This window comes from Sarcophilus harrisii, chromosome 3, assembly GCF_902635505.1.
Source record: "Sarcophilus harrisii chromosome 3, mSarHar1.11, whole genome shotgun sequence".
NCBI lineage: Eukaryota > Metazoa > Chordata > Mammalia > Dasyuromorphia > Dasyuridae > Sarcophilus > Sarcophilus harrisii.
The window spans coordinates 236816683-236960861 of NC_045428.1; the positions used below are offsets into that span (position 1 = coordinate 236816683).

At 34.1% G+C, this 144179-nt stretch overlaps 1 protein-coding gene across 3 annotated transcripts; it reads right to left on the reverse strand.

Moving 5' to 3' along the window:
• Positions 1-1113: 1113 nt before the first annotated feature.
• On the reverse strand, positions 1114-74584 carry SIM2 (SIM bHLH transcription factor 2). 3 transcript variants are annotated; one of them, XM_003763394.2, is made up of 11 exons: positions 73820-74584; positions 54622-54704; positions 50163-50252; positions 43253-43361; positions 35099-35184; positions 31687-31886; positions 21969-22075; positions 13742-13889; positions 11872-12040; positions 10857-11265; positions 1114-3646 (listed from the first exon to the last, which is right to left on the reverse strand). In XM_003763394.2, the coding sequence occupies exons 1-11, from the start codon at positions 73992-73994 to the stop codon at positions 2928-2930; spliced, it is 2295 nt and encodes a 764-aa protein (XP_003763442.1). In that variant the 5' UTR covers positions 73995-74584; the 3' UTR covers positions 1114-2927. The 3 variants fall into 3 exon arrangements, with proteins under 3 accessions (XP_003763442.1, XP_031815097.1, XP_031815098.1); XM_031959238.1 differs by lacking the exon at positions 1114-3646 and having other exon boundaries at positions 10581-11265; XM_031959237.1 differs by lacking the exons at positions 43253-43361; positions 50163-50252; positions 54622-54704; positions 73820-74584 and adding an exon at positions 36071-36268.
• Positions 74585-144179: the final 69595 nt, after the last annotated feature.

The following is a 144179-nucleotide window of genomic DNA, read 5'->3' on the forward strand; positions in this document are numbered from 1 at the left end:
AATTAAGCTTATTAGAAATAATAATAAAAAATCTCCAATGGTTTTAAAATAGATATGATGTCCAGACAACTAAAAGTATTTTGAAATATTTTCATTTCACTAAAATGGCTTAACTTAGGATATAGTATCCATTTTAACATATGTGTGCTTTTAAAGGGCATGTTACCTTTGAATATTGTGCCTTTTTTGGATGTGTTTTTGATAACCAAAAAGCTCAATAAAGGGCCCAAGTTTTGTGGTATTATATAATTTGTCCTATTACATTTTAATTATAACACTATCCATACCTTCTTAAATGTTTCACTCTTTTAATAAATGAAAACCAGTAATCCCTCTGCTTCCCACTCTACAAAGTTACTCTATCCTCTATGTGCTAGACCCAAGAGCTTTTCTTGCTGAAAACTTTTTTTTATTTGTAATTAAATATTTTCCTTAATAGTGTTATTAAAGTAATAACCTAAATTTAACTCTGTGAATGTTGGTTCTTTTCTTGGAGCAGTTCTTTGTAGATGAATTTAAAAGTTAACTCTGTTTCTTTAGAGTGGGATATTTTCACTGTTAAATTTGTTGATTGCAAAGCCTAATGGTGCATATTGTCTCTCTATTGTTTGCCTTAATAGAAATCCTTGCATAAGCAAAACATTTCCTAAAAAGAACCAAAATCTACATGATCACAGTTCTAAAATGTTAATGATAAGACAGTCACAAAAGGTTACTTCTTACTAGTCCAAGGAATCATTATGAAACCCAAGGGAGTACTCAAAATTACAAAAATTTGTTTTATATATGCATAGACTCTCAGATCTTGGAGTATGATTAAGTAGGGTGTAAAACAGGGTAGATAGATCTGTTTGATGATGTGAACAATATTGATTATATTAGCACATGCATTATGTACATAATTATATTGAATTGTTAATCTTTTGAATTCATTCAAAAGATTGATTGGTCTTATAGTAACTGATTCTGTTAGGTCCTATGTAATGGCACTAGTTTAACAAAAGAGAATTTCATAGTTTAACAACATATGACAGGTATATTTTTAATTTAAATAATAGTTATGAAAATGTCTGACTAAATTTGAAACAAGCAAAAACAAGCATACCTCATTAAAGTAAGCCATTTTGTAAAGACAAAAAATGAAACGGTGTTAGAAATTTGGAGCACTTGGACAAAGTATACAAGAGTGGACATGGGAGAACTTTGATCAAGTGAAATATTTAAACCACTGCTGAAATAAATGGTTAGCCTTTAAGCAACATATATATGTATATAAAAAGACATATGTGTGTGTTTATTTTGAAACTTCTGGTTTTTTTCTTTAAAAAATATTTGTTTATCATGTATTTAAGTGTTTGTGTATTCCAAGATGAATATATTTTCACTTGCTATGTATAAAAAGCAAGTAAGAAAATGTATATATAATTTTTATTACATCTCTTTAAATTTTTATTGAACAAAGTGAGTGGTTAATTGATAATTTTCCACATTACACATGCAATTCAATTTTATTAGGGTTACTTGAACTAATTGTGAATGACTATGAATTTCTGCATGCCAAATTCAGAATCTTTTGTCATGTATTTAAACTTGAATGGGCTAGTAGATTTTTGCCCATCACAGGACAACTATACGTTCTTCTCAAACTATTTTTTGATTTTGATTTCCTGTGTTACTAGAAATTCATGGATTATTGAGATTTGAAAGGAAATAAGAGCCTCATGTTCATATTCATAAAAACAAAGTGGAATTATGTTGTCTTGATAAAAATATTTGCACCAGATAAGAAACGACCTATATATTTTTATGTCCTTTTATGAGACTAATGCATACTCCTAGAACCATGAAATTGTCTTTTTCTTTGTCTATTTAAACCACGTTCTGCTTCTTCTAGGGATATGTATCCCATGAAAGGTAGCATGGGATAGTAGTTAGAGAAACAGCCTTGACACCCAGAAAATCTGGTTCATATCCTGTCCTTGACATTGGCTTTATGACTCTCTCAGTGCTCATCTCTAAAACTAGAAGTTGCAAAAAATCTCTCTCAGCTGGGAGTCCCCTCTACCTATGAAATCACAGATCTAGTTGTCACCCTCTGGACAAATTAGGACTTTGATTTTGATCAGGCTGTTTTAAAAGAAAATACTTTTGAATTTTTTTAATCACTGGTACAAACATTTCTTCAATATTGGCCACTGATTGTCAGTGTACTCGAAAATTAGGAGGCTAAAGCTTGATTTCTGAGGATAAGTTTTATATTTAAAGCTGGAAAGAACACGAGGTCTTCTAGAACAATGCCCTCATTTTAAAAATAAACTAAGGCCATGGACTTGGTCCATCAATGTAGAATGATTTGAGATTTTTAGAGTAATACTTCGGGGTAGTTATCTGTTTTAAAATAAAACCAGGGCTATCTAACAAACTATTTTGTTCTTTTGGTTTGATCAATGAGAAGGAGAAAAGAAGCAAAATGCCTTCAATTTGAACATTTTTCTGAATATCCAGCACAGTATTTTTACAGTTCTTCACACTTATAGTTTATGGGATTTTGATGGTTAAAAATCTAAAATATATTTTTTTGAATCAAAATAATTATCTCTGTATAAGATGATTTAAATCTATGCATACTTAGTCCTTGCCTCTTAAATCTGTATAACTTTCTAAAATAATGAGATCTGGCATATGGCATCTCATTAGCATTCTGCACCAGAGATCAGAACATAGTAACGCTACACTGAATCTTCAGTGTTTTTCTCTGACCTTCAAGGTACTGTTACACATGGTTTGCCAAGAACACATGCCAGTTTGTCCCTCATTGACCTTCCTGCTCTGCTTGATAAGTGTAACCATGTTGTCTTGTGCTTTTTTTTTTTTGGAAATGCTTCCAGTTTGTTGGGTTTTAATTAAGAGGCCAGTTTCTATTATTGTCACCTTGAATTGATTATTACAGAAGTTCCAATATAATGGCATAACTCAGTTTCCCTGTGGGTTTCTGGGGGTGAGATTGAGGACAGACTTGGGTTTTTTGAAATAAATGTGTTTACCTCTTCTGAACTAGATCCATAATTTTCAGCCACATGTCTGGTTGCTGCGCATGATGAAGGCTGAAATGTCCCGTGTTTGGATAACAGGTGGTGGTAGTTTAGAAGTACAAAGGGAACTTGTCCTGTGGGCTGCATCTCCATCGTGTGTTCACTCTCAGAGTCATGGTTTACCTTTGCCATCATTATATTATTGCCATCTAGCTGATCTGAATGAGGGGTGTGGTGTCCAATGGGCCCATATTTAGGTTCCTTCATGTATATCCTTGTTTGTTCATATAAAGCTGGCACTGGTAAAAGATGGCTTAGCTGTCCAAGAGTTTTGGGTTGGAAACATTCTGATTTAGGTAATAGGGAATTTGGCACAAAGTTCAAGGAGGGCTTTTCATGTGCATTCATTTTTTCAGGTATATCCCCGTTGAAAGTTAACTTGTTTTCTTCCTTGATGAGATGGTGGGGAGGATGTATCCTGCTTTCTACTTTGTTGGATTTCAAGATGCTAGAATCATAAACATCCTTCTGCTGGCTGTTAGGGATGGCTGCGGCACAGCTTGCAAAGTTATCAGATATGATGTCTTCATTATATCTTTGGGCTGATATGGGCACTTGAAGGGAAAAGTACAATACATTAGACAATAGAGTTTCTGAAAGGAATAGGGAGTTGTTTAAGGAGCTGTGTCAAGTCAACATTTAGCAGTAAATATGTCTTTATAGGGTGGGGGGAACCACACTTGCGTTATCATGCAGGTTGACTTAAAAGAAATCCAGACTTAAAAAAACAACAAAATCTTCATAAATCGATGCTGTCTATGAAAATGTCTTAAGAAATTTTAGACACTAATTTACTTATTTGATTAAAAAATTGCAAGAATTAGAATAAATAAGCAGCCCCATCCTGCAAATTTGCTATATCACATGCTTTTTTTTTGTTTGTTTTCTTGACAGAAGCAATAAACATCCCCCAGAGTTAAATCTATGCAATCAGTTATCTCTCTACAGTTTTATTTTTCTCTTGGAAAAAGAAATCGTTAAAAACTATTAGTAAAACTGGCAGAGACTAAGTATAGAACAATATATCACACATACATTAAATTGACCTCTAAACGAGAATATGACTTAAACATAAAAGTTGACATCTTAAGTGGAGGAGAAAAGAAGAATTTGCCTGTCAGATCTATAGGTAGGGGAAGAGTTTGTGACCAAAGAAGTGAGAGAGAGGATAACAAAAAGCTGAATGGACAGTTTTTATTACATAAAATTAAGAATATTTTGCACAGATAAAATCAATGCAGCTAATTTTTTTTTTAAATCAGGTAAATGGGAGAGGGGGACATCTTTTCATAAAGTTTCTTTAATAAAGGCCTAATTTCTAAGATAAGAAATGATTCAAATTCAAGAATAACACACATTTCCTTCTTACCTCCCCCCCCCCCCCCATTGATAGAGGATCAAAGACTATGAACAGTTTTCAGAAGGAAACTGTCAATAGCCATATGAAAAAATGCTCCAAATCATTAATATGTAGAGAACTGAAAACAGTTTTAGGGTTCTATCTTACACCTATCATATTGAAAAAAAGAAACAGCAAAAGAAAAATGACAAATGCTGAAGGGGTTGTAGAAAAATAAATACATTTATGTAATATGGGTGAAATTATTAATTAGACCATGCCGTTCTGGAAAGCAATTTTGTATTATGCCCACAAACTTACTAAACTCTATACTCCCTTTCATTCAGCTATATCATTACTAGACCTATCCTTTAAAGACATCAGACAAAATAGAAAAGGACTCATATGCACAAAAATGCAGGGTATTTAACCTTTAACATTTCAAAACTGCCCCATGATTTTGGTGATTCGTTGGATTTATAGAAACTTTTTGTGGTGACAGCTGGAAATTAAGGATAAATGAGGCATCAGTTGTGGAATGACTGAATAGTATTTGAATATGTTGGAATACTCATGTGTGATAAGAAATGATGCAAGGTATGGTTTAAGAGAAACCTGAGAAGTGTGCAGTATGAAATACAATGAATCAGGAAAACAAATTCAATAATACCAACAATATTGCAAAAACACAACTGAAAGACTTAAGGAACTCTGAACTATGACTACAACCATACCATAATTCCAAAGGATTTATGTTAAAATATGCTACACTTCTGAAAGGTGATGTACTTAAGAGTGTTGATTAAGATTTTAAAAAATAGCCAATGGGAAAATTTTGCTTCACTATTACATACATACATACATATATATGTAATTTGTAATTAGGCAGTTTTTCTTTTTCACCAAAGAGGGGAGGGATATAGATGAATGAATGAGGAGAAGGAAAATTAGTTAATTCAAAACAATTTTAGGAAAAAAATCCTATGGAAATTATGAATTGAACCACAAATTAGCGCCATTTTTTTACTAAGTATGTAATTAATGGAATTATGTTAAACTTCTTTTTTTTTCCCAACAGCAACATAAAAATATAATCCTGTATCAAATTCAAAATGGGGAAAAGAAATCTCTTTTTTTTAAAAATCTTCCTTTAGATATTCTGGAAAACTTATTTGAATCTCTAGTTCTGATGAAAATGTTGTTTCTGTTATAGCAAGTCACATATTAAAAATTTCACTAAAATTTTTGGTCCTATTATATAATTTTTAACAGATTGAAGTTGGTTTAGGTTTTTTAAAGCTCTCTCTATCCTCACCACATTTAATTCCTATATCAGAAAATTTTATACCTCCCAATTCAATAAGTATTTGTTAAGGATGCCATGTGCCAGGCTCTTGTGTCCCAAGATGCCTAATTTTGCCAGTTTTAGAACTTAGAAGTTTATGCAAATTAATTCAGAGGGTCAGTCAGTAATTGTCCAGGAAGAGTATAGATTCAGGAAAAATCTGACTCCTAAACCTACATGATACCACAGGCTGCCTTAAAGTTATTATATATGTCATCTATGTTAAACATTTACTTATTAAAATAAGAGATGCTATAACTGTGTATATATTTTTGCTTGAATAAATAGAAAAAGCATCTATTAAGTGTAATATATACAAGATACTTTGCTAAGCACTGGGGTTGCAACTAAAAGTTTAAGACAATCTCTTCTTTTAAGAAGTTCTCATTCCAACACATGGAAAATAAGAAGAATGTGAGAATCTTATCAACAATCTCTTTCTATGGCAATTGCAATTGCCCACCTGTAGGATGTGTACTTAATTGTCATTTCATGATCTAGTCAATAAAACCTGTTGGACAGTAGTTTAATTTGGATAAACTGAATAAGATTAAGATATTCTGAAAATTCTTGGATTAACTCCTTATCTCAACCCTCAATCCAACCCCACTCTATAATTCCTACAGATACCTCCCTGTCAGCATCACAGTATTGATATGAGTGTGTCAGTATAGAAAGCATACAAGACTTCTGTCCACAGATTATTTAGTAATAGTACTTATTCTCACTAAAGCTAAAAAGGAGAATATGAAACTTCACTATTACCTTCTTCTTCTTTAAGAATGTGTTTCTATCTGTCAAGAGAAATTCATTGTTTTTATTCAAACACAAAAAATGAAACAATTATATTATTGGTACTGTCAAGATTATGGTGAAGTTTAATTTGAAACTCAAATGATATTTACTCTCACATTTATTTGTGGGTTCAATATGTGACCTTTAAAGGTTGTGACACTCGGAACATAAATTTCTGAAATAAGCTTATGGGTTTCTTATTCTGAGATTAATTTTTATTTAAGAATTTTATTTCCAGAGATGAGCAAAAATGGCAGAGTCATGGGAAATAGAACTGAGATCTCCTCAACATCTCCATAAAGTTCTAGAAAGCATTGATGGCTGCGGTTCAGTGATCCTCTAAAGATAAAAGAGGAACTCACTAATCAAAGGAAGAGGCCATAGAAGGTGGGGGGGAGGGGAGAGAGGTTGCCAGAGTAAGGAGAAAGAGGGGAGGCAGCTGGCAACATTTGAATCTTACTTTCATCTGAACTGATCCAAGGAAAGAAAAATATATCCTCTGAGTTCAGTGCAGAAATATATTTCATTCAACAGAGATGCAATTAGGAGGAAAGGAGAAGGGAGAGGAAGGAATAAGAGGGAAACAAACATAGCTGCAGAAGGTAGGTTGAAGAGGGATTGAAAAAAAGGCGGGGGGGGGGGGGGAAGATGTTAAAAAAAAACCTGGGATTTGAGAAAGGGAAAAAGATTTAAGGCAGCACTTAGAAACACAATTGTAGCATACCCCTTCTTTTTATTTATTAGGATGCAGAAGAGGAGGAAAACAAAGAAAAATTATAAGGTTGAACTCACCTATAAAGCCAAAAAGTATTATGAATTAAAAAGAAGAATATGAAAAAAATTTTATAAGAAATATACTTGAAACATGTTCACACAGTTAAAATAAGGTGCTAGTGCAATACTTCAGGTGAAGTTAATAAAATAGATACAGCAAACTTGATCTCAAATAAGACAGCAAAAAAAAAAAAAACCTCAATTTAAAACTATAAACATGGAAATTATGTTATGCTGAAAGGTACTATAAAAATGAATTAATTAATATTAAACAGTACATATGCAGTACATATGCACCAAATAAAATATCACCTAATTTTTTTAAAGTTAAATGAGTTATAGGGAGAAAAAGACAGTAAAATGATAATAGGAAATCTCAATGTTCTTCTTTCAATCTTAACCCATAAATGGATTAACAAATAAATGAATGGCTAGATAAATAAATGAGAAAGGTGTTAAGGACCTGAATCGAATTTTAGAAAAGTTAGATATGATAGTCCTCTGGTGATTGCTAGATGGGAATAGAAAGAAGCATACATAATTCTCAGTTCAGGTTGCCTTTACAAAAATTGTAATTAGGGAATAAAAACATCACAAACAAATGCTGAAATATTAAATACATCTCTTATAAAGCACAATGCAATATATATCCAATAAAGGACCACTGGAAAAAAAGAATTAAAAATAAACTAAAAATTAAATAACATAATTCTAAAGAATGGGTGGGTCTAAAGAAATACACACAATACAGAATTTCATTAAAGGATAACTATAACTGTGAGACAGTATAAAAAAAATTTGGCAGTATAGCCCCATCAGTCCTTCGGGAAAGACATATCTTTAAATATCTGTTTTTTAAAAATAAGAGAAAAGTTGTAACATATTGGGCAAGTGACTTTTTAAAAAAAATCTAGGGGGGAAACCTAATTAAACATTAAAATATAAATTTCAGAAATAAAAAATAAAATTGAAATCAAAAGAAAAATTGAATTAATTAATAAATAAAACTAAGACCAGTATTATTATTTTGTTTTCCTTTAGGAAAGATGAGGTGAATACAATAGAACAGACAAACCATTAGGTTAGTTGATTTTTTTGAAAGAGGAAAACCAAATTACCAGTATCAAAAATGACATAGGGAATTCCCTACAAATGAAAATATTAAAACTATTTTCTCTAATCAATAAAATTGACAATATGAATGAAATGGATGGATATTTACAAAAATACAAAATGTGCAAATTAATAGTTCAAGAAATAAATGACTTCTCAGGAAAGTAATTGAACAAACTATAATATAAACTAAAGAAAAAACAAGTACTAGATGGATTCATGAACAAATTCTTTCAAATATTTAGAATAATTATTATTTTACAAAAGTAGTTTGAAGAAATAAATAAAAAGACTTACTAAATCTTTTATACAATATGAATATGGACATGATACCTAAACCAAGGAAATTCAAAACAAAGAAAGCTACAAATTATATTCCTAATGAAGATTGATACAAAAATTTTAAATAAAATATTAGCAAGAAAACTACAGCAAAATATCACAAAGATTATGATCAAGTTGGATTTCATGAGGAATTTGAGGTTGGTTCAATATTAGAAATAATACCAACACAATAGAACACATTATGAACAAGAATAACAAAAAGCATATGATTATATCAATAGATGCTATTAACAAGATACAATACCTGTTCCTGTTTTAAAAGAAAAAGAAAAGAAACATCAGAAAGCATAGGAACACATAACTCTTTCCTCAACATAATTGTTATGTAATGAGACAGTATTGTAGACAATAGAGACAAACTAGAGCATTGGTTGTCAAACTTTTGTTCTCAGTATCTTTATACTATTAAAAATTGAGGATCTGTCCAAAACGGGTTTTGTTTATATGTGTTATATTTGTTGATGAATTTCCCTTTGGAAATTTAAAAAAAAAACCCTAATTTTGAATTTGTAGACCCTCTGAAAGGATTTTAGAGACCTCTAGGATTCTCTGAATCATACTTTAAGAACCACTGAACTAGAAGATGTCTAGAGCACCACTGTTTTTTTGATAAAGTACTAGAAATGCTACCTATAACAATAAAGGAAGAAAAAGAAATCAAGTATAGGCAAAGAAAAAAACCAAATTATCGTTTCCTCAGATAATATGATAGCTTACTTGGCAAATCCTAGAAAGTCACCCCAACAAAGAGAGAAGTAGAAATTTCATTTAAATTAGAGAATATATAAAATATTTGGAAGTCTACCTCTTAACCTATACACAGGAAATACATGAATAAAAATACAAAACACTTTTCACTCATGGGTGGTTTTCACTCATATTAGAGGAGCATGGGAAAAAATTACCTATATCAATGGATAGAAGAATAATTCATGACCAAATAATGGACAGAGAGGATTCAGTGAGTGAAATGGATAATTCTGATTACATAAAATTTAAGCTTCTAATGCAAAACCAATGCAGTTAAGATTTGAAGGGAAGCAGGTATGAAAAAATGTTTATAGCACTTCCCAAGTAAAGGTAACATTTCTAATATACACAGAGAACTGATCCAAATTTATAAGAGACATTCCCAATTGATGAAGGTTCAAAGAATATGAACTGAAAATTATCAAAGAGAGAAGGCCAAGCTATCAATGCCTACATGAAAAAAAATGCTCTAAATTATAAATTTAAATAACAGTTTCCTTCTCACAACTATCATTCAATAGCAAATTGACCAAAAAGGAAAATGACAAATACTGGAGGAGCTGAGGGAAAGCAGGTAGAATATTGATGGAACTGGAAACTGTAATTCTAAAAAGCAATTTGTCCCAAATATGCTTCTAAAAAGCAAATATGTCCTCAAAAGTATTAAATAATGTATCATTTGACCCAGAAATACCACTATTAAATATGTACTCAAAGAAGATCAGAGGACAAGAAAAAGTACCCATGTGTACAAAAATATTTATCACAACTCTTTGTGGTGACAAAGAATTGGAAACTAAGGGATAATCCTCAACTGGGCAAATTATGGTTGTGGATGTGATGAACACTGCCTTGTCCATTACCATTGCACAGGGCACAGCTTGATGATGAATGGGACAGGTTCAGAGAACATTAGGAAGACCTTTACAAACTGACAAAAGTGAAATGAGAATCAGGAAAACAATTTATAAGAAACAACAATGTTATAAAGACAACTTTAAAAGATTTAAAAGTACTTATCCAAATTTTCCCTTTTGGTAGAAATGAAAAAAAGAATATTTTGTGAAAGACAACTGAGTATTTTGCTTTTTCCTCCACTTCTTTACGAATTAGGCATATACTTTTGAAATCAGCTCATTTTTTTCTCATACAATAATATAGGCATGAAATGATAATAATTGCTGCTTACAAACATAAAAAGGAAATTTTTAACTTGTATATTTACTTTTCCTCTACCACCCATGGACATTTCCTCCTGATATTTCAAATACCTTTCCCTTTCCCATGTGTAAACACAACCCACCTTCATAATTGGGTGCCAGGTTGTGCCGTGTAATGTTCATTGGCTGGTCGGGATGATTTTTAGCTGGAGACTGGCTGTTAGGTACTAAGGGATTGGTATAATGCCACTGGCACTCTCCACTGGTTTGTAATGTGCTTAAGAAAAAATGTGCCACCTCACATGGGGACCCTTGAGACTGTCCAAATTTTGAAGATAGCATTTGTCTTTTGCTCCTGAATACATGAGAATCTATAGGAAAGGGTCCATAATGGTAAGAAAAAGGCAAGCTATATGAGGGGGCATATAAAAGTTCACTGTTTTCTGAGTAAAAGTTTTGTTCTTGAGTATTTGTAGGATTTGTTGCAGAACTTGCTCTCCAGTTTCCAACCTGGCCACATTCTGATTTGTCCATTTGGAAAGAGTCGTATTGCTGAAATAACAAAAGAAGACCAGTAAAGAGTTAGCTGGAAGAGACAAAAGCTTAATGCAGTACAAGATTATAAAATATATGACAAACATTGCTGTCCTGGGTTTTACTTTTATCTATTATACAAGAATGGATTGGATCATAACATGGAGGCCTCAGAGTAAAGAGGAATACTTGACAACAGTTGGAGGGGCAAGAATTTTCCCCATTAGAGTTGAGAAATGAATGCAGATCCTGTTTCTAAGAATTTGAAATCAACTATTAAAAAAAAAAACTTGGGGAAAATTGTTATTGATGACAAATACTGTGAAGATATGTAAGGCAAGCAAAAATAAAAGAAAATTCTAACAAGCTTACTATAAAGAGTCCCTTCATGATTCAGTTTTTGCTATGGACTATATACAATCATCTCAAATTTTGCATAATATTAAACAAATGGTTGTGTCTCTGAAAAATTTTCCAATACAGGGAAATGTCTCCTATGCAATTAGTCATTTGTTGTTATTCCATATTTAATGTATCCACATGAATCTCAAATGACTGCTAAGAGAAGACTATATGATGACGACAGCAGAATAGCCAGACTTCTCTTTTGGCTGCATTTATTACCTGTGGTAGATAGGGGTTTGTTCTGACTTTTGTCTTCATCTTGTTACTTTTGTATTTTGCTATTTTCCTAGGTTCTTGTGAGGTAGACATTGAAGTCCTACAGGAATACTGGGACTTGGAAGAGGTGACTTGATCCAGTGACAACTGTATTTCCTTGTATTCGATATCTCTGCCAAGAGATCAAAAAAGATTCATATCATGCTTAAGAAGACCTTGCTTTGACAATAAAACATTTCTATTATAATTTTAAAGTGTATCATGATATGTAATTTCATTTACATGAATTCTGGGAAATGATCAATAAAATAAGCACTGGAAAAAGAATATGTTTGCTTCTCTATTAAGGCTGAAGCCCTTGGATTATATGACCTTCAAAATTCTTAAGTTTAGTAATTTTTTGACTAGGAGGAATGAGATTAATACAACTATATCCAAATCTATAAAACCCAATTCATATCCCTTGTGAAAATCATGAGTTTAAGAAAATTTATAAAGACAGAAAGGAAAAACATGTTTACTAAGTCCAACTGTATCTTAACAAAGGATGTACTATTTAACTATTTTTCTTTCTTTCCATCAAAAAGAACTGGATGGGAAATCCTTACTCAAAAGCCTCAGTCTTGAGGATTGTTGAGCTTGAATCTAAGCTTATTTTCCTCCTTTTAAATATTTTATACCTTTAACTGCTGTGAAGAGTTGCTCAAAATGTCTAATTTTAAAGAAGTAGTAGATCTTCAATCATAACTTCAGAAGACTAATGAAGCATGTCTCTTGGCAGAAAAGTGGTGATCAAGAGATATAAAAGGAGACACTCATTTTTAGACATGGCCAGTGTTTTGATTTTTGTTCAGTTATATTTATTTGTTATAAGGAAAAGACTGAGGTTGTGAAAAGTGAGAGTGATGTAAAAAGAAAAAAATCAATAAACTTTTTAAAAAGTGGGTAAATTTTTTAAAAGAGCAGGTTCAAATCTGGCTTAATTCACTGATTGGCTGTGTGACCCTAAGCAAGTCACTTAACTGCTATTTGCCTAAGTTTCCTCACCTATAAAATGGGGAAGGATTGTGTGAGGTTCAAATGAGGTAACAATTATAAAGTGTTTAGCACAATACCTGGCACATAGCTATTATTATTGTTAATAGGTAGTTTTTGTTTTCCTAGAAAATATACGTTTTCCCAATCTAAGATATATTTTTCTGTGATTTTGTTAAAATTGTTCATTTCTAAAAAGCAGAAAAGTGAAACTCCTTTGGTCAGAGACTTTTGCACTTAAATCCTTTCTCTACATAGAAGACAAAAAAATATTTTCAGTGAGGATATTTGCTATTACTCATTTATATTACTGAGTAACAAATATGGACTAGAACTTTATTTCATTTGATGAAGCTCTAAGGGAAGATTTCATTTTGTCCTCAAGTAATCTTATTTCCTATACTTTTCATATAATAAGAAATCTCATTCTAAAGGTAGATTTGACCTTTAGACTTGGTTTATCTTAAGGACAGCAGCAAATTCATAGAAGTTGCAGTAAGTTCATACAATGGGGATTATGGACACCAGCTTTTTCTTTGGTTATTAAAACAGACAAAGAAGAATTATGGCAAGAGAACAGTATTTACTTCACCATGCTTCCACATTTCTCTTCTATATCCAGATTATAATTATGCTGGAAACATAGTTGTGCTATCTACTTTTTTTTTTTAGCTTTTATCTCAACCAGAAGCAGAATTCTCCAAAACATTTTGTAAAATGAATTTTAAAAAGCAAACAAAAATCCATAAACAGATGAACATCTACAGAGAGAGAATAATCATAATTATTTTAATGTGAAATGAGACATTAAAGAGGAGAACAAATTTGTTTGACTTACGTGAGAACATAATTGACACTCACTATGCAGTGAGGTCTTGAAGAACGACTGTTGTGCACAATGGTAGCATAACTCTGAACCCAGACCCAGCCTCCATGCTTGGAAAGTAATCGGTAGTATTTGGTTGTGACTTGACCTTTCACCAACACTGTAAAAATATTATTCATAAATTATAGTATTCTGGAGCTTAAGAATGAACTTCCTTAAATAAAAAGGAAAGATGTATATGCTACCCGTTTTTGTGTTTAAGTCTATATAACCTACCCTACATAGACATATAACCAATTATCAGGTTGTCCTTTTGTTGATATTTCTGTTCCCCATCTACTTATTTAACTGAAGATTATTGGTCTTAAGGTCCATTAGAAGACAAAAAATAACTGAACCTCACAAAGGTACAAAGTCTATTAATTTATGGGATTTTGTTGTTGTTCCAGAGCTAAGAATTTTTGATACCCTGGATATCCTAAGATATTCTAGTGAAAGTGTCATTTAAATAAGAAAACCATTAGGCTTGGAGCAATCTCTTACTCTACATGTTAAAGATTTTTAATGGTTCACCTAAAACACATCTATGCACAATGAACTTGTTTACACTATTACCATTTTTATTTTGTACAACTTATACTTAACCTCGCCATCTCCGCACAAGACACATAATATTTCTATATAATATTGTTCATCTAATATCCTCCAAATTAGAAAGTAGTTTTTGAAAATTTGGCATGTGGATTCCTACTGAATGGCCATGTAGTTGCTCATTAAACTGAAGCTTATTTAAACCAATTATCACTCATCACTCACCAGAAAAGAGATTGCATGGCATTATCTTTTTCTTAACTGGTTTTGTTTTCTTAAAGTTGATGATCTATTTAAAAATAAAGCTAAACCATTCAGAGAAGCCTGTGGGGAAAGGAAAAAAGATTTGCATCACTGAATGGAGGTAAGCCCTGGACTACAAGTTGTGATCCTCAAAACTGGAATAGACAGAGAGAAGTTCCAGGTTAACCATCCTCAGAGATGGATTAATTGGGACAATGTCCTAGACTCTTGATGACTTTCTACATCTACTTCCATAGATTCATTTATTATCTCTACACAGCTAATATATATATATATATATATATATATATATATATATATGTAAAGTTCTAGTCTTTTTAAACTCCAGTCCCAAATCTCCGTCTGCCTACTAGTCATCTTGCTATCCCACTACTAATTAAAAATAAGTGTGGTCCAAATTAGCTACTTTTCCTAACTTCCCTTTCCTATTGTTACTACTATCCTTTCAATTACATAGAATCATAATCTTGAGGTCATCTTCTTCATATCCAATTAGATGCCAAATCCTACAGATTTTACCTTTATAACATCCCTAGCTACCATAAGTCAACAGCATCCAGTTCTGAAATCTTAAATAGGAATCTTGAGAACTGTAATCCTGGGGAAACAGATTTTCCATCCAGCTCTAAGAAGATTCTAAGAAGTTTTGAGGGGAGAGAAACTGGCCAGTCACAAGTAAGAAAGTTTCTCCACTTTCTCCCACAGCTCAGAGGGAGGGGAGACAGAGCTAAGAAATAAATCTGTAAAAATGTGAGCAGTAAGGACAGTTCTGTAGTAATCAATTCTCCTCCACACCTTTATTCAGTACCTACTGATAGCAGGCAATTCTCCACCATTTTTCTTGCTCTTTCTTTAAAGTTCCTTCTATTGCTGATTTGGTTTTATATAAAAATCTATTCTTTTTTTTTCTATACATATTTCCACATTTATCATGCTGCACAAAAAAATCCAGATCAAACAGGGAAAAAATGAGAAGTAATATAAAAAGTAAGTAAACAAAAACAATAAAAAAGATAAAAATACTATGTTGTGATCCATATTCAGTCCCCACAGTCCTCTTTCTGGATGTAGATGGCTCTTTCCATCACAAGTCTATTAGAAATGGCTTGAATCATCTCATATGCATTAATCATTGTATAATCTAGTTTTTGCTGTGTATAATGTTCTTTTGGTTCTGCTTACTTCATTTAGCATCAGTTCATCTCAGTCTCTCCAGGGCTCTCTGAAATCATCCTGCTGATCTTTTCTTATGGAATAATAATATTCCATAACATTCATATACCATAACTTATTCAGTCATTCCCCAACTGATGGACATCCACTCAGTTTTCAGTTCCTTGACACTACAAAAAGGGCTGCTACAAACATTTTTGCACATGTGAGTCCTTTTCCCTTTAAAAATCTATTCTTAATAATAATTTATTTTGAATATCTATTCTCTGTCAGAAAAAAGCAAATGGAAAATGACAATGGCTAGCTGGAAAAACACAGATTCTAAGTAGATCAGAGAGCTAAATCATTGTCCAATACATTAAGATTGGTTTTCTTTAAGAGAGTTCCAAAGTTATAAATGTTAAAAGATCTTATAGGAATGTTTTTAATTAATAATGTTAATTTGTAAGCTCCTAAAAGAACAAGAAGACTTATTTGAGACAAATGTGCCACCTACGCTAAAGAATGAGTTTTGTCTTAAATTGAAAAAAAAAAAAAACTTGGACAAATCTTGTGTCTAAGTGATGGAATGGTAGAGGTAGGGACAAAAGGGATGCCATGACCATAGGTTACCCTATTGGAGGAAAAAGGCTTGATCTGCAAACAATTTGCTTTCTCTATCATGAAAAGGATTAAAAATAGCAAGTTCCCAACCAAACATTGCTTCACAGTAATTTTTGATGCGTATAGTATGTATCTATATATGTATTCTGTCTATCCCATTCCCAGTAAAATGTTAGTTCCTTGAGGGAAGGTTTTGTTTATGTATCCCCAACACCTAACACAATTTTTCAGCATAGTAGGTCTTTTTTCCTTTTATTAATGGAGTAGGAACAGTTCGGGGTATTGTTAGCTTTACTGATTACTTCCCTCCCTTTTTATTAATGTTTTACAAGGAATAGAGGAAAGAAATATTATTGAGAAAGGAATGTTATATTTTAGAAGATATCAATAAAAATAAGAAATTACTCTAAAACTTAATTAGGTGCTTAATATTTATTGAATTGGATTATGACTTTGGGAAATATAAGAATTTGATGACTCTGCCAGCTGGTAATTGAAAAAAAAATCTGAAACATACACATTTAGCTTATAATAACAACAATCTTCATGACTGAAGCAAAGCCATTCCCCTCATACATATACACAAAGATCCTTCAGGATATAAAATTCCTATTTTATGATTTTTTTCCCATTTGTTTTCTTCTGAATTTGAATTTTATCTAAAACTGATTTTTACCTTTATAAAAATGCAATAATGGATAGTGAGTTGATCTTGAAGTCAGGGAAATTTCGGTTCAGATCATTTTTTCTACCCCTTGGACAAATCACAATTTCTTAGTGCCTCTTGACAACTCTCAAGACTATAAATCACAGAATTGCATCACTGCATGGAGAAGAGAGGAAGGGGTGAAGAGAAGAAGGAGGGGGTGGAGAGAAGAAGGGTGGAAATAAGGAACTGTAGAAGGGGGAAGAGAAGAGGGACAGCAAGGAGAGGAAGTAGATGGAGAGGAGAAATTTCCACACTCATAAGATCTGATTCCAAAATAATAAATTAAGCCTATTTTTATTTTAAAGGATCCAATCTGTTGCCAAGATGTATTAACTTCACCTTTACATCAGCTCTTGAATACCACTTTTATCACTACTATACCTTTACTGCAGCTCCGGCTCTCCTCACACTTGGTTTATTGTAACAGTCTCCTGATGGGTCTGTCTCAAGGCTCTCCCCATTCCAATCCATACTTTATTCAGCCACTAACATGATTTTGTTTAATAAAAGATTCAACCACATTAACCCCCTTAATCAATAAATTCTAATGGCTCCCTATTGCCTCCAAGATCAAATACAAAAATGTTCTATTTATCACTGAAAATCCTTTCCTACCTTTTCATAGGTAGGAAAACATACTCTTCCATTTTAAGGCACTGGTTCTTAGTTGTTCCAGGAATTTTCTCTGGTTATCCTACATGCTTGGAATACTCTTCCTCTTCAGCTCAGTCAAGTGAACTCCCTAATTTCCTTTAAGTCCCAACTAAATCTCATAGTGATTTCCCTCTGTTAATTACTTACTATTTATCATATACATAGCTTATTTTGTATGTATATGTTATTTTGGACAGGTGGTACAATGGATATAATGCCAGTCCTGGAGTCAAGACGATTCTTAAGTTCAAATCAAATCAAACACTTGCTGTTTACCTCAACTTTCTCACTTAAAAATGAGCTGGAGAAGGCAATTGGCAAACCACTTCAGGATCTTAGCCAAGAAAACTCCAAATGGGGTCACTAAAAGTCAGATAACTGAAATGACTAAACAACAACAAAGTAGATTATTTTGCTTTTTTTTCTCTTTAGACTGTAAGCTCTTTGAGATCAGAACTATCTTTTGCTTCTTTTTGTATTCCCAGCACTTAACACAGTGCCTCGCATGCTTAATAATTATTTGCTAATTATCACACTTCAAAGAATGGCAAATGTTGAAACTATATCACCTCTTATTGAATGTTGAGCCTCAATGAAAGTGAATTACAACATTATATTTCTCAAATCCTTTATGTATTCATGGTTGGATTTGGAGTTGGACTCATTGTGTAGGATAATGAAAAAAAAGAAAAACTCAGTGATTTATTCCATTATAAATACATAATATGGAGAATCTAGGAATAAATTGTGTCATATGTTAAACTAAGATTTTGTTTTCAATAAGTGAGTTCAATGAGAAATTTAATTTTATATTAAATTTTAACTGTTATTAACATTTTTAAGGATAGAAATATTTAATGTTTATAATCTGAAGAATATGTTCTTGCAACATTAAAAATGTAAAGATACATTTACATATAATACACACATGTATATACACATTTCTCTTTTTCTTTTCTCTTCAAATTTCCATAAATGTTGTCTATTGCTAGAAACCATTTCTGATCCCTCTAGATGCTAATGCGTCTTCACCCACATGTACCAAAATGACTTTGCTTTTACTTTATGTAGATTTTTAAAATTTTCTCCTATTTAACTAAGAAAGGGACAAGAAAGAGACAATTTCAATTTTGTCTGTATTCACAGTGCCTAGCCTGATGCCTGGAAAACATGTGTATATATATATATATATATGTTTGTGTGTATATATATATATGTTTGTGTATTCATATATTCCACTATATTTTCCATAATTTATTTCTACTATATGTAATTTGTTTCCAATCACTATGCTAGATGTAGTATTTATATGTGTATGTATGTATATATGTATTTATGTATGTATGTGAAGTCTACAATGCCATCATGATCTTTTTTGCCCTGGCCTTTATTCCAGTGTTCTCATTCATTCTAAATATATATATATATATATATATATATATATATATATATATATATATAATTTTGAATATGTTAAATTACATAGTAAATAAAAACAGTAATTACAACCATCATTTCACCTTTTCCATTTTTAAGCATACTGTTTTGTGTCTTTCTTTCACAGCTGATTATGATTAGTATTTTGTGTGTGTGTGTGTGTGTGTGTGTGTGTGTGTTTAACACATTTGGTATTAATTTGAAAATATCATAGTTTCCAATGAGTTTATTAAAACAATTGACTAATATCAAGGAAGTTGGAAATCTACTAGCCAAATTTCAATACAATCTCTGCAAAACTAGGGAATGGGAAGAATAATAAGAATAATGACTTAGTAAGCACAGCCAACAATGCACTTCTTTCATTCAAATCTATATTTCTTTGTGAATTATCTTTTTGGTTATGACAATCATTAAAATCAAACATCAAAATAAATTGAGCTTAGAACCAGACCTTTAAATTATTGTATCAAAAGTTTAAAAATAAGACATGCAAAAATAGATGCACTATTCTCACTGCAAATACTTTAAATAATAGTATTTTATTTAATAATGTGAAATTCTTGATAATTTGGTGGGAGCAAAAACATATTTTAAAATATTATTTATTTAACCTTATCCTATTCTTTTTAAAATTTCTTTTGCATGCTTTATAGTTCACATATATTAGTACAAAAGTATCTGTAAATAATTTATTCATGTAAATATATTTTAGTCCATGCTCAATATTTTCTTACTGAAAGGAATCAAAAATGTCTGGAAACCACTGAATTAGATCATTGGTTTAACTTTACTCAAAAATTGTTTTCTACCCTCATTTAGCTTTTGGAAGAACCAGGAGAACACAGCAAACATTTATGAACTAGTTGCTATGTTTCAGGCACTGGGAGACACTGGAATAGAAATAACAAAAATAACACAGTCCATGTTCTAAAGGGGCATATAGTCTACTTAGAGGATACAACATGGTCACAAATAAGCAAGTGCAGTATATATACACAAAATAATACAAAGTCATTTGGAAAGTAAGAGAAGGGAATGAGAGGGATCAGAAAAAGCCCTTGAGAAGTGTGACTTGCTCAATACTTCTGAACTCCAAACCCAGAAGTTCGTATGCTCCTCCTGTATTGACAAATCAGTTTTCTTTCTCTTTGTATAAATTTCTTTTTTTTCCCTGAAAAACCTGTTGTTTCCTTTAAACTGCTTTCATTTGTGACTAGAGAACACAGGAATTTAATTTCTAAATCTAATAATGTCAGCAGATCAAGAAAAGACTTTGTCAGTACTTAAAGTCAGGGAACCAATATGCTAGTCTGCAGTCCTCATTTCATTCTCATAAAAGCCAGAAACAGTCCTGGTAGTAGAAGATTCAATCAAGTTTAAAAAGGAATCCTGATTCAATGAAATTCATCTTTTTTATAAGAGAACTGAGTATGGAAATGTTTTTATTTCATTTCAAGAATTATCTCTTGAGTTTACATTTCACTAGATAGAAAGGAAGAATTCCTTTCCCTATTCCTTGGTAAACTAATCTACATATGTCTCTGAGATTATCACCTAGATTTTGGACTTGAATATGTGTGTGAATTTACAAGGAAAATTATACTTTGCATTTAATTAGCCAATGTTTGTCAGAGACAATTTATTAATATTTATATATGTTGCTTCATGGTGGAAGCCATGTTGTTATCGGAATTCCTAATTTAAGCTATACACACACATATACATATATGTATAGTGTATGTATTATGTATGTGGTTTTAGAAATTTGGTATCCAAACTGAATGTCCACTTGTTACCCCTAGGCTTGATCCAATTACTGATTAGCATGGAAGCTTTGAATTGCTCCATTTTCAACTTGGAAGGATTTGTCCTCCCTTACTCAGCCTGGTAGTCCCCATAATCCCAAGAGATCAACATAACACTGCTAGACTTAATGCAGACAATCGAGAAGCTTTAGCATACTACAACTCAGAATTCCAGAGCTCAAGTGCTCTGGCAGCTTCAGCCTCCAGAGTAGCTGGTATTACATTACATTACAGATCTGGGCATCTTGTAAGTCTATAGTATTCAGGAAACAAAAGACAAAACTCCTTCATCAAGATAAATTAAGGGTACAAAGTCTAGGTTAGAGTTTTTTATTTGTCTAAACAAAACAATAGCAATGTCAATATTGGTGCACCTAAAAGAAATATTTTCCCCAAACCAATTATTTTTCCTTTAAACACTTCCTCCAAAGATTCCTTCTTCCTATCTGGTCAAAGGTGAACCAGGGATATTATTCTTAACTATGACAAAAGCATTTACTCTCCCAGTTCTGTTACCATATGCAAGTAAAAACTCTTGAGTTTCAAGGAATAAATAAATAAGATTCTTTATTGAACTTGATTGAGTCTTTGACTGCTAAAAGTCTTATAAGAATGAAATGAGGTTTTGAGAGAATAGTGACTCCTTAACTTTGATTAAATAATAATGTTACTCATTCAGGTAAGATTAAGGGCTTTAGATTAGTACTGTCATTATTTCTTAATATTTAAGAAAACAAACTATTATATAACATAGAAGTGTTCAACAGGAGGTTATACTAAATGTTTCTTCATATTCCAGCCCATTTACTCTGAAATTTGGAGGTATGTACACGTACATCATAGAATAGTTTTATACCTATTTCCTTATTCCCTATCTTTATCCCTCTACCCCAGTGGAAAATACTTCTTTTCTTGATGTGTATAGATTTGTTTACTTCATTCAAAAATCAGCAATATTAAAATATTTTAAATGTGTGAGCATCTATACTGTATTACTTACGTAGATGATGAGCATAACGTAAATAGAACATATCACAGCCATGGACGTGATGGTAGAGAGTTTTCTCTATCAAATCCTGTGGTTCATAGCCAGTTAGTTCAGTCACCCTGGAAGAAGAAGGCTATCTAAATTAATAATATTGCTCTTCAGATTTGGTTTTAAATAAACCAATATTAATTTTGCTAAGTAATCAAGTGTTAAAGGACCAAACGTGGAAACTTATGTTGACTTTGGAACCTGAAAACCATCTTTTTTTATAAGAAAAAACTTTTGAACTCTAGTCCAGAGACCAAGGAATGAATTCTTTAACATAATTTCCAATTTCATCCTTTTCATAGTGAATTTAAATTTATCTAAGAACTAACACTATGCAGAAAAATATTTGACAGTTGAATGCTTAGTATATTTCAGGAAGGTTCTGGAAAGATTTTAATTTTCTGAAATCTCCATTTTTAACAGTATACAATCAATCTAAAAGGGAATTTGATTTCAAGACTGCTTTGGGGAATATTTTCATGTTACTGAGAATATTGAATATTACTGAGAAAAGTTTAGTGATTGTATTAAATAGTTAAGAACCATATCACATTGTTATTATACTGATCCTTGAATAATCTACCTCAAATGGTACCTTTTCCATGAAGCTTTTTCAGATCATGTGACCTCATAAAACACTGTTTTATAATTAATGTCCTTGTCTTGCATTATTATGAACTTTGTTTCTTGGCAATCATCCTATTAGACTAATGATTCTTTCCCCCACGACCCCTCCCACCAAGGTTGAATTGATTTTTATTTTTGTATTTTTATTTTCTCCAGTTAAATTCAAAAAACATTTTTTTTGTTAAATATGTAGCTTCATTATTTTACATATTTCCTTATGAATCATGTTGGGAGAAAAAAAATGAACAAAAGGGGAGAAATACACAAGAAAAAAACAGAAGAAAAAGAAAAAGAAAGTGAATATAGCATGTGTTGATTTATATTCAGTCTCTGCAATTCTCTCTCAGGATGAACATGGTATTATATGTCCAAAATTGCCTTGGATCACTGAACCCACTGAGAAGAACCAAATCTGTCATTGTTAGTTATTTGTTGTTCACAATCTTGTTGCTGTGTACAATGTTTCCTGATTCTACTTGTTTCACTCAGCATCAGTTCATGTTTATCTTTCTAGGCCTTTCTGAAATCAGCATGTTCATCATTTTTATAGAATAATAATATTCCATTACTTTTATATACCATAATTTATTCAGCCATCCCCCAATTGATGGGCATCTACTCATTTTTCAATTCTTTGTTACCACAAAAAGAGTTGTTGGAAACATTTTTGTACATGTGAATCCCTTTTCCTTTTTATTTTTATTTATTTATTTTTTTAGGATTGCTTTGGGATACAGACCCAGTAGGGGCACTGCTGGATTAAATTATATATATATAATTTTATAGCCAGTTCCAAATTGCTCTCCAGAATGGTTGGATCATTTCATAACTTCCACAATCAATACATTAATTAGACCAATGATTCTTAACCTGGGATCAAATTCTTAGGGGTCAATGAGCTTTCTCCAGACTGCCAGAGAAGTTCATGACACAAAAAAGCTTAAGAGCCCCTTATATAGATTCTAAGTTTTACAGGGACAGAGATGATATCTCTCACTATTCATGCCAGCCAATTCTCTGCACAGAGTAGGCAACGGGTTTTTGGATGTTCAAGACTGATTTCCATGGATGGCATAAACTTTGAAATCTAACTGGATTCCTGGGATTTGTAGTTCATAGACACAATATTCCTTTTAATGCCTGAAAGACATATGATGAGGTTTGAGCCTGGGAGATGAAATTCCACTGGCATGGACGATTTTGAATTATTCTGTTATAGGGCAAAAGGAACAGACAAAAGGAACAAAAAGTCTGCCTGCATGAGAGAGTGGAGTAGGCTTCAAGTCACTGCCTTCATTTAATGGAGCAAAGAATTCAGGCTGAAACTTCCAGGTGCAATTACTCCTTTAAAAATTGAGAAAATTCTTTATAGTTAATTTGGGTATTTATAATAGTCAAAATTACTCATTTGCTCACGGTTATTCTTAAAATAATAATACTGTTACCATATACAATATTCTCTTGGTTCTGCTCATTTTGCTTTTCATTATTTCATGCACTTTTCAGTTTTTCCAAGATCGAGTTCATCATTTCTTTTTTTTTTTCAAGGCAATTGGGGTTATGTGACTTAATCAAAGTCATACAGCTAGAAAGTGTTATGTCTGAGGTTGAATTTGAACTCAGGTCCTTTGGTTCCAGGCCCAGTGATCTATCCATTGAGTCATCTAACTGCCTCTGAGCTCATCATTTTTAATAGCACATTTTAGAAATATAGAATCTTTTTTCCAATCACCTTTGGAAGCAGACCTAATAGTGGTATTGCTGGTCAAAGGGTATAGGTAGTTTAATTATATTAGATCTGATTCCAGATTGCTCTTCAAAATGGCTAGAACTCTTTCCCATTCCTAAGCCAAAGTTTTTATATGCTATTTTCTTTGCTATTTCTTTAAAATGTTACTATTTCCTGAGTCACATTTCATATTAAAATCCATAATAAATTTTGAATGTTTGTTGGTGCAGCACTTAGCACAATGCCAAGCACATAGTAGGCACTAAATAAATGTTATTATTATTATTTTTATTCTCTGTTGGGAGAGTCTAGTAACTAGCTTAAGTAAAAAAATATATATTTTTTTAAATCAGGGGTTGGGAAATGAGTGTGAACCACAACATAGCATTTTCACTCTTTGTTTTGTTTGCTTACATTTTTGTTTTCCTTCTCAGATTTTTTTTTCTTCCTTTCTAGATCCGATTTTTCTTGTATAGCAAGATAACTGTATAAATATGTATACATATATTGGATTTAACGTATACTTTAACATATTTAACATGTATTGGACTACCTGCCATGTAGGGGAGGGAGTTTGGGGGAAAGAGGAGAAAAATTGGAACAGAAGATTTTGCAAGGGTCAATGCTGAAAAATTACCCATACATATGTTTTGTAAATAAAAAACTATAATAAAAAAAAAAAGTCATGAGTATAGGCCCTGTCCTGATGATTAGAATTTGATTCTGACCTGGGGAAACCAGGACTACATGAATAAGGAGAAAAGGATCCTTATGGATCCAAAAAATTTTGTTGTTAAGCTATGGAGATGCCATTGATATGCCCCAATCCAGGTCCTTTCAATGCTAATATAAATGCTTAAGGAAATCTAATAATCCTTGATGCAAAGAGAAGTGATGCAGTATAAAGAGGTGTACCAAAGAAAAGATAGGGAGGGACTTCTGGACTACTTAGGGAGAGGAATTAGGAGCCATAATGGACAGAGCCATGGGCCAAGAGACAGAAAGACTCAAGTTCAAATTTAGCCTTGGATGTTGTGCAATTTACTAGTTGTATGACCCTGGACAAGTCACTTAACCTGTTTGTCCCAGTTTCCTTATTTGTAAAATGGGGATAATAATATACTAGCACCTACCTTCCAGAGTTATTGTGAAAACCAAATGACCAATATTTAGTCACAGGTACAAATGCTTAGCACAGTGCCTAGCACACAGTGCTAGTCATTATTTATTCATTTATTATTTCTGCACTAGGAAGGAGAGTAAACTCTTCAGACAAATTTGTTCCACAGTGACACCTGCTGTTCACATATGAATGTCTCAAGCAGTCTTCTGAGGAAGAAATCCAAGTTAACAATAAGCATATATAAGGGAAAAAATGCTCTAAATCACTAATAATTATAGAAATGCAAATTGAAGCAACTCTGAGATATCAACTCACACCTATCAAATTGGCTAAGACAACCAAAAAAAAATTAAAATGAGAAAGATTGGAGAGATTGCGGAAAAATAGAACAATACTCTATTGATGGATCTGTGAAGTAGTCTGTGATTGTAGAAGTAGTTCAGAACTATGCTTCCAAAACTTTTAAATCCTTTGACCTGGATAAGATCAGAGAAAAAAAGGGAAAAGCGTACATGTATGAAATGGCAGATCTTTTTGTGTGTGTGTGTGATGACAAAGAATTGGAAATTGAGGATATCCCTGTCAACTGGACAATGGTTGAATAAGTTATATTCTATGAATGTGATAGAATATTATTTTGCTGTAAGAAATGATGAAGGTTATGTATTCAAAAAAACTTGGGAAGACATGTATGAACTGATGAAAAATGAAGTGAGCAAAACCAAGGGAACAAATTATATTTTAACAGTAATATTGTAAACATAATCAGCTTTGAAAGACTTTGAAAGACTCTGATCAGCATAATGAATAACTGAAATTCCAAAGCTCATTATGAAATGTGCTTTCCATCTCCAGATAAAGAGGTGATAGATTTGGAGTACAAATTGAAACATATTTTCTTCTCTTTCTTTTTCTCCTCTTTCCTTCCTCTGTACCTTCCTCTCTTCCTCCTTCCCTTCCTTCCTTCTTTTTCTCCTTCCCTCCTTCTCTCTCATTTTCTCTCTCTCTCTCTCTCTCTATCGTTTCACATGACTTCATAATTTTTTAACTCAATATATAATTAATTAATTAGTAATTTTTTTTTGTCTTCTCATTGGGTGAAAAGGTATAAGGTAAAAATTTAGGACAGAAAATAAAATAAAATACATTTGAATTAAAATAAACAAATCAATGCCTCAGAAAATATTAATATAGTAAAAACCAAAGAGAAAAAGAAAAATATACCTTAAATAAATATGTAAACATTTGTTCTAATGATTATGTAATTCTTTATAAACTAATTATCTATTTATGTTAATTACCCATTTGAATTCTTGAAGGAAACAAATACTTTTGGCACTATAAAAATCCAAAGTCTTAGATCTTTAATATACTTTACATTTAAAAGTTTTGTTATGCAATGGTATCAGTCTCTGGGTTATGAAAAACTAAGCTGCAAAACAGGGTAGTGAGGGAAGAGGAGAAAAAGAAATCACCTAAAGGGGATAAAATTAAGTAGTCTCATAATGAATATTCCTGAAAGAAATTATCACGTGACCTTTCCATTCAGGAAATTAGTGGAATGTTCAAATGTTAGCTGCAAATTAAATAGGTTGAGAGCTTGATCCCATTTGATTCTTTAAGTCATTTCTTTTTCTGTTTGCATCTCAGTTGTGATTGTAATTGTAAATATCTGAAGACATGTCTTCATTGATTGATCATTGAAATTGATCACTATTCCTTGTTTATACTTTCATAGTATTTCTTTGCAATAGAGAGGTGTAATGGAGGGTGTCAGGGAAGAAAGGAAAGAGAACTCTGATCACCACATTCAAGGCCTAGTAAAGTTGAATAGATTCTAAGTCCTATTTCTTCTCTGTGTGGTAGAAAATTTAAATGTCTGACTTAAAGAAACAAAGCAAAATAAATCAAGGAGTTGTGAGTCAAAGAGGCTCCTTCAACTAAGTTGGAAATCAAGTTACAGAACAACCACCCTATAAATGTAAATTAATCAAAAACACATGGATTATGTTTCCCATTAAAATACATATAGGCTTAAAAGTTAAAGGGGAAAGAGTATCCCTAAAGGTTTTTCTGAACCTCTAAAATCAGAGGAATTTGCCAAATCTCAAACATAATGTAATTCAGCCACTCAGCAGAAGTACCAACTATAGTTTCAAAATGAAATATCATATAATCCTTTTAAACCAAATTTCAGTTTTTGAATTATGCTTAATAACTGCCAACTGGTTCTGTGACAGCCAATGTGCCACTATTCCAGCTTCTTTAGAGATAGACAATATACTTTAACTGTATCTTCCAGCCTTTGCCCTGTGCTCTGGCTCTATAGGCATTGTAATTTTAAAAGCAGAATCTGTTAAAGGTCTGATTTCTCTATTCCTCTCCCTAGGTCAGTTGTTCCTACTCTGTTCTTGGTACATTGGCCTGGTGAAATCAATATAATTTACAATCTGCAAAAGAAGCTGAACATTGTTTTCAATTTGTTCTTTTTTTCTCATTTCACTTCTGGCAACCTCAACTAAATTCCTTTAAAGGACCAAAGTTCGTGAAAAGTGAGGGGGGGGAAAGACTTTGCTCTTAACATGCTGGAACTCAGAAATGACTTAGAAGTCAATTTCCCACCATGAAATCTTGTAAGAAAAAGAAATGGACTTTTATGACTCCCTTTTTGACTCCTCTTAGGAAGACTTTGGTATTATTCCCTTCTGAATTAAATTGGTAATTCAATTAAACAACAAAGATTTATTCAGCATCACTTAGAAAATCACAGTCTTTTCTAGAGAAAATTATCCTACTATAATGGGGAGTAATATTTGCTCTTTTCTAGCTGGAATGCATCCCCTGGAATGTCCTGACCAGGTTGTGAGAAACATGTAGTTCAAAAAAGAAAGACTTGTTGCTTTGGGTAACAAAGAAAATCTTGCATGGTCCCTTATTACTTTTCCCAGTGATAGCTGAAGGATGATTGAACCTACCTCACAGCTTAAGTTTAGAGAACTGACCACTAAGAAAAGAAGCATAGACTCAGAGTCATGGAGAAATAGGTATTAAAAAGAATGACCCACTCTCTGGATCTTTTCTATCTGCCAAAGGTAGATAGAGATTCTCCCTAGAGAAGTAGAATAGAACTTAAGACTCCTCCCACCCTAAAGAGAAATAGTAACCTGTTCCTCAGAATCAATTACAGTAGGGAACTCTGCTAAATGATCTAAGTCTAGACTTTGGAATTTTTTTCCCACTTGTTTCCACTTCTCTGAGCAAAAGTGACAGAATAAAGAGGTCAAAATGGACATTTTTTGTATAAAATTATCTAAGGTTTCAGAATCATGTTGTTTAAATTCAGTGGCTACTCTTTCTGACTCTAAGTAACTAAAAAAGGATCCTGAAGTTCAAAGACCCAAGGATCCAGAGAGATTTAGACATTTTTCTGGGACGGGTATTACTGGCTAAGAAATGGAATAGATATGTTGTATAATATGTAGAAGTAAAAGACCACAGTTTGGTAAATGAAAAGATTCAAGTTTGGGGAGCCAGAATTCAATATTTGCAAAAACTCCAATAAAAAACAACTAAAAAGCAGACCAACATCTCAGAATGTGTGCCAAGATAAGTTAAAAATGGATTGTTTGGGGTGTAAAGAGTTATAGCAAATGCAAATTAGAGACACATAGAAAAAATTGCATGAATAGCTCTATTGATAAAGGAAGAATTCATGACCAGACAAGAAATTGAGAAGATTATGGGAGCTAAAATGAATAATTTTTTATTACATTAGGTTAAAAGGATTTGCACAAACAAAATCAATGCAGCCAAAATTAGAAAGAAAGCAGGAAACTGGGGGAAGGGAGGGATATTGACAACTATTTTTTCTGTTAAAGGCCTCATTTGTCAAACACATGGGGGACTGAACTAATTTATTAAAAATAATTATCATTCCCCAAATAATAATAGTAAAAGGGTATGAGAAATAGTTTTAAGAAAGAAGAAATCAAAGCTATTAAGTCATGTGAAAAATATTCTAAATTCCTAAAGATTATAAAAACACAAACTAAAGCACCTCTCAGATATCATTTTACATCCATCAATTTATCTAAGATGACAGAAAAGGAAAATGACAAATGCTGGTGGGGATATGGAAAAAATAAGTGCATTAATGTACTTTTGGTGGAGTTCTGCATTAGTCCAACCATTCTGGAAAACAATTCATATTTATGCCTAAAAAGCCATAAAACTGTATTAAACTATCAAAAACCTTTGATCCAGCAATACCACTCTTATGTATATTTCCCAAAAAGATTAAAGGAAAAGGAAAGGGATCTTTATGTACTAGAAAATCTATAGCAATTTTTTCACTGATGTCAAAGAATTGGAAACTGAGGGGATGGATACCTATCAATGGTGGAATGGCTAAAGAAGTAGTATATGATGGTGATGGAAAATGTTATTATAATAAATGACAAAGGGGAAGTTTTCGGAAAAAACTGGGAAGGATTATACAGACTGACATGAAGTGAAATAAGCAGATCTGGAGGAAAGAACATTGTACACAGGAACAATAATATTGTAATACTAATCAACTCTGAAAGATTTTGCTATGATTAGTACAAGGATCCATGACATTTCCAAAGAATTCATGATGAAAAATGCTATGTACCTTCAGAGAGAAAGATCTGATGAATTATGAGTGTAAATGGAAATATGTTTTTATTTTATTTTCATTTATTTTCATATTTATTTTTTGCAACATAGCTAATGTGAAAATGTTTTGCATAACTTCATATTCATAATGGATATTATATTTCTTGCCTTCTCAATACCGAGGGAGGGGTGGAGAAAGGAAAAGAATTGGAATTGAAAATTAAAATTTTAAAAATTAAAAATTTTAAGACTATGCCACTATTATTAAATCATTTGATGACTTCACTAATACACATATAATTGCAGAGAGTCAAAGCCAAAAAAGGCAGGAGAAACAAAAAAACCTTTTTGAAAAAAATATACAAACAAATATGAGAAAGCTTTCAAAGATTTGAAATCAGCTGCCTTACCATGCAAACCCAATAAACCTTTTGTTCTTCCTACTTTATCAAGAAAATGATAGCCAATTGTACTGCCAGCACAAGTTTGACTGACAGTAAATCTCACTATCCTGTCCATAAACTTTACTTTGTGACTTTGAAGTAGATTATAATTAAGAAGTTCAAAGATTATGCATATAAAGTAAAACTCCTTGAGAACACTGATAATTGCCCATAGACATATCTTGACCAGTGCCAAAGTGGATTAGTATTGATGCTTGCCAGAGAGAAGTAACAGCACTGGCTAAGTAGGTTGGTAGGCCTGGTAGGACTAATTTGGATGTAAATGTTTTGTCCAGAATTCCACAGACATTAGAACTAAGATAACACCAGAAGAAAACAAACACTGACACTTAGGAGCAAATATAGCTGAGAGCTTCAGATTATCAAATACATATATGAAAATCCTATGTTATTAAACCAGTTTTCTTTACCTTTTGTAGTCTGTGCATGAGTAGCAGTATGAACACATGATTGATGAAAGACTAAAAACAAATTAGAATAGAAACTAAAGAGTACAATCATGATCCTCCTCTTCCTTTCTGAATAATGAAAAGCAAATTCTTTCTGGGGTTATGTTAGAAGCTGGAGCTGAATAACAATATGCCATGTCACTCATTGTGATTGTGATAGAATGATGATTGAATTTATATGGAATCAGGAAGCACATGGTGCCCCCCAGAGCATACAATTCAACATCCATATATGTCTAATGTGATGGGGTTTTTTATTGTATGGGGCAAGAATGTGAGTTGATGGAATTATGGGAGTGAAGCTGTCAGAGTACATATTATACATAAACTTTGACATAGTAGAAATAGTTAAAAACTTCATATTCTGATTTGATGGGCCTCAAATCATAAAATTCATTGTTTCCTCAATAAATCATATGGAGTTCAGACACGGTTAAGAAATAAACATAAAACAAAGACACTTAAGACCATTAAACAAAATAAATTATTGCCTGAATAATAAATCAGTGTATTCAGTTTTTAAAAATTAAATTTAGGCTCAATTTGCACTCTGATTATAGAACTTGGCTTAATATGTTGTGGCTTTTAGACAATTTTAGACAATTTCAACAATAATAATGCCTTGAAATGAAAGTAGAAAATGTCTGCTTACCTGGAATCCAGAAATATTAACTTTAGGTCCAAACTTGCCCTAAACATGAACATATTACTATGAAGTTTGATCTCTGTGATTGCACTGGGAGGCAAAGACTGACCAACAGCTACCAACCCCACAATTTGGTAACAGGAGTCATACAAGGACATGTCCAACATATATTGCCTTATCTTCAAATAGCCACTGCAGTGAATGACCTGGTACAAGAGAAATGAGAATAAAGCATTTGGAAGCAGAGGGATAAGAAGATAGAACATTCTCACTATGATTCTGAGCCTATTAATTTCCTCTTAAGTTAATATAATGTTCCTTTTTAAGCACCATTTTATGTTGGACTTTCCAATATTCTGATGTGATCCATTTATTATAGGAAGTGGTCACAATGTATGAATGTAATGGAATATTACTGTGTTGTAAGAAATGACTATTTAGAGAAACACATATATATACATATATGCATATATATATATGAATACTTATATAAATTGATTCAGAGTCAAGAAAGCAAAACCAAGACAATATCCCCAATAGCTATAATATTGTAAGTGAAAACAGCATCAAAAAGCATTTGAACTCATATTAAATAAATCAGTCTTGTTTCCAGAAGATAGATGGAAAAAAAAAAAAAAAAACTCTTCTGAGTACAAAGGTAGGGAATGTCACACATAGTATCAGATGAGATCATTATGTAAGTTGATTTTGTTACCCAGTAAGGGCTGGGGAAAGTGATGTTTTGGGAAGTGACTGTGATGAAGAAATCAAAAGACATTAATTTAAAAAAAAAAAAAGGATTAAGGGATAAAAGGAAAAAGGATCAAAGTAATATTGTTGTTGGAATTTGGAATCCGTTACTGACTAAATCAGTTAGATGAAATAGATAATGAATTGCTGACACATTTTCAAAATTGCAAAGAAAGTTGTGGGAATAAATTCATCAATTTTAACATTTACTGGTGATCTCTTTCTGTTAAGATCAGAGTAACTGATAAATTCTTACCTTACTTTGTTCTTCATTTCAACTTGTTAAAATCCTATCCTTTTTTCAAGGTCTACTCTCTCTGCCTCAGTGGAAGTGATTCCCTAAGATATTTCACAAGACTTTATGGACCTTTTCTTTCCACCTGTTTTCTACATAATTGTTTGTGAATTGTGTGGAAAATACTTTTGTATAGTTTCTCCTCTTTGGTTTCTGTGATATGAATTTTCATGATTTTCTTTTTGTCAATAACTCTTTCTCGATCTCCTTTTCTGATTCCTCATTCTCTTTTTGACCTTTAAAACTAGGTATTTCAGGAGTTTCAACTTTCTCCCTTTGTGAGTTCATTACTTTTGCAGCATCAATGATCAGATCTATGCAAATAATTTCCAATCTATATTTCCATCTCTAAACTCTTCCCAAAGTTCGAAATTCATATTATCAACTGCCTTCTTGGCAGCTCAACCTGGATAGTTTACTTTTGCCACAAAGTTAACAGGTTTAAAATATCAAAACATTTAGGATAAAACATGTGCAATTTCTTTAATGTCTCTCTCTCCATCAGCCCACATATTAAAAACAAAAAGCAATGAAACTAAACCATTCTTACACTTCCATCTATTATATATTTTAATTTTATAATAAAGCAAAAAGGGTTACATTATTTAAGGCATCATGTTAAATTAATTTTACAAAATTAAGGATAATATGTAATTAATTTTATGTAACAGAAGAATAATTTGATAGCCAGACTATAGATTTATGTGAAAGATATACCATTTTAATAGTATATCTATGGACATAATAGGTTTACATTATAATGCATCATGGATATAGTGCTGTACTCAGACTCAGGAAAATCTAAGACAACTCTGGCTTTAAATTATAGAAGAGTTATAATCTGTTTTCTTATCTTAGGGTTTTTTTTGTACTAATAAAACTGATCTAATATCAAATAACTTCAGAGGAAATATTAATTTATTATTTGAAACACCATGTTCATAAGACATTTTCCGTTTTCTGAATATATATATACATAGAATCTTAAAATGCTAAGCCTGAAAGGGACCTTAGGTTTAGTCTAATCCCTTTATTTTACAGGATAAGGACATTTAAGCCCAGAGGCTTACTTGCCTGGCGTCACACTAGTTACTGACAAAGCAAGCACTAGAGACAAGCTCTTTCAGATATTCAATCCAATATTCTTTACAGCTACAGGAAGCATCAAGTGAATGTGTGTGTGTGTGTGTGTGTGTGTGTGTGTGCATGTAACTGTATTCACTCTCATTTTTTGTTAGTGTAAAATTTAGATTAACCTGTAGAACTTTGGGGCAATCCAGAGAAAAAGAAAAGTTACAATTTACAAATAAAAAATACAGTAATTATAGAATATCAAGTATTCTAATACTTGCTTCTTTCTTATACGGGAGGTTCTTAACTAAATTGTAGAAATTATGGGTGAATATTTTCCCTAGAATATCATGGAATTGAGAGTTTGAAATGTTTGGGTGGAACTGGGAAGGGGGTGGGAGGAGAGAATGATGAAAGATTTCCTTTACTTTTAGAATTTCGTTATTTTTAAGTTGGGTTACTTGATAAGGTTTTGAACGGGGCTAAACAAATTCATAAGTGGTTATATATATAACATTATTCCCGTTAAGTTACCCATTGTCCTATCCTTCAGATCCATTTTAAAAATATATAAATTCTTCTGGGAGAAGGAAATAAAAAACACTTTAAATCCTATATGTCAGCTTTATTTCTACTATGACAAGAGCGAACAAAAGCATAACAGAAATGAATTCTAGAGGTGAAGAGTTCCTAAAATGGGAGGAAAAGGTTCAGAAAGAAAAGGTCAGTGCACTAAAAACAAACTTCACCTACTTCACAAATCTGTCACAAGTTAGACTGAGCACATTTCTATAGTGCTCTCTAAAAAGAAATCTGCCTTAAGTGAAGAAATAGGTGAGGAAATCTCGTCAAAAAGGTACTAGAAACCCAATGTTCCAACTATATTGGACTTTGACTTTGACTTCCAGTCCCTAAGATTGAAGACTACTTTTTTTTCTGTGCTTTGAAAAAATCTTGTATTCTGTAACTACCATGTTCTACTATAATCAATAAGTACTGATTGATCGATTAATTGATAATGTTCACATATAAAGTTAAACTTTCATTTAGTTGCCAATCCCAATACCATTCTGTTCTTTCCACTCTTTTAAGGATTACAATCAGTTTTACAACTCGTTTTTAATAATACTGGTACTAAGAAACAGTTCTAATATCTCCCTCACAATGTCATTAATTTTCTGGGGGGTTTTCAAGTTTGCCTTTGTGTACTAAATTTTCTTAAATGTGGAACAAAGTAAAAACCTGAGTATGAAACAACCAAAACCCTACTCTTTCAACTCAACAAGAGGTGGATTCTCCTACCTTATAGCCACTGCATGTTAATCCAGCATTCCTCTTTGCCAAGACACACTTCATCCGAAGGAAAAATGACCTCTCTATTTCATACTCTGAAAGCAGAAAATAAATCAGTTGCAATTTGAAAAATATACATATTTACCACCAGTGTTTTTTTTTTCTTTCTTTTTTCTTTTCCTTAGCATTTTTCATTATTTGTATCTGGCTTCAGACACTTAACACTTCCTAACTGTGTGACCCTGAGCAAGTCACCTAACCCCAATTGCCTCTGCAAAAAAAAAAAAAAAAAGAAAAAAAAAAAGAAAGAAAGAAATTTCTATATTGTTTTATTATTGTTGTTATATTTAATATATTTTGTATTATTTTTGTTATAATTTATATCTTTTTGTATTATTATTTTTATTATAATTCATATCTTTTTTTTTGTTGTTTTGGCTGAGGAAATTGGGGTTAAGTGACTTGCCCAGAGTCACACAACTAGGAAGTGTTAAGGGAGATCAGATTTGAACTCAGGTCCTCTTGACTTCAGGGCTGGTGCTCTATCCACTGTGCCACCTAGCTGCCCTTCCCCTTTTTTTTTTATCCTGAAAACAAACTCCTAGAAGTAAGAATTTTCAAACTGCTTCTTTCCCCTTTCATGCTTGCTGTGAGATAGCTATCTTATAGACATGGAAAATTTTAGTTCTCAAGGGAGATTTTCAGAGTGTGCAAGGGCATATGAGAATAACTACATTTTAGTTTCTACAAATTATTTTTTAAAAAAACATTCTGAAGTAGTTAACAAGAATTTTCAAGCATGCCAAGCTGGAAAGAGGGTAAAGATCTCTTTTAGAAAAAAAGGTTTTATGCATGAAAATAAGAAATAACAATAGTATGGGTTAAACATGGATTTCTCCTGGAGGTTAGTCAAATATTTGCCCAGTAGCTTATGGGACATTCATCAGTTTTGCCCATCTAGAAAGATTGTAAAGTAGTAACCTGCCCCAAATTTTGCCAAAGGTCTGTCATCTCAGTAACTTCATTTCATCAATTTTGGGGAAGGTGAACATTGTTGTTCAAATTGTCCAATCATGTCCAGCTTTTCTTGCCTCAAAACATTATAGCACACAAAACTCATCAATTCTTCATTATCTTTCAAAGTCTGTCCAAGTTAATTTTTATGGTTTCCATGACACTATTTATTCATCTCATCTTCTTCCATTCTCTTTTCCTTTTGCCTTCAATCTTTTCCATCATCAGGCTCTTTTCCAATGAGTTATGTTTTCTCATGGCCAAAGTATTTAAACTTCAGCTTCAGTATATGACTTTCCAATGGATATTCTGAAAAGTTAATATATGATTAACATGGCATAATAGGTGTATGGGTGGAATGGAAAGAGCACCAATTTTTTTAGTTAAAAAACCTGGGTTCAAATCTCAGCTCTGCTATATATGTTTGGACAAGTAACTAAGATTAACTTCTCTGGTCCTCAGTTTCTTTTTCTGTAAAGTGAAATGGCTTGGATGATCTCTAGGGTCCAAGTTCCAAGATGATAGAATTATTATTTGATCCTGTGATTTTTCCAACAATTTCCTTCATCAGGAATATTTCATTTCTCCAAGTATAGTAGATATTTTGTAAGTATCGTAATTTTTGTTTCTTTTCTCCCCCACATAGTTACATATCATCTGCTAATTGAGGAAACAATTTCAAGATCTCAGTCTAAAAATAACCTCACAATGCCAAGTAGCAATAAGAACTAAATGCACTCCATTACATCACAATAATAACTTGAGTCATTCTACCTGCCTAAAGGATCCACCATCCATTCCCATCTCCATTGCTTTGATACTCACTACTAAATTGGTCAAACTGGTTTTCCTTCAAGAGTATTTACAAACAATTCCCCCAAATCATATTCTCTTAAAAAAAAGGATACATATATTCTGAGGTTTAAATACAAAATTTTGTCACCATTAGGCAAGGGAAATATTCCCAATTTTTAATTAGTCATTAGTATAAGTCAACAAATTAATTTTTTAAATAAAAGTCACTATAAAGTGTGGAAAGGTAGTTCTTTAAGCTTTCAGATAAGAATGAAGTCTTCTGAATCTAAAGGTTCTCACTTTCAAAAATCCCCATTATCACTAAGGCTTTAATATTTTACTCAGAATTCCATTGGCTGTGAGTTTAGATTGGGATACTTTCAGCATAAAGGCTTCTATTTATCCTAGCTGCCTGTTTGAATCAATTCCAGATATTCACCGGTGTATGTGAAGTCCATGTCTAGAGAAAACATCACACAGCAATTAATAATTGAATTTTGTGAAGTGTCTTATTTACACATCTGATCACTATAGTAAAACAATAGAAATCAGTCTAAATTCAGAAAATCTACCCTGGAAATGGAAAGGTGGGAGAAAATGCTGCATGGTTTTATTTCCAACTAAGTGAATATCTTAAATTAGTATTTTTTGATACTTCTGGGAGATCAGGAAGGGGAAAACATCTGCTCTAATTTATCATGTTTGTATCTCTACTTACGGGGGAAAAAATTCATTGGATAGTGCTGCCAAAGTGAAAGAATAGCAAGAAGTGTGAAGAATCTAATTACCCCTACCATTAACTCTTTCAAACAGATCTGGAAACACATCAAACCTAATTCTGTTGAGAAATTTTTTTTTAAAAAGTTACATTGAGTCATTTTTTCATTTCAAGTAGGCATAGAAAGACAGGGAGTGGTAGAAAAATCTGGCCAGGAACACTCAGGATGGATACTCTACTATGCTCAAGAGCGAAGCAAGGTCCCAGACCTCTTCCAAAGCTCTACCCTGAATAAAGTATGGGAATAGATGCCAATTGTCAGATACTACCCATTTCCAGCTCACAGGTACATACTAAACTGAGAAGGAAACTTGTGCCTAGGGGAGTGACTTTGCACAGCTCTGACTCTTTCTCTCCTGAGACAATTAGGGTTAAGTGACTTACCCAGGGTCACACAACTATGAAGTGTTAAGTGTCTTGAGACCAGTTTTAAACTGGTTTTCCTGACTTCAGGGTTGGTGCTCTATCCACTACATCACTTAGCTGCCCTTTCTGACTCTCTTAAATCCAATTCACCTCTAAGTCATGACATTACCTTCCTAATGTCATCAGCACTCTTTGAGAATGAAACACAATCAACAACAAGAACTCTGAACTAACAGAGATTCCCAGGTGGCTGATAGGGGCTCAGTTCCATGTATCCTACTGCTGCTCAAAACCAAATCCAGATCAAGCACCAGCAGAACTTAGACCAGGAAAGCAGAAATCAGATTTTCCCCTAAATCAGATCCCTTTGGAAAAACTGGGATAATCCAAGAGTATAGCAACAGGACCAGTGTACATCGATGTGCAGAAGCTAGTCCTAAAATCAGTTTCAAAGTCAGAAAATAGACTGAGAGAATGAGCAAACAAATAAACAAAAAAAAAAGTTTCACCACAAAAAGCAATTTTGATAATAAGGATGCTCAGAACAAATCCACCAAAGCATCTGCAAACAAAAAACCCCAAAGTTTAGGCAAAAATTCAACTAGAATTCCTAGAAAAGATGAACCAGGAGTTTTAAAATGTTTTAATGAATGAAATCAGAGTGCTGGAATTAAAAAATAGAAAAGAAATGAGAGCTATCAAAAGATTTGGGAAAAGGAATTAACAGTTTAGAATAAGAGGTACAAAATCTTGCCTATGCAATTTCCTGAAAATTATAATAGGTTAAATAGAAGCCAATAACACCACAAAACAAAAATAAATATTTAAGTAAAGTTTAAAAAAACTTTTAAAATAGAAAAAAACATAAAGTATCTCATAACAAAAACTATAAAACAGATTGAAAACAAAAATTCAAAAAGTATTGGATTGAAGCCATGAAAACCCTGAAACCTTCAAGCACATGACTTAATAAAGAGCTTAGACATATTTCAAGAAATCTTAAGAAAAAAATGCCCTTAGAACCAGAGGAAAAATGGAAATAGAATTCTTTGGTCACCTCTTGAAAGAAATGTCAATTAAAAAAATTATAGCAAAAATCCAGAGCTTCTAGGTCAAAGGAAAAAAATACTGCTACCAGTTAGAAAGAAAGAATTCAGGTACTTGGGAGTCACAGTGAAAATTACACATAATTTATCAGCCACTATCATAAAGAAATGATGAGTCTGAAATACAAGATTCCAGTAGGTTAAAGGATATATCCTTACAAGCCAAGGATAAGTTAGCCAAAAAAAATAACAAGACAAAATAACAAACAACAAAAAACCTGAGTATTATATGGGGGAGAAACATACTTAAATGAAACAAAGACTTTCAAACACTCCTGATGAAAAGACCAGAACTCCTTAGGAACTTAGAAGTTAAAACCTAAGAGTTAAGAGAAACATAAAAAGCTAAACAAAAATGAAAAACAGTAAAGGACTAAACAAGGACAAATTGCTTGCATTCTAATATGGGGAGGTAATATATGTGCTCCCTCTAACTCCTATGTAATGAAGGGTCATAGAAAAAGTTTAATTAGATAGAAGACTTGGAAGTGATTCTATTATGCTGATAATAGAAGGATGATTTTAAAAGGAGAATGAAAAGAAACAAGAAGAGGAATATGTTATGGTGAGGAAAGAAAAAGGAAAGTTAGGAAAAGTTATCTTATATTAGGTTATTTATGTATGATACATACGTACATTTTATATATACAGAGAGAATAGTATGAAAAATATACACACACATGTACTTATGTATATTTTTATATGTGTTTCATTTTACACATTCTGAATCCTTTACCTCTCTATTATGAGTTGGGTAGCTTCTAAAATTATGGTTAATTATTAGGTTGATTAGCATTCTTAAGTCTTTCAAAACTGTCTCTACAATATTATTATTATATAAATTATTTTCCTGGTTTTGTTTACTTCACTCTGCATCAATTTATACAAGTCCTCCCAATTTCTCTCAAACCATCCTCTTTATTATTTCCTTTGGCACAAAAATATTCCATTACATTGGTATACTATAATTTGTTCAGCCACTCACCAATTGATGGGTACCCTCTAAGATTCTAATTCTTTGCCATCTTAAAAAGTGCTATAAATACTTTTGTACATCCTTAGTCATAGTTTGTTTTTACTTAGGACTAATTCCTCCCTTAATATACTCTCTCTATGTAAATAGATAATACATGTATTTACATATATGTGCACATATATAGATATGCATATATACATCCATTTGTTTTTGAAATTACTAATATAATGAACTGTTTTGTTTGATTATACATATTTGCCACAGGGATTTTGTTTTTCTTTTCTTCTCAACTAGAGAAGAGGAGAAAAGGAAGGGTTTTTTAGTGACTGAAAAAAACAAAATGTGATTTAAATAACACATTATTTTAAAAGCATTAAGTGTGTATGAAGAGTAAAGAGAACATTGTTTGAGGAAATAACAAAATTTCAATACTGAAACAAACACCAGAATGCTATGGGTTTTTTTTTTCCTGAGATGCCTGTTCTCTTTATCCAACTTTAAATAAAACTACAGTGAAACAATGAACTTCATGTTCCATGCTCTATTCCATCCCTCATTTTTAAAGAAAATATTGCTTCTATTATCATAATTTAAATTAATGGAATACATTTCACTTTGTAAGTACTTTGGAATTACAGACCCATTGATTAGAAAGGCACTTCTCATATTATCTCATCTATCCATCTACATCAAGGCAAGAATATAGCTACACTCTCTCAAGGCAGCTGTCTGTTCTGTTCCACAGTCTATATATAAATATGCACGTCCTTAGTAACATCCTATCCATCCTGTACACAGTCAACAGTGATTTTTGTTAAGCACACGTCTGATTGTATCACCACCATTCTCTCTCTCTCCTCCAATACACACACACACACACACATACACACACACACACTAAACTTCACTGACTCCCTATTATCTCTAAAATCAATTGTAAACCCTCTGTCATTTAAAGCTTTTTAAAACTTGATTCCTTCTATCTCTCTGATCTTTTTATACATTAATCCTCTCCACTTACTCTTGGATATGGCTATATTGTTCAACTTACTGTTCTTTCAAAATGCACCATTCTTTACATACATGACTTTTCACAGGCTGTCCACCACACCTGGAATGATCTCCTTTTTCACCTCACCCTGTTGGAGACCCTGGTTTCCTTCATCCTCAAGAATCATCTTCTGCAGGAGACCTTTCCTAATCTCTACCACATTCAAGTGCTTTTCTTGTGTCTATTTTGTATAGGTGTTTTTTATGCCTATATATGTATATGTTGTATCCCCCATTGGAAAGTAAGGTCCTTGAAAGGAAGGATTATTTTCATTTTATGCTTGTTTCCCCAAGTTTGGTGTTTAATAAATGCTTGCTGATTGATTAATCCTAGTACTGTTTAATAATTATTTCTTGAATTCCTATTGAAGCGGCAAATTTTAAGTTCCACAGCCTTCCTCTTGTGAGATACAGGATTTTAAAAAATCATCAATTTAACTAATTTCTTATTCTTTCCTTCTCCAAACCAAAGCTATGTATTGGTTCTGTGCCATTTTAGATCCCTTCTTAGTCAACAATCAATAAATTAAACAGCCACTGTGTATCAGCCATTGTACTAAATTCTGGGGATTAAAAAAAAAAGAAGCAAATGACAGCCCCAATGAGCTCACCATCTAATGGGGAAGAGAACAAGCAAACAAATATATACAAGTAAGCCATATATAAGAAAAACAGGAAATAACTTAAAAAATGAAGGTCACTACAATTTTAAGAAAGACTTCCTACAGACAATGAAATTTTAATTGATCCCTAGTAGATTTTATATGGCTGCTGCAGTCATCACCTAATTAGTGCTTTCAAGAGGAAACTTCAGAGGCCCAAAACAGCGTTTTAAACTGCTGTTTAATATATTGAATGCTTTACTGTCTAGGAGAGGGTGGTGAGGGGAAGGGAAGGAGAAAAATTTGGATGCAAAGTTTTGCAAGGATGAATGTTAAAAACTATCTTAGAATGTATTTTGAGAATAAAAAGCTATTGTCCCCCCCCCCCAAAAAAAAAACAACAAAACTGCTGTTTAGCTTTCTCTGATAGATTCATGAGGTCCCTTCTTCATAGCAGTTTCTTTTTAAGTATTTTATTTTTCCCCAGTTAAGTGTAAAACAATTTTTAACATTTGTTTTTAAAACTTTGAGTTCCACACTAGGAAATGAATGTAAACTGCTTGCATTTTTGTTCTTCTTCCTGGATTATTTATACCTTTTAAATCCAATTCTCCCTGAGCAACAAGAGAACTGTTTGGTTCTGTACACATATATTGTATCCAAGATCTACTGTAACCTATTTAACATGTATAGGACTGCTTGCCATCTGGGGGAGGGGGTGGAGGGAAGGAGGGGAAAAATCAGAACACAAGTGAGTGCAAGGGATAATGTTGTAAAAAATTACCCTGGCATGGGTTCTGTCAATAAAAAGTTATTAAAAAAAAAACAACAACAACTTTGAGTTCCAGATTCTTTCTTTTCCTCCATTCTCCCCCATCCCATTGAGAAGGCACATGTGAAGTTATGCAAAACATTTTCCATAAAAATCATAGCATTATGTTTCACTTAAAGATCCAGATAATGAGTGGCTGACCAGCCAATAGCTATTAGGTTCACTTGGCACCATTGAACTGACACGATGACTTAAAAGTATCTATTTTTGTCCCCAGAGTACATCTAATTAGGTATAATAAATAATGATATTTGCCCAGGATGGATCCTGATCTTTTGAAGATCTTTGGAATAAGAACCAAGCACCTCATATTGTATTAATATGCCAACATATTTCCCAAGTGATCTTCTGTTTTGGGCTATTTGGTATAATGTACATGAGAGAAAAGGATTCACTTTTATATTTTATACATGGTAGCTACTATAAGACTAGCATGTAAAAGGTGCTTAATAAATGCTTGTTCACTAATTGGTCAGAGATGATCTCTGACTTGGTGTTTGAATTGTGTTTATTGGGCTGGTATACACTATCTCTTTGGCAAGGATTAGATGAAGAAAAACTGACAGCTAATATTACACGTATACTTATCTTGGCATGTTTTCATTTTGTTTTTTTCCCCCTTTGACAGTCCTTTGAGATAATACCTTGTAAGAGATGATGATGAAGAGGCTGGTGAGCAGCAAGAACAGCTGTCATCTCATCATGGTCAGAAGGATGGATGTACTCATAAATACTATTGCCAGTGAGTTCCACCTGTCATGGAAGTAAAGTGTCAGAATGTGCACATGATCTTTTCCATTATTAAAAATCTCTTCAATGGAGATGATTTGTGCAATTTTCATAGATTCACAAAGCAATTACCTACAGGATTTAAGATGACTCTAGGCACAACCGCTTTCATCATATGATACTGTTTTCCTCAATCACTGACTATTAAAGTACTAGTACATACATGATAGGTTTTATGGGGATTTCTGACTTAAACCTAGAAGTAAGAATGGGGTTTTTTTTGGTGAGGCAATTGGGGTTAAGTGATTTGCCCAGAGTCACATAGCTAATAAGCGCTAGTTATCTGAGGCCAGATTTGAATTCAGGTTTTCCTGATTTCAGGGCTAGTTCATTTATCCACTGTACCATCTAGTTGCTCCTTAAGAAAATTTTTAATAGAGAGAAATGGGATGAGAATATACAATTCTTCTAATTTGCCCATAAATACAAATATTTTCTTTGGATTCCATAATCACTTCTATCTGATGAGAGCTTTAAAACCCAAGATTTAGTAATATCCTAGACATCTTTGTCATCAAGCTCTCAGAAGAAAATGAAAATATACATTTTTTCCCATTAGGAACTTAAGAAAAATAAGGAAAGTTCCATAACGAACATCCAGTGTGCAAACTACCAGCTCATCTGAATGCCATTTAAGAACCTGAATAATCATGAAGAACTAGGATCAGGAGTCATTTAAAAGGATTTAATGAAGACTTCTGCTTTTCTAAGAAAATTTTCTTTTTCTTTTGTACTAAACCATGGCCCATAGGCATACCCAAGACTCCTTTATCTTGTGTTGCCAGAAGTGTGTCACTATTCTGTTCAATCAAATGTGACAGGATAATTCCATTGCTCTAAAATGACTGGCATATACCTAGACATTGACTATTCCTTCCTATTTTGAGTCCTTTCTAAATATGATTTTATGGCCTTCCCAGAATCTTTTAATCATTTTCTCTCCTAAATGCCAGAATAGTCTATTTGCTAATATTGCTTTCCATTAATCAGCCACCAGCTATTTCCATCTGTGCTGAATGTGCTGCTAGAACCTATACTAGAAACTTCATCAAAACAAAAAGTTACTGCCTGGACAAGGTTACACTACATTGTGTTCCTTACAGTAACACTTAATTGACAGGATGGAACTGAAATCCATTGTAGTTTAATTCTTGGCCACAAAAGCTATAAGTTGTAGTAATTTTACACCCACTGTCATCCACTGGCAAGGATGACAAAGAGGAAAATGATGAATATTGGAGGGGTATACTGTTGATGAAGTTGTGAATTGTTCCAGACATTTTGGAAAGCAATTTGGAACTATACTCCAAAAGTTACCACACTATTCATGCCTTTCAACCCCACTATCCCACTACATGATCTATATCCAGAAGAAATCAAAGAAAGAAGAAAAAGAATCTTATTGTACAAAAATATTATAGCAGCTTTTTTATAATAGCCCAAATTAGAAGCTGGGGGGAGGTTCCTCCTTTTGGGGAATGGCTAAACAAATTGTGGATATGAATGTAATGGAATATTACTGTCACAAAAATGATGAAATAAAGTTTTAAAGGAAATGCAGAAAATCTTTATGAATTGATGAAGTGACAGGAACAGGGCAATGAAAATAATTTATACAATGACAATAAGGTTACTCATTTATTCACCAGGGCTTTTGAATCCTGAGTAACACAGACCAGAGAGTTGGAGGAAAGGTCTTTTACTCTACATTACTCTTTTGAGCCAGTTTATGCACTTGCAAAAATATAAGAATTGCATTTTTATTCTTATATATATTTAGTCATCTACCCTGAAAAAACATAATTTTTATAGCTCCATTTTTGCATTAATAAGGAATGTTTCTTCTTAATACTATGCAAACAGAGCAACAGAAAGAATTGGATTACAGAAATCTAACCCCTACTCAAACCTGCCCCATCCCCCATCTCCTTAATGTTGTTTTCCACTGATGTATCAACTAAACATTTGCCCACATTAAGAACTTTCACACTTTTTTCCTTATTCTAAATAAAATAGGACAAATTTATATTAACTGTTTAAATTAATAATATGCATTTTAATAGACATTTGATCAAGTGAGAACTTTTTTCCCTTGGGGAGGAGAATAATCATAGTCATAATTATTATTATTTAAGTTTAATAGGTTTACGTGGGAGACATTAGATTAGAAAAGAGTAATATGAGAGCACGAATAAGGGTAGCTTGCTTTCTTAAAAAGAATCAATGCATTAAAAAAAATCTCAAATGAATGTAGCAAAATCATAAAGATCAAGCATGATAATGTTAAAAAAAATAAAGCTTACTTTAAAAATTAAAAACATTCATAATTTAAAATTCCTCACTTTAAAAAGAGGAAAACAGATTTATTAACATGTTTATAACTTTTATTAGTCATAATTTTCTCACATACACAAATATACTTTGTAATGTTATATACTGAATGTGCTGTTATAGTTTATTAGTTATTTAATATGATTGTTTTTAATTTTTGAAAGAAATTTGAATGACTCATAACAAAAAAAAATTGTATCCACAAAAATAGACCTGGGAGTAACTTTTTCATATCCATAAACCCCTATAGTATTACAAGATTAAATTACTTTCCTACCAAGAGCTTTTTAAAATGTTTAATGGAATAGGTTTTCTTCTTACAAAAAAAAAAATTGTAGATCTGGAACTTAGTGAATATATTCTGGGTCTTGTTTGGGAAGAAGAAACTAATCTGGTATATACTTAGAACACAAATTGTTTTGCTTTGGATAATTTTATAAATTAAACATTTGTAAGTTGGATGGTTATGGTTACAGATCTTGAATTCCTATGTACAAATAAAAATAAAACTTTATCCTTCTTAACCTACCATTGAAAGTAAAAGAAACTGGCTATAGTTCCATCTAATCCAATGACTTAAAAAATGTTGAAATGATATAAATATCACTCTTCACATGTCACATAAAATTATTACAAATACATAGGATCTTTTTATATTCTTTTAATATAATTAAAGGTCTATATCAGTTTGAAAAAATATTTTATTGTATATAATTATATGAGAAAATGTAAATCACAAAGACCCTTTAAAATGCTTGCAGAAAAGATGCATAAAAGATATAGAACATATTTCTCAACATGGAATAGATATAAGGTCTGTTTTGTTTTTCAAATGTAAAAATTACATTTGCAAAGGGACCATGAAATTAAATTTATATGGCAAAACATTTATCCCTCAAATAAAAAAATATATATGCCTAGCTTTTCCAAGCTTGAATTGTATTCACAGAATTTATGCTAATGGGACCTATCCTTCATTCTAGATAACTCACTGTAGGTTTTTGGTACCAAAACTTGATAATGAAATTATTTTTTGCTTACTAATTTAAATATAAAAACAACCTTATCTATATGAAGTAAATTGCTTTTTCCAAAGCTCATAAGGAGAGTCTTTTTTAAAACACATCAATTTTTTTTGGTAAAAGTATGTCTACCTCTTCAAGACAGAGAATTATTATCTGGAAAATTCAATTCAGAATTAGCTGTATAATTGAAGTAAAAATAAGAAGCTTTCTCCCTGACTAATAAATACATCAATTTTCTGATCAACAATTAATGTCTAACTTTTAAATTTTATTTCAAGACTATCTTCAAAAAGCCCCCCCAAAAATAAGTATTTTAAAGCCATAATGTGAAGTTGTAAAATTTATCACAATGATGATAAACATAAATAATTAGCAGTCAAGGGCCTTTTCAATAAATTAGTTTATCAAAATACTCCCTTTTTAAGAAAAACATTCCTTCTACTAGTGAATAGTATTAGATACTTATATAGAGTATAGGATAGTGATTTTAGTTCACACAATATTGTCGTGTTGACTTTAAATAGTCTTGCTTCTCAGATCAGTAAAACAAGTTGTTTCATAATACACACAACTAACTTCACTGATTTTTCCTCTTCTTTAACACCTACCTAGGTAATTAGATATTTGATTAGCATGACAACTCCACCAAAATAGTGTAGGAGTCATTCCTATGTAGACAAAGTCTACTGCATCTAATGTTGAGGAAGCATGAATAGAAAAATTTGAAGAAGTTGAAGTTTGATTGAAGGAGTCTTTTTTTTTTTTTTTTAAATCAAGGAGGGATATTTGCAAATAGAAAGTCAATGGAGTTTCAGATACTTACCGAATTTTTTAAACATATGTTTGTAAAATGTTTACAAAAATTAAAAAAGTGACATCAAGAGTGAGAGCATGAGAATGTCGAGAGAGAGAGAGAGAGAGAGAGAGAGAGAGAGAGAGAGAGAGAAAGAGAGAAGCAAAAGAGAGACAGAAGTGAGTGGGTATTATCAACTTGACCTTCTGCTTAATAGCATATTTTTTTTTTCTATTAAAGAAAAGAATGTGGAAATGAAAAATCATACTTTGAATATTGTCTAGATTTCATTATAGGGAGTTACTATAAATAGGAGATAGCTATTAAGAAATATTTGTTGTGGGTCAAAACAAATCACTATGCTAGACTCCAAAAATATTAACAAAGAGTACACACCTGTCTTAAAATATTTTATAGCTATATTCAGACAATGCAGTTGAAAAGAAAAAAAATTGTCAACTCATAATTAAAAAAAAAAACCTGAATATTTAAGAACTGAATTGATTTAACTAGCTATGTAATTTGTAATCTGTATATAATATCACAAAAGTTCTTGTTTTTGTAAATTATGACATATATTTTCATATCTCCCCATATTCCAAGGAAACAGTTTATTGAGTGCATAGATCAGAGATCCATGAAAACAGTGTATTTTATTCTGCTCATATCTATCACATATGAAACATTTTTGGGGGCATGAATATATTTGATTTTTCTAAAGTTGTTAAGCAAAAATAAATTTAGTACAATGATAATAAATTATTTCTAGAGACATTTAAGTTATTGGATTGGTCATAAACACTGAAATGACATAATTCAATTTGTTTTATTCCACCCCCCCCACACACAACTTTTAAGACTTTTTTCAAAAACTGACTGAACTTATTAGTAATTTTGATATTATGTAGATGATATTTTCAGAAAGTAATATGTTTTTTATATCTGGGGGTTTGAAATAAATACAGAATGAATGAGTGAATGAAAGAAACAAAGAAGAAAGAAAGGAGAAAGAAAGGAAGGGAAAAAAAAGAAAGAACTCTTAAGTGAACAAGAGCTCTTCCATTGGGTTTCAGAGAGAAAACTCCTGAAGAAGCACTCTCTGTCTTAGGTCAAGGAGAAAAGGCTAGATGATTAAAACTAGGACCCAGTGGAAATTCAAAAGGTCACACTTTGTTGTTAACAAAAGTAAATGTAAAATTTATTTGTATTTTATATTAAAAATAAATATAAAAATATTACAAAATAATATTCAGTGGTATCATATCAAAGTGTTATATTACACTGAAGTTAAAAGTGTTTGCATAAAAGTGAAGCAGCAGTAAACAATGAAGAAACACTATTCTGGAAAGGAAACAGAAACTTAAAACAATTTCCATAATTCAGAGTGTATTATAATTATAATACACATCCACAAGCACACTCATACAAAAAAAGTTACACATGTATAAGTGAATCAAAAATTTTTATATAGCAATTTTTGACATACATTGACATAGGAGGAAAAGAAATATACCTAGATATGAACAATGTCTAGGAAATTTAAATCATATTAATTGATGTTTTATTTTGGTTTAACTGCAATTATAAATGGATACAATGGTTGTTGGTAGTTCTTCTAGCTTCTTAGGTTTATTTTAGCAAACTAATTTTCTTTTTTAGTTCCTGGCTAATTGCTTCAGAAAAGTATCCTGCTTCTAAAATTTTATAACCACTTTTCATCTTAGAGTAAATTTCATTCCTTATATTATGAAAAACACATGATTTTCATGATATTTATTCATAATAGCTAAATCATAATATTATGAAAAGCAAAGGACTTGTTGGATCCTCCTGCCTAGGATAAGCTATAATCTCTAGACAGAAGGGTAAGTCATAAATTGAACTGAACACTGACCCTAGAATATGTTAAATTATGACTTAGCAGTAAGAGATTTCTTTGCCGTGTAGTTACACTTGGAGACAACATATCTAAGAGAGACAACATATCTAAATATTCTGAAGCTACTTCACTTCTTACTGGGCAAAACACTAGTAAACTGAATTTTATGACTTTCTATCAAAGCACATAAAATGCTTCGCTGAAAGGACCACTGAACTAGGGGAAAAAAAACACAGGAAAAATTATCCTAAATTCCATGTGAACACTCATAAATCTACCCCTCCATTTTTTTTATTTCTCCCTCAAAAGCACATTTACCATAAAACTCATGTTCCACTTCAAACTTTTCTCTTTTTCATGGCAACTCACTGTATCACATGCAATCCAGAAATTAAGAACTCAAAATCTCCCCTTTGTAATTTTTTTTTTCCAGAGGTGTATAGCATTACCATATAAGCAGTCAGTTAAAATTTCATACTGAATTTCAATACATGATTGAATTTTGCAAGGATATGCTAGTATTAACCTCAAAGGAAAGAGAAAATAAAATATTATAGAAGAAAGGGTATATAGTATCTCCCCCGCTCCCATACAAAACAATTGTACAATAGTAAATAAGGAGATTATTTATACAAAAAGCAGAAAGTTACACTTACCCATATATGTGTTGGAGAATATCATCAAAATTCACAAAAGCAATGAATTTGATTTTTAGATGAACATGGTATTGTTCCTACCTGAGATAAGCCTAGGTGTACAGAGGCTGTTTCAGATATATACATTATTTTGCCATCAGATGCTACCACAAAAACAAATCCATCCAAGGTCTGTAAAAGAGAAAAATTCTTGGTAAAATTTAATTGAAATTTAGGTACTTAAATTTTATATAATTACTTAAATATATTTTTTAAAATGTAAACCAGAACTATGTTGGTAGTGAATGCAACACCACATAGAATTGTTATGATCCTTCCCCTAGAGTGAGCATATTTTCTGAAAAAATTCTAAAACATTTTTGCATCTTCACTCCTGAATTTGTGCTTAACATTAGTGTATACTGATATACTTTGTACAGAAGTAATCATTTTGCTGCTTCTATTGATTTTTTAAAAATCATCTACCACAAACCTTGAGAAATGTCATAGGAAAAGTCTAGGATTATAAAGAATATCATAATTATATCATAATTGGTAGAAATAATTTATAATCACTTTGGTATGCATTTAATTTTTAAGCATTTCCTAAATAATACTTGATGACTATTCTTTACCCATTCTTCAAAAAAAGTTTTTAAAAATTAAATAATTATTTTTAATGTATTAAATAAAATGATTGTTTAATGTTTGCCTTCTGTATAATTATTTGAAAGTTATAATGTAAAAAGTAATATATACAAAATTGGGAGCAAAAAAAAGATGCTTATTTCTGGAAAAGACAATAAATGGTATTTTAAAAATCACTAATTAAGCAATTATTGCTCCCTTCCGAAAAACCATTTTGAGGAAAATTATAGAAGCTTATCAAGGAGAAATAAGAATGTAACTATATGTGTGGAGAATGGAGAAAATAACATTTTAAAAAGAGAAATAATTTCTTAAGTGCAAAGAATATGTAATTGTTTTTATTTGTCCATCTGCATTTCAAAATTGTGAATTAAAATAAAAAAACCTAGGCTTTTCTTCAAAAGTGGCATAATCTGTCTTTCAATTTAAAAAAATTATAAGTTAATTTGTGGCCTACAAATTCTACTTTTCCAACATGTAATTGAAATCAGATAATAGTTTGTCTTTTACCTCTATTTTGTAATATTAATAAAAAATTAGTAGCAATATTGACATTGAAAAGAAATAATTATATTCTTTTGTCTCAAATACAGTTTTGTTTAAAATACTTTATCAGCTAATTATATAGTTGACATTAACACCTCCAACATAAATGCCTTCTGAGATGAACCTTAACATTCCAAAATATCAACTATTGGAATAATTTTAAAATAAAATAAGAAAAGCATTGATGGATTTATTTGCATGATTTCTAAATGATTATCTTAAGAAAAATTCAACTTAATAAGAAAATGGCACACAAATTATTTTTTAATAGAAAAAAAGATTGTTATTCAAATCCTCAAACCCTAGAGTAATAATCAAATACAATTTTTTCAAATAGGAGTTGGTTTGTATACTTACAAATTTCAGAATTACATAATTCACAGAATATACGATTGTTATGTTTTCACCATGTTCATTATAATTGAATAGAACTATTGTAAAATTTTAATTAAAATTCAACAATATTTTGCCCTAGTTAGTGCCACTTGTAATATGCATATTGTAATTGTATATTGTATGCATTGTAATATGCATAAGAATAAATATGTAAAAAAATACAGAGTGTGCATTTTAAAGCGAGCTATTAATGAGTCGTGTGGAAGGGAGCAGAAGTGGGAATAGCTCCAAGATAACCATTACCTAACTCTGCCTAAACACATATTTACTTAATATAATAAATAGAATATTTTGAATCTTTCCATGAAGTTATCTTTTCTCCTTACACAAATTTAAAATAAATCAACAAGGGTATCAAATGCAAAAAACCTTTTTTAGGATCTGTTTTTTAAATATCAAAATTGTTTTCTATCTGACTGAACACATGAAGTCAAAACTATCCCATCAAACACTGGCATTTGAATTTTTTATTCCCTAGTTTTGTGAATTAATTTTAATTGGATATAAGCTAAACTAATTTTCTCCTATTCCAAGTTTTCTGAGGTTTGGTAGCTGGTGTTTCACTTTCAATAGTCATTATGTATATGTGTGTGTGTGTGTGTGTGTGTGTGTATGTGTGTGTGTGTCTGTATTTTAAATTATTCAGTATGCAAAAGCAAAATGTAGGCTAGTTTTTGGAAAAACCATTTAAAATAGAATATACAAATTATGAGTTAAGAGAATGCTGAACCAAGCTGCTCATAACATTATAAGAAAACCTTTAGAAAACATTGAGACTAATCCACCTTTTTGAAAATGCTAATTAATTTTTTCATTGTTTTAATTGGGAGAAAAATGTTTCAGTTACCATTCTTCCAAATCAATTGGGTCCATTAGTTCAATCACTATTATTTAATTTGGGAAAATTATAGTTTTTAGAGCCAAGACATATCATAACATGGGATGGAATAATTGGCTATCCCTTAGGTCCTTGAGCCTGAGAAGAAGATTCAAAGGACTGATTGGAAACAAGGTGTTCTGCAGGAAACTACAAGTCTCTAAGGTTAACCTCAAACAAAAAGTTATCTCAGCAGATTGGTTCTTTCAGATTCTGTAGTGGGAGAAAGCTGAAGTAAGATAAACTGAATAAACTCTGGGACTGAGTCTTAGGTTTGCTATCTCTGTGATTTTGGGCAAATTAACCTTTCAGAACAGCCTCTAAAAATGGGATGAATAATTCTTGTACTATGTATCTCACCAGGGTTTTGTGCTGAAAACACTTTATAAACGTTGAAGACCAAAGAAATATGAGTTGTTACATTATTAATCTGAATCTATAAAATACCTGAGTTTAGTAGATAATCATTAACTCTAAAATCCCAGAGTTATAAAAAATTATGAATCCTTTACTGAATCCTCCCTGAGCCTGTTTTTTCTTTTGTAAAATTAAAGTGCCTATAATACTTAATTCAAGGGCTGTTACAAGGTACATAGGAGATGATACAAACTTTAGAGCTATAGAAACATCAGTTCTTACAGTTGCTATCATTATTATTGTGGTTATTGTTATTGTATTTCCATGTCTCTCTCATCTCTTCCTGCTTCCTCTATTACACATATGTACTCACTGTACCTTTAAAGGTCTAGTACCTAATTGTGGAACATCACTAATGGTTTATTCTAATAGAGCAAATGTTTCTGCCTTGGAAGACAGGTGTTTCTGCAGATTAGTACAAATAGAGACAGTCCTTGTCACATTGAAGTAGAACTAGCTGCTTCATATGACATTCCTGCAACCTTTATTAAATGACTGATCAAAACTTTATTTGAAGTAATTTGCAGCTATATTTAATTAGGTCAGTATCTCAAAAGAGCTCTACCCAGAGAAAAAAGATCCATATGTATATAAGTATACACACACACACACACACACACACACACACATATATATATATATGCATAACATATCCATGGGCATATATCTCCCCCCCTTCTCAGTTTCCTTTTGTGTATAGATTATAAACTCCTTCAGGGCAGAAATTGGCTTTCTTTTTTGGATTTGCATACCTGATACTTAATTCAGTGTCTGGCACCTGGTAGACAATAACTGTCTATTGACTGACCGATAAAAACACGTGCACAGGCATATAAATATGTATATATATTTATGTGCTTATATATACACCCACATGAATATATATACAAATAGGTGTGTGTGTGTGTGTATGTGTGTGTGTGTGTGTGTGTGTAAACTCACATCAATACAACGTCGAAACAGGATTACAGGTGTCTGGTATTGAAATAAATGAAAAATGAAATAAACACCTCCCTGACATGGAGATATAGAATTCATGATGCAGAATGACTCATAACATTTTCATTTTATGGACAATGTAGGGATTTGAATTTGCATATTTGATACAAAAGTGTTGTTTTTCTTTTTTTTTTTTTTTTTTTTGAGGGGAAGTCAGGAGGGTAGAGAGTAAATAGTGATAGGGGCTAATAAAATGAAAGAAATGTAAGAAAGGAAGATCACTGAAGCATTTTAAAATTACAAAGAATAGAAAGAAGTTAGTGGTAAACACTGGTAAGATAGCATTGAAAATAAAATCTTGAAAAATAAAAGCAAATAGTAAGAAATATAAATTTGGGATTTCCTTGCAATCTCCTTTTTTTGTTCTACTTTGAATATAGAAATGCTCCTCTTATTTATTTTTTTAATTTTTTTTGTTAAGTTCAGAATAAAAATAATATAAAATGGCAGGTCAGCTGCTTCCCAAAGCACATGGAAACTGATGTGTTAGCAGAGCTGCTTGTACTCTAGGGCTTTCTCTTTGAGGTATTGTATAAGTTGCTGGAAGATGCTGAATTTGAAACCTTGAGACAGGCAAATTGTTGGGTGGAGACAATTCATACACACTCACATTGAAAATTGACATTCACACCCTTCACCCAAAAAGTGCTTCCCATCCCAGGTGCAAGCGAGCTCTACCTGCAGCAAGTGAGATCCTAATTCTTTAGCCACATTGTCCAGTGGTCCAATCTGACTTGTCTGTCCCCAAGCATCTCCTAAACCTGAAAATAGGGAAAAGAAATAATACAATTCAGTTCATGAAGAAGCCTATACATGGATGTTTCCAAAATTCTGCCAGTCTTCATATTAGAAGCACAGGAAGTAAGTTCCTGAACCACAAACAGATCTACCCCAGATTTCAAATCTGAAATGAAAAAATCTGAATGGAGACAGCTGGCCTCCAGAGGCTGCTTCCCACACCAGTTGGGTGGTCGACTTCTTAGAACTCCAGATCCCACCTTTAGGCAAGGCTAAAAAGAAAAGAAAGAATTTAAGTATATTCCATTGCATTAATTTTGGATAGATAGTGAAATAGTGAGTCCTCCTTTGCCACATCTTCATTCTTTCTCCTCTCCCTAGCTCTGATAATCAGCAGAATCCAAAAAAGCAACCCATGGATCCCATGAAGACTTTTTCACAGATCTGAAATTGTTGTTTTATGTGTGGGGGTGGGAGGTGGGAGAAGGATTGGGGTATGGATATTTAACACTAAATTTTCCTAAAAGAGTTTACTTCCCTCTTCCTCTCTCTGTCTGTCTCTGTGTCTGTCTGTCTGTCTGTCTGTCTCTCTCTCTCTTGCTTGGGACTTTGATTTTTTTTCAAAGAAAGAAAAATCCTAGGTAGCAAGCGCCTTTCTGGAACTCTTTCTGGACTCTTTCTGGAAAGAATTTTCCAGGAATTAAAAATGGATTTTTCTTTCCCCATTTAATTCCCTTCTGAATTCTGCAGTCATTAACAGAAACCCTGTCTTCTCGGACACAGTGCCAACTTTATATTGCAGTTTTCTATTTCAGAGCCACTCTGAGGAAATGCTTGCCCACTGCTGTTGACTTCCTTGCCAGAAATTCACAGCATGGGGGCAAAGGATTTCCCAGCCACAGCAGCTAACATAACTTTCACACATCTACCTCTTATTAGAGAGTCTTTTCCAGTTGTCCTGATTTCAATCTGGTTTCTGGCCCCAGAGGCTCCAGAGGAGAAAATGAAGCAGGTGACCTTGCACAGCCCTCCCTCACTGAAATCCAATTCACTTGCATGTCATGGCATCACTTCACTGATATCATGATAGCCTTGGAAAATAAAAGACAAACAACAAAAACTACCACTACTACTACTACTATTACCACTACTACCACCATTACTACTACCACTACCACTACTATCACCACTACTACTACCACTACCACTACTACTACTACATTATCACTATCACCACTACTACTACTCCTCCCACTGCTCCTCCTCCTCCTCCTCCTATTTGTACTCTTACTACTACTCCCACTACTCCCACTACTACTACTACTACTACTATTATCACTACAACCACTACCACTACTACCACCAAGACTACTACCACTACTACTACCACTACTACATTACCACTACCACCACTACTACCACTACTACTACTACTACCACTACTACTACATTATCATTACCACCACTACTACTACCACTACCCCTACTACCACCATTATTACTACCACAACCACTACTACTACTACCACCATTACTACTACCACTACTACCACTACTCCTCCCACTACTGCTACTAGTACTACTACTACTACCACTACCACTACTACCACCATTACTACTACTACTACTACTATTACTATTACTACTGCTGCTACTCCTACTTCTACTACTATTACCACCACCACCACTACCACCACCACTACTACTACTATCACTACCACTACTATCACTGCCATTACTACTACTACCACTATTACTACTACTCCTCCTATTACCATCACCACCATTACTACCACTATTTCTACCACTACCACTACTATCACTATCACTACTACTACTACTACCACTATAAGTACTACTACTATTCCTATTCCTATTCCCACCATCACTACTACTACTACTATTACTACTACTTCTAGGACAATTCCTCCTCAAGATATCTGCCCCAACAGTTCAAAGACAACAGTCACTTTCTGCACATCAAGTCTTTGTGCAGGGGATGCCAATGTATGGCAGAAGTGGGTGAACTTGAAAATGAAAAAGGAAATATTCAAAGAATAGTATAAAAACATGGCAAAATTGGAGAATCTTGAGCCAGAACCTGAAAACTTTTATCTGGTTTTTGAATAAGAAAGTGGAGATGGAGGGAAGTGGAAAAAAGAAGGAGAGACAACATAGAGGGAAGAGAGAAAAAAAAGAGAGGGAGAAGGCTGAGGAAGAGATGGGGAAGAAAGAAGAAAGGAGTGACAGATGAAATAGGGGAAAGGGAAGAAAGAGGGGGTAGAGAACTAATTTTTCTGTTAATATTTCTGGCTAGTATCTAATAATATAGGACTACCCTATCACTCCCATTAATTTAATTTGCTAGAAACAAAACTCTATTTTTCCCTCCTCACTTGCAAAAAACTCACCAGAAAAAAAAGGCATTTTTGCCTTATGCTAATTCTATATAAGTTTCTTTTTCCACAACTGCCAAATGCCAGTGACCATGTAGAGAACTTTAGGTATTTCTTTCAACAGCCCAAAAGAGAAACCAAAAAATTTAAAATGTTAACTCTTGAAAACAGGATGAAGTTACAAATCCCAAGCAACTGAGAAGGGGACCCTAAATTCAGGGATGGTGAAGCCCAATATGATATAAGGGATTTAACTGAGGACATGCCTTCCAATCTCCTCAAATGAGCGTGTACAAATTGCAGTTATTAAATAAGAGTAAGGCAAAATAGGTCATTTGTAGTAGTCTGGTATTTGGTCAACGTGACATTGCAGAACTAAAAAGTTTGTGGCCTGGATGGTTTCCTCTGGCATTTAATCATCTATCAAGGAAGAGAGAACTCATTTCCTAAATGCCTCAGGTTCAAGCTTACTCCCAACCCAGTTGGCTTCCTGCTTCCAGAAACAGTGTGGTGCCACCCATCTATACGCCTTCTTCCAGAAAAAAAAGACAAGTAGAGCGGTTTCAAAAGTAACCTATTATTGAGAATTTGGACACATCAATTGGGCTCAAGGAAGCAAAACTGAAGAGTCTTTCAGGGCTTCATTGTGGAGAGAAATGAGCTTATGTGTTCTAGATAAAGACCTCCTCAACTGCATTTTCTCTATCTCTACCCTAAGCTATTATTGCAAATCCAACTTGCTTCTTTTCTCTTGTTGTTACTTAGTGACCCTGTGGACCATAGCATACCAATACTGGGTATGGAGTTTTCTTGGCAAAGATACTGGAATGGTTTGCCATTTCCTTCTCCAGAGTGCCTCTACTTTTCAGATGAAGAATTGAGGTAGATAAAGGTTAAATGCTATACGTAGGTTCACACAGCTAGTAAATATCTGAGGTCATATATGAATTTGGAGTCATTTTTTGACTCCAAAATTTGTAATTTTCTATCAATTTGTATATTGTCTAGAAATTTGTAAATTTCTATCAATTTTTTAAAAAATTCATGGAGTCACTTTTAAGCTGGAAAATAACTGAGAATTCAGTGAGCAGGGAGTGGCACCTGATCAAGTGGAGTTTAGTCCTGTCTAAAAAATACTGGTAAATGTCATTGCCTCTTTTTATTGCTTCATCTTTCAGCTCTTAGCCTTTCTCAAAACTCATTCAAATGATTAATAAAATTTTATTAAGTGCCTACTATGTGCCAGGCATTATGCTAAGTTCCTATTAAATTCTCTATACAATTACTGAACTATTTTCTTTCCCTGGAGAGGAGAGTGTCTCTCAGGCATCCTGCATTTAATAACTCAGAGGATTAGGGGAAAGTTTTGAAGAGGCCCCAATGTAGCTGCTGTGAATAAGTAAGAGACAAGCTTGCCAGGGGTTGAAACTAAAAAAAAAAAAAAATCTGGATGCTGTTCAACAAATATTGAGGCACTTATCCAGATTTTTAAAAAGAGGATACATAATTCAGTTTGGCTAGTTTGGGTTAAATTCAAACCAATGTGGGATTTTGCTTTTTTAAAAAAAAGTTTTGTTTTTCAGTGAGATGAAATGTTGGTTTGAATAATCGGAGCTATTTCCTCAGTTTGAATGAGCAGCTTTTGTAGGAGGACACCAGCCTTCTGTTAGTTAATACCTGCAATACATGCTTCATCCTTTCTAGATGTAGCCAGGAAGAATAAAAGTATGACCTACAGCATCTGCCTTTTTGACTATAAGCTGGTTTTCTTATTGATAGACTGGACCAAATAAAGATTTGAAAACTTTTCCTGGATTTGAGGATCTGAACACAGCAGATGATTCAGAAAGCCAGAAGAGGATTAAGGATTTTGGATTGCATTTTGGAATTTAGCAACTCTTCAATTAAAACAATACTTCCTTCTATTTCTGTCAAGTATTGCTATATTAATATATATATATATATATAAATTAATATATAACATCCCTGGAAATGATAATCCTGAGGTATAGGAATTGGGGTGATATCAACCCCCTTCTCCATAATCATAATAGGGTAATTGGTCAGCATGCAAAATCAAAGATCCCTAATAATTTATCTTAATCTATTGCTAAAGACCTTTTTATTATGCTTCCCTACTGCCTGCCACAAAAGACTGGCAGTCAAATGGATAGCCCTAAGAAATTATATTTCCTCCCTAATTATTGCTAGTCAAAATTAGAGCTATACTACTAACCATTTAATATTAGTACCTCTTGTTGGCTTGTCTGATTATAGTCTCTTGACATTTTATTCCTCCACCTGCAATTAGCAGGTCATTAATCATTGTAGCACCCCTATGGGCTGGGAGCCAGCTGGCATGAACTTTATTTGACAGAAAAGTGGAAAAAGCTGGAACTTAAATACTCCTGGACTTGCCTAGAATCTATTGGCAACTCATAGAGTATGGTATGAGAAATGAAATATAAAGCTTGGTTAATTTGGGTTCCACTAAAAAAAAAAAAAAAAAATTGGGTTCCACTTTCCTCCTATCTAGGATTGCCATATTACAGCTAATAGAAATTAATATACAATAACCCTGGAAATGACAATCTCTTATTCTTTTATCCTCCCTTGAACCTTAAAATTTGCTATTCCTGGGAATTTTGAATTAAACAACTGGCATTATAGTGCCTATGACAAATAGATGCATCCTGGGTCTCTAATGTGGATGACATTTGTCTTTTAAGAATATAGTATTGTAATACAAATGTCAGTGGAAAGGAGAGAAGACAGAATCATGTTTAGTTTGAAATTTTCTTCTCTTATATTCTCTTGTACATATTCTCTAGTTTTACATTATTTATTTCCTTTTTTTAAAAGTTTCCAATAACATCCTTCAATTCACTATGAAACATTTTCACAATGTTCCCAGAAGACTTCATGGGACCAAGACTGAGGTAACTAATCACCCTTGGAATTAAAACTTTCACCGAATTTTTTATTTTGATATGAAATACTTCACTTTCCATAAATTATTGACTAAATAATTAACATCAGAGCCTAAGTTGTTTGTAAGAATTCTTTCTATATATTGCAAATAAAATGGAAAATGGAGACATTATATGAAAAAATCAGGCAAAAGGAAAAAAAAAGCTTGACCCACACCTTTGTTCCAATTATCAGGATGGTTCCAATAAAAATAAAAATAAAAGTGGGCTTGTAAATTATTTGTATTTCTCTGTGTTCTTCAATGTCTTTCCAAAAAGAACTGACTGGAATTTACATTGGTTTATGTCCTCTGGTGAATTCTTTCCTTTTCATATGGGTCTATATCCTAGATTAAATTCCACTGAGCATTAAGCCTTGTTTTAGATCAGGACACTACCTGTTGGATCATAGGATCGTTGATTTATGGCTGAAAGGGTTTCTAGATGTTATCTAGTCCAGCCCCTTCAGTTTATAGATGGGAAAACCTCAGCCTATAAAGTGCTTAAGGTCACAGCAATAGTAAATAACAGACACATGAATTGAACTAAGACCTTCTGATTTTAAATTCATTGCTTGTTCTTTCCCACATAGATAAAGAAATAAATCATATCTATAGCTATGTTCCATATATACACAGACATGTTTCATATCTATAGATTGATGTTGTAATATATATTTATATCACACATATATGTTGCATACATACAAATAGACATATACACATATTTCACATAGAAATATATGCATATATACACACCAATATATATTTATCACAAACATATGTGTTGCACACACAGACACATATAAATATAAGCTGCATACACACATAATATATGTTACATATAGAGAGGTATGTTGCATGCACACACATACCTTTATGTTGCACATATCGATATAATTGGCATATATGCACATGAGGACACATACATATATGTTGTGTATATAGATTTAAGATGTGTATGAAGGAAATATGCATATATTCCACATATATAGATGTGTCACAATGCATGCATAGACATATGTTATATATAGGTATGTGTTACATATATACATTTAGGCCAATATACATGCAAATATTACATACACTTAAACATACATATTGCATTGGGTGAATGTGTGCATTGTATAATTGTAAAATGATTGTACACAATTCTCCAAATATTTATTCCCATACCATGCCTTACATGCTCACCCCATAGCCATTGGACAAATTACAAATTTACTGGTGGGTTTGTCTATCACTAACTTCCATTTCATACAAGATGTTGGAGGACTATCTCTTCCATCATCTTTCTTCCATATGGCATCGATCACCCAACATAGACCCCTAAATAGTCAACACACACATAGATCCCTCCATCTCCTATAATCATTGCCTTCTTATCCCTTTTCTGAATCTTTCCCTTTTATTTTCCAATGGCAGAATGGGGATTAGAGGGAGGCTTTTTCCTCTTCTTTTCCATTCTTTCCTTCACACACACACACACACACACACACACACACACACACATTTAGTTCATGGAGGAACAAATGATGTTCTTTAAAATCTCAAGCCTGTTCTGAGTATCAAATAAAAAAGAAGAAGCAGAAGGAGGAGGAAGAGAAGGAGGAGAAAAGAAGAAGAAGAAAAAGAAGAAGAAGAAAAAGAAGAAGAAGAAGAAGAAGGAAGAAGAAGAAGAAGAAGGAAGAAGAAGAAGAAGAAGAAGAAGAAGAAGAAGAAGCAGCTAAGCCTATGAAAGGAGGTCTTCTTCCCAGGATCTTAAGAATTATGAGTCCTTGATTAGTGAAATACAAATTAAAACAACTCTGCATGCCATCTCATACCTATTATTAGATAGGCTAAAATGATAAAAGAGGAAAATGAGAAATGTTCCAGGGGCTGTGGAAAAATTGGAACAATAAGACACTATTGATGTAACTATGAATTAACCAAACCATTTTGGAGATCAATCTGGAATTATGCCCAGTTATAAAGGCCTTTGTCCCAGCAATTCCATTATTTGCGTCTATTTTCCAAAGTGATCAGGCAAAAAGGGGGAAAAAAACCTTTATATTCTAAAATATTTATGGCAGCTCTCTTAGTTGTGGCAAAGATCTAGAAATAGAAAGGATGCCCATCAACTGGGGAATGGCTAGTTAAAGAAGTTATAGTATATAATTGTGATTGAATACTACTTTGCTGTAAGAAATGATGAGATGACTTATTTTTAGAAAAACATGGAATGACTTCCATGAAATGGCAAAGAGTGAAGTGAGCAAAACCAAGAGAACATTGTATAGAATATCAGAAAAATTGTTGGAGGAACAACTGTGAAAGACTAAGCATTCTGAGTATTATAACTAGTGAAATCAACTACAAAAGACATATGAAGGAAGATTCTATCTGCTTCCAGAGAAAGAATTGACAAAAGAAAGTAGTAGTATATATGGTTTTATATATGTGTATCAAATGATGGCCTTTTGTAGTTTAGGATTGGGAGGGAGGGAAGGAGACTGCTCAGAACTCAAAATGTAACTACAAAATAAATAAAATTTTAACAAATTTTTTAAAATTCTAAGAATTAACAAGAAAATTTTGCAAAATTCCAAATAAAAGAATGTGTAACGATTATAATTTAATGAGATGCAAAACCCTAATAAAGATAATTAAAATTAGGACAAAGGAAGCTTTTAAACTCAAATTTAAATGGTCATCAGCAAACCATTTTACCTGAGTTTGTAAGAGAATGATGCAGTTTCTACACGTGTTAACTGGGTATAATAACACATTACCAATCTCAAAGTATTAGGGAAAAAAGCCTTTGAAAATCTTTCTGTGACTTTCTGTGATTTCTTTCCACTTTTCCTTACCTCATATCTATTCAATTGCCAAGTCTTACAGATTCTACTTTCACAGCATACTTTGTTCATCCACTTGCAGTCATTCTCATAGTTCAAAATTTCAATACCTCTGCCTAGACTATTGCAATAATCTCTTCTCAATGAATTAAGAAGCCACAAGCAAAGGGGCTTATATGTTATTGCAGACACAAACAAATACACACATAACTATGCAGAAATAAATATTTTTAAAACATAAGGTAATTAAATACAGAGCAATTTGGAAGAAAAATGGAAAGTAGTTGTGAGAATCAGGAAAGGCTTCATAGAAAAGTTAGTGTTTAAACTGCATTGTAAAAAGAATCAAGGAATTCTATAAGGCAGAAGTGAGAAGAGAATGCATTCTAAGCATAATGGAAGGGCAACAACAGAAGCTGAGTTGGTAAATAAGTATCATATTTTAAAAAGATGGAGGACTTGGGGGAAGGATGCATTACAGAGTTCTGGAGAGGAAGTAATGGAGTTATAAAAATAGGTTGGTACAAGTTTTGTTTCCCTGTTTCCAATGTCATCCTTTTCCATCTTTCCTCCATACAACTGCCAAAATAATCTTTCTGAACCCCAGGTCTGACTATATCACTTGCCTTTTGAAAATCTCCATGTCTCTCTTTAGATTAAAATAAAGCAAAATACAAATTATTCAACTTGGCATTGAAAGTCCTTCACAATTTGATTATAGATTACCTTTCCATATTGATGTCATAATTTTCCTTTTTAAGAACTCTACTTTTCAGACAAAGTGATCAATTTACTGGTACCTAAACTTTATATCCCATATGTTTTTTGATACCTCTAGGCCTTTACATAGAGCTTTCCCCATCTCTGTAGTGAATTACTTTCTCAACTGTACCTTTCTGAATGGTTTCATTTAAGACTCAGCTGAAGTGATAGCTTCTTAGGAAAACCTTTCTTTATCTCATTATTTCTCTATCAGTCCTCAAACTGTCTTACATTTATTTGTTTACTTGTTTACACAGTTTCTAGTTTTTAGCTTTGTGTTCCACTTACACATTTTTCTTTTGTTTCAATTTTTGTCTCCACCTATGATTTCACTGGTTGTATATTCCCAGTGATTAAGCTCCCTCTGGCAGATTGGTAATTGGTTTACAATGTGTAGTCTTAGAGAGCTGTGTGGAGGCACATCTAGGTTAAGCTACTTGTCCAGGGTCATCTAACCAATATATGTTAAAGGTTTACTTTAAATATAATGTTCTGATTTCAAAACTTGATCTTTCTTCATAAGAACAGCCTGCCTAACTAGTAGTATTAGTCTTTTAATAGGTATTTGTTGAATTACATTGAGTGGTATAATTTAATCTTATTTTCAATGAATTCCTTTTATCCAAATCCAGATCTCCAGGCTGCTTCCAACAGTCCTGACTCTGAAGGAATCTCTTTTCACAGTCTTCATTTAGGGTACAGGGAAGGAAAATGTCTAACACTGTAAGTAGAACTGATTGCTATTAGAGCAATTTTCCCCAACTCTCTCCCAGAGTAGATGAAAAGATGAAGCCATTCTGGAGCAGGATTACAGGCTGCAGTGGAAGAGAAGAGTCCATAATACAATTCAGAAGCCAAGAAGCCTGGGAAGATAGAGCTGGGATGCTTCAGGCTTCCTTTATCCCCAATCCCTCAGTTCTGCTTTAAGGCACTCCTAAATTGCTGAATTTGCAAGAGTCTTAGTTGGTTCCTTCTTCATCTGTGATTATTAAAGCAAATACACTGTAAAATGTGCACAATGTACATGGGGGTTATAGGGAGAGAAATCACCTCCAAAATCACATTAGGCTTAGTTGGTAGCGCACCCAAACAGAATGTTCTTCTTCCTCCTCTGACAGCCTTGATTGTCTCTCTTGCCTTCATGTCTTTCTTGAGATCTCAGATCCAATAAGTTATTGCTTTTTTCTTTTTAAAGCACAGTTATTTTCTTTTAACATACATTGTCAGTTCACTTGACAGGTGAGCCCTAAGCTACCAAATAAAAGTACTATCTGTTTCTTTTGCTATGATATTAGGAGGACACTGTCACTAAATTTTTAATCTCCAAACTGAACCGGTTACTTTGGTTTACTCAATTTGATGAGTTCCTCTATGGAAAATCTTTAGACACATTTTAATTGTTAGGAATTTTTCCTGCCCAGAGACAAACCTGAGAGGTATACAGACATCAGAGTAAACAAATTCCCACATATAACTGAAAAAAAAAATACTATTAAGTGGAGTGGAAAAAAGAAATTTTCCTGCAATTGATTGCTATAGGACAACTGATATTACTTTGAATATAATATCTCATTTAGGCCTTAAAGCAATCATGTGAAGTGAATCCAGTATTACTAACGTTTGAGGAAACTAATTCAGAAAAGTTAATCAAACCTATGAGCACTAGGCTAGTTTCAGAAGCAGGATATGAATCTGATTTCAGGTTCAAAAAGCTATTCATTACACAACAATATCTGTACTTCATCAACTCTGTGAGGATACAAAAAGCTAAAGAAGTAATTTAGACTAGAACAGCTACTTATTTCATCATTTCCAATACATTTCGAAGCATTCTGATGAACAGGGTTAAATTTAAATGAGATTTGAGCAACAGGATAAGGAAGGCAATGTGGAAGAATCTTAACTCTGAATTTGGTGCTGTAAACAGGGAGGGAGAAAGTAAAGCAAAAAGAAGTCAGGACAGCTAGATGGGGCAGTGGATAGAGCAGTGGCCCTGAAATCAGGAGGACCTGAATTCAAATACACCTCAGACATTTAAACACTTCCTATCTGTGTGACTGTGCCCAAATCACTTAACCCCAATTGCCTCACCCTCCCACATCCCTCAAAAAAAAAAAAAAAAATTCCAAAACATCCTTACTTGAAAGCTATAAATTATTTGAGAGTTTGTGAGAATAAAAGGTCCCAGGACTGGCCTTTTTTCCTCTTCTGAAAGTTTTAGGGTGCATGGATAGGGCTGTATGTTTCATAGTGCACTTTTTTTCTGAAATACTTGAAAGTATCTATTTCTTTTTCCTTCCTCCCTTCCCCCTCTTTCCTTTACTCCTTTCTTCCTCCCTCCCTCCTTTTTCCTTCCTTACTTCCCTTCTTTTCCATCCATCCTTCTTCCTCTCTTCCCTCCCTCCTTTTTCTTTTTTCTTTTTTCCTTCCTTCCCTCTTTCTTTCTTCCTTCCTTCCTTTCTTCTTTTTTCTTCCTTCCTTCTTTCTTTTCTTCCTTCTTACCTCTTTCCCACCTTCCTTCTTTCTTTTCCTTCCTTCCTTCCTTCTTTCCTTCCTTCCTCTTCCCTCTCTCCTTCCTATTATCTATTCTCATCTCAGCCCTCTTGCAGACATTACCTGGTGCTCATAACCTAGTCAGAGGCCTAGCTTTTCTCAAGAGAAGTGAAATGGAGAGGAAGAGAAGTTCACAGAGGCCCTGGGCTACTTAGGGTTGGATTTCTTTCTTCATATACAGTCCCATTTCTGTGTCCCTTGCCTCCAATAAATGTCCCTTTGTAATGGTATACTTATAAAGCTCTGGTTAATGCCCCAATTACCCTCCATCCTACCCCCAACACAATCACTAAACTTTCACTTTGTTGGGATGGTGCCACAATCCTGTTTGTCTTTTACAGAAGAAAAAATCCTTGTCTTTCCCTCCTCTCCTCCCTCTCCTCTCCCCCCCCCCCCCCTCCCCAGACTCAGACTAGAGGCCCAAGGAACCAGAAAACTTTGCAGGTTGAAAATGAAGCATAAGAGGTTTGCAGTAGGATTGCCTGAGAAAGAGGAGTTACATTTATGCACTACGACTTTTCGAGTAAATTTTTTCTGGAATTACAGAAAGCAACAGAATCAAAGGGCATCTTCTCCAGCTTGTTGCTTCGAGAAATGCGCCCGTCCTGAACAATACTGGAGTCTAATTAGCACCTGTTTAAAGTAACTTTCTCTCTCAGGATTTAGTTCCAAATTCTTGGATTTAAACAAAAGTTAAAAACAAAGCCTAGCGAATGGAGGGCACTATCTTCCCAAGGTGGACGATCTGAGTTCTGAAGAATTTCCCTGTCCTGCTTCCTTAAGTTTAGGACCTTGAACATTTAAAGAAGGAAAAACAAAACAAAACAAAACAAACAAAAAAAAAAAAAAAAAAACAATTCAAATAAATCTCCAAAACCCGTTTAGGGTGCGGTAAGGTGTGATGGCATTAACTCTCTACACTGGGGTTGGATTGCAACCTCTATATTGCTGGTGTTATTGTTATTTTCTCTCTCCACCCGAATCCTTCTTCCTTCTTAGGTTCAGGAATGGGGACGCCAAAGGGAATAAGAAACTTTGTGTTTGGAGGTTCTCCCGTAAAGAATGTCCGGGCAAAAAAGATTGAATGCAAGCAATGAAGGCCCCGAATGAGTGAACGAGAGGTTGAAGATGGAAGGGTGGAGTGCCCGAAAGGAACGTATAGGGAGAGGAGAGAAGCAAGACTTAACAGACGAAGGATAGAATCGTATAGGTATTAATGCTCTGTCCTGACAAGTAAAATGGCCTTTTCCATTAGAACTGCTCTATAAGTACAATAGGAGAAAGCTGTTTAGGCAGCTGGGTACCTCATTAAAGGAGGAACGAAAGTGAACGTATTAGTAATCCAACCAGAAATTAAACAACCCTAAAAGCTTATGTTTAAAAAAATTCAAATAATGAAAAGCAAGAAGGTTTGAAAGTAGTTATTTGAATCTTCTTTACTTTGGACTCATCCTGGTCTGGATAGAGATGCTAAACATCACTCCTTTCGCCATAACCTTTTTTTCTCTTTCCCCTGGATTCTTCTGTAAATAGTAGCTCCTGGTAACGCCAGTAGGAAGACAATGAATACTCTAGCATAAAAACGCAAAAGCAGCGCTTAGTTTGCATTGCTCTGGTCCTTTGGAGTCAGTTCTGGCTTCCCAGGATCGGCTTCTCCACAAGCCACCCAGCTAAAGATCAGGCTTCTTCTCTACAGCCCAGGGATCGCAACATATGCTCTAAAGATTTAACCTTTTCGGAACTTTTGCCTTTCCTCACTCATCCCATTGACGATTGCCTCATATGGCCCACTGTTTTAAGCTAGTGCTGTGTTCATTTCTCTTCCTACTCCCTCACCATCTTTTCAGCCACCACATTTCTTCACCAACTATAGAAACTACTACACACTCCCCTACTCCAGTCCCCATTCTGGAAGCCTCAAATTATCAAACTAGTCTGCTAGTTCTGGGAAGAATTATGTCAGTTTACATCTCTATAGCTCCACTCACCATCAAAACTTCCACTACCAAAGTACTGTTTACTGGCCATAATTACTCTATCCTCATTTAAATCCAATTCATTTGCATGTTATGACATCACGTTGCTTATGTTCCGGTCCTCTTCGAAAACCAAGGACAAACAACAACTCTGTATAACACCTCCACTTATCTGAGGCCAAGAACTATCTTTACTTTTGGATTTGTTATAGCCCAATTTTATATATAAGAACTGTGCTAGACACATAGTAAAGAAGCTAATAGAAACTTTTAAAATTCCTTCATTCTTTGCCTCAATTTCCTCTAACTACATTATTTCTAAAGCCTATTTCTATCTTGAAAATCATACTATTTTGTGATTCTAAAAGTATTGACTTAGTCCTCAAACTTTCTCCCCAATAGTTTCGTTAGTCCTTGTGCTCAGCTGAGCAACTGAGAAACAAAGTCTGTTAGAACTCCTCTTCCACTCACCTTCAATGAGAGCACTTTCTTCAAGTAGTCCCCTCTTCCTCAATCCCAAAGTTAGACGTTCCAGAGAAGAACATTATAAGGAAGAATATTCTTTCCTAAATCACCCTAAAGAAGCTGGCATCTAAATATAGGACCTGGTCCTATATAAAATGTCCTTTAATCTTTTTAGACTCCCCTTTCCCAATACAAAATTCCAATCTTGATAAATTTATCTAATGCTTGCCTCTAAAAGCAATAGCAATTGTTTCTACTACTGTAACCTCAAATCTCAGATCCCCTTTCTACATTAAGCAGCTTACAAATAATTTTACATAATTGAGGCGTCCTAAATACAATTCTTTGCCATCATCCACACTTCTTTCTATTCCCAAATTCAGAGGGGGAAAAATTGCTACTTAATGCTCAGGTACTAAAAATAGCTTTTTTGGGGGGGAAAAGGGGAGATTTAAGGGGAAGGTGCTGGCCTCCGGGGGAAAATACCCCAATTACACTATATTCTGCTTTTGACGGACCTCCCCCCCCCCCCAAATCACAGGACAAAAGTTGTCCCAACTAGGATGTTATTAATAACAAATTAAAGTAAATTTATTATACCTCTTCTTTGTGCGACGCATAGGAATAACTACAGCCTGTGGAAAGAACGATATACATTGTTTAATGTCCCTAAATGAAAATATCTCTAAGCTTCTCTGCGTCTTATCTATCTCGATCTGTGCTCGCCTTTCCGTCCTATACAGGGCTTTTCTGATTCTAGAGAAATGTAAGGAGGGGAAATGGAAGTTCTTTTCAAACCTGGAAAGAATAGCCAATCCGTGTTTCTCAATTTCTATCCAGCTCTCAACCTTATTAGAAAAAAAATTCATAAAATAATAACCCACTTGACCGACGTTTGAACGCAGCAATGAATTTCGGAGATCCCTACTCCTTTAGTCCAAAGATATACCCGTAATTTTGATCTTTGAGGATTCGGCGTCATGCACCTCTTTCTAGGGAGTGAGAAAGGGGGTCATGCAGTTCCGGATGAAGGAAAAGCAGCCCCCAGTTTTACGATCCTTGTACCTTACATTAGCCCATGAGAGAAGAAGTCAATTCAATACGTTTCATTCTTTAGCGGTTAAAAATTTCTTCCTTTCCCTTCACTTGTTCTCCGCCTATATATTTTATTGAGACGAACTTCTGCTGGCTGGTCTGTGCCCCTATCTACAGAAGCGTGTTACTCTAGCTTGCGCCTTTGTACCATGTCTAGTTCTTGAGATATCTAACCACAACCGCTACTCGGTTGCTTTATGAACTCTTTTCACAGGAAAAGCTCGGTCTTTTCTCTCCCCTTGTTGTCCTGCATTTAAAGGACTTAAGACAGAGAAGAGCATAAAGAAATCCAGTACTGGTTCTCAGGCTGCAGGATAAATTCACACAAGCTGAGAGAAAATGGAAACAGGGGTACAAGAATCTTCACTTTATATTCTTCGCCTACTGAGGACAGAGGGAGTCCTACACTACTGAGAAATTCCAGAAAATTCTGAATTTATCAGTTCATCTTAATTACTCACGCAATCTGCCAATTAGTAAATTAGCACAAATAAGTGCCAGGCTTAATAACTGTACTCAGATTTGGGGATATAAAGGCAAAAAAAAAAAAAAAAAGAATCTCTGCACATCAGTTCTTAAACTAAGGGGTGGGAATGGGAGGGGGGGAGTGGGAAGAAGAGAGATTATACACCAACAGCTAAGTACAACAAATTATAAGAAGGATAAATAGGAAGTAATCAACAGGGCGCTGGGGAAAGGCTTCCCGTAGAAGTGAGATTATTATTCTACTTCTCCATTGGAATTAGCAGTTAAAAGATATCCCGTTCTCCCCCCCACCAAAAAAAAAAAAAAAACTCTACAATTCAAATAAGAAGTTGGAGAGATAATAATAGTAATGGTATCAACAACGGTGATTATTATTAACCTCTTTCCAAATTCCAATGGGACTTTCTTAGAAACTCCCTAAATAACAACGCACATAAAACATCTTTCCCTGAAAATTTGCATTCATATTTTTTTGTGTTTGTTTGTGTTTGGTTTTTTTGGTTACATGCTTTTGATTCACTTCACATTCCTTAGAAGAAAAGGAGAAAAAGAAGCAAAAGTTCTTAAAAGGAAACGAAATCCCAAACCTGCCTCTCTTTCGTGTTCAAAAAGTTTTTTTACAAATAAGTTTTGCAAATAGCAACTAATTTTTGTGAGGGAAAGGAGTAAGGATAATCTATCATCTTTTTATTTTATTTTAACTGATCCTATCTTAGTTAAATTTTCTCTAAGTCCTCTCACTCACAGATGAACATTTCGAATTTATCCCGCTGTTATTTGAAGACTATTAACTCAGAAAGTCCAGGCACAGCACAAAGATCTGGATGCTACACTTTTTCATGATACTCTTAAGAAAACATTAACCAGATTTTGATTTTATTTTCTTCATCAATTTCAGGAGCAAGTCAAGTGACAAATTACAACCCCGTAATATTTCGATTTAAAATCTTTCCAGGCGGGGGATGTATGCCAGTGTGTAGTTGCTATAGAAGAATAGCGTGTGTATTCAGCCTGCTTTTTAAAAGCAAGGCAAGAAAATTGGTTTTAATCATTATAACTGAATTTGCACTTTCAAGGAAAGTTAGTCAAGAGGATGCTGACATACAGATTTAGACTAAATACAAAGACAGTCACAGACACTGAGATAGATATCGAGATGAAATTCTTCCAAACAGCAATGGCAAGAATATCTTCGTATTAGGAGTAGCATTATTTCTCCCATTAACCGGATCAGTCTAAATAGATTCAACTGGGCTCTCTAAAGCTCCTCTTTTTTCATACGAAGAGCAGTAAAGGAATAGAGACTGCAGGTGTCAGAAGACAGCGGAAACTTCTGCCCTTCTATGTTTCCTTTCTCTCCTCACCTTCCATTTGCAGACCAACACACAGAATATCTGACACTTTCTGATATCTCAGGCCAGCCTGGGCATGTTCACCCCTTAAGAGAATTTAGGGTTTATTTCTTTTTCTCCTTTTCTTTTTCCCTCCCTACTCTGGCTTGGAGATGCTAGAAATCCCAGTTTCTCCCCCGTGCCCTTGCAGTTTAAATGTAATACTTCTCTTCCATCCACTCATCCTTATAATCCAGGGTGCCTCCCTCTCCCTGCCAGGAACACTTCTTATTGAAGTCACTTTGCCCCAGAAAAATTCCTCCACTCCCCCAGGGGAAGCTAATAAAAACATTTTCAAGAAGGGACCAAACACAAGACAAAATAAAGGAAAGGAGAAGGGGGAAAAAAAGCCAAATTTTAATTAGCTCCCCCACAGAAGATTAAATTATGCAATGTGTACCTAATTATAATCATCTGATTCTAAGGAAAGTCTACTTGGGTCTCTGGATGTGGAGACACCATAAGGTTGGATGATTGCACCTGCTCCTTTTATCCACAGGATACCACCTACAAATCTTGAGTAAGAGTAGGCTGTATTGGGGTCTCTGGTACTCTACTCTCAGAAGTCTTCTCCTGACACTTTCTTTCCATGTTCCCCACAGACTCCAATGTATTATCATGAGAGTTCAGAGAGACTTCTGTAGGACATAAAAAATATAGAGCCAGCCAGAGAGGTAGGAAGGCAGATAAATAATTCTAGAAAGTTGCCCATTATATTTCAGCCCAAAACATTTAACTCTAGATTTAATTCACTGTAACCTACCAGGGTCATATCTAAGTCCTTGGAGGCAGGTAGCTGAGGTTGCTTTTGCAGGGCATTCAAGGAAATGTTGCCTATTTGTTTGCTTTTACATGTATGCAGTTTGCAAAAAGACTGAAAGAAGGCATATGAGTGTGGTAATTGAGGGGAAATGTACTCTGATATGTGTGTTATACTACAAAAATCTGTTTTAAGTAGTATTACAGCCATCATTTCCCACATTCAGTCCAGCCCTTAAAAAAAGGAGATTTCCTTTCTACTTTATATTAGAAATATGGAAGGAAACTATTAAAATTAACCTCTCCTATCATTTTCTCTTCCAAAATTTAAGTCTTTTCAGTTTTTGAAGAATGACTTCTCTAATCTTTTTCAAGGCTCTGCTAAAATCTCATCTATAGGAAACTTTTCCCAAATCTCCTTAATTCTAGTGCCTTCCCTCTTCGGATTACTTCCAATTTATCCTCTTCACAGATCAATTGTACATAGTTGTAGGTATTGTCTCTACAATTAGATTGAGCTCCTTGGGATCAGGGACTTTTAAAAAGAATTACTTTTTATTCCCAGTGCTTAGTCACTGTATCTGATGCATAGTAGGCTCTTAATAAGTGTTTATTGACTGACTGATTTTCACTCAGAGTCTGCCAGTATTGCCATGTTATATCTGTTTTGAATTATAGAGGGAGGAAAAGGAAAAGTCTGAATGACAAGGTATCTGGGGACAGCCTAAAATTACTCATCAAATTCTTTGATGCATTTGCTAAGTCTTCTGCTACTATTTTTCTGTGAGGTCTCATTTTCTGCTGCTGGGGTTAGGCCCAGTATTATACACTCCTGCCTGTAGTTGTGAAGTAGACATCAGGAATTGAAGCATCTACATATTGTGTGCGTGTGTGAAGCCAGTAATATGTTCTTTTTCTCCCCTTTCCTTCTGAGAGACCACTTAATAAAGGCAAACAGCATAACAAGCAGAGAAAAAAAAAATTAGATTTGCTAACTTCTGAAGTTATGTTTAAATTTCAAGTAAACTTACTTTGGTTTACCTCTTCTGCTTCAGAATTCCTCAAATTTCTCACTTTACCTTTTCACCAACCCCAATCCCGTTCATTCTTTTTGTCCTGCCCCCACTTTCTCTCCAGATTTTATGGAAAGAAAGATCCTAGAGTGCTTGCATCTTCCTAACTTCCGTGTAACAAGCTCCTTGCTGTAATCCTACCATTTTGAGCTACAAAGGGTCGGAGAAGGGTTCCTAGAGCTATTTCTCACCCTTTCCATACCCCACCCCCAGTCACTAACTGGTCTCTAGAGCGGCAACAATTCCCTGTCTGAGCACAACTCTCCCCCACCCCCCTCGCCTTCCCCCCACGCTCAGTTCTCTGTTCTCTCCACCTCCTTGTAAAAGCTGGCCATTCTCTCCTCTCCACAGCTGGACGACAAAGAATATCTCACCTTCTGGAAAGACCGCTCGCATTTTTAGGTAGCTGGTGGTGAGCCGAATGATGGATGCCTTGTCTAGCTGAGAGGTGATGGCCGAAGGAAGGGGTAGCAATTTGGCCAGTTCATAAAATTCTCCATTTTCTTTTTCTCTCCTTGTCTTGGCCGCATTCTTGGATTTCTCCTTCATCGTGCCACTGCTTTGGGCATATTATATAAATGCGGCCCACTTTCCAAATTTCCAGTGCCCAGCAGCCTCAGAGCGTAAGGGTTTAGATTCTAGCAATGGACTGGATCGCCCGGAAAAAGTAGATCCTGTTGGCAGCGGGTGAGTGAGGTGAAAGAAGACTAAGACCAATTCTCCTGAATAGAACAATTCAGGCATGTGAGAAGATACAAAAGCAAGGGGATAGCACCACTGGAGGGAAAGAAAACTGAAGAGGTGCTGTCAGGTTAGAAGTTCAGTCTATTTAGGTGAAAGACCCCTGGATCAAGGAGAGAGAGAGAGCCTTGTTGGGGAAAAAAAAAAAAAAAAGCCTAGAAAAAAAGCAGACTGGAGACACAGCTGTGGCATTGGCTACAGTATCTGAGGCTTCAGGAGGAGGTCTTCTTGCCCAGAGATGATTTCTTGAGGCTTGGATAATTTACTCTTATCGAGAAAAACCTGACACAGGAAATTCTCGATCTGGCTTCTCCCTGTAGCAGCCCAACAAGACACCATGCTCTGGAGTTGTTAGTGTCAATCAGCAATCAAATGACTCTCTCTCTCTCTCTCTCTCTCTCTCTCTCTCTCTCTCTCTCTCTCTCTCTCTCTCTCTCTCTCTTTCTCTCTCTCCTTTCTCTCCTCCCCTCCTTCTTTCTCTCTTTCTCTCTCTCCTTTTTCTCCCCTCTTCTTTCCTCTCTCCCCCACCTCCTAATCTTTCTTCTTCCTTTCCTCTTTTTTTTTTTTTTTTTTATTAGGGATTAAAATATGGAGAGAAGGAAAACTGCTTTTGTTTAGTTCTTAATTAAGGGGGGAAAACGGTCTCAAAACCCTTAGTCGGTGAATAAAAAACAATCCCAAACCACAGCAGAAGTCTTAGCAGCAGTAGTAAGAGTAGGTAAAGCCAATAAATGAGAGTCCAAGATGTGGGTGAGTAGGGGTGCTGGTCAAAATCAGCAGATCTCCTCTTTTTCTTGGCGCTCCAGCCTGTGAGATTCCGCTCGGAAAGGAGTACCGAGTGTCGGTTTGTTTTTCTTCCACGTGCTTATGAGCTATGTTTGTTTATTACAGACCTGCCTTCCTGTGGAGTCCGACAATCCCCTCTTGCTCTGCGAAAAGAAGGAGGAGAAGGAGAGAGATGGGAGTGTGTGTAGAGAGGCAGGTGACGAATGAATCTCTCTTCCTAGACATTCCGTCTTTCCAAAAGTCACATGACAGTTTCTATATTTCCTCTTTGGTAATTTTCCCCAAGACATCCAAGAGCTTTTAAAATGTTAAAGAACTCTGCATGCTTACATCCATAACATTATACACATCACATATATGTGTGCATACATATACACACATATCTATGCACACAGACATATAAGATAAGAAATAGCTTATAAGAAATCATTGAGGGAAAAAAAAGAAAAAGAAAGAGGAGGAGGAAAAGGAGTAAGAGAAAAAAAGGGGACAGGAAGGAGAAAAAGGAGGAGGAAAAGAACGAGCAAGATGAAGGAAAGAGTCTTGCTAGAGACTGTATGAAGAAGACTGGAGAAAAGCAGAAATGAAAAAGAAGGAAGAAGGGGGGGAATCAGAAGAGTGGTGATAAGAAGCAGGAGCATGGGAGAAATGTGGGAGAAAAAAAGAGAAAGACTAAGACAAAAGGATAATTTTGTGATTTGGAAATATTTCACAAAGGCTCCATATTGAAGATGACATCTGTCCTTCAAAGCTAGAATTGCCCATCTCCTACTTATAAATGGGAAATGTAAAAGCAAACCTCTTCCCCTCCCCTTTCTCCTCCCACTTTCCTAACTTCATTGGTGTAAGAGAAAAGAGGGAGGGACAGAAGGAAATAGTCTGGAGTAGAAAGGAAAGTCTGTCTCTGCCTGTCTTACCTGCTAGCCTTCTAGAAGGAGGCTAAGGCCCCCTCTAACTGTCTACCAAGCACTTCCATAACCTTGAAAAAAGAGGGAAGTTAGCTTTCAGAACCTTCTTGTACTAACAATAAAAAAGAGAACACAATAAAGTCTTGTCTTAAAGTAGTAGACAGAAACCAGTAGTTTACTAAGTGTATATTTCAGGGAAGTGCCTTGCCTGGGACCCTAAGTGGAGGATACTAGAGGAGAATAGAAATGAGTAAAAGAAAAGGTGATAATCTGATGGTATAATCCTGCTGACCAGAAAGATTTTGATTTAATGTGAGGCTTCAGAGGTTAATCCCAGGTCTTTTCTGGAGCTTCAAGTCATTATAGATTCTAAAAAGAGCTTTGGAATAGCTCAGGGAAGGTAAGGTTAAATGTCCCTGTTAACTCAAAAGTATGTTACCTCTTGAGTTCCACAGAGATGTGAAATCAAAAAAAGAGAGTGAAAGTGTACGTGTAATTACATTTTTAGGTGGGGTGCACTCCCAGAGGACGTGATAGTCCTCTCAAGAACAATTAAATTGGAATCAGGGCGAACATTATTCTTTAGCAACTAGTAATCTAAACAGGTGGGATTACTGAAACTATATTGTACATAGCTATTTATAATACAGGCACACAGCATGTTAATGCACAACTGTCTTGCATACGTCTCTGAGCAATTCTTTCATAAGGGCAGGTGGGCAGGGTTGAAAAAAAAATCTCTTGGTGTTTCGATATCTGCCTATTTCTAGTGATTGGTATGCCCACTGGATATTTTGGCCTCCCATGACAAATACAGACACCATACATGGATTGCAGGAAATCTGTGAACAATCTCTTTCTTAATGGTCTCCCTGTATTTCAAATCTGCCTTTTCTGACATGGTTGTGAGATGTCTCCACTGAAATTCTTCCCATAGAGAAAAACCATATAAATATGAGCTATGTTATACACATGTGTACACACACATATATAATATATATGTGTACACACACACACACACACACACACACACAGAGTTAAATTGATCTGCCAATCCATACTATTAGGAAAGAGTAATAATAGCTGATGTATATAACATAACATGTGCTTTCCTCTCACAATAGTCCTGGGAAGTATATTTGTAATGTAAATATCATTAGGGTGATTTGACAGAGGACGTAGCTGATTTTCACAATGGCCTCAATTAACTAACCCACAGTAACAAAAGTAGCACATTTAAAGCTACAACCAGATTCAATGTTCTTTCTTTACAATATTCAGCCAGCTCACAGAAGCTGTGGTTAAATAATGTTTGTATGTGAGTGTCCTCATATTGTATTGGAGACTATCTATAAGTCTCTAGTCCTCATAATCCTATCTTTCTTAACTAGTCCAGCAAAAGACTGAAAAGTATACTTTATTGGGAGAGGACCTGGGTTTAAATTTCAGCTGTTAGGATCATGAACCACCGTTCTGACCAAAGCCAAGGTACTTAAAAATTTGAGCATTAGATTTTTCACCTCAGTGGTCTGGACTAGCCAGACGACTGGTAAAGCCCCTCATGGCTCTAAACCTAATTTTTAATAGCAAGTTTGGACTTGTTCTTGGGCAACATTTTGATAAGTTCCCAAACTGTAGAACTTATATTCATGTAGACAGATTTACAATATAGGACATACTATAAATCATGCATCTATTTATTACTGTGTTCTTGTCTAAAGAAATTGTGAAAGGTAGAAACAATAGTGAAATCAGAGTCAAGATATGAGTTCAAATCCCTCATCTGACACTAGTTGTATGCCCATAAGCAAGTCATTTAACTTTTGCCTTAGTTTCTTTGACTGCAAAATGGGGATAAGGACACCTATGTTACCTATCTCACAATGTCTACTTTCTCTACCTCCTTGTTGTTAGTACTATAAAACTTCAGTTGTTATTAATAGTAGTAAGGGGAGGATGAAAGGAAGTAAATACCAAAGAGTTTCAGTATAAGCTTTGTCTCAGCCTTTTTAAAAAAAGATTATTTTAAAAATATCTTCCTATAAGTAGAAACTTTATTCACTAATAAACTCAAACATTCTTATACCCTATATATGAATGTAGGCTAATTCTTATAGAGAAGTAATGCACAAATGTTCTTGTGTCAATTTTTTCTCACCTATGTGGGGGTTTTCTTCTAAGAGAATTGTGTTTCATTTTGCAAACACAACAGCTAAATTTTTCCCTTAGATTTCCTTTAGTATTCTCTTTCCCTTTAGTCAGGAACCTTGGACTATTTTTCAATTCTCATTTTCCTCCCTTTTTTTCTCCAATTCCAGCAGAACTTCCCTTTCCAAATTCTCGATTTAAGGAAGTTCTGATGTTACATTTATTTTGATGTTCATTCCTTCTTTGAAAGAACAATCTTGATCACTTAATAAGATTAAAGTAAAATATAAATCTAGTTTTAGGAACAAAATTTTTACTTGACTCTAATTCCAATGTTTTTGAAATCTAAAGGTAAAAAACATTGTATAATATTTTTAGTTTCAGTAATTATCTGCCTATGACCTATATCTCAAAATCATTCATCCCTTAATTAATATTTAGTTATAAACAGAAAGATAACCAAAAACTTTCTAAATTCTGAAAGAGTAGAACTAGGAAGGATCTTTTAGATACTTTTAGATATCAAGTACATTAGACTCCTTAGTAATAAGGCAACTAAGACCAGGGTAGTCAAAATGATACTCAAACTAATTTTTAGTTGATAATTGAAACTAGAACGCAGATCAACTAAATTTGCAGTCTAGTTTTCTGATATACCACGTCTATTCTCCAGATCTCAGCAAATGATTTCACAATCACATTTGTGTGTTTCCCTAGAATCCTCCCACCCCCACCCCTACCTGCCTCCCACCTCTGAATCTATCTGTGTGAGTCCAGGAGCTTGAAATAACCCTTGTTGCAAAGTAACAACAGATGAAAATGCCTGAGCCATGGAATCTGAAATTTCTGAGGCCTCTTTGTCCAAAAAATCCACACCTTTGTTAAATCAATCAATATATGAGGGAATCTTTTCGCAGACTACATTTTGGGTAGGCAGCAACAATTTCAGCCAATGATCGCTGCAATTTGCAGTGTCTTCTTGATGCTTGGATCCTTCTTAATCTGAGAAATGCACTGGTTTTACTCTTTGTAGTACAGGAATACAGGCGCTTGTATCGCAGTACTGAACCACATGTTCATGAGTGCAGCTGTTCTGATTCACTGACCCTCAGAATAAACTTAAAGACTAGAGGAAATTGAAGTGAAGAGGTAGTGAAAACCACCAAGGCCCAGCCCTATTCCAACTGGACTAATTGTCTGCCTTACTGATTACAGAATAACCTTGGGATCAAAATCCTCTTGCCTGAAGGAGATTTAAGAGAGTTTAAGTGAAGGGAACCAGGCAAGGGAGAATAGGGAAGAAACCGTGGGCTCACTTTTTTTCTGTGCCAGTCTCAAGTAGGCAAATCAGTGAGCGAGGATCTCTCATTAGATGGACTTATTTTTACACAAATTTACTTAAAGATATTTATTTTCTTTACTCAACTTTTAATTTTAATTTTAATTTATTTTCTTTACTCAAATCCATTCCTCTCCTCTCCCCTTCCCTCTTTCATCTACCCCACTCCTTAGCTCTCACATCTTTAGAAATTTTTAAATCAGAAAACTGATCTGGAAGGAATTGCGACCTTGAAAGGGAAAGAAAGTGGATCTGCATCTCTCAACATCTGGTTCGACTTTACCCTTCAGATGCCCCCAAATTGCCCCCTCCCACAGTCCTCTGTTCCTTCCTTACCTGCTGTACAGCTTTTGCGGAAATTTATTTCAGCGGGGATCATAGATCAAGAAGATAAAATTCACAGATGTTTATATAGATAAATTATGGGTTTACTGGGAATGCAGTCTCCTGGTTGTTGATAATTCTATAGTAATATAATTTTTATATTTTGTGGGGGAAGAGCAGGATGACTACCACTTCTAGCACTGGATTAGGAAGAAGGGAGGGATTTCAAAGCTACATCTCCATCTAACCCCCATGGTGAAATTTAAAGACAGAGCAAGTGATGACAACTGAAAGTCAAAGGCACTTTCTAATTCTTTGCTTCTGATGTGTCTTTCTGTGAATGCTCAAGGCTGGGATTCAACATACTGCCAAGGAAAGTGGAAAATGAGTCAATTACATGGCTATTCTACCCAACTCTTCTCACCCCATCAAAAACCTCTTTACTTCAACAATATTTCAAACAAGAAGTGGGTGAGGGTTTTTATTTTTTTTGGGGGGGGGTAACAATTTCTGAACAATTGCATTAATTCTTCACTTCATTCTTTATATGTAGACAGCCATCTGTCACAAGATTGTATTTCTGTCCACGGAAAGGTGTATCAAAGGTTAATCTCAGTACATAGTAATAAAATATCAATTGCTTTCAAATATTTTTAAATTACAGGATTTTGGAACTAACTTTTTTTTAAATGCAGGATTATAACAATATTTATACTTCTCTAAAATGAAATAAAATACTGCTAAGAGCATAAATCTTTCTATTAAAAAAATTCAGTGAATGCTTTCCCTTTAATGAAAGTGCATCTCTTGGATATTCCTTTTAAAAATTATCTTATTACTTCACAGGGAACCAAAGAAACGATTTAGTTCTTTACAGGTGGAAAAAAGAATAATAAAAACAAATAATAATTAAGAAGTCTAGGGTTCAGTGTAGCGTTTTTATCTACAGTTATTTCTTCCAGCCAAAGAAAATTATCCTAGATTACAATTGTAACAGCAGCCATAAACAAATATCTGTTTGGTCTTTCTGCTTTCACAACTTAAAACGTGAAAATAGAGTACTATATGGACCCATCCAGTCCTCTTCATCCCTGGTCTTTTTCTTGAGAAAGCTTCGAAATTTTCCGAAAAGGCTATTTTTGCGCCCCATCATCTCAGCTGCTTGTTTTCTGAGCAAATTTACGTAGGACCAACTCAAATCTAATTTTCCTCTTTATTTTTACAGAGGGACAAAGGCTTTCCTCTCTTCAGACTTTTTTTTCATGGACAGGGCTAAGAACTCGAAATAAAGTGAGGAGGGAGGGAGGGAGGAAAGAATTGAAGGGAAGAAGTGGGAGAAAAATAATAAGATTTGAGATCAGAAAAAAAAAAAAAACCCACCTCTCACCAAAAACAAATGAATATATGGATGAATAAATGCTCCCGTCTTCTTTTTTTTGCCAGAGGGTAATATACTTAACTGGTTAAAACCCGTAAGTGTCTCCGAAGTTCGTTAGATAAACCTTCAAAAGAGAGGATCTAATTAGAACAGGAAGAAGCAATTCTTGGTTTTATAAATTTTGGCAAAACCTTTAGCTGCCCCCTTCCAGCCCCCGCCTCTAGACGAGGTTTTTTCCCTTTGTCTCTGGGAAAGTGCGTAAAGATAAAGCACTCTCACCATGTAACCCTTAATCGTTCATTTCTTGCCTATTCGAGAGAAATTCACAAGACTCGATGCAAAATTGTACTCTATCATTTAGAGCCCTCAGGGTAGAGAACTTTAAGTTCTCGGAAGGGGAAAAAGATGGAACATATATTATCAGGGGTAATACGAAATGTCAATCTTTTGCTCTTCTAATTGTCCGAGGGGAAAAAATAGTTCAGTCAGGTGGAGTAGAGAGAGCGCTATTTCTGAATTTCATTGTCATACCGGCTGCAGCCTTTGTATTTACCTTTCAACCTCTTGTCTTCTTCTTCTGGGAGAAAGCTACGTCCCACTTTAATAGAAATATTGTTTTCACAAATCCCGCTCCAAAGAAAAGGCAGTCCATCTGCTCTCTCGTAAGACCTGGCTTTACTTCAACAAAACGGTCCCCAAAGTCTACAGCTAACCAGGCAGAGATGGGAGAGGGAAGGTAATTCCCATTTGACAAGACTTTTGAGTTGTTAAAAAAAAAAAAAAATCCGAAATCAACCATTTGTGTACTGAAATACCCCATTGGTTAGACCAGCAATGTGATGTATTTAAAATCAGAAAACATATCCGTTTATTAGCTTGAAATGAAATGTAATAGCCATTTTCAGTTTGTAAGGCCCTAAACCTAAGAACGTGGAAAAAAAATACCTTCGTGATCTCCACCCCCACCCTCATCCCTGAAAATTTCTGTCAGCTTCAAGTAGGCAGATCACTGAGCGAGCATTTCTCAGTAGACAGACTTCTTATTTTTACACGTTTATTCGTTAAGGTATGCATTCTCTTTACTCAAATTTTATCAACCTTAGTCCTTTATTCTTCTGAACATGAAAGCATATACTAATCCGGTAGTGATTTTTTTTTAAAAAAACTTGCAAGTGGTTTGATCGTAAAGAGAAGAGACTGAAATAACGGCCTACCCTGCAAACTAAACAGGGGAAGGAGAGTCAAACTGAAAAGGTTAATGTTTCCTATTAAATAGAAATTGGGGCTAGGCTTAAAATCCTCTTCAAACACATCTCTGGAGAATAGAAATTCCCAACGAACTTTTGTTGTCGCTATAAAGTTATTCTAAAGATATGTTCTTTATATATTCCCTTCATTCTACTGAGAATAAGAGAAAAATCTGACTATAAAATCTCTAGAAAACTGTTACAAAGATTTACAGTTAGGCTAATCCTCCACCTCCTACATTTGTTAGTCTTTTTTTAAAAGGTTTATTTTGAAAGGAATTAGTCCATGGATTTTCTGGAAATACTTAAAAAGAGAGAAATCAGTGTAGGTAAAGTTAGAGTTCTAACAGCTCCAGCCGGCTCATGGCTGAAAGGGAATGAAGGAAGTGAGCAAGATTCCTTGTTGGTTTAAATGCACTTATACAAGATTCTGTTTCAGTACACTGTTGGGTGGGGTGGGGATAGGGGAAATGCAGTGGCCAAACTTCTTAGCTTGAGCCTCCCGTGAAAACTTGGAAGGGAAGTCACAGTTTTCTTAAGCTCCTCCAGAAGCTGCCCATGACTGCAACTAAATTTTTTTTTTTAAGTGCTTATCTGTTTGTGGCTGGGTTGGAGGGCCAGAGGTTGGGGCATATAGGGACTATGATTGTTTGTTTGTTTGTTTTTTATTCTTAGGCAAAATTAGAGGAAAGCACTTTACTACAGCTAACCTCTGGACATCCTTAGACTAGGAAATGGCCAATCCTTTTTGACCTTGTCCTATGGTCTCCCCTTCTTTTTCCTGAGGGCTCAATTGTTTTTGACAAGACAGGAGCCTAAAACAAGAAGAATCATTTTGGGAATAAGAATGAGATTTAGAGTCCTATTCTGCTCTATTAAAGTAGCACCTGAAATGCTCTGAGAGGGAATGGGAGTAGAAAAGAAGCCTTGGAGTCAGAAAGCTGAGTGGAAGTCCTATGTGATATGAGCAAGTCACTGAATTTTAGTGTCCCAGGAGCTTTAATTCTAGATCATAAACTACAATTAAATTACTGCTCTGCATTGCTGGAGAGAACTTCTACACCAAGAGTTTCTCATTATGATGAAATCATAGTTCCAGAGAAAAACTAAACCAAAACAAAAGCATAATTTTTTTCAAACTTTGCCTGGGAGCTTACCATTTCCACCCATTTGGACCCTGAAATATGGGAAGAGAAGGGAAAGAGGAAGGAATAAGGTATATTTATTGCAATTTAAACATCCCAATTACAGAAAAAGATTGCTCCTTTCCTGATTCCACTTGCAATGCAACCTAGTTTAGAAATACAATGCTTATTACCTTTTTGGTCCATGATGTATTTTTCCCAAGTTCCTTCAGCATTACTGTGTATCATATATGTTTGGCATATGTTTCTGTTTGTTTTCCCATCAATCAACCAGTCCCATGACTTATACAGTAATGTACTAGAGAATGGAGATCCCAGCCAGATGACCACTATTACCCCAGTCACACCCTCTGAATCTGAAGTTCACACAGACAGCTTGTATGTTACTATTAGGTATATTTAATGCTTAGTACCAAACTTTGAGCCTCATATCATTATTTTTCTGCCTGTACCTGTCCCTTTCTCTGTTTTTCTGTTTTCCTAAAGACTTGGGATAAGATTGCTTTTATGAGGAGAGTAGCCAGAAGGAGCTAAGAATGTATCCTTTCTAGGTGAAGGTGAAGTGAATCAGGAATAGAGAGAGACTGAATAATTTCTAAGCTGATTAAAAACAGAAAACTTTGCCCACTGGGTCAATTGCTAGAGTCTGGAACAATTGAAACACTTTATCTTTGAAGGAAGAGGAGCCCCATAAACCCCAAATCCTTAATGGCTCAATAGGGTGCCTCAAACTCTACATTTTACCTTGGCTTTTTTGTTTATTTTGAGTAGTTACTTAAGTTATGACCCTGAGGAAATCAAATATAGTGTACCCTTCAAAGCTGGATCAAAACTCTATATAAGACACTAGGAAAATATATGACAGAATGAAAATATTAATGTTTAAGAAATTATCTTCCTTATTATTGTTCGGTAAGAAATGACCAACAGGATAATTTCAGAAAGGCCTGGAGAGATCTACAGATGCTGAGTGAAACTGAGCAGGGCCAGGAGATCATTATATACTTCAACAACAATACTATATGATGACCAATTCAGATGGACCCGGCCATCCTCAGCAATGAGATGAACCAAATCAGTTCCAATGGAGCAGTAATAAACTGAACCAGCTATGCCCAGCGAAAGAACTCTGGGAGATGATGAAGAACCATTATATTGAATTCCCAATCCCTATATTTTTGCCTACCAGCATTTTGGATTTCCTTCACAGGCTAATTGTACAATATTTCAGAGTCCGATTCTTTTTATACAGCAAAATAACGGTTTGATCATGTATATTTATTGTGTATCTAATTTATACTTTAATATATTTAACATCTACTGGTCATCCTGCCATCTAGAGGAGGGGATGGGGGGAAGGAGGGGAAAAATTGGAACAAAAGGTTTGGCAATTGTCAATGCTGTAAAATTACCCATACATATAATTTGTAAATAAAAGTCTATTATAAAAAAAAAAAAAAAAAAGAAATTATCTTCCCCCTTATCCCCCATCCAGTTCATTCACAAGATATAACAACTATCATAAAATGGAGTCATATCAATCTAGGAGGATAATCAATGAGGAGCATAGAGGAAGATGAAAATTTGGGGATACCTTTGTGTCTAAGAAAAAGGATAATTGGGAATTAGGCCATTTAAAATATTATGATAAATATAACAATAATAATCATTATTTCCTATGAAATATCTCTTTTAGCTGAAATAGGCCGATAATATGAAGTGAAAAAGCTGATCAATTATAGGGCTAATTAGAGGAATATAGATACTAGGAATGATTCAGGCTCTTTCCTTCTGTTCTCCTTTCTTTCCTCCCTTCTTCCCTCCCTCCCTTCCTCTCTTCATTCCTCCTTCCTTCCTTCTTTCCTTCCTTCTTTCTTTCCTTCCTTCCTTCCTTCCATTTTTAATACAGCCAAACAGAATAATCCAGACAGTCCCATCCAACTCCTTCATTTCACTATGCTCCTGAAGAGTGTTATAATTTTGTTCCTCTAGGATTCTTCATCTGTGCTTCTTTTCCCTGTGTAAGGTGAACAAGGATTTAATCTGTTCCCATGGGTCTCATAGGTAAAACCTGAAAGTTTCAACTTGAACTTTGGTTCTGTCAAGGCAAATTCTTCCAAGGGGTTTTTCTAAAAGTTTTTCTGTATTTTAAATATAATCTCATTAATTTAAGGATTTCATCAATGCAAGGCTCATCTTTTCAGATATTTCTTTTATAGATACAGTCTTAGTGGATGGTTTGGTAGCATTAACCAAATAATTCATCTCTTGGTGTTCATTCCTCAGTGACAAGGTCTTTCAGGTTTATATAGGCTGATCCTTTCTTGTCAGATAGACATTGTGGGAAAGGCCTTTACTTTTTAAACTTTTATTCTTTGTCAGATATACATACTCCTAGAAGCTGACAGAGCTCTGGGCCTGGAGTCAGAACAACCTGAGTCCAAATCTTGTCTTAGATATTTACCAGCTTTGTAATTTGAGACACGTCTGTCTCAGTTTTCTTAATTGTAAAATGGGAATGGTAATAACAATTATTTCCAAAGATATTGTGAAGATTATATGAGATAATATTTGTAAAATATTTAGTACTTAACATATTGCCTATGTTATAGAAGATAAATAAATGTTTGGATTTTTTTCTTCTTTCTTTCCTATCAAGGAGGAGATAATAATAATAAGAAAATAATCATACTTAATATGAAATCAAAATCATACGTAGACAACTAGATTAAAAATACCTATTAATGAGGATCAGTTTTTGCAGAAGCACAAAAAGAGTAAGAAAGAATATGAGAGTTGCAAGGAAGCCTATTTTCTAGTGTAGTTTTATTTTATTAGTGTTAAAACTGAGGCCTTCAGAGTTTTAAAAATTCAGTTTATTTTTTATTTTATTTTCAGATTTGCATTTTCTTTCTTTCCCTAATCAAGAAAGGAATATATATATCTCCCCCAATTCATTACAAACATGTATCATCCAAGAAAACAAATTCACACATTGAAGAGGGACTTGAAATAACTTATACAGCATCTCTTGGACAGCTAATAAAATAGTCAAGATTAGTACCCAAATCTTCTCAGTGACAGTCTCACAAACCCTATGATACACCATAAAGATAGAAGACAGACCTTACTGAGATTGAAGTCCTATCCATGACTATTCTAAGCTATTACTAGTCCATTATATGATCTTCAAATGTAAGCTTCAAAAACTCTTTCAAACCATATATCTGTACATCAAAGATTTCCCTCTGGTGAAGATGCATCTATATCCTATTCCTTTTAAAGATTTCTCAGATTGAGAGAATATGCATCACAGCTCTGAAGGGTTTAGATAACTAAGCTCTGGATACATTTCAGAATTCACAAGTTAAAGATATTGCAAGCCAAGACTTTTCTGTGAAATAAATAAAATTTCTTTTTTTCTTTTTCCATCATCCCTATCTCCAAAGTGTAGTATTACTCCAAAATGCATTTGAACTGGCAGGTTGGATACCCTAGAGGGTAGCTGCTACTTTGTGTTCTACTAATAGACTTATGATTTTGCATACCCAATGATACTATAGGTCTGAACTTCCACCATTTTACTTCTCATGAAAATCAGTCAATAGATAAAATTAGTTCTTAGTAAAGGTATTTATTAAGATGGCATGGTAAAGAATTTCCAGTGTTTTATAAAATATTCTTCCCATAAATTTTGAGTTCATTTTCCCACAAATATACATAATATCTGGGAAGAATGGGTTCAAATACAGAGTTTAATGGCAGTGAAACACATATCTAGCAAAGGCAACTCAAAACTGGAACTACAGGAACTGGAAGTCCTTTGTCCTTACACAGCTCCTTTTGTGAGCAGGGTTCTATAAGATGGTTTGCTCAGCTCCTTTCTCAGGGGTCTGCTCCTCTGTGGTCTGATCCTCTTTATGGTGTCATTGTCCTTAAAACATTTACTTTCTTGAGTAACTATCTTCCTAGAATATCTATCTAGGGTACTTATTTCTATTCACTGCTGAATCCAATGCCTCCTATTGGTCCAAAAGCTTCCTTTTAAAGATAAATGGCTGATGTAATCAGGAAGGAAAGGGAAATTCCCGTCTTTCCCTCTCCTCTGATATACACCCTCTCTTCCTCCCTCCCTTTCCTTGTCTTTTGCAGGTAATTACAGCTTTTAATGTCTTTGATTCTGGAACAAGAGATTGTTCTGTTTTGATGATTTAAAGTCCCTAAAGACTAATTTGTTTGCTTGGATAATCTAGTAAATTCTTCTTTTCTTAATCAGTGAGGTATTTGAACCTAATAAAGGAATCTCTACAGCTAGTTTAACACCTCATTAACACCTTATGATTATTACATTCTGCCCTTTTGAGAGTACATCAGCTAAGGTTCTGGGGACAGCCTCTCTATTGTACAGAAAATATTTTTTATTGAACATGCTCATATGAAATTTGGTTCCATTCTTAGTCAGATGTGATGATTGAGCTGGGAGGGAGAAGATCAGGGACATGATTACATATACAAAATCTTTTTGGTATTTATTTAAGTCTACTTAAGGTAATTGACCAGAAAATACTAGCCTATTAAAATGAAATAAAGTATTCCCTTTAAAAACTGGATGTGTTTATTTATGTTTCCACTCTGTGTGTGATATATAGTCTATTACTTTTGCAGAAGTTGTCAGTGTTGATGGATGATTGCAAAGGGCAGCACTAAGACAATTACACCAGTGTATTTATAAGACTGAGAAAGTGCCCCTGTTTGTAGACCATGCCCACCTCCTCTTTTCCTTAGCAAGGAAAAATAAAACTATTTTACTAGACTCCCTATCAGATTGTTTTAATTTTGGATTAGCAATTGAATTTCCTGAAAGTGGTTCTCCACCCTTTTGCCCCCAATGGAAATTCCTATCCATTCTCTTGAGCAAACATTTATTGACCTTGATTAGGCCAATTAACATTTATAGGACATAGTTTAAAAGGTGAAGGACTTCATTTGTCCGGGAAAGACTGTTAATCTAATTCAGAGAAAAAATTCCCATCTAAAAATAATAGAAAATTAGCACACAGTGAAATATATTTGTATAGAAATTCTTTGAGCAGTATTTGACAGTGAATATATTTTCCTCTTTGTGTTTAGTAATCTATATTTCTCAATGATCTTTAGCTTGTGTGGCTAACGTTTCTAATATTCAGCAGAGATGAATAATAGATTTTTCAAGATGCAGACATTTTGAAGTTAGTTGCTAGTGTTTTGTTTCAGAGATGGATTAATATTAGATGAGATGGTTGCCAAGATAACTTGGATAAAAATCTTTTAACATTCTCTCTAAATGTATTATTCATAATTAAAAATGAATCATTAAAAAAATGATTACCCTGAGGTAGCACCTCATGCCTATTTGATTGATAATATGACAAAAAAAAAAATGTTGTATACCAAAGGGGATGTGGTAAAACTGGAACATTAAAGCACTGCTGATGAAGTTGTAAACTGATCCAACTATTCAGAAATGCAATTTGGAGATAAGGCTAAAGAAGTATAAAACTGCACAATCTACCAGTTTGATCCATCAATATCACTACTAGGTCTATAACCTATAGACATCCATATAAAAGAAAAAATGAACAAAAATATTTATAACAGCTCTTTTTGTGGTGGCTAGAAATTTGGAAATTGAAGGGAATGCCACCAGTTTGGGAAATGGCTAAATAAGCTGTGGTATATGATTATAGTGGAAAATTATTGTGCCATAAGAAATGACAAATAAAATGATTTCAAAAAAATCTGGAGTTACATGAACTGATACATAATGAAGTGAACAGAATCAGGAGAATATTGTATGTAATAAAAGCACAATATTGTTTGACAAAGAATTATGGATGACTTAGGAAACTAGGAAACTTAGGAAAGATTAAACTATCAACAATCATGTGAAAAAATTCTAAATTACTAAAAATTGGAGAAATGCACATTAAAGCAACTTCTAGGTTCCACCTCATACTTATCACACTGATAGAGATGACAAAAGAAAAATAATGACAAATGTTGAATAAATTGGGCAGCAGGTAGGTGGTGCAATGGATGGAGCACTGTGCCTGGAGTTAAGGAGATATTCAAAAGTGACTCAGACATCTACTAGTTGTATGATTCTGAGCAAGTCATTTAATCTCTGTTTACTTCAGTTTCTTTGTCTGTCAAATGAAAATAATCATATCTATGGATGCATAAAGTAACTTTCTATGAGATGGATCTAATGATAATAATAATCTAATAATAATATTTGTACAAAAAACTGACATATTGTAGATGTTATGTAAATGTTAGCTGTTGATATTATTAGTTGTTGTTACACTGTTGGTGGAACTATGTATTGTTCTAGTCATTCTGGGAAATAATCTAGAAATATGGCCAGAAAGTTACTAAATTGTACATACCCTATTACTCAGCTTACTTGCCATTTACAATTTACTACAAATTAAAGAAAGAAGAAAAAGATCTATATATACAAGAATATTTAAAAGGAATTTTTTGGGGTGGAAGCCTCAAATTGTGAACTAAGGGTGTGTCTATCCCCTAAAAAGTTAAAAAGTAAACAAATTGATTCTTTTATTTATAGCATTACATAAACATATATATATATATAGCAGCATTATATATGAAACATACATCATTTTACTTATAGCAAAATATTTATAGTAGCTCTCTTTGTGCAAAGAACTGGAATTTGAGGAGACATCTAATGACTGGCAAATGACTAAATAAGATGTTTAGGCTTGTAATGTCAATCACTGTTGACTCTTTAGAGTTCTCTAAGTACCTGATTATATAATTTGAAAAAAAAGGTACTGCATCCTCTTTGTTTATACTAATTTTTTAGATTTCTAGTTCTTGTCTTATTGCTAGTATTTCTAGTACTATGTTAAATAGAAATTGTAATGTTCTTTGAAATATAATGCTCTCTGGGAGCAGGTTTCTTGGGGGGCTCCTGGAGGCAGCCTTCGTTTCAGTTCGGTGTAATCACCCCAAATGTAGCGGGGTGTTAAAGTACAAATCCTTTATCATCTCCTTCGAAGTCTTGTCTCCTTCACTTGGGGCTCTGCTAGTTTTTCTTAGAGGCCTTCTGTAGTCTTGGTTCTGAGAGATTAAACTGCCTTCTCTGGCTTGTGAATCGCCTCCACTCAATCCTGGCTGAGGCTCCCAGAGCCTCTAGTGGGTTTATCCTTTAATGGGCTTCTGTGCCTGGCCCTGAGAGCTTCTTGCTTATATGCTGTACACTGAGTACACACCAATCATTATATCACTAGGAAACCATTATTTGTTGTAGGATTAAGTCAATGCTAAACTAAGATTTAACCACTGTCTCCTCAATTCCACTTATTTAGCCCCTTGTAAGAATCCTAACAAGAAGTGATCATGGAAATCCTTGCATCACCTCTCTTTTTATTGGAAAGGCCTCCTAACTTTTCTCCATTACATATAATCACGTACTGTTGTAGCAGCTTTGATGTTATTTAAAGTCAACTTCCAACATGATTTATATACTGGATAAGAAATGATGAACAGCTTTATTTCAGAAAAACATGGAAAGACTGCATGAAATAATGAAAAGTGAAATGAGCAGAACCAAAAGAACAGTAATATTGTTTGAAGAATAATTGTGTAAACTAGATAAACTATTGGCAAATTTTATTAAAGAAATAGGAAAATAAAATTACTATTATCAAAAATGAAAAAAGGAGAATTTACAATAAATGAAAATGAAATAACATATACTATTAAAAACTATTTTGCCCAACTACATTCCAATAAAATAGACAACTTAAATGGAATAGTGAACATTTTAAAAAATATAACATACTTAAAGTAAAAGGATAAGGAGTAGATAAATAACCAAATCCCCGAGGAAAATACTGAACAAGTCGTAAATGAATTTCCAAAAGAAAAAAAAAAATTCTGGGACCAGATAGATTCACAGGTGAATTCTATTAGTTCAAAGAACAATCATTCCAATATTACATAAACTGTTTGCAAAAAGAATAAAATAAAGAATTCTACCAAATTCTTTCTATGATACAGATGTGGCTCTAAAACCCAGAAAATTAATTTTTTTTAAAAAGGAAACTATAGGCCAATATCTTTAGTAAATTTTAATGAATTGAAGTCAATTTTTAAAATTTGAATTTATTTTAAATTTAATTTAAATATACTTTTAAATAAAATATTAGCAAGGGGACCACAGTAACATATCACAAAGATTATATAGTATAACAAATTGTATTTGTAGTAAGAGTACAAAGTTAGTTTCATATTAAGAAAACTATAATCTTAATTAACTAATTAATTACAAAATTAATAACAAATCAACAAAAATCATGTCTTTATATCAATATATGCAGAAGAAACTTTTTGACGACAGGTTAAGAATCCTAGAAAGGAGAGGAATAAATGAAGCTTTTCTGAAAATGATAAAAAAAAAAATTATCTAAATCCAAGAGCCAGGAATTATATCTAATGAAGATAAACAAGAATCCTTTCCAATAAAATTAGGGGTGAAACAAAGAAATGAATTTTCTTCACTTAAATATCAATAAAATCAAATAACTTGTTAATAAAATTACATAAAAATAAAATTAGATTAACAAAATTAAATATATACATTTGCATAAATGCTTTTCAAATATGTAAATGCTAGTGTTCTTAGTAAATACAAGCTCATTAATCAATTCATCTATCAATAATCATGTGTTAAACATCTATTAAGAGACAAGCACAGTGCTATTTGTTGTAGACATGAATATAGAAGTGAAAGAGTCATCGTACAGGCAGAGATTACATTCTTGCATAGGGAAACAAAACAAATAAGAGAGGGGAAGTGTGATGAGAGAAGTCTTAGACTTGGTAGTCACAGGATTTAGAATTTATTATATTAATTTTATTATTAGTGGGTGGAGTACTGATTCTGGAATCAGGAAAACACGAGTTCAAATCCGTCTTCAAACACCTGGGCATGTACTTAACATTTGTTTGCTTTAAATTCACTGGAGAAGGAATGGCAAACCCAGTCCAATATCATGGACAGTACAGTCCATTGGAACCCAAAGAGTCAGACACAATTAAACAACAATAACAACAGCAAGTTTATTATTAGTTATATATGGGTTTATTATTATCAAGAGAGTTACATTAGATTGTCATTTCATTTCTAGTAGTAATTGTAGTATTCTTTATTGTTTCCAGATAGAAAAGTATTTTGGTTAACCAGCATTGTTTTTAAAAGCTGCAAAACTTTAACTTTAACTTCCTGTTAAGCTATAGAGAGTGATAAAGAACAATCTAAGTGGCCCTGAAAAATATTACCTTTTCTCAGGATACAGAGCTAATAATAAGCTCAAACAACCTTAGCAAAGACTTCTGCTTTACTTCAACCAGATTCCAGCAACTGTAGACATTATCGGGCTTCAAACAGGTCTATCAGATGACTTAGTCTTTTTTTCTCTTTCTCTTTTTTTTTTGTGTGTGTGTGAAATTGATTTTTATTTATTTTGTAAAACATTTCTCAATTGTAATTTTTACTGAAAAAAAAATTTTATACTTTTTCCAATGACATGTAAAAACAATTTTTAATATTTGAAAAAAATGTTTGAGTTCCAAATTTTCTCTATACCTCTCTCTCCTTCCCCTTCAATGAGAAGTTAAGCAATTTGGCTTAGATTAAACATGTAGTCATGCAAAATATATTTCCATGTTAGCATGATGTGAAAGAAAAAACAAATTTAAAAAAAAATCCCAAGAAAACATTTTAAAAGTTTTTTTTTAAAGTATGCTTTAAGATCTTAAAGAAGGGAAAGGGACCTGTACGTGCAAGAATATTTGTGGCAGCCCTGTTTGTAGTGGCCAGAAACTGGAAACTGAGTGGATACCCATCAATTGGAGAATGGCTGAATAAATTATGGTATATGAATGTTGTGGAGTATTAGTGTTCTGTAAGAAATGACCAACAGGATGATTTCAGAAAGGCCTAGAGAGATTTACATGAACTGATGCTGAGTGAAATGAGCAAGACCAGAAGATCATTATATACTTCAACAACAATACCATATGATGATCAATTCTGATGGACCTGGCCATCCTCAGCAATGAGATGAACCAAATCAGTTTCAATAGTGCAGTAATGAATAGAACCAGCAACACCCAGTAAACAACTCTGGGAAATGAGTGTGAACCACTACATAGAATTCCCAATCCCTCTATTTTTGTCTGCCTGCATTTTTTATTTCCTTCACAGGTTAATTGTACATTATTTCAAAGTCCGATTCTTCTTGTGCAGCAAAACAACTGTATGGACATGTATACATATATTGTATTTAATTTATACTTTAACATATTTAACATGTATTGGTCAACCTACCATCTGGGGGAGGGGATGGCGGGAAGGAGGGGAAATATTGGAACAAAAGGTTTTGCAAATGTCAATGCTGAAAAATTACCCATGGATATATCTTGTAAATAAAAAGCTATAATAAAAATTTTTTTAAAGTATGTTTTAATCTGAATTCATACTTTATTAATTTGTTTTGTTTTGTTTTCTGGAGATGGATAGCATTTTTTACCATAAGTTCTTCAGAATTGTCTTAGATCATTGTTTTGCTGAAAATACCTAAGTAATTCACAGTTGATCATTGTACCATACTATTATTACTGTGTACAAGGTTCTCCTGGCTCTGCTCACTTCACTTTGTATCAGTTGGTATCACATTCATATAAGTCTTTTTAGTTTTTCCTGAAAGCATCCTGCTTATCATTTCTTACAGCACAATCATATTTCTTCAAAATCATATATCACAATTTATCTAGCCATTTCCTTTTGATGGGTATCCCCTCAATTTCCAATTTTTTGTCACCACAAAAAGAGCTGCTACAAATATTCTTGTACATATAAGTCCTCCCATCCCCCTTACCCAACACACACACACACTTAAAAAAAAAAAATCTCTTTGGGATATAGACCTAATAGAGGTATTGCTTCAGTTTTATACCCCTTTGGCCATAATGCTCTCCAGAATGGCTGGATAAATTCACTAACAATAACTCACCAAAAGTATACTTGTGTCCCAGTTTTCCCATATGTCCTCCAATAATTGTCATTTCCCTTTTCTGTCACAGCCAGTCTGATAGGAGTGAGGTGGTATCTTAGAGTTGTTTTAATTTTTTTCTCTCTAATCAATAGTGAGTTAGAGCATTTTTATATGACTAGAAATAGGTTTCATTTCTTTGAAAACTTGCTTTTCATATCCTTTGGTCATTTATGAATTAGGGAATGATGTATTCTTAGAGTTGCTTCAGTTCTCTATATATTTGAGAAATGAAATCTTCATCAGAAAAACTGCCTGTAAAAATTTTTCTCTAGTTTTTTGTTTTCTTTCTAATTTTGGCTACAATGAATTCATCTGTGCAAAATCTTTTTAATTTAACATAATCAAAATTATTCATTTTACATTTTTTAATGCACTCTCTCTTATTTGGTCATAAATTCTTCCCTCCTTCATGGATCTGAAGATAAGATATTCCATGCTCTTCTAATTTGTCACCATTTATGCCTAAATTATATATCCATTTTGACCTTATCTTTATATACAACATGAGATGTTGGTTTATACCTAGTTTCTGTCATAAATGACTAAATTTATAATAATAATTTATAATAAATTTATAAGAATAGTCATTTCCCAATTGATAAATGATTAAAAGTTATGAAGAGATAGTTCTTATGGAAAAACTCCGAGATATTAACAGCTAAATAAAAAAAAGAAATGTTGTAAACCAAGGAACCTTGAAGCTCTATCTCATATCCATCAGACTGGCAAAGTTGAAAAAAAAAAGGAAATGGAAGGTCCTGGAAAAGAAAAAGAGGTGCTGTTGTTGAGTTTATACAATAATTACATTGTAAAATTGAACAACTTTTAAAGACTTAAGAGCTTTGACCAATGAAGTGACAGTCATGATTTCATAGCACCAGCAGGTTACCCACTTGTGACAGATTCAATATGCAGAATGAGATGTATAGTTATAGTATGAACTTGTTTTGATTGACAATGTATATTTGTTATAAAATTTAAATTTTTTATTGTTTTTTATCAGGATGGGATGCAAGGAAGAAAAAAATTCTTGTTAATTAAATTTTTCTCTTAAAAATTTAAGAAAAAACACAAACAGTAGGAGTATTATATTAAAAGAAATGCAAATAGGCCAGTATAGTTAGATCATAGTGTGTGAAAAAAAGTAGTAAGTATAAAAAGACTCAAAAGGTAGAAAAAAGGCAAGTTATTAAGAATTTTTAATGTCAAATAGAAGATATTTAAGCCTAGAGACAATAGTCAGCCATTGGAATTCTTTGATTGGGGAGGTGGGATGGTTCATGGTCAAACTTACACTTTAGAAAATCATCTTGGTAGTTGAATGAAAAATTTATTAGAGTTGGAAAGAGACTTGTGTCACAGAGGTCAGGTAGAAGGCTACTGACAGGTAAAGCTGGGGCCAGAGACAAGATGGTGGAGTAGAGGAAGTACAATGTCACGCTGTCCCAATATTTCCCTGCAAATAACTTTAAAATAATTCCTCAAATCAAATTCTGGAATGGCACAACCAAGAAAAGGTCAAGGTGACACATTTTTTTTAGCCTGAAATAAGACTAGGTTGGAACTAAGAACTAGGAGCTAGGAGGTTGGAAGGAAAAATCTGTGACACTGGAGGAGGACATTGGTAGTCACTGAATAGCAACATCAATGGTGGACCTTAGAGATATTTGCAACAATAACAGCAACAACAATAGAAACTTCAAGAGCTCTAAGCCCAGCATTGATAAAAAAAAATTGGACAACTGATCAGAAGGAGATCACAGGGGACCCCTGTGCTAGCAGAGGGTGCAGGAGTCAGGCACTGTTTGATAATTTCATTGCCCATACTCAGTTCAGGTTGCAAGTCTAAGCCAAAGAGGAGCACTGGCATTTGCAGATGCAAGGGAACAGGGACCCTATCTGGATAAAGACCAAAGTGTAGACCAAAAGAACATCTCTCTCCCTGGCATAGAAAGCACTGAAAACTTACAAACTCCTAGAAGTAGGTATGAAAATAATAGTACAAAAAAAAAGTCTGAAGATTGGAACACATTCTCCCTTGAGGTAAGCAAAGTCTAACTTTAATACAAACTTGAAAGTCAAGAAATAGGCCAGAAAAATGAACAAACAACAGCAGTAAAACAAACAAACAAACTCTAAATGCAAAAAGCTACAACGGTAGCAGGTAAGGTAAAGGTATAAACTTAGAAGAAAACAACCAACATAATAATAGCTACAAGCAAAACTCTCCCAAAGACAAACACAAACCCAAAAAGAATTCCCAAAAGAGGTTTAAAAAAAAAAAAAGCAAAAAATGATTTTAAAAGTCAAATAAGGAGGGAAAACTGGAAAAAGAAATAAGAAAAATGCAAGAAAATTATGAAACAAGAGTTAACAAGTTCATAAAAGGCACAAAAGAATACTGAAGAATGTAGAACCTTAAAAAATGGGCCAAATGATAAAAGACATATAAAATAACTCTTTAAAAAGCAAAATTAGACAAATGGAAAAAGAGGTCAAAAAACTCATTGAACAAAATAATTCTTAAAAGTTAAAATTGGGCAAGTAGAAGCTAAAGACTCCATGAAAAATTAAGAAATTATAAAAAAAAAAGGGCAAAATAATGGTGGGAAATGCAAGAAAATGTGAAATATGTCATCAAAAATCAATCTACAATATACATAAAGACAGGATAATTTAAAAAATATTGAACTTCCTGAAAACCAGGATTAAATAAAAAAAGTCTAAGATATATTTTGAGAAATTATAAAGGAAATTGTCTAGATATCTTAGAAACATAAACAAAAGTAGAAATTCAAAGAATCTTCCAATCACCTCATGAAAGAAATCTCCAAATGAAAACTCCCACCAATAGTATAACCTAATTCTTGTCAAGGAGAAATATTGAAAATCTCCCAGCTGAGTTTGTGTGTGTGTGTGTGTGTGTGTGTTATCTATATGCATGGATACACAGACTGATGGACAAATAGATGAATACACACATGTGTGTGTCTTTTGTCTATTTAACCAGTTCAAATGAGAGTGAAGTTTAGTTCAAGTGCTATCTACCCACATCCTCCCCCCACCACTTCTTCCTTTATTGTGAAAGTTCTTTCCATACTTTTGTATGTGAAATAATTTCCCTCCTCTTCCTTTTTTTCCTCCTCATCACTCTTTCTCACCTCTTTATTTTTGAGATTATCCCAACATAATCAACTTGCCTCCATGTTTCTGCCTATAAACTTCTTCTAATCCATAATAATGATAAAGTTCCTAAGAATTACATGTATCATCTTTCCATGGAGGAATGTTAACAGTTTAACTTTATTAAGTATCTTATAATTCCTCTCATTTATTTACCTTTCTAATGTTTCTCTTCAGTCTTGTGGTTGAATTTCAAATTTTCTATTCATAAGAGGTTAGCAGAATGGATTAGAAACCAACAGTCAGCAATATGTTATTTACTAGAAACACACTTGAAACAGAATCTTTGAGTATTATGCTGGCAAAAGCTCTGAACTTGAAATCAGAAAACCAAAGTTTAATTCTCCCATAAGCTATGTGACCAAGTCAATTAATCTCTCTGAGTTTCATTTTTCTCAACTGTAAAGCAGGGATAATAATATATCTACTACCTACTTTACAGCATCCTTAGTGATTTTTAAAATGCTGTTGTTATCATCATCATCATCATCATTATTATTATTGTTATCTATGTTTGCCATTAGTCCAATACTATAGTTTCTTGTGATTTGTCAAAAAGTATGTTTTGTTTTCACAGTATTTGAAAACTCGGGCTCACTTGCATGCCACTATGAGCAGTTCTTTAATAGAGATTTCTTAATTTCAACTTTTCTGAGTTAATCAGGTAGTTTGGCAGTGTACTGACACTTACTAAGTCATTAACTTTGTCAAAAAAAGGTGAGGCACAAATTTATAATTCAGTTCGTTGATCTGTATTGTGAATATCCCTTCTTAGAAAACTATCATTGGGGTATCCCTCTTAAATACATCATGTTTTCCAGAAGCTATTCTTTGCAAAATATTAAAAGACAGTTAAAAGACATAAGTATATTTCATTTCATCTGTTGAAATACTCTTATAAATTGTCATGAGGGAAGTAGCTTGATAGTGCTTGAAAAACAATTTTGGTTATAGTTCTCAATTATTTCTAAGTTTACCTCCAATTCACACTGTCTCATCACTGGTTTTGGGCATTCAGTCATGAAGGGTAGACTACAGAGAGCCTTTTTATTTGACTTTTGTGATATAATGTGTGATTCTTTTATGATTCTTCCTTCAGTAGATTTACTGAATTTTTTCTAATTATGTTTTACTTGGCTTAATGTAAAAATGACTGTGCATTGAGAGAGCATATGCTACTTGATATGATAGTATATAGCCCTGTTCAGGGCTTGCTGAAGAGGGAGGACAGGAAACTTCAGACTGAAAAATTAAAATATGAGCATTAGTAAAAGCATATAGCATGGATCACTTCCATGTATATATAATCACAAGTGGTTTGTGTTTGTAGTGAGCCCATAGCTCTATCATGCACAAGTATTCTAGTATTGATTGTAGCACAAAATATTGATTGCATCAGTATTTTTCCTTATGATTTTTATTCCAAGACCTCAATATGTATTAGGGACTAAAATCCCTTGGGTAGAGGACATGTTGAAAGGGGTCAGATAGAAAGAGGGCAAGCAGAATTACCCTCATTTAACACATGAAATAGTTGTTTCTCAGAAGTATCTTAGTTTAGTTTAGAGACTGATCCAAGAATAGAATTCTGGTTTATTAAGATTTATCTGTTGCATACTTCCTTTTTTCCTCCCTATGAACTGTGGACTTATTTCCATTCTTTGAATCTCATTTAAGAAAAAGCTTAGGTTTCTTAGGGGACCCTCCAGACACAGAGGCTTCTTGCTTTTGCCCTTCCCGCCACCTCAACAAATAAATCAGAGAGTGGAAATCATTTTGCTGTGTGTTATTAGACAAAATTAGATTAATTAATCCCATCTGACCTCTCCACTAGGAAATCAGAAAAAATAAGATCTAGTTCAATAGTACTATTTAAAAAATGTCAACTATGACCCTTTGATGAATATTTATAAATATATAGGCTATATATAAACAGTATAAGTAGTGTTTTCATATTTAAGGACACAAAGACACACTGTTAATAGACATTCAAAGCAGTAGCCTTGAAAGGGTCATTATGATACATATATGTACATATATATGATGAATGCTTATTAAGAATTATATGCAAAATATAGTTATATCTGAATGGGTTCATTGAGGGAATATCAGATTAGCCAGAGTCTTGAATCTCATATAGTCAGGAATAATAATAATGTACATAACAGGAATTACTTGTGTCAGCTAGCCTGAGTGATGTAATATGTTCTGTTTAGCATCTCATGAGTTTATGATTCTACTTATCATTTCTGATTTTCCTGATTTGTTATAGAAACTTTGTTTTAAATAGCCTGGATTGCTTCAATACTCAGTTTCCTCTGTTAATCTTCAATTTTTCAGGGCTCTGTCCAGAGCCCTATTTTCTTCTTCTATTATTTCATGTTATTATTAATGTTTTATAATATCATTATTAATCTTATTTTCCATGGCTTCAGTTATTTTCTTTGTGTTAATGGTTCTCAGATCTGTTTTTCATCAATCAATAAACATTTATTAAGTGCCTACTATGTGCTAAGCATTGAGGATACAAAATGAAGCAAAAGATAGTTCCCTATCTAATGGGGAAGGCAACAAATACATGCAAGCCAAATATATACATACAATGGAGGAATGAGCAAATGTATACAAAACAAACAAAAAAAATATTGCTGCTGCTGTTTACCTTTTACTCTGGAAGGGAGATGACATGCAAGTGAATTGGATTTGAGTGAGGAAAGACTATGCAAAGTCACCTGCCTCATTTTCCCCTCCAGAGCCATCTGGATCCAATGGCCAGATATAGATCAGGATGACTGGGGATGGCTCTGGATGCAACAAGAGATCTACACTTATAAACACACTATATAAACTATATTAAACATATTTACTCAGCCTCAACTTTTGTTTTGACCTCCAGACTTTTCCAACTGGCTATTAAATAAATAGATGTCTTACAAACATTTTAAACATGTCAAACTAAATACCCTGTAACAATTTTGAAAACATGTCTAAACCCTTCCCTCTTCTGATCTTCCTTGTTACTGTTAAGGGAACTACCATCCTCCTACTCACTCAGGTTTACAAACTAGTGTTATTCTTGATTCCTCTCTCTCATCCTCTCCTTCCATATGCAATCTGTTGTCAAGTCTTATTGATTTTATCATTATATTATCTTTCATATATGCCCCCTTTTTTCCTTCAACATTGACACCACTCTGGTGAAGGCCCTTTTCTATCCAAGTCTGAATTATTGCAGTAGTCCGCTAGTTGTTCTCCCTGCCTGAAATCTCTCCCTAGTCCAATCTATCTTCTGCTTAATTATTAAATTAATCTTCCTAAAATGCAGATCTGATCATGTCTCCCCCTGGTCAATAAACTCCAATGGCTCTCTCTTGTTGCGAATATAAAATCCTGTTTAGCATTCAAAGTCCTTCACAACCTGCCCTCCCTCCTCTCTTTCTATATCTTTTTATACTCCATCTCTCATATGTATGTTCCACATCTAGTCACATTAGTCTTCTTACAGGAGAGGCTGTATTTCCAGACTCTAGCCATTTCACTGATATTTTTCCTTACCTGGAATATTTTTCTTCCTCAAATCAGCCTTAGATATTCCCTGGCTTTCCTTATGTCCTAGTTTAAATCCCACCATTTACAAGAAGCCTTTCCTGACCACTCTGAAGATTAATGCCTTCCCTCTGCTGATCATCTTCATTTTATCCTGGATATATTTCATTTGCACATAGTTTTTTCCTTGTTATCTCTCTGGTTAAGTGAGTTCCTTGAGAGGAGGGACTGTCATTTGCTTTTCTTTATATTCCCAGGGTTCAGCATAGTGCTTGGCAATTATTAAGTGCTTAATATATATGTTTATTGACAGGCTTCATATTTTCCAGGCATTGTCATCAGGCATTTTTAATGAGGTATTTCCCACTGCAGATTGCTTTCAGAATTAGAGTTTAAAATATCCTTATTTAATGAATTCCTCCCATTCTCTGCTTCCTTTTTGGGATATGCTGGTTGGGATTTTTCACTTTTATTCATTTATCTACTCCTTCCATGTTTCTCAAATACAGTACAAAATCCTCCATCATGTCATAACTAATTTGGGCTTTCTCATATCACTTGACTATTCCAGGGACTTTATTATAAAAATGTCTGAACTTTTTATGACACTTTGTATTTTTCAAAGCACTGATACTTGCACTATCTCAATTTTGAATCTTGTACTAGGAAGAGCAGATACTCAGATTTCCATTTGGTATTCTGGAAGGTTAAAGTCTATGGCAATTGAAGACTCATACAAACTTACTGAGTTGGCCAGAGTACAATTGCCTTTCTTTATTATTGCTGTTGCAAATTCTTTTCTTTTTCTTTTAATTAATTAAAGCTTTTTATTTACAAAACATAAGCATGGGTAATTTTTCAAGATTGACCCTTGTAAAACCTTCTGTTCCAAATTATTCCCTTCTTCCTCCCACTCCCTCCCCTAGATGGTAGGCAGATCAATACATGTTAAATATGTTAAAATATATTTTAAATTCAATATATGTATATATATTTGTACGTTATCTTGTTGCACAAGAAAAATCAGATCAAGAAGGAAGAAAAAAAAAGACTGAGAAAGAAAACAAAATGCAAACAAACAATACAGAAAGAGTGAGAATGCTATGTTGTGGTCCACACTCAGTTTCCATCGTGCTCTCTCTGGATGTAGATGACTCTCTTTATCACTGAACAGTTGAAACTGGTTTGAATCATCTCATTATTGAAGAGAGTCATTTCCTTTTTTTTTTTTTAATAGCTTTTTATTTACAAATATATACATAGGTAATTTTTCAGCACTGACAGTTGCAAATCCTTTTGTTCCAACTCTTTCCCCCCTTCCTCCAAATGGCAAGTTGGCCAATACATGTTAAATATGTTAAAGTATAAGTTAAATGCAATATATGTATACATGTCCAAACAGTCGTTTTGCTATATAAAAAGAGTCGGACTTTGAAGTAGTGTACAATTAGCCTGTGAAGGAAATCAAAAATACAGGCAGACAAAAATAGAGGGATTGGGAATTCTACATAGTGGTTCATAGTCATCTCCCAGAGTTCTTTCTCTGGGTGTACCTGGTTCAGTTCATTACTGCTCTATTGGAACTTATTTGGTTCATCTCATTGTTGAAGTGGGCCATGTCCATCAGAATTGATCATCATATAGTATTGTTGTTGAAGTAAACAATGCTCATTTCACTCAGCATCAATTCATGCGAGTCTCTCCAGGCCTCTCTGAAATCATCCTGCTGGTCATTTCTTACAGAACAATATTATTCCATAACATTCATATACCGTAATTTATTCAGCCATTCTCCAACTGATGGACATCTACTCAGTTTCCAGTTTCTGGCCACTACAAAGAAGGCTGCCATGAACATTCTTGCACATACAGGTCCCTTTCCCTCCTTTAAGATTTCTTTGGGATATAAGGCAGTAGTAACACTGATGGGTAGGAGAGAGCCACTTCCATCAGAATTGATCATCATATAGTATTATTGTTACTGTGTACAATGATCTCCTGGTCCTGCTCATTTCGCTCAGCAGTTCGCTCAGCAAACATTTTTGCACATACAGGTCCCTTTCCCTCCTTTAAGATCTCTTTGGGATATAAGTAAATAGAAACACTGCTGGGTGAAAGAGTATGCACAGTTTGATAACCTTTTGACCATAGTTCCAAATTGCTCTCCATAATGGTTGAATCCCTTCACAGTTCCACTAACAATGTATCAGTGTCCCAGTTTTCCCACATTCTCTCCAACATTTGTCATTATCTTTTCCTGTCATCTTAGCTAATCTGAGAGGTGTGTAGAGATATCTCAGAATTGTCTTAATTTGCATTTGATCAATAGTGATTTGGAACACCTTTTCATATGACTACAATTTCTTCATCTGAAAATTGTCTGTTCATATCCTTTGACCATTTATCAATTGGAGAATGGCTTGAACTCTTATAAATTTGAATCAATTCTCTATATATTTTGGAAATGAGGCTTTTATCAGAACCTTTGAATGTAAAAGTGTTTTCCCAGTTTATTGCTTCCTTTCTAATCTTGTCTACATTAATTTTGTTTGTATAAAAACTTTTTAACTTAATATAATCAAAATTATCTATTTTGTCATCAATAATGATCTCTAGTTCTTCTTGTGTCACAGATTTTTTCCTCCTCCACACATCTGAGAGGTAAACTATCCTATGTTCTCCTAATTTATTTATAATTTCATTCTTTATGTCTATATCATGAACCCATTTCGACCTTATTTGGTTTGTGGTGTTATGTGTAGGTCAATTCCTAGTTTTTGCCATATTAGTTTCCAATTTTCCCAGTAGTTTTTGTCAAATAATGAGTTCTTATCCCAAAAGCTGGGGTCTTTGGGTCTGTCAAGCACTAGATTGCTATAGTCATTGGTTATTTTGTTCTGTGAACCCAATCTATTCCACTATTCTTAGCCAGTACCAAATGGTTTTGATGACTGCTGTTTTATAATATCGTTTTAGATCTGGTACAGGTAGGCCACCTTCATTTGCTTTTTTTTTTTTTAAATTCCCTTGAAATTCTTGACCTTTTGTTCTTCCAGATGACTTTTGTTGTTATTTTTTCTAGGTCAGTAAAATAGTTTCTTGGGATTTTAATTGGTATAGCACTAAATAAAAAGATTAGTATAGGTAGTATCGTCATCTTTATTATATTCACTCATTCTATCCACAAGGGCTGTATATTTTCCCAGTTGTTTAGATCTGACTTTATTTGTGTGGAAAGTGTTTTATAATTTTGCTCATATAGTTCTGATGAGGTTCGGCTCCCCTCAATTTCCAGTCAGGGAGGCAAATGATGAGGTTTGGCACAGGGTAGGGAGTTGTGTTAACCCCCTTCTGGTGGCACAGGTCATGTAAATGAATTTATGAACCCAAAAGTTAAACTAGCAAAAGAAGTTTATTATTAGAACTGAGAGGTCAGTTTTTGCAGACTGTCTTCCTTAATGGCAGGTCCCGACAGAGAAGTAAAATTTGTAGTGGAGGAGTCCTGGCAGAGAGAGAGAGAGAGAGACAATTTCTAGCAGAGAACTCCTCTAGCAGAGAAAGTGAATAAGGTCTTGTTAGGGTGTTGGAATACATGGGAGCCATCTGACAGTGCCCCACGTTGGTCGCCATATGTTGGAATACATGGGAGAGCTGTTGGAATACACAGGGGAGCTATTGGAATACAAGGGAGACACCTGACAGTGGCTGCTGGAGATCCAACCCAGAATGGATCTCCTTTTGTGAGAGGATGATACAAGGAGACTGAGAGGCAGATGCTGTTCTCTGACCTCTCTCCTCTTCCCTCTGCCTCCAATTTATCTCATTCCCAGTTTGCAACACCTGTATTAGCAAAGGCTGCTTTTCAACTCTTTCAGATGTTATGATTCTCTCTTGGCTCTTCAAGAATTGACCTGTCTCTTAATATTAGGGAAATAGGAGAAAGATAATGTAATGGGCTGAGGCTTGAGTTGATGCACTGAGGTCCCAAGCACGTGAGGCTAAATAGTAATTAGACCATACTCTATTAATATACATGCTTGGATAAAGAATGGCCCCCGCCCACTCTCTGTGCAAGTCCTGATGTGTTGTATAGGAAATGACGATTTTGGTGGGTGGAGGCAGAGAGACAGGAAGAGAGGCTGGGAGAGATTGGCCTGGGTTCTATGCTCCTAACTGCTGGTCATGTGGCTTCTGGTCTAGCTAGCTTCTTTTTTTTTTTTTTTTTTTTTAATTTAATAGCCTTTTATTTACAGGTTATATGCATAGATAACTTTACAGCATTAACAATTGCCAAACCTCTTGTTCCAATTTTTCACCTCTTACCCCCCACCCCCTCCTCTAGATGGCAGGATGACCAGTAGATGTTAAATACATTAAAATATAAATAAGATACACAATAAGTATACATGACCAAAACATTATTTTGCTGTATAAAAAGAATCAGACTCTGAAATATTGTACAATTAGCTTGTGAAGGAAATAAAAAATGCATGTGGGCATAAATATAGGGATTGGAAATTCAATGTAATTGTTTTTAGTTATTTCCCAAAGTTCTTTCTCTGGGCATAGTTGGTTCAGTTCATTACTGCTCCATTGGAAATGATTTGTTGATCTCGTTGCTGAGGATGGCCAGGTCCATCAGAACTGGTCATCATATAGTATTGTTGTTGAAGTATATAATGATCTCCTGGTCCTGCTCATTTTACTCAGCATCAGTTCGTGTAAGTCTCTCCAGGCCTTTCTGAAATCATCCTGTTGGTCATTTCTTACAGAACAGTAATATTCCAAAATATTCATATACCACAATTTATTCAGCCATTCTCCAACTGATGGACATCCATTCAGTTTCCAGTTTCTAGCCACTACAAAAGGGCTGCCACAAACATTCATGCACATACAGGTCCCTTTCCCTTCTTTATAATCTCTTTGGGATATAAGCCCAGTAGTAACACTGCTGGATCAAAGGGTATGCACAGTTTGATAACTTTTTGAGCACAGTTCCAAACTACTCTCCAAAATGGTTGGATTCGTTCACAACTCCACCAACAATGCATCAATGTCCCAGTTTTCCCACATCCCCTCCAACAATCATCATTATTTTTTCCTGTCATCTTAGCCAATCTGACAGGTGTGTAGTGGTATCTTAGAGTTGTCTTAATTTGCATTTCTCTGATTAATAATGACTTGGAGCATCTTTTCATATGACTAGAAATAGTTTCAATTTCTTCATCTGAGAATTGTCTGTTCATATCCTTGACCATTTTTCAATTGGAGAATGGCTTGATTTTTATAAATTAGAGTTAATTCTATATATTTTGGAAATGAGGCCTTTATCAGAACCTTTGCCTGTAAAAATATTTTCCCAGTTTATTGCTTCCCTTCTAATCTTGTCTGCATTAGTTTTGTTTGTACAAAAACTTTTCAGTTTGGTATAATCGAAATTTTCTATTTTGTGATCAGTAATGATCTCTAGTTCTGCTTTGGTCATAAAGTCCTTCCCCTTCCACAGGTCTGAGAGGTAAACTATCCTGTGTTCCTCTAATTTATTAACAATTTCATTCTTTATGCCTAGGTCATGAACCCATTTTGACCTTATCTTGGTGTACGGTGTTAAGTGTGGATCAATGCCTAGTTTCTGCCATATTAGTTTCCAATTTTCCCAGCAATTTTTATCAAACAGTAAGTTCTTATCCCAAAAGCTGGGGTCTTTGGGTTTGTCAAAGACTAGGTTGCTATATTTGTTGACTGTTTTATCCCTTGAACCTAACCTATTCCACTGATTAACTAATCTATTCCTTAGCCAATACCAAATGGTTTTGGTAACTGCTGCTCTATAATATAGTTTTAGATCTGGTACACCTAAGCCACCTTCATTTGATTTTTTTTTTTCATTAATTCCCTTGAAATTCTTGACCTTTTGTTTTTCCATATGAACTTTGTTGTTATTTTTTCTAGGTCATTAAAATAGTTTTTTGGGACTCTGATTGGTATAGCGCTAAATAAATAGATTAGTTTAGGTAATATTGTCATCTTAATTATATTTGCTCGCCCTATCCAAGAGCATTTAATATTTTTCCAATTGGTTAGATCAGACTTAATTTGTGTGAAAAGTGGTCTGTAATTTTGCTCATAAAGTTTCTGATTTTCCCTTGGCAGATAGATTCCTAAATATTTTATATTATCAGTAGTTACTTTAAATGGAATTTCTCTTTGTAACTGACTGTTGGATTTTGTTAGTGATATATAAGAATTCTAGCTAGCTTCTTGACTCAGCTGCACACATTGCTATTGCCGATTCTCTTCCACCTCCGATCTTTCTTCACTGAGAATAAAGATTGATGATTTTCCCCTAACCTGAATTCCTGACTCCAGCTGATTTTAAAATATGCGGTCATCACAAGATAAAAAGGGAGTAATGCTGAAAGAGAATGTCTTTCACCGGGCAGAGAGTCCCTCACAGGTAGTTATGCCAAGGGAGGTCCGTTGGCCTGGAATGATTCCTGCTTTGAGATCCTCTTTAAGGAGTTGGACTGGAGGAAGCTTGTTATATGAACAGTTCTTGGTGGGAGAGCTTATCTCCTTGAAGAAGTTTCAGAGAGAGAGAGAGTTTCAAGGTCCCCCATTCAGTTTCAGGGTTCCCACATAAGTTTCTGACTTTTCCTTGGTAGATAGACTCCCAGATATTTTATCCTATTGACAATTATTTTAAATGGAATTTCTTTTTTGTATCTCTTGCTGTTGGATTTTGTTAGTGATGTATAAAAATACAGATGATTTATGTGGATTTATTTTGTATCCTGCAACTTTGCTAAAGTTGTGGATTATTTCTAATAGCTTTTTAGTTGATTCTCTTCGCTGTTGCAAATTCAATGGGAATGTTGGATACTGCCAATAGGAATGTCAGTACTTTTTTCTTTTGTGATTTGGTTGTAAATTCTAAGATATGAAATTGATGTAATAGGACTTTGTGTCCTCCTGATCTTCGTGGAGGGGGCTTGAGGAAATTCCTAAAAATGATCCCCACCCACCTAAATCTCCTGGATCTGGGAAAACTACTTGGTTCCCAAGGGAAACTCCCACCTCCAATTGATCTGGGAATTAGAGTCTGGGAAACAATCACCACCCCTTATTGATTGGAAATTAGCCTCTGATTGCTCCCTAGCCCCAAACCATAGAAAACTAAATAAAAAACAAGACTCTGTACCTCAAACTTCACTATCTTTCTAATCAGGAAGCAGCCCACCAAGGGAAATAGTTTCTCAGTGAAATAAACTTATTTTTGCCAAAAACCTCGCTTGCACACTGGGACTGCAAATTCTTTCACAAAACCTGAGATACTAGCCTGAGGACACCCATCACTGTTATGATGTCCTCACCCCTCAAAAAATGGTATTACCTGTTTTGTAATTGCTAGCCAAGGATGGGGCAGCTAGGTAGTACAATGGATAGAGATGGAGTCAGGAAGATCTGAATTCAAATCCAGCCTTAGATATTTACTAGCTGTATAATCCTGAGCAAGTCACTTAACCCTACCTCAGTTTCCTCACCTGTCAAATGACTAAAGAAGGGAATGGCAAACTGCTCCAGTATCTTTGCCAAAAAAACCAAAAAACTAAATGGGGTCCTAAAAATCTGAACATGACTGAAAAATAACATAAACAACAGTCTATGAGTGCTGAAAATATTGGCTAATTCAATATCTCATTGTGAATCAGATATACTATGATTTATAAGAGTTACCTTTTGTGGGGGTTATCTTTTGTTGTTGTCTCTTAGTGAGCTTTCACTCCACCCAAGCCCCAGTCTTTTTGAAACAAATTAGTGGCTGAATAACATTCCTTTTTCATCTTAGCATTATAATGGCAATGTTAAAGTCTATATTATTATATTTGCCCCCAGTCTTGTAAGCTTGTCAAAAACATTTTGAATTGTGACTCCATTATTTAGAGGGTCTTTCATTCATAGCTCAAAGGATGAAAAGGATGCTACTTTCTTTTTTTTCAAATCATCAAGTAAAACATAAAATTATTTTAAATTAATTAAACCAATTACAAATTATACAGTACAGAGCCACACCAAAATCCATTAAAAACACCCAGAATCACATGAAATCATTTTTAACTTGTTCTGAGGTTCAGCTAATTAAGTCATTTCTGAATCCTTCTGGTTGCACCATTGCTGAGCAAATATTGCTCCATCTTTACCACAATACTATTCATTTGCTTTATCAGATTACTGAATAAATTATGCTTTTTTTTTATTACTTAGGATAGTTCTCAAGACATTGAACTGACATTCAGAAAAGACAAAAGCACAAGGAATTAAGAAGGGAACCTGCATTCATCATGAGTTACCTATAGATACTTTTGTAAAGACAAATTTGTGTCTACAAGGGACTGCCAATTTAGTTGTTTTTACTGAATTGAACAGGCAATAAATTACAATTGGTTTCACTAATCTCTTCCCTCAATTTACCAGTTTCACTGAGTTTCTCAGTGGTTCTATAGTCATGAAGAAGGAACCTGAAAGTAAAAAAAAGATCCTGACAAAGAAGAGTAAATAAAATTTGGACAAGCACAACATATGCCTCTTGGACTTTTATTCCACCATTGCTGCCATGGAAATGAGCAAGGGCACAGAGATTTAGGGCCTGAAAGAACTAAAGCTTTGGGCAAATAAGAATTCAGTCCTACTTAGAAGGTGATACTAAAAAAAATTATTGAAGTTCATCGATTATTGCTTAGTTTCTGAGACTAATTGCTTAGTTTCTGATGTGGGGGAAAAGGAAGGCAAACATTTGATAGATTGGGAAAATAGATGATTGAATTCAAAGATGTGCTAAGTGATTGATTTATATACAGCTATACTGGAAAAAATATGTCTGTTGCTTCTGCTTGCCACTTTCCTGGGCTCTTTGCTTAACTCTGCCTAGAATGAAATGGATTAGCCTATGATTTGCTTAGTTACTATCTTTATTTGGTGCCCATTCCAAGGTTATTTTCCCTCAGATTGTACTTGGCTCACTTATCACTCAGTATGGTTGAAAAATAAAAATCACCTTTATTTATTATTCTAAGAATAGTTGACATTAAGATCAATAAGTCCAGACAGAAGCTATTAACATTTTAATAGGTTACTGAGTAATATTCCAAAGATGTGACAGCAAATCATGTCCTCTTTAATTAAGGACAAACTTTAGAGACTACTGTAAATATATATAAGAAAGGTTGAGAATGAGAAACTAACACCCATCAATTCTAGGAGAAAAAAAAAACAACAGTAAAGATTCATGAATAAAGAAGCCCAAAAAGTAACTGTCCCTATGGCTATGGGATTTATTGTAATTACTTTTTTAAAAAGTTCTTTGTTTACACTGAATTATAAATAAAAATATCTACTTTTAATTATATGTCAGGGGTACAAGGAGAGATTGTCACCGACTTTTTGATGTTTCTTATGCTTTGGAATTTTGATTGTATTATAATAATGGAAGAATAGATAGTTAACTGCTTTATAGGTGAGTAATTTAACACCCGCTATGATATACTCTCCCAACTTACTAACCAACTAGTGAGTTAGGTCCCAAGGCAGCTAATATCTAAGGATATGGTACCATGTGATTTCACCTCTTAAAAACAATAACTCAAAGGCCCCTGCTAATGCACTTCCCATTAACAATCAGCCAATAGAACAAATAGCTTCTATAAAAGACACAGAGTACAATGGTAATGAGGGACATTTATAGGAAACATGTGTGCCAAAGAAACTTATTACTTTACTACTGTAGGCCCTGGAAGTAACTGCTCTTCTACTGGATTCCTGCCAAAGATCCCTGTTGGGTGAAAGATCATTTTTAGGTTGCTCTGCCTATTTCCCAGGGTCTGATTCTTTCCACATCTTTACTATGGATTGTCCAGGTAAGCTCTCTCAAGTTCATAGCGAGCTCTTTCTTGTGCGTTTAGTGATCCTATTCCAGGAAAATGGCCTCTCAGGGTCCATTTCTCTCTGGGTTGTGTTTTTTCCTGTTCCCTAAATTATGATTTGAACTCTCTGGGAAATCTCCCTCAAATTGTTGAATGGAATGTCTATTTATGCATAATTTGGTACTGTAGAGCATAATTTGCTCTACCTGTTGAGGTAGAGAAGAGGTAATCTCTAGAGGGTATTACAGACTTGCACTCACTCAAACTGCCTAACTCTGTAAGACTTAGTTGAAAGCACCCATCTGATGCGGTGCTAGTGGTGTGAGAATTGGGGTGGGGAATCCCCTCTGGTTGGTGCAGATACAATGCGAAAGAATTTGAAAACCCAAAAGTCTGTGGCAAAAGGAAATTTTATCGGCACTGAGAAGCCAGCTTTGCTAGGAAGACAGACTCTTCAGTGGCAAGGTCCTGTCAAGGGAAAATGGCAAAGATTAATACTGAGAAGAGGGTGTCTTCATAGCAGGCAAGAGTTCTGACAGGCAGCTGTGCCAAGAAGAGAGGTTCCTTGGCAAGGCATAATCCTGCTTTGAACTTCTGCAGAGATTTGGAGTTCAGAATTATCTTTTATAGTAGTCTGAGGGTAGGGCTTGGATTGAATGAGATTCCTTCAATGTTGTCAATGTTCCCAGGTCTAGATTTCCAGTTGAAAAGAGAGTATTTATCTTGGCAGTTTCAAACTACTTAATAACTGGGAGTTTGAGCTACTGGGAATGGTCCTGGACTAATCTTCAACTCAATAGAGGGTGTGACCATATCTCTGGCCAGATCTCCACTGAATGAGACCACTTAACTGCTCTGAAAGGTGGGTTTCTGTCAAAGGAGAGTATCAGAGTTCACCCCCATCATTTGGGCAGTTTCAGGGTTCACCTCTATCACATCAGTATAGAACATTTTAAGCCCAGCTGATCATATTGCCTCTTTGTCATTCAGAGAAAAGTGTTGACACTCTGTAAGGAATCACTGGATATTAGCATTAATACCTTGTTAACATATTAATGCCTCATAATTTCATTACCTCTGTTATCTACCTAGAGTTACCTTTTCCACATCTCAACTTTTCCCATTGTGGGTTTTGATATATCTTGAGTTACTTTAAGAAATTAAATGGGAATTTTGGGGGAGTTTTACAGAAGCCATTGATGACATGTGAAGGCCAACAGAAGACACAGAAAAAGTTTAGAAAGTCAGAAATGCATAAAATATAGTTTTATATAACATCAATATATTTTGTTTTCAAATACATTAATTCAAACTTCGTCTCTGGTATAAAGGAAAGGCCAAAAAATTTTATGAGGATTTTCCAGGTTGTAGGGGCATTACATCCCTAATCTCCATGACTGGAAGAGATAACTTTTAATTTGTTATCTATTTCTATGACTATATCAACCCTGATGAAAAGAAACAATACCTTCCTCACTTGAAGTAACATAGATAAGGCTTTGGAAGAAAGAATCAAAGAGTAGAAAAGGGAGAAAGAATCTAGGAAGAGGTCTTCGCATTTACTGGAAAAGGGGATTGAAACTAATTGTAAGAATAATGGAAATAGAAAAGCTCATATAGTACAGCCTGTTTCAATCCAATTCTTTCTCTTATCGTTCTTGTAACCCTATAAAAGAATCTTGTTTCTGACATTCATGGCTGGATTCTTGGAAATGATAGTCTCACTCAGTCCTGGGACCAAACCATGGGTCCATTTGATCCCAGTAAATCTCTCCCTTTTAAATAAAATATTAAATTGTTCTCTAATCTCTATCCTGCCTCAGTTTCTCCAGCATTATAAAATAAGCAGAACCAGGAGATCTTTATACACAGCAACAACCAAATTATACGATTATCAACTCTGATGGATGTGGCTCTCTTCAACAATGAGATGATTCAAACCATTCTAATTGTTCAGTTAAAGAAGAGAATCAGCTATACCCAGAGAGAGAACTATGGGAAATGAGTGTGGACCACAACAAAGCATTTCCACTCTTTCTGTTATTGTTTGCTTGCATTTTTGTTTTCCTTCTCAGATTTTTTTCTTTATTTCTAGATCTGACTTTCCTTATGCAGCAGGATGGCTGTATAAATATGTATACATAAATTGGATCTAACATATACTTTAACATATTTAACATGTATTGGACTACCTGCCATCTAGGGAACAGGGTGAGGGAAAAGAGGGGAAAAGTTGGAACAGAAGGTTTTGCAAGGGTCAAGGTTGAAAAATTACCCATGCATAACATAATGGAGGAGGTACCTGGTTGGGGATGACCTAATGGAAGGAGGAACCTAGGATGAGGATGACATAATGGAGGAAGGTACTGGAGAGGCTCCTGATATTCTAATGATGTCTAAAATGGATAAAGATTTTTATCCTATCAAACATCAAGAGGGAATGATTATAACCTGAGTCAAAGTAACTGAATAGGACAATTAGGAAACTGGGTCAGGACATTAAAGGGGCACAAAAATTTTCACTTAGCATCAATTCATGTAAGTCTCTCCAGGCCTCCCTAAAATCATTCTGCTGGTCATTTCTTACAGAACAATAATATTCCATACTATTTATATACCACAATTTATTCAGCCATTCTCCAATTGATGGGCATCCTTTCATTTTCCAGTTTCTAGCCACTACAAAAAGGACAAAAAGGCAAACATTTTTGCACATGTGGGACCCTTTCCCTCCTTTAAGATCTCTTTGGGATATAAGCCCAGTAGAAACACTGCTGGGTCAAAGGGTACGCACAGTCTGATAACTTTTTGAGCATAGTTCTGAATTACTCTCCAGAATGGCTGAATGTATTCACAATTCCACCAACAATGTATCAGTGTCCCAGTTTTCCCACATCCCCTCCAACATTCTGCATTATCTTTCCTTGTCATTCTAGCCAACCTGACAGATATATAATGGTATCTCAGAGTTGTCTTAATTTGCATTTTCTGATTAATAATGACTTGGAGCATCTTTTCATATGGCTAGAAGTAGTTTCAATTTCTTCATCTGAGAATTGTCTGTTCATATCCTTTGACCATTTATCAATTGGAGAATGACTTGATTTCTTATAAATTAGAGTCAATTCTCTCTATATTTTGGAAATGAGGCCTTTAATAGAACCTTTCGATTTTATTTTTTTTAATTGTTTCATTTTTCTGTATTTCTCCAATTTTTTTTTTGTAACTATTGAAACTGAATGCCCATCCAATTCTCACACTTTAAAATAGCAACCACTTTTATGTCTATTTCCAAGTATGTTTAGGGGAAAATAAAAAGATCCTATATGTTCTAAAATGTTTATAGCAGTTCTCTTTCTGATGATAAAGAAATGGAAATTTTGGGGATGCTCATCAATTGGGGAATGGCTGAACAAATTCGGGCATATGGTTGTGATGGAATACTACTGCTATAAGAAATAATGATGATAAGAAAAAAATGATCTTAGAAAAACATGGAAAGTCAAAATAATGAAGAGCAAAATGAGCAGAACCAAGAGAACATTGTATACAGTAACAGTGATGTTGTTTTAAGAATAACTTTGAATGGATAAATTAAATATTCAAATTAACTAAAAAAGGACTTATGAAGAAAAATGACATCTGCACTCAGAGAAATAAATGATAAATAGAGCATATATAGTATAATTTTATATACACATACCCTTATTTGTGTCAAATGGTGGCCATGGAGGGTAGAGGTAGTAGAAAGAAAAGAAATTTACATGATGACTTTATTGTATATTTAACAGGAATAGCAAGTTGAACTGTAATGCCAGAGAAACTGAGCAAGATAAAGATTAGAGAACAATTTAATAGTTTATTAAATGGAGAGATTTTCTGGGACCAAATGATTCATGTTTGGTGGTCCCAGGGCTAAACAAGACTATCATCTCAAAGAATCCAGCCCTGAGTATTGGGACAGCGAGATTTTTTATAGGATAACAAGAACAAAGGGGCAGGTACCTGGATGGGGATAACATAATGGGGGGAGGCACCTAGGATGACACAATAGAGGGAGGTACTGGAGAGGTTACTGATATTCTAATGATGTCTAAAATGGATAGACCTTTATCCTGTCAAACATTAAGAAGGAGTGATTATAGACTAAAGATATAAAACCTTTATCTCATCAACATTAAGAGGGAAAGGTTATAATCTGAGGCAGAGTAACTGAATAGAACAATGGGGAAACTAGGTCAGGACATTAAAAAGGAACTGTGGCACAACAGAACATAGTAGAATTGTAGTTTCATGTGCAATCATCTTTTTTTTTTTAATACATCGTTATGGAAATGTTTGTTTTATTTCATATATTACAAACAAAATATATGTTTTTTAAAAACTCACTGGATTCCCTAGAACTTACCTTTTCTAGCCTTTATTAACTTTTGTCTATGTTTTTCGTGCAATTCTATACTGATTAGAAGAGCCCATTGTTCCTTTTTAGTTTTTTATTTTTGTCTTATCTGGAATCCTTTTCATATATTTGTCAGCATATCCCCCAAATAGGCTGGGCTTTTTTCTGTCACTTTATTGTGCATCTTCATCATCACGTCTAAAATCTATTACCTATCAAGGCAACATAGCACATTTGTTATGACTTTATTGTTGTGGTATGTTGATACCCAGACCCTAATTTTGAAGATTTCAACCTTTACAAACTTTGAACAATATGTTTAATGAGTACTAGGGATAAATGGTGAGTTAATTTTATGACCCAATTCCTCTGCTATCACCTAAATAAATCAGAACTAGGTTCCTTTACAACTTCTCACACCATCATCTTAAGCAGATGTTCACTGCTGATAAAGCTGTGAATAAGTTAAAACTCTGTAGAAAATAAATTTGGAATCATATGTACTAATTATATATAATGAACTAAATACTCCTTGATCCAATGATACCACTAATAGGCTTATACCTCGAGAAAGTTAAAGACTTAGGTAAAGGCACCATATATACCTTTATAGCAGCATCTTTTTGTGGTAGAAAAAAATTAGAAATAAAATGTATTCTTATTAATTGTAATAAACTACAATTAGTAAACAAAATGAGGTATATGAATGTTGTCATATAAATAAGAAGATATAAATATGTAACATATTTGAACTGATGAGAAGTAAGCAGAACCAAGAGAGCAATCAACATGACAACAACAGTGTGAATAGAAAAAGAATTTTGAGAAACTTCAGAAATCAGATTAATACAATGACCAATCTTGATTCTACAGGAACGATGGAAAACATATTTTCTCCTCAGCAGAGAGATCATTATTATGCTACTTTATGACAGGATTAATTTTGTAATGAGGAGAAAAAAAGCATTGATGATTTTTAAAAAATTATACATAGTTGTATAGTCACAGCTTATTATATACACTACCACTTGCAAAGCTTGCCAAGTGATTAAATTGACTTGTTTATTACATTCAACCTAAATTCTAGGCCTGAAAAAGAGGAAGAGTGTTAGTTCTAAGCAATGTATATATAAATAGCAGTATTTTAGAAAATACATCAGATTGCAGTGAGGCTTGTTGTCTAGACATTATGACTTTGTGGGTTATCAACATTTGTAAATGAAATTTTGATCTTAAAAAATTAACTAAACCAAAATGGAAAATAAAATGAGTGGAGGGAATATTGGCAAGCCTGGTGATGAACCAGAGATGTGTCTCAGTATATGGTCCTAAAATCAACTACTTCTAAATTCTTTTCACTTGTATAAATTTTTTTTATATAAACAACATTGCTGTCTCTTATTAAAAGAATGGATTTCTCATTTTAAATTTGGATATGAATTAATTTATAATTGTTAATAATATTTCACTTTGATGATGGTATTTACTTAGCTTTTCAATATCCTGTTCAAAATTTTCTCTCATTATTTTATTCTTTCTCCCTACCTCCAATTTATTTCCATTCACATTGTCTCAGTTTGACAAGTCTGAATAAAAGCCTTAAAGCAGTATTTCCTGTGCTCAGTAAATACTATCAGATAACATGGAACTATGAAAGTGTTTCAAGAATTGATAAAGTTTGAAAACTGAGCCTCTCACAAATCCTCTTAGGTCACTGGAAGGAGGAAGCAGTTACTAAACTAAGTATCATTTTGCTTCTATCATGAACCAGTATATATAGGAATTAAATTTAGGGATAGAAGGATCCAGAAATGTTGCTATGCATCATTGTGTATCTTGTGACTAAAAATTCAAAAAGGAACATTTCTCTGAATTTCAAATGAAAACTTTTTATAATACATTTTTTTTTAAAAAAGTAACTTCAAATCCTAAAGCTTAAGTTTTTTTTTTTAAAGTTCATTCATTTATTCAAATAGGCATTATTGAACACTTCCTATTTTAAAAAATGACCCAGAAAACAGGTAAAGAAGAGAGAACTTAAGAATCTTCAAACTCCCTGAAAACTAAGACCCCTATCTAAAACTATCACCCCTAACTCCCAATAAAACCTTGACTTATCTTTTGCCTTTTCAGAAATTTAGCTAGTATCTGGAACATAGTAGGCACTTAACAAATGTTTATTGATTGGTTGATTGAAAGGCAGTATACCTTCAGGGCCTTTAGAAACAGCAGATTATGTTGTGAGAATTCAGATATCCAACTTGATATGTGGCTTTGAATGTCCCTTTTTTGAGTTTCTGACTACCCTGGGGCTTTCTAGAGAAGCCCACTTCTTTTACTTGTCTGGATACAGAATCCTACAGGCTTCTTATGTTGTTTGTTTGTTTGTTTGTTTGTTTTGTTTTGGTAAACATTCTCTGGGAATCTTTTGGCTTGTTTGCCTACATAGTCTCTGATTTTGCTAGTTTCTTCATTTTCTATTGCCTATCATGAGTTTCTAGCTGACTTTTTATGCATTTCCAAGATGGAAGATGCCACTGTGTTTTGCATTAGATTTATTGATCATTATTCAGTCTGCTGCAATTTTTAGACTTTTGATGGAGTAAGAATATGGAGTTAAGCTTTATTCCTCTCTTTAGGTAATTTAGTCATATTTAAAGTCATTGAGTTCCTACTGTTTTGTTCCAATTATCAGGGAATCCATTATTTGGGTAAAGCTTTCCAACATCTTTGGCTAGTCACTTATTCTTTCATTAAAAAAATTTCTGAGATCTTCTTTCACTTTTAGTTTTATTATTATCTCTTCTTTCTTCCAGAAGCTCTTGAAGTAGGTATAGCTAAGACATTAGCCTCTGGAGGCTCTGCTTGTAGCTTTTAGTGGTTACTCTCTTCTTTTGGGTTTGTCTCTTGGGCTTCTTTTACACAATAATATTTCTTCATTATGTTTGGCATCTTTTTCTGTTTACTCAATTTTGCCTTCAGGTCTTGAATTGAGATTTTGTGTTTGTCCACTGTGGTCCATTGACCCTCATTTGTTCTATTTCCCTTTTTCATGATCTTCAACTAGGGGTTTGGCTTTTTCTCTGTTAAACATCTTTGAGATTTTTAAGATCATGCTGATCTTGGATCTCTTAGGGTCTCCTAAAACCAGCTACTAGTTTTAGTATCGAAAGATCTGGTTTCAAGTATCAATCCGAGACTTATTGGAGTGTGACACTGGATTACTTAACTTCTTTGAGCCTCAACCTTTTTGTGATAGGATCAATATCTTAAAGTATTATCCCATTCTGAATAGGTTAGTGTTTTTTTTTTTTTTAATGTATTGACACAATTCTTGAGAATTAATTAGCTCATAGTTCTAAAATTTGGGGCATTGGTGTAATTTCCTGGTGTCCTAGTAACAAAGAAGCCAGGACCCAAAAGTTCAGCTTATCTTTTCTTAAGCTTCTAACTGGGAGATCTGCATAGCCAATATTGAAGCAGGAAATCTATGCCCAATTGAACGAATGCTGTATTGTTGCTATCATTTCCCTGCTAGGGTTAAGTAAACTTCCTTTTGTTATCTATCAGTCATTTGAGTGTTTGATTTCATTCCAATATTGAAATAGAACTAGCAAACTGGCTTGAGCCAGTCGGTCATCTGTACAGTGAAATAATAGCAATTATGAAGGTTCATAATTGAATAGCAGGGGAACAGACTGTATTGCATTTGGGAAATTATACAATGTGTTTAGAGATTCCAAATGGCTATATGATAAAGAAATCCCTTTTTTTAAAAAACAAAATCTTCTTCATGACATTATACATAAATTATGGAGCACTGTGTTCTCAAAAGGTTCAAATTGTAACTGATGCAAAGGGAATGAAAAGACAAATCTTAAGCATCTTTAATTAGCCTGCAAATCTATTACCAAAATTATTTGACATTAAAGATCACAGGACATAGATTTAGAGCTATCATTTAGATTGTCAAACTATTAACGAGCCTCTGAAGCAGGATTTACTCTCATGTTTTCTGGACTTCAAGTTTAATATTCTATTCTCTATGCCATCTAGCTGCCACTAATAAGTAGGATAGTCAGGTAGTAAGAGTGTGAGGATAACATGAAATACTAAAGAAATAAAGACTTCAAGTTAAGATAGTTACTTGCTCTTGTGTGAATGGTCAGAGAAGAGACAAACTTTGTGACATGAATTCCTGTCAAAATCTTTAAAAAGCAACAGATGAAATGATAAAAACATCAAAAGAAAAATCATAATAAACTTCTTTATTCAGCCCAGAAATGCACAAAAAATTATTTAGTAGCCTATGTATACTAGTAAAGGAGTCCCACCAGAAAAAGCATTGTGATTACAGTTAAACAAGATAAAAGTCTTTTAGAATGGATCTGAGATGCTCTAGATGTACTTAAAATCAATCTGCATCATTCTGTATAGCTGGGTAGAAAGGCTGGGATGCTCAGATAAGGAATGTTGACAGAGATTGGAAATTACTATACCTCTGAATGTTCTGACTATGGTTATGTTAGGAGGGACCTAGAATTACTTAGACTGATGTGCCCAGGACACTCGAGTTCTACAGCACTTAGATCTGAAATGCTTCAGGTTTCCCTGAAGGCAACCATATTCTGAATCTGGTTGATCTGTATAGGTAGGATAACATACTGAATAGAAAGCTAGGATGCAGTCAGGTCCAGAATTTGTATCTTGCCTCTGAAACTTAGTAGCTATTAAAGTAACTTTACCATTCTGTTTCTCAATTTCCTTATTAGTAATGTTAGTCTTGATAATCTCTAAGATCACTTTCAGCTCTGTAAATGAAATTCTACTCATTTAAGTATAAAAGAATAAAACCTTCTAGCTTTTTGAGTGCAAGCAAGCCAAGGAGCTTTAAAGCTAGTTCAGATTTGATTTTGGGATAAAATGGGATATTTGTGGGACACTATATATTTAACAAAGGGAATTTTACTTTGTCCTAACACAGCAAGGATATACAACAAGGATACTCAATACTTTGACATTGGCTTTATCTAAAAATATGTCTTGGCTTGGGTTTTTGTTTTTTTTTTAATTGCTTCTAGGTTGGGAAGTTGTATCAGAGAAGCTGGAACCAATAAGATTCCATGAGGGGAGGAAATTTTATTAGCGAACATGGGAGCAAAGAAGTTGTATGGGGGTTGTGTCAGTGTAAAGACAGCTGAATCAGGAAGTTGCTATCACCACACAAGGAAAGTAGAAGTTGAGAGCAAGAACACAGGAAATTGAGGATGAGTCCAAATAGCACATGACCTTCCTATTCTACAAAGGAATATGGGATAGATTCTATTCCTAGTATATAGTCTCCCAAATAAGGGATTTAGGAGGAAGAAATTAGTGAAGAAAATAAGACACCTGAAAATTTTAAATGGAATATGATTGGCTCATAGACAATCAAATGACTCATCTATACGATGAGAGTAACTTTAGAATGACTAAAATTATAACCTTAGAGGGAAAAAAATCACTTGGCTATAAGAACCACAGTAAAGCAAGTGATAAAGATTCAAATTTTAAGTGAAATAAGATTTCTAGAGAAAGTAAATAGAACAAAAAACTTATAACAAAAAGTAGAAATGCAAATAATGGATTCACCAAAAATAAAAACTGACTTAAAAAAAACCTGTTTCTATGAGGCAGCAAGAAATATTAAAACAAAATCAAAAGACTGAAAAAAAAGAAGCAAATGTAACTATCTACTATCAAAATTAACTGACTTGGAAAGCAGGTCAAGGTAACACAATTAAAACTTATTACATTCTCTGAAGATTATGACAAATAAAAAGATACCATTCTTGAAGATTTTTTTTTTTTTGGCTGAGACAAGTGGGGTTAAGTAACTTGCTCAGAGTCACACAGCCAGGAAGTGTTAAGTATCTGAGGTCAGATTTTTAACTCAGGTCCACCTGACTTCAGGATTGGTTTTCTATCCATTGTGCCACCTAGCTGTCCCACTTCCAGAACTACTAGAACCAGAGAGAAAAGCAAGAATCTGGCAGTTCCTTTCTGAAAGAAAATCCTAAAGTAAAAACTTCCAGGAATAAAAAATCTAGAGCTTTCAAGTCAAACAAAACAAAACAAAACAACAACAACAACAACAACAACAAACAAACAAACAAAAACAAGAACAAGAACAACCATCAGCCTGAAAGAAAGAGTTCAAGTACCAATAAAATATGGTTGGAAGACTCAGAAGCTACTAACATGGAAGACAAACTTTTTTTTTTGAATATGATATTCTAAAAGGCAAATGATAAAGAATTACAACTAAGAATAACTTACTCTGAAAAACTTATTATTCTACAGGGAAAAAATGACCTTTAATGGAAAGAAGATTTATAAGTATTTTTGATGAATACCAGAGTTGAGTAAAAATTTTGAATTGTAAACACAGGAGTTAAGAGAAACTCAGAAAGATAAATATATTTGAGCAAATGGAAGGAGTTTACTGATGACAAAATGTTTACATTCTTATGGGGGAGAAAAACATATTTTTTCATAATTCTAATAATGCTTTCAAGCATCATAGAGAAAGTAGACAAACAGAGGTTCTTTGTATGAATTTGTTCTATTTTGGCAATCTTAATGGATAAAGAATAGGAAGAAAAAAGGAATAAACTAGAGAAGAGAGAAACAAACCTGGGAAAATGGAATATTGATACCTTTGACAGAAGTAAAGAATTTTTTAACTTTCATTTTTAATATAAAATTTAAAGTTCCTCTTTCCTCTTTCTTCTCCAACTTTCCTCTCTTTCCTTCTCCCTCAGACAGTAAGCAATTTGATGTTGGTTATATCTGTGTAATCATGTAAAACATATATACTTAATAATCATGTAGTGAAGGAAGAAGCAGAACAAAAAGAATAAAACCATGAAAGAAATAAAGTGAAAATAGTATGCTTCAACTCTATCAATTCTTTTTCTGGAAGTGGATAACATAAATTTTGGAAGAAGGAATCATTGTAAAGAAAATAGCTTTGAAAGCCTGATCAGTGTAATAATTTCTGTGACTGAAGGATTGATGATGAAGCATGCTACTCACCTTTTGAGAGAAAGGTGATAGACTAGAGGTGCTCAATGATACACACATACATGGCCAAGTCCAGAATATGTATGTGTACATATACACACATATTTGTATATGTGTATATATGCATATGAATATATGTGTATATAAGATGTGTGTGTTTGTGTTTGCATGTGCACAGGCTCCTACTCTATTCTCGTGCACCTATACATTTTTTTTGATTATTTGTTATAAGCAAGTGTTTTTTATGTGAGGAGGAAGGGGAGGTAGAGGATAGAGATAAACCATAACATTGCCTTTCTTCCCCCCCAAAAAAAATTATTGAAACAGTTAAAACTATATATATATAAGTAAAGGAAGACAGAAGCAAATAATACAACTTCAAAACTAATGTGATGTACTTAAATAAGTCCAAATAATTGAAATTTGATTTTTAGTCAGTCAAAAGGCATTTATTGAGTCCATATTATTATGCTAAGCATTGGGGATGCAAAAGAAGAAAAAAGACAGTCCCAGTTTTCAAGAAACTAATCATTTAATGAGGGGAGAGAATAAGGAAATATGCACGCAAAAAAGTATGCATAATTCTGTAAAATCAAGGATAAATTAGAGATTCCTCAACAGAGGAAAGGCACATGTATTAAAGAGGATCAGAAAACGCTACTTGCAGAAAATAAGATTTTAGTTAGAACTTGAAGGAAGACAAAGAAGCTAGGAGGCAGAGCTGAGGAGAAAATTCCAGGCATTGAATATAGTCAGGGAGTCCAGAGATAGACAGAAAGGAGGTCAGAATCAATGAATTTCAGAGTACTTGGTGGTAAGAGGTATGAAGACTAGAAAGGTAGGAGTATATCATATTAAGATGGGCTTTGAATGTCAAATGGAAGATTTTGTATTTAATCCTGAAGATGAGTATGATTGTTGTAAGGAAAGTGCTTTTTAAGCCCTAAAGTGCTGTGTAAATTTCAGAAAATATTATCATTTATCTAGTCCCCTTCCCTTAGTTTCCCCTTTATTCACCAAGGAGGGGAAAAATAGAAAAATAATAATAAAGCTTCAGATCTTGAACACAGAATCTTAAGATTGGGAACCTATCAATATTTTATGCCATTGAGCTAATTAAGAAAATTAATGGTATTTGAAATACATTGAAGTGAAAATTAAAACAGTTAAATTCTTTTTTTTTTTCTAAAATGGAAACAGAAAATTAGATTATAGGTATAAAGCTTGAAGAAATCATAAAGTCTTCTAATGTGATACTAGATTTTACAGAGAGGCCCACAGAGGTTGTTACATGCTCATGGTGACAAGGAAAAGCGACAGTTATTCTGGAAAGGTTTGGAATGATCCTGGAAGTTTCATTTTTTCCTGGTTTGGGCCTGAAAAGTGGAGTTTTCCATTATACTGTTTTAAAAAACTCAGTGGAGAAGAATACAAAGAGTTGATGAAAGAGAGCTGTGATAGCAGCACATAGAGGATGTTTTCTGGGATACTGACTCTAAGCCTTATAAGGCCTTTTCTCTTTCCTGATTTAGGTGTAAGAGAATTTACAAGCAAATGACTTCTTATGGCCAATTGGAAAAACTACCAAAACAATGTTCTGTTTGGGACTGTATGCAACAAGCAGTATGGTTCATTATTTTGTTTCTCTGCCATTTTAAATTTTGCTTTATAGTTATTTGCATTAAAAAAAACCTATCATACTAATGATAAAACAATTTTAATTGTATCAAAAGTTGCAGTTCTTGCAACTTGAGTGTTGTGGTAGGAGTTGAAGAGGAAGGAAATGTTGATGACTGATTACACAAAATTCTACTGACTTGGAACTCATTCTCCCAGCTTGGCAATTGATAGATTTCTTGGGGGATTTGAAAATTTTTATTAATTTTAATAATGTTTAATTATTTAAAACTTTTAAAATGTATTTCTTGTGATCTTTAAAAAGATTTTTGGCTTAAAATTATAATTATATTCATCTGTAATAAAAAATGATAGCTTATGCAGGGAAAAGATGATAACTATTGATGACTGGTACAGCCTACTACTAAATCTTTTGGAAAGAAAAACGGTGAAATATGTTCTCAGAAACTCAGTTTATAGTACAGGAAGTGTTTACTGACTTCACTACTCAAATTACCTTTTAGATATCAGTTTCATGATCATCAACCTCCGATTTCCTGTTTTGCTTATCTTAGAATACTTTTTTTCATGTTTGCACAGTCCATATGGCTTTAGCTTCATGTGGATTAGATATGGAACTGGTTTAAAATGGATTAGAATACAAAATTTGTTTGCTTTGTAACATTTTAAGAAAGAAATGAAAGGAATTGTAGCAATAGGAGAATGATACTGTATGTTTACAGTCTTACACTTAGATGTACAATTCAGAGGTACAGTGGTCACATTTCTTATTTCTAATCTTCCTTTCTTTTTCCAGGAAATGCATTTTTTCTCCACTCATATTTTCTACTAGATATAAGTTCCTCTGTCACATTCCTCTGCACAGGAAAATTTGAAAAGATATTCTACAAAACAATCTTGTGAAGTTGATAGCTCCTTGCCCTCATCACTAAATTTAATTTGCTTAAAATTGTCTTTCAATTTGTGGAAATTCTAACATCAGATAATATTTTCATCATTACAGGTTTTCTTACTCATTTCAAGCCACCATGAATTTGGATAACCACCAGAATGCTGTACATTCCATCTCTGTGACAGAAAATCCTATTTAGGAAAGAGGTTAGGCAGCCAGGGAAGTTTCTGCATTTACTGATTAAGTTGGGAAGGTTGCCTGCTGGTTAGAACCAGAGTCTGAAAACTGGGATTCCTGGGATGCCTTGGACTTGAGATCAGACTAATAGATTGGATCACAGCAGTCTTACTCACTGATAATCATAATGTTGCAATAGAAAGACAATTATTTTTGAAGTCCAATAATCTATACTTCAGTTCTGGCTCCTACATTTAGTATAGTAGGATAAATAATACTCTACTGTTTAGTATCATAGTATTGATACTATGGGTCAAGTAACTTAACCTCGAAGTCAAAATTTCCAACCTTTTTTTCATTTTAGTTTTCTTCCTTCCTGAATCAGGCTATTTGCTTGATATATGGGTTAGAACTTGGTATTACAAATCTTACTTTTGTCAATATTCTCCATGCTTGGAATACTTCTTCCTCACTTGTGACTTTCAGAATCTTTATTTTCCTCATATCTTTTCATGTTAGTTACAAAGGTTAGCTCAGGGGCCAGTTGCTCCATGAAACCTTTTTTAATTCCCCAGGTAAATTCTTTATCTACTCAATTTTTTTCTTCAGGAATCCATTTCATCATTCCACAATACCTGCTTCTTAATGATGGTATAGAGTATAGACAATCTATCATATGCCCTGATTTTGAATCCATTTTTGAGTTTAAATTTGGTAAATGGAGTTCTATCATAAGAAATATAATCAAAATTTGCAAGGGGAAGTTAGATTTTTTTTTTCAGGGACTGTGATGGTAGTTCTTGCATCAGGATGGGTAATGGGTATGGCATCTACTGTTGCCAAGACATATTGTAAGTTCTACTGTTGTAGAAGAAGACTTACTCCATTTATCAAGATCTGTTTGGCCTTACTCTCTGGCAGATCTTTCCTAAGTGGGGTTCACTTTCTATAGGGCAATGGAGTTGATAAGAAGAACAACTCCCTTGCTCTCTTGGCTTCCTCTTAGATGAAATAGAAGATTCTTTGAAAGACCTAGTCCTGCAAAATGTTTTCACTTCCATGGTTCAAGCATGAAATCCATTGTGCTACTGATGTTATTTAGTAGGTGTCATTTCATTTGGATTCCATTTGGTTGGCAGGTACACGAGTAAGATATGGCAGTTAGTTTTTCATTTCATTTCATTTGCAGGCCATAGGGATTTCCCCTTTCCCCTCTTTAATAGTGTTGGATTTCACTTTCCATTCATTTTGCTGCTATTGACTAGTTTAGATATCATTGACTTAGTTTAGAATCATTGGCCACAGCCAAAGAGTAAACTGAGTGAACTGAGCACTATTGAGTGCTCAGTTCAAGGACAAAGAACTTTACTAATAGCATTGCTAATAAGCTTTACCCATTGGACTGACTATTAATGTGAATAGTATGAAATCACCTTGAAGAATATCTATTACTTCTACTGAGCTAACTATCTTTAATGTGAAGGGTTCCATCAATAAATCAAATCTCTATAACCTCTGAGAGGTTAGAGGAAGACTAGAGGCATGGGAAGTGGATTAATACTAACTCATGTAACCTACTAAGTCCTCTGGGCTTTATCCACCTTGTGGGACTTGATCTTGGTAAGAATCCATTGGAATATGGAAATCTCATGCTTGTATTTTTAATACCAACAATTATGAGATTGCTTATTTCCTCCTAGAAACTATACCCTAAATTTGTAAATGGTACAACCAGCAGCACTTGTGGGTGTTCTAGTGGGCAACTGAGTCAGCATGGGCAGCTGCCCTTACCAGAGTTCTAAGGCCATAGACAGCAAGGAGATCAGACAACTGGTCAGAAGATTGCAAGGGTCTCTTTGCTGGCACTGGATGCAGGAGTCTGTAACATTATTCATAGAGTTTGTGGCTATAAAAGAGCAGGCATCCTGGTCACAGTTCCAGGGCAGAAAAAAGTGCTCGTGGACACTCATAGATTAGAACACAGGCCAGGAGCATAGTAAATACACATCTCCTTAGATCATACTATCTTGGAAGAACTGAAAGCTTACAGATTCCCAAAATTAGCTCTAAATATAGCTGCACAAAAAAACCTGAAGCTTGAGGAATTGGCTGAGCAACCTGTAGTATATGATCATAATGAAACACCCTTGTGCTGTAAGAAATGATCAGTTCTACAATGGTCAGATTTATTCAAAATAATGAAGAATGAAGTGAGCAGAACCAAGAGAATATTGTGTAGAGTAATAGCAATATTGTTTTAAGAACAACTTTGAGTGATTGTCATTTTGACTATTATAAATATACAAATTAACAGCAAATGACTTATGAAGAAAGATACTATCTGCCTCCAGAGAAAAAACTGATAAAAAGAAATATGTATAGAATGGTTTTACATGTATATATGTATATGTATATTTGTGTCTAATGGTAGCCATCTCTAGTGTGAGTAGGGGTAAGGGAAAAAGTTACATGATAACTATTATATATTTTAAAATAATAAATTGTATATAATTATTTTGCAGTTTCATGTGCAATCATCTTTTTTTTTTCTATTCTACTTTGTTATGGAAATGTTTGTTTTATTTCTTAAGTTTAGAATAAAGAGGGGAAAAAATTCCTACAAAAACCTGAAGTTTGGAACTTGCCCCGTGGGAACAGAGATCTACTTTAATATAAAAGTAAAAGTTAGGAATAGGCTGGAAAATGAGCAAACAACAACAAAAATCCATCCTGAACATAGAAAGTTACTATGGTGATAGGGAAAATTAAAATACAAGTTCAAATGAAGACAATAAAATAAAAGCTGCTATATGCAAAGCATCAAAGAAAAATGTGTATTGGTCTCAGTCACTGGAAAAATACTCAAAAAAGATTTAAAAAATCAGAACAGTAGAAGAAAAATTGAGAAAAGAAGTCACAGTGATGCAAGAAAAACATGAAAAAAGAGTTAAGAGCTTGGTAAAGGAGGAACAAAGTATCCTGAAGAAATTAACATCTTAAAAAACAAATTAGGCTAAATGGCAAAAGAGGCATAAAAATCCAATGAAGGGAAGAATACCTTAAGATACAGAATTAACCAACTGAATAAAAAGATATATTGAAAAGATTCACTAAAGAAAAGAACTCCTTAAAAAGTAGAATTGGGACTTTGGGGAGCTAAGAAGATAGAGTAAGCAGTAAATTATCATAACTCTTCCATATTTACCTCTGTGATTCTGGATCAGGTTTGCATTTTAAGAGCCTGAAGATCTGAGAGTATGAACTTCTGAATTGGGGAATGTAAAAGAGAAAAAAGAAAGCTGATGTCAAATCAAAGAAAGTAAACCGGCAGGAAGTGAAGAGGAGTCTCTGGAATTCCTCTTAAATTTGTTAAGCTTCTTAAAACTACCTGGTAAGATTATTATCCCTGAGGAAAACAGAGTTCACTGCTACTTTAAAAACTCTGGCAATGAGCAACCTGCTTTTGAGTTATCTAGAGTCAGACATCTGAGGGCCCTGAAAAAAAAAAAAAAAAAAAAAAAAAAAAAAAACTGGTACCTTAACTCTTTCCTGGCTTACAAAAGAGAAATAGTTTATGTGTATTGAAAAATAACCAAATGGGAATTCAGTTTGCTTGGAACATTTAATTAGCATTTAGGGAATCTCATGAACTAGTCAATTTTAAAATCTGTTCTATCTCAATTTTAAGAATTGTATTTTTTTTTCCCCCAAAGCAAAAGGAAAACATATTTAAAGGAATAGAAATCCTCCTCTTGGGACCCCAAATGGGTAAAAGAGTATGGCTTATTGGCTCAAACATCCTGTACACTCTTTCCCTTCAATCTTAACTGCAGAAGGGTTGAATTGGATAGACAGACTTGAAAGGGCAGTTTTCTGCTACCTTAAATTTTGGGGCTGTGTATGTTTAAATTGGAATTCTGATTCTGAAATTGTAAGAGATATTTACTATTGACTGGTACATGCTAAATTTGTTTATTCTGAGTATAAAATCTTAGGAATTTGTTCCAATATTGATTCCAATATTCTACTTACTGGAAATTTAAATCTGTATTTGATTTGATTTTAAGTTTAAAAACTAGGTTGTTCAAACAAAGTTCTGGTAATTTACCCAAAGAGCTCACATGTTTATATCCCCTAATTGAATGAAATACGTTGCTTTTTTGTTTGTTTGTTTGCTGAAGCAACTGGGGTTGTGACTTGCCCAACATCATACAGCTAAGTGTCTGAGACCAGATTTGAACTCAGGTCCTCCTGACTTGAGGGCTGGTGCTTTATTCACTGCACCACCTACCTGCCCTATTATGTTGCTTTCTAAAATGTATATTAGGTAATTTGTAAAAAAAAAAAAATATGAACTATGCTTTAAAATTTTGTCAAACATGTGTATAAGCTTTGTTGACATGTGTATAAGCTTTATGAAATTTGGTCCAAAGTTATTTAGATTTAGCTATATTGTAAATCTTAAAGTTTAATTAAAAAAAAAACAGTAGGTGATTTTAAAAACAAGGAACAAGAAAGACTGGTTTGCAAAAGCAATTGATAGTTTGACTGGAACATCTAGCTGGAATATCACAAGGCAAAATATTGATTTTTAAAAACAATTTTTTAATTGGCATGTACTTTAAAATTTAAAATGACTGTAAATTACATGAAATTCTTATCCATTTTTTGTGATAGGCTATGTTGTTTTATTTGTCTATCATTTGTGAAATTGATAATTAAGTAGGGGTTATTGTTGCAATATTGAAACCTAAAATTATTGAGGATTATTGATTTGATAGGTAGTTAGAGAATGAGGGAGACAGAATGTTGGAAAGGGGAACGAGAGAGAGAGAGAGGGAGAGAGAGAGAGAGAGAGAGAGAGAGAGAGAGAGAGAGAGAGAGAGGAGTTGTGAAGGCACAGAGAGAAGCAGAGGATGGAAAGAAAGGGCAAGTTCTTTAATAGAAGGAATTTGTCATTTGCTGGGAGAAAGGAAACATACTAGCAAGCTAAATCTTGAAAGGGATTAGCACCTTGAAAGGGTTAGCTCTAAGATGTGTTAGGTGTTAGGAGAGATACCAGGTGGCAGGGAGGAAGGGGAAAGACACCATGACATGTCTTGGCGGGCTAACCCAGGAGAAGTCAGAAGTCATGGGTGGCCCTTGGATGATGGGATTTCTGGTTGGATAGGCAGGGGAACTAAACTTCAGCCCCTACTTTGTGAACTTGTCAGGGTTGGAAAAAGCTTGGTTCTAAGGGTAGAGTTCCAATGTCTTCACTTTTAGGTTTCTGGAGGTTTTTAATTGGGATCTTTAGTAGTTGATCTAAAATTTAGGACTGAAAACAGTATATTATTTATTTGCATTAAGGCAAAGTCATTTTTGATGTTGTATCAAAAATTCAACTGCTTAGCAATGTAAGGAACTTTTAAGAGGCTTGTAAGAACTGCAAGGTCTCTAAAAATGATTATTTCTGCCAAGATCTCCATCTGTCTTTAGCAAATTATTTAATGTTTATTTAAGTGCATAATGAATATGATAACAAATATGATATATAGCTTTCTTGAAGTAGGATTTTAGCCTGATATCCCTACACTAGCTTTGACTGTATCTTGCAATAACATTTCTTAGGCTGTGCAACAATGCTTTGTAAAAATTTTTATAAAGACCTGAAGTCTCTGATTAGTAAAACTTATTATTGAGATGAAATCTCTTGGATCTATAACTAATATTGTTTTGAGTTTCAAATTTGGATATGATTGCCTGATGAATCATTAACTTTGAACCCCACCATTTGGAAGAAATGCCATAAGTTACTTGGAAAGATGCCTTATTGAGCTGTTACAGGTGGATGTCTTATGGACAAGAGTTGAAAGGACAACCTTGACTCCTACTTAAGATGGGATCTTTCTGACTCGATTTCCCAGCTTTATTTCTTTGTTTCCCACCTAATTATTCCTGAATCTGTCTATAAGGTGGAATTGTTCTAATTGGTTATCAAACTGAGTTAAGATTGCTTTATTCTGACATGTGTATGCTCTCAAGCCTGAAGGCCAGTTTTGATAATATAATCATGCCCCTGTTTTTTCCTCCTATAGCAAATTTCTATAATCAAAGCAAGTGGTCAATAGAAGCTATGAGCACAATTCAATTTTGTAATACCTTGCTGTTTTCAATCTCAATATATGTAGTCATTATGTCCTAAATAATTAGGTCACCGAGTATTTGGCCTAGTCATCTATCAGTTACTAGATATTTGTGTCTATAGGAAATAAAGTCCTTAAAAGTTTCCAAAATAACGTAGGAACAATTGACATAATTGTCTGTGAGACCTAATTGCTATTTTGTTTGTTGAAATTAAAGCTGACACATCTTTAACATTTGTCTGTATTGTGTCTCCTGTGACACAAACATGTTTCATTACATGAAAAGCTGCTGGCCAATTTATATTGGCCTCTCTACCTTTTATAGCAGTCCTTTGGACCAGTCTTTCTATCTCAGACTATTCTAACCTCTATTTGTTAGATTTGTTTTTATTCTAGATTTTGATCAGTTGCAGCTGTATTGACCAACTTTGGGGACTTGAATGAATTCCCCATTTGGATGCTTCAATCAGTTCCAGCATATCACCTCCCAAAATGGGATACTGTAGATTACCCATGTATTGCCCATTCTCAGCAAGAAGTAATGACAAAAGATGAAACCATCACCCTGCCCCCAAAGGACTTTGGGCTTCATTGATTTGGGGGGTAACTGGAATTGGTTGGTGAATGGACACCAAATGTTACAATGTATTTGGGATTTAGAATGAAAAACATTGGGTTAAGATTTGGGTAAATATTACTGAAAAAGGATTAACCACTAACAATTCAGTTTGACATTTGTCAAATTATAGAATGTATCTGCATATTTAATTGAATATAATGTTCTCTTCAGAATATGTATAGTTCAAAACAAAAGGAAAATGTTCAAAAACTGTCGATAAAGAAAGATGCTCAGTTAGGGCAAAGCTTGATTTCTAATTATTTGAAAGATCATTGGATAAGTGCCAGAGTAGAAAACTCCTACTGTACTAGTGTGTCACGTATAGGAACTTTAATTCAATTTCAAGTCTTGTATGTGGAATGACTATTTGACAGTTGGAGCCCTGAATACTCCCCCTCAGATGATTCCTTCACCAAAACAAAAAGGGAGATAAAGGACCAGGAAGGTTGGTGGATTTTCCTGGATCGAAATATTTCCCAGATGAAATATCATCCCAAAGTCATTTGGGAGAGAGAGTGGAAAAACACCTTTACCAGACAATTCACCTAAGGATAAAAAAATGGCCTTATTCCTTAGGGTCTGGTACCTAATTCTCCAGCTAGATAACCTCTTCCTAAAGTAGTGTTGCAAGTGTGCAACATATGCTCAAGTAAATGCAAAGCAGGGAAAAGCAGCTCCATAGGGATTAGATTGATGAGACGGCAACCAGGAGGGAAGTGGGAAGTGGATTTCATAGAAGTTAAACCTCGGGCAGCAGATTACAGGTATGTCCTGGTTTTTGTTGACACCTTTTCCAGGTGGGTAGAAGCCTTCCTATCTACTTATGGGCCCCTTATTAGTACTAGCATTCCATGCCCCTGTCTGCCCACCTCCTTCAGTCCCTGTTCCCACTCATTTGTCTAGGACCTCTTAACTTTTACCATTCTCTTCCCCTGCAATCATATCTGTCCTTAGCTTGCTCTCAGCTGTTCACCAAGCTGTAAATACCTCCAGGCTAGACTTTGGGCATTACTGTTGGCTTTGCATGGAAGCTAAGACCCCCTATTATGTAGGACTAGTCCTCCCTGAAGAGGTCCCTAGCTCTTCTACTCCTGATTCCTGTTCCTGAGATCAGCTCAACTTGACTCCCAAGGTCAACTTGGAGAACCTCCAGGATTCTGCCTAGTGTCATCCCCTTTACCTGGCTTCTCTCCTTATGCTTCAATCTCCAATTCCTCGAGGACTGTGGCTACCCTTTCTGGGTCCCTGTACTTCCTCGCCTCTGAGGGAGCTTGGTTGGCCTGCCTTGATGGCCTCATTAAATGTGTTGGCTCAGGTCTTTCTGTTGCACCAAGACTCTTTGTGCATTTAACTCTCTGCCCTTCCAAGAGTCTCATTACTTCCTTGACAAGAAGGGTGAGAGTTCTTCTCCCATACAGGGTCATTGGCTCATTGGTTCAAGAAGCAGACTGTCCCACTCTCAACCCCTTTGGGCCCTCTTCTGAAGTGAAGCGAGTTATTGTGAATTAAGTGCACAGATGGATCTTGGCCTAGACTACCTAGATCATTCTATTTCCCAATTCAAGAGGCAGGTCAACTCCCTGGCTGAGATAGTTCTCCAGAACCACAGGGGCCTGGACCTACTGTTCCTTAAACAAGGTGGCCTTTGTGCTGCTCTGGGAGAGGCCTGTTGTTTCTATGCTAACAACTTTGATGTAGTGCAAGAGAGTCTCTCCTTTCTTAGAAAGAACTTGGAGACTAGGTGAAAGGAGAGGGAAAATGTGGAGAACTGGTACCAAAGCCTATTCAGAACATCCCCTTGGCTATTCTAGTTTTTGCCCTGAGAGGCCCTTTATTACTCCTAATCCTGGACTTAACAGTTGGTCCTTGCTTGTTTTTTCATCTGCTCCAACTTGTTCAATCTAGTATCAACTCTGTCAAATTGCTTTTCATTATGGACCCCTGTTACACCCCCATTAGAGACACCCCATCTTGTGAATGCCTAGAATGATTCTAACATAAAAAGAAGTAGGGAATGAAGTACTCTGAATCCTGTGACCCCTGTGCATATGGAAAAAGGAGCACTTAAAACTTCTGGGATTCCTTGAAACTTCTCATGGTGGCAAAATTGGTATTTCCTGGAACATGTGACTCTGGAACATTTCTGTAATCTGGCAGTAACACCTGTATGCTGGGGCCCCTTGTCTCAAGGCTATGAAAACATTACAAAAATGCTACTTTCTGGAACATTCGGTATCTTTGCATCACTTGCTCCTTAGTCTTGGGAACATCCAGACATTACATCATGTTTCATGTATGTACTCAAACCCCATTTCTTTGTCTCCACCTAGAATTAAGAAATGTAACCTCTGCTCCACTTCCTGCTTCTGTAGTTCAAGCTTATGCTATAAAGTCCCCTCCCCTTAGTGGTTATAACTTATATAAACCCCATTCTCTTCTTGTTCAGGGCTGCCTGATTTGGGTTTCTTCCCCTCACAACCACCAGCTACTAAACCTCTCCATTTAAATCATATTGTTCTCTTTCTCACATTGTATCTCGGCATAACAAAACAACCAAAAAAGAACAAGTACTAGAACAGCAGAAACAGAAAAAAGATGGCTAAAAAAATTCCTACAAAAAATTTTAGCCCAAGAAACTTGGAAGATCAGCAGAGGTTTGTCTCATTCTGACAAAGGGGGAACACAGTCCAGGAAAGGAAGCATCCTAGTAAGTCCCACAAGTCCCATTTCAGGAAACCAGTGGAAGATTCTGAGCCTCAGTGTGGTGAAGCAGGCAAATGCCAACACCAGGACAATCATGAATCATAGCCAAGGGAATGGGCAGAGTCCAGCTCTGAGAATGGCCTCAGTACACAACAGACATCAGCATTAGGATCCTGGCTCAGCATCAGGTAAGTTGCCAGACCACTATGGCCTTCAGCAGCACTAGTCACCCTCCACCCTATCTCCTAAGCACAGTACCAGACATGAGGGTTCCCTGTGGGACTCAGGGTAATATCAGTGCAGCACTACATAAACAGTCAGGGTCTACAGCCCCTGGCACAAGAAGCCTGAGACAGTGCTCTTCCCACCCCACAAACAGAACTCAAACTTAAAAGAAATAAAAAGGCCAAAAAAGATGAACAAAATAACAACACAACAAAAGAATCTGACCATTGATAGATGCTTCATAACAATTGTGGAAGGGAGAGGAAACATAACAGAGAGGGAAGACCAAGCTACAAACTCAGAAGAGGACAACAATGCCAAAAAAAAAAAAAAAAAAAAAAAAAAGGGGGTAAAAGCCCAAAAGAAAATGGGAAGTGACTTCAAATCCAGAAAAAAACTTGTGGAAGGAACTTAAAAATCAGATAAGGTAAGTAAAAGAAAAATGGGGAAAAGAAATAAGAGTGACACAAGAGAATTATGAGAAAAGAGTCAACAGCCTGGTAAAAGAAAACAACTACTTAAAAAAAAAAAAAAAAGAATTGCCCGAATGGAAAATGAGATACAAAAATCCACTAAAGAAAACAATTCCTTAAAAGTTAGAATTGAGTAAGTGGAAGACATCAAGAATCAATCAAACACATTCAAAAGAAGGAAATGTAAACTATCTCATGGAAAAAACAATTGACCTGAAAAATAGATTCAGGAAAAGACAATGTCAGAATCACTGGACTACTTGAAAATCATAATCAAAATGAGAACTTGGACAGCATTGATACCCTGGAACATGAGGACAAAATAGACATTGAAAGAATTCATCAATCACCTCAAGAAAGTGATTCTAAAATAAAAACTCCAAGAAACATTGCAGTCAAACTTCAGAACTATCAGGAAAAACTAATACAAATGGCCAGAAAGAAACAATTCAATTATCAGGGGGCCATAATCAGGAGTCCACAGGATTTAGCAGCTGCAACATTAAAGGATCAGAGGTCATGGAATGTGATATTCTGGAAGGCAATGGAGCTAGGATTACACCTACCCAGAAAAATTAAGTACAATACTTCAGGGGGAAATGGTCATTCGGTGAAATAGAAAATGGGTTCATAAGCAGAAGACTAGAACTGATTTTTAAAAACTGATTTCCAATATCAAGAGCCAAGAGAAGCTTAAGAATATAAAAAGGGAAAAGAAAACATAAGGGATTCAATGAAGCTGAACTATTTACATCTCTACATAGGAAGATGATACTTGTAATTCTTAAAAAATGTACCACTAATAGTACAGCTAATGCAAATTAAAACTCTGAAGTAATATCTCACACCAATCAAATTGGCTAATATGACCAAAAAAAAAAAAAAAGGAAAATTATAAATGTTGGAGATGATGTGAGAAAATTAAAATACTAATACATTGTTGGTAGAGTTATGAACTAATTCAACTATTCTGAAGAGCAATTTGGAAGGTCAACCAAACTGTGTAGCCTTTGATCCAGCAATATCACTACATGGTCTGCATCCCAAAGTGATCATAAAAAAATGGAAAGGACCTATATGCATAAAAATATTTATAGCAGCCCTTTTTTATGGTAACAAAGAATTGGAAATTGAAGGAATGCCTATTAATTGGAAATGACTGAACATTATTTGGTATATAATTATTATGGGATACTATTATGTGATGTGGGGATTACAATTATCCCCCCTACATTAAAAGTGAAGGGCAGAGCTCTGAGCCAATAGCACTTTAAAGATCCATGATCTGAGATCCCTCCTCCTTTTAGGACTAGAAGTCTAGTCATTCTGAAATAACTACCCCAAACATAGAATAATTCCATTAATTGACATGTGATTTATAAGCTAAAATAAACAAAATAATGTCAACAGTGTCACAAATTGGATGAAGTAAGAGGAATCTCCACACAAGATGGATAGGCTTCTTCATTTGGATAGGAGGAAATGGTACAAACTATCACAAATTGGTTGAACTAAGTGGTCACAAGATGATCATCTGCTCCTATTGAACAAGTGGTTCATTCAGAGGACCAAAAATATTTTGAGGGACTTTTCATGTAATTGTCACCTCTGTCATTCTGGGCTTGATCACCATGACAAGGAAAACCAAGGGTGGAGGATGAACTTAAGACCTACAGTTCACAGTTCTGGGGCCTTGTATATAGAAATTTGACATGTTTCTATCAAATTGATTAGTATTGATTGCAATATATTAGGAGTCCAAAATAAGTTATTTCTTATGGCTGTAAGAAATGATGAATAACTTGGGAAAAACTGTACAAAATTGATGCAAAATGAAATGAACAGAATCAGGAAAATATTGTACACAGTATCAGCAACATTGCATGATGATTATCTATGAATGACTCAGCTCTTCTCAGCAAAACAATGATCTAAGACAAGTACAAAGAACTCACAAGGTAAAATATTATCCACATCAAATGGATAACTGATGGAGTATTAATGCAGATTGAAACATCCTTTTTCAAAAAAACTTTATTTTTTTCGTATTTTTTTTCTCCTGATTTATTTCTTCTTTGACAATTGTGACTAATCTGGTAATATGTTCTACATGATAGCACATGTGTAACCTATATTAAATTGCTTACGACTTAAGTAAGAGGGGAGGGGAGGGAGAAAAATTTGGAATTCAAAATCTTATAAAAGTTGATGCTAAAAATTGTTTTGACATGTAATTGGGGAAAAAATAAAATACTACAAAAAATGAGATTATAATTCCACTGGGGATAAAAAAAAAATTGATTGGCCAAATGGAGAAAGAGGTACAAAAGCTTAATGAAGAAAATAATTCTTTAATAGAATTGGGCAAGCGGTAGCTAATGACTTCATGAAATATCAAGAAGCAATAAAACAAAATCAAAAGAATGAAAAAATAGAAGAAAATGTGAAATATTCCAATGGAAAAACAACTGACACAGAAAAAAGATCCAGGGGAGATAATTTAAGAATAATTAGAAAACCCAAAAGCAATGATTGAAAAAAAAAGAACATGGACATCATGCTTCGAGAAATTATGAAGGAAAATTGCTTTGATATTCTAGAACAAGAAGATAAAATAGAAATTGAAAAAAAAATCCACTTGAAAAAATAATCTCTTGAAAGACATCCTAAAAATGAAAACTAAGAATATTATAGCCAAATTCCAGCCCTTCCTGATGAAAAAGAAAATATTATAAAGAGCTAGAAAGAAATAATACAAATATTGTGGAATGACAAACAGAATAACACAAGATTTAGCAGCTTCTGTGTTAAGGAGTAGAAGGCTTGGATCTGCACTCAGAGAAAGAACAGTAGGAACTAAATGTAGACCACATCATATATTTTCACTCTTTTTGGTGGTATTTGCTTGCATTTTGTTTTCTTTCTCATTTTTCCCCTTTTTGATCTGATTCTTCTGGAGCAGCATGATATTTGTGGAATTACACATGGTCAACATATATTGGATCACTTGCTGGGGGAGTGAGTGGAAAAAAAGGAGGAGAAAAAATTAGAACAAAGGGTTTTGTAAGGGTGCATTTTGAAAATCATCCATGCAATGTTGAAAATTAAAAAAAAGCTTTAATAAACAAAAGGGATTAGAAGACTTGGAATATGATATTCTGGAGGGCAAAGGAGTTATATTACTACCAAGAATCATCTACCCAGCACAATTGAGTATAAGAGAAATAAATTGGGAGAAGAGGAAGGGAGGAGTAGAATGAGATAAATCATATCACATAAAAGATAAGAGCTTTTATAGTGGAAGGGAAGATGAGAAGTTTAAGTGGGACCACTTGAACCTTACTCATCAGAACTGACTGAAAGAGGAAGCAATATATATATACATACATAAAACTCTACCTTATCCTATAGAAAAGTAGAAGGGGAAAAGCATGAGACAGGGAAGGCTGATAGATTGTGGAAGTGGTAGTCAGAAGCAAAATACTTTTGAGGATAGACAGGGTGAAATATGAGAGTAAGACAAATGGGGGAAATAGGATAAAGGGAAAATCCTGATAATAATCATAATTGAAAATTTTTTTACAGCAGGTATCTCTGATAAAGGTATCATTTTTTAAAAAATATAGAGCACAGTCAAATTTATAAGAATATAAGTCATTTCCCAGTTGATAAATTATCAAAGGATATGGACTGGCAAAAAATACTTCAAATCACTATTGATTAAAGAAATGCAAATTAAAACAACTCAGAAGTGTCATCCCATGTTCATCAGATTGTCTAAAATGAAAGAGAGGTTGATATGGCTAATATGCTGGAGGGGATGTGGGGAAATTGAAACACAAATCTACTGTTGGTGAAGTTGTGAACTGATTTGACCATTCCAGAGAACAATATGAAACTATGCCCAAAGGGCTATAAAACTATGTCATACTTTGATCTAGCAATACCTTTGCTAGGTTTGTATACCAAAGAGATAAAAAAAAAAAAAAAAAGAAAAGAAAAAAGACCTATGTATATAAAAATATTTTTAGCAATTCTTTTAGTGATGGCAGAGAATTGGAAATTGAGGGGATGCTCATCAGTTGGGAAATGGCTAAGTTGTGGTATGTGATATTTGATAGAATATTATTGTGTATAAGAATTGATGAACAGGACCTTCTCAGAAAAGCCTGGAAAGACTTAAAAGGAAGATATGCAAAAGAAAAGTAAGATGCCCAAATGTAGAGCCATCTTCACTCCAAATGTTCATAGAGACTATTTGTGCCCAACCTGTGTAGAGCCTTCTGAGCTTGTATTGGTCTGATTATGCACAATCGGATACACTGCACCCTGACATCAACAAAGTGATATCATTTTAGTCCACCTCAATAACAGACAATGAAATTTCCGTTTGATAGCTAAAGAAACTGAGGCTCAGGAAGGTAAATTATCCAGGATAATACAATTGACAGGTGACATATTGCACTCAAACAAATCCATGTCCTTTCATTTCAAATTCAATGGAAATGTTCTCTCTTCTCCCTCTCCCCGCCTTCCCCCCAGATTTAATTTCTCTGAGAATGGCAATTCTCCTAAAATGGAGATAGTCTTAAGGGAGCTTTTGAACATGCCAAATTTGTTTAAAACAGAGATCACTTTGTCACCTACAATATGGGTGAGGTAATCACCTTTGATTGGTTGCCTGTTTCTTTAAAACAAGTGATATAGACAATAAGATTTTTCCCACCCCTTCTTTCTTTCTCTTTTTTCTGCTGTTCTCTTTTGGTGCAACTCTTGCCTGTTGTGTCCAGAGGAGAAAGATTAGCATTAATCCACAGCAGGAGTACCATGAACTAAATAACTAAGGGATGTGATTTTCTTTCCCCTACTCCCTCTTTTATCTTGGCTTCAAGAAATGGCTTAGGGGTTACTTTTGTTCTGTGTTGCTTATTGTTGTTATTTTTGTTGTTGTTGTTGTTGTTGCTACTTTGATTTGTCTTCCTCAGTTGTAGATGATAGAGACAATCATCATGGACCAGGAGTCAGAAACATGCAATTCTTGGAGTCATAGTTGAAGGTAGATGGTGCAGCATGCCAGTGTGACATGAAGCCCCCGAGAAACCAGGTATTTGGGACTCAAATCCAAGATAGGATTTGGATTCGGAAATGGGGTCATGATTTATGGAAATAAAATTTAAATTATTGAATATAACTTCCTTGGAGATGTGCTACTTTTTGTTTTTGTTTTTCTTTTTTTTTTTTTTTAATTTAGGAAATTGTTTAACTGACTCCTCTTTGGTTTACAATGCTTCTTCTTCATTGGTACTCTGGGAAAATGTGCCAATATGACCATTTTTCCTTCTCAAACTGTCAATTTCCCACATCTCCTGCTCCATCCCTCTCCACTTCCCCTAAAATACTGTATTTTATTTCAAGAGGTGCCCTTTCAAGAGTCAGAATTCATGCAGCACTCACATCCCATCAAGGCACACGTACACAGACCTGCAGCCATTTATACCCTGCTACATTTGTCCTCCTTGTTATGAATTCTCAAGGAATTTCTGCTGATCATTAGAGACTAAAAAAGCAAGTCAAAGAATGAATCTCACATGTCTTCCTCTACCCTCACCTCCATGACAAAAGCTTCTTTTAACAACCTAATTAATCTATTGGATGCTGTATTTCATTCTGCACATGTGAAATAAAGCTGGGAAAATATGAAAAATACCTCAGGAGTTATGTTTAGATTTCTAGTTTTTCTTTACTAAATGGCACACCTAAAGGAAGATGACCACTGGAACTTTTCAGTGCTTGTCTACTGAAAGCAACTTATCCCTCCCTCTTGTTCATCATACTTCCTCACCCAGTGGATTAGCAATAATACCTAATGATGTGAAAGGTGACCTTATAGTCTGTAGGCTAGACTGTCTGACAGAAACATAAGCTGACAAGCAAGGGTATGCTATTTTAGAAGACTGGTCATGGATTTATATTCACACCATAGTGATGATGATGGTGCTATTGATATTATTCAGTCATTTCTGTCATATGTGACTCATTGTGATCCCATTTGGGATTATCTTGACAAAGATACTGAAGTGGTTTGCCATTTCCTTCTCCATTCCATTTTATAAAATAAAAAAAAGAGGCAAACAAGGTTAAGGGACTTGCCTAGGGTCATGCAATTAGTAACTATCTGAAGCCAGATTTTAATTTAGGTCTTCCTGATTCTAGGTTCCACACTCTATCCTCTGTACAGAAAAATTCAGTTTAATAAAATTCAGTGCTAGGTACTGGGGTTGGTTGCAAAGACAAAAATTGAAGATCTTTTTTTTCATGGTGTTTACTTTACACTGGTGTGTGTGTGTGTGTGTGTGTGTGTGTGTGTGTGTGTGTTATATTATTATATTATATTATAGGATTAAACAAAAATCAGTACTATTGGAAATGTATAAGAATTAGGAATATTAATTAACAAAGAAACATTTAATTAAATGAAGCATAAATGACTGCAATGGAGCTCACAGCCAGGATTATCATTTTTAGCATGCCTATGTCTTTCTTCCAGATGTTCAGAGGAAGTGGGATCTAAGCCCTATGAAATTAGGGGGAAAAATCTATTGAGTGGACCTCACTTTCACCAATTCTTGTTTTGTTTTGTTTTGTACCTTGCTTTACATATACTATCTCATTTGGTCCATAAAAGAACTTTGTTTGGCAGAAATTATTATTCCATTTTTCAGATGAGGCAAGAGACCTTAAAAATGGCATATAGCAGATGATCACTGCTTTATAGTATAGTTATAGATTTGCTACAGCTAGGCTACTTTCATTTGCATTTTTTCATTAATTCCTTTGAAATTCTTGACCATTTGTTCTTCCAGACAAATTACGTTATTATTTTTTTCTAGCTTTGTAAAGTAATTTCTTGGCAGTTTGATTGGTATGATACTAAATAAGTAGATTAATTTAGGTAAAATTATCATTTTCATTATATTAGCTCATCCTACCCATGAATACTTGATATTCTTCCAATTGTTTAAATCTGACTCCCTCACAGCTACTCTAACTCCCAAATAAGCTTATTCTGATAAATATCTTTGAATACTCTTACTTAAGAATTCTTTGTTATATCAGAGAAGTCCTACAAACATCTCTGTGATCCTGTGGAAATCTTCTAAAGCTTTTATAATAGTAGGAATGTTCTTCAAAGTCTAAAATTCTAGGGTTATGTAATTTATACATAAACAAATATACATATATTAAATGTTAACTCCTTCCCCCCTCCCCCATTCACTGATAGGATGGTGATTTAAAAAAAAAAACTTGGCAAGTATTGCTATAGATATAACTTTTGTTCTGCCAATTTGGTTCTCAGTGTACTGAGAGAAGGCTCCAAAAGTCCATTGTTAAATTTTCATTGTGGGGTTTTACATATAGAAAATTCAAGAATGCTATAAAACAGAGCTTGATTTATGTTTTGTTCATTGTTGATGGAGGAAAAGCTAATAATACAGATTAAACTTAAAAGTGTGTTGGAGGTACATTTTTTCCTTGATGAGTCACTTATTAAACAAACTGGCACACATTATTCTAAGGGCAGTTTATTTCAATGTTCAGCTTTAATGACTCTCAAAGCTGAAAAAGATATTAACAAAGCAACACATATGCTAGTACAAGGATTGCATTATTGGCTATGCTTACTAAATCATGCAATTCGTTTTCAGTTCCATCTACAAATTATTCAAAAGACTTTGCTGAAATTTATATACTGGATTTCCATCCAAGCTGATGTCAATTAATTGTTCTTGAAAACTAATCAGAAGATATGGCATTTTAATGCTTAAACAAACAGGTTTAGGACTCATTGGACTTTTTATCTGAAAGATTTTTAACTAAGTTAAAAAATTTTGCTTTCAAGTTTTTTTTTTGTTTTTGTTTTTGTTTTTTTAACAGCATCAATATGAGAATTTTATAGATGGCATACTTAAATTGTCTTCAGAAATAAAATCATTGTGCATTCTATTATCTGGGCTCTACTTAACTTCATTCTCTATCAGTAAATCTTTTTGTGCTTCTCTGTATTCTCACATACACCGTTTCATACAGCATAATAATATTTCATTATATATATATATATATATTTTTTTTTATTGAATTTTTATCCAGCCATTCCTTAATTGATGGGCATCTACTTTATTTTCAATTGTTTGCTATCATAAAAAGTGTTGCTACAAATAGTTTTTAGTGCATAAGGACTTTCTTCTTATCCATAGTTTCCTTGGGATGTAGACCCAGTAATGGAGTCTCTGGTTCAAAAATGTATGGGCCTCTTAGGCACTTTATTTGCATAATTCCAAATTGCTTTTCAAAATGGCCATACCATTTTACAGTTAAATCAACAATGCATTAGTGTGGTTATTATTCTACAACCCCTTTAACATTGAGTATTTTTCACTGTTTTTGGATCGTTTTGCCAGTTGGCAAGGTATCAGTGAAATCCAATGTTGTTCTGATTTATTTGTATGCTTCTTATTATTAGTGATTTAGAGTAGTTTTTCATGAGGTGGTGAGTATTTTGCATTATTTTGAGAACTGTTTGTTCACATCCTTTTACTACTTATTTATTGAAGAATGGATAT

Excerpts from the sequence above, each read along its gene's own strand:
- SIM2 (XM_003763394.2), bottom strand. The coding sequence starts at position 73,994 with ATGAAGGAGAAATCCAAGAATGCGGCCAAGACAAGGAGAGAAAAAGAA. Across the intron at positions 31,887-35,098 it reads TAACATGCAGTGGCTATAAG|GTCATTCACTGCAGTGGCTA; the intron begins GTAGGAGAATCC and ends CTCTTGTACCAG. Across the intron at positions 22,076-31,686 it reads TTAATATTTCTGGATTCCAG|GGTGACTGAACTAACTGGCT; the intron begins GTAAGCAGACAT and ends TTCTTCTTCCAG.